Here is a 144,179-nt window from a genome sequence, read left to right as displayed (position 1 = left end):
TCACTGATGTAAGGCATAATCATCAAACATTAACATAAATAAACACTTGGAATAGATCACTCTGTTTGTAATGGCTCTATATACCGTAATACATAAGTTTCACTTTTTGCGTTGAATAACAGATGTAAATGAACTTTTGATGATAATCTCACTTTGTGAGAAGCACCTGTATGTATACGTGATGTTCTAAACTATTATGCATGGTCAATGCAAATAAGTCAGTATAATATTCAGATTATTATCAATCGTTAGCGCATAAATCAAATTTTGTTGGACAAACCTCCCAATGTTAACAGTATTTTTTAAATTAAAAAACTTCATAGTTTGCAATGAACTGAAAATGGTCATTTGTTGAATTTGCAGCATCAAGAGGTCACATTTACTGAAATCAACAATTCTTGCGTATATTTAACTTGTGAGTTTTTGGATAATTTCTGCTTGCATTTCTTTGCCAGTTCTCAGAATAGCCTCTCAGGGCTGCTGTTTTGATGTGAACTGCCTCTGACCCTGATCAATCTGTTGCTTGAGGATACTCCAAAGGTTCTCAATGGGTCAGCGAAGGATGGTGGCTACCTATGTGTTTCTCTCCTTTTATGCCCTTAGCAGCCAATGACTCAGAGATATTCTTTGCAGCATGAGATGGCGAATTGTCATGTATGAAGATGATATTGCTATGGATGGCACAGGTCTTATTTTTGTACAGTGGAAGAAAGTGGTCAGTCAGAAACTCTACATACTTTGCCAAGGTCATTTTCACACTTTCAGGGATCCTTATTTTTGATATTCCATATCTCAATGTTAAAATTAACCTACCCTTAAAATTATAGACTGTTGATGTCTTTGTCAGTGGGCAAACTTACAAAATCAGCAAGGGATCAAATACTTATTTCCCCCACTATACATTGTATACTCACTTTATTACAAGTCTTTATATGACCTAATATATTCACTAAACCTTTTTCGTCAGATCTCATAGGCTGTGACCACAGCTGCACCTATATTTGTGTCCAGTGTGAGAAACATAGCGCTAAACTTCTCCATTTCTTGCTCTTACGCAAGTTGTATGTAAAGAGAAGGCTAGGCTATGTATAACTCCTCTACTCTAAATTTCACTTGCAAATAACCCCATGATAAAGAAACTAATTTCCCGATCCTTATAGTCATAATGATCTGCTACTGTATGCTACACCAATTATGAAGAAATCCTTTTATGTCTCATTATAATTAGTGGCTTATAATAAGACAATTTTAAGGTTGTTAAGGCTTTTGTTCCATATTTGGTTTGCTCATCTTTTCTTAGCTTTAATTCTTACTTTAAAGAGCAATGTCAAATAGTGTTGGATGGGAATGAATGAAATTCTGTCCTAATTATTCAGGCTGCATTAAAATTCATAGTTCAAGGCAACTGGAAGTTAGGTTTTTTGATCTTAGTTATGTTGATAAATTATTTAACACTTAGTGTTCATGTAACCGTCATGTATCAAAGAGACCGTGGAAATGGATCCCTTTAGTATTAATGTTCAGTGGCTAGAAGAGATGCATATGAAAAACCCTCATGGCTTAGAATGAAGAAATATCACCTTGGGAGAGATTTTGCATTAGTTACAAGGCAATTAAGAAACATAATACAGTATGCTACAATACAAAACAATACACTATAATATAACACTACAATGCATTGTGTGGTGTCACTTTTCAGGATAGTGTAAGAGGTGATAAGCTTCAAATAGCTAAATACTTGAAATACATGTTGCAATCTTATCTATCTATCTATCTATCTATCTATCTATCATCTTATTATACAGTGGGGAAAATAAGTATTTGATACACTGACAATTTTCCCACCTACAAAGAATGGAGAAGTCTGTAATTTTTATGGTAAATACACTTCAACTGTAAGAGACATAATCTAAAAATAAAAAAACTGTATAATTTTTACATAATTTGAATTTTATTGCATGAAATAAATATTTGATACAATAGAAAAACAGAAGCTTACAATTACAGAAGTCAGTTGTTCCCTGTAGTTCTTGACCAAGTTTGCACACACTGCAGCAAGGATTTTGGCCAACTGCTCCATACAGATCTTCTCCAGATCTTTCAGGTTTCGGGGCTGTCGCTGTGCAACATTGAGTTTCAGCTCCCTCCAAAGATTTTCTATTGAGTTCAGGTCTGGAGACTGGCTAGTCCACTCCAGGACCTTGAAATGCTTCTTACACAGTAACTCTTTAGATGCACTGGCTGTGTGTTTCAGGTCGCTGTCATGCTGGATGATCGAGCCACGACCCATCTTCAATGCTCTTACTAAGGGAAGGAGGTTGTTGGCCAAAATCTCGAAATACATTATCCCATCCATCCTCCTTTCAATACGGTGCAGTTGTCCTGTCCTCTTTGCAGAAAAGTACTCCCAAAGTATGATGTTTCACGTTTTGGATGGTGTTCTTGGGGTTGTGCTCATCATTTTTCTTCCTCCAAACACAGAAATTGGAGTTGATACCAAAAAGTTGTATTTTGATCTCATCTGACCACATGACCTTCTCCCCTGCCTCCCTTGGAACATCCAGATGGTAGCTGGTGAACGTCAAACTGGCCTGGACATGTGCTGGCGTGAGCAGGGGGTCCTTGCGTGCCCTGCAGGATTTTAATCCATGACGGTGTAGTGGAAGTGTGTTTCTAATGGTATTGTTTGAGACTGTGGTCTCAGCATTCTTCTGGTCATTGACCATGTGCTCCCTTGTAGTTATGAGCCGATTCCTTACCTTTCTCAGAATCATCCTTACCCCATGAGGTGAGATGTTGCATAGAGCACCAGACTGAGGAAGATTGACAGTCTTCTTCTGTTTTGTCCATTTTCTATTATGCCAACAGTTGTTGCCTTCTCACCAAGCTGCGTGCCTACTGTCCTGTACCCCAATCCAGCCTTGAGCAGGTCTACAATTTTGTCCCTGGTGTTCTTAGACAGCTAAGTGGTCTTGGCAATTGTGGAGAGGGTGCTGTTTGAATGATTGAGTGTGTGGACAGGGATCTTTTATGCAGGTAATGAATTCAAACAGGTGCAATTAATACAGGTAGTGAGTGCAAAGTAGGAAGAATTCTATGAGAGCCACAATTCTTGCTGGTTGGTAGGTGTTCAAATACTTAATTCATGCAATAAAATGTAATATAATTATTTAAAAATTATACAATCTGATTTTCTGGTTTTTTTTTCAGATTCTGTTTCTCACAATTGAAGTGTACCTACAAATTACAGACCTTACCATTCTTTTTAGGTGGGAGAGCTTGCAAAATCGGCAATGTATCAAATATTTATTTTCCCCACTGTACATAATATATGTGGAAATATGTTTATTTATTATATAGGTAGAAAAATAGATAGAGTAAACTCTATGAAAAGAATAAAGATTTAAATTAATATTTAAGAATTAGGTGTAAATAAATTCGGTTGACTCTTCGTTTTGGGATTAAAGGAGAGGAGCATAGTTGTATACACAGTTGGATTGGGATTACAGAGTCTGGATTTAGAATTGCAGTAGATATAATCATGTCTAAGAAATTAATCAGTGTGGCTTTTCTTAAGATTGTGTATTAAACACAATACTACTGTACATACTTTTGGAACATATATTTGCTATAATATGTATTTATATTGAAGGAAGAAATTGTTTATTGATATTTTTTATAATTATTCAATAACACTTTTGGATCATAGCTGACCAAGATACTGTATATATAGTTTTTGTAATCTTTAGTGAACAATATATAAGAGGAATGTACAATTCTATTTAAATATGCAGACAATACAACATTGATAGCAACAAGCAAAGATGGAATTAAGGACTTATGGAGTGTCAAGATGAAAAGCTTGAACATGGGACTGCTACTCAACAAGAAGAAGACAAAGATATTGACTTGTGCGGGGTACAACCGGGACACATTTGAGATAGATGGTGATGAACTGTAAGTTGTAGCGTATTTCAACCTACTCGTATCTATTATGAGTTGACTCAAGATGCAGAGATGACACCAAAGTCAATAGAAGAATAGCTATGGGCAAATCAACAATAAAGTCACTGGACAAGATCTTCAAATACAAGAACATTTCACTGGTAATGAAGACACAGCTTGTAAATATTTTGGCATTTTCTGTGGTAACATATGGAATGCAAAACCTGGACAAAAAAGAAACAATACAGAAGAATAATCAACGCCTTCGAAATGTGGTGCTGGAAAAGGATGTTATGAATACCATGGATGGCAAGAAAAACAAACAAAGCAAGCAAGATAGCAACCAGATGGCTTGATGCTAATAAGGAACCAGCAGAGAAGACCCTGGTGGACCTATCTAGGCTTGCACAAGATTGATGTTCCTACAGATCATTCATCAAGTCGCCATGGCTCAAGATCGAACCTAAGGCTGTTGAAAAAAAAAATTAAACTGGCAACTAACCAGAAAGAATTTTAATATAAAAGTTTAAAATGATGATTAACTATCATGGTTTTCAAGTATGTACTTGTATAAATTCAATTTGATATAATGTATTGCTAGTCAATGAGCTGGGTGATATTCACATCTTGTAAAAATACACTTTATTGTAAATTTTGGCTCAGCTGACAAATGTTACAGAGTAATTTTGTAGAAGCGGAAATGGTGCAATACAATTTTTTAAAGGAATCCCACCGAATAATCTCTATAATCATGCTACATGGCTCGTTTTTTCTGTCACAAGTGTTATGTCAGTGAACTTTAATTTTAAACAGGTTGTCCACTACTGTTTCACATTGGACCTCTGAACTAAAGCTGGAAAAGGACCATTTTTTAAAAATTCAATTACTGCCTCATATGATTGTTAAAGTCATCCGCTACTCATGGAAGCTCAAAGCTAAAGGTTCTAAGGATAGACCATCAGAATGCCACAAGAAGCCAGGGCAAAAGTCAAAAGTTTGACCACATGACCTTCTGCTCTACACTTTGGAAAGGGGGCAAGATAATTAGATAAATGTATTATGAAAGAGTTCTTTTTCAAGCGTTAGTTCTGTAGACAATCGGTAAAAAGCAGTGGAAACTACCTTTAAGTTAAAATATGCCAGCTTTATTTATGAATGAACATTCTAAACTGGATTTACAATATTGCTCAATTATTGGAATTATGATTAAATTTGGAGCTGAAATAAAAAAATATACCATATATGAATAGTGCATATGTTTCGGACTCAAATTATATGAACATGCCTAGAATTCACTTACAGCAATTTTGCATGTGAATTCATGACTAGTTTAATATCCAGAAAGGTAGGGTGTTATCTCCGGAATGGAGAGTGGCAGGAGCAAAAACAAATAATGCTAGATTCAGGAGAACATTATTCAGGTAAGAAAAATTATATATTTTATGACAAATTTGACAGGTCCTCTTTAAAACGTTCTGACAGGAGTTATTTAAATATAGAAATACAACGAAAAATGTGCTAAAATGTAAGCAATTGGTTAGACAAAACTAATGAGTGCAGCTAATAAGGAATCTTTACGAGTCAATAGTTTTCACTGTATTTGCTTTTCTACTTATCTATCCTATGTGTATGTATAAGTTGCTACGTTTTATACAGTTTGCGAAAAAGATCAACAATCTGTTTTCTATGAGATGCCCTTGAACTGGTGTTTGTGAATTCTTTACTTGCTGAAAGATTGATCTTTGGTCCTTCAAAACAAGGTTTAGCTTTTGTGGCCCTCAACCCTAGTGAGATATGTTTCCATTAAAATGATCTGATAATTCCATATCAGATACATGAAGGAAAATGGGCACAATGTCAACTTCAGTGTCACGCTTACCGTCTCCGCCGGCTCCACGCTCACCGCCCCCGCCTCGTGCTCGGCTCCTGCTGCCGCCTCTCTGTCGGATCCCGCGTCGCCCGTGGCCTCCGGGAGCGCCCGCCGCCTCTGGCGTGCTCCCGCGGCGGGCGTGCGCTCGCCTGCACTCCTGTCCTCTACCCCGCGCTCTGTCCCAGCGTTCTGCCCGGGGCGCATGCGCGCCTTGCGCTCCAGATCCCAGTACAGGCCAAGCCAGGCCTTCTCTCCGCCTTCCTGACCCTGCTGACCTGACCCGGAACTCCTGTCTCTATAAGAGGCAGCCTCTTCCTCCAGATCACCGCCTGATCGTCACTTGTCTCTTACTGTGACTCTGGCCCCAGCCTGCCTGCCATTTCCTGCTGCTCCTTCCCTTTCCTCGTGCACCCTGTTTAACCTGGTCCTTGTGTTCCTCCCAGTGCCCGCCATCTCGTGTCCGTGTCCAGCCTGTGCCTGCGTCTGACCCATGTCTTGCCGTTCCTGCCTTGCTTTCCTGTATCCTTCAGCCTCCGTTCCTGGCTTCCAGTCCTGCCGGTTCCGGTCCAGCTCATTCTTCTGCCTGCCCGCTGCATCTCCTGTTGTGCCCCTCCTTCCTCGGGTACCAGCTGCCGTGGTGAGTAGTTTCCCCTGGGCCTGTCCCTAACGCTCCCTGTATAGGGGGTGGTCCACCTGGTCCGCTCGCCCAGGGGAGGTTCGCTTGCCACGGTCCAGTGGGTTCACCCTTGGGAACCATCACAGAACGATCAGGCCATGGACCCCGCTGGTACTTCTACCCCGACCCAAAAGGAACTTCTGTTCCTGTGGGAAAATCAAGCGAGGATCATGTCGTTCCTCAAGTCCATGGAGTCTCGTCTCTCGTCACTACAGGCCTCGGATCCAGGGAGTGCCACCCAGATCGCCGGCCTCCAGCAGGAGCTTGGCCAGCAGCGCGACACTCAGGCTCATATCCTGAACTACATGGCCTCGGTGGAAAACCGCTTGCTGGCCCTCCAGACCGTGGCCGCAGCCCCGGCACAGCCTGCGGTTCCGCTCCCTTCCCCTCGACTGGCTAAACCCCGCGATACAGTGGTGACCCCAAGATGTGTAGAGGGTTTTTAAATCAATGCCAGCTACATTTTGAGTTGCTGCCACAACAGTACCCCACTGACCGTGCCAAGGTGGCCTTCATCGTGTCCCACTTAGAAGGAGAGGCTCTAGCTTGGATTAACCCCCTCTGGGAGAGAGACGATCCCGTGGTCACCCAACTCTCCTTTTTTCTAGACACCTTTCGTAAGGTGTTTGATGAACCCGGTCGCCTTGCCTCCGCTACCGAGGCACTGTTCAATCTTCATCAGGGCACGCTCTCAGTAGGTCAGTACGCCATTCGGTTTCGCACCCTGTCCTCAGAGTTGGGTTGGAACAATGAGGCCTTGGTGGGAGCCTTTTGGCGGGGTCTTTCAGGGCGGATCAAGGACGAGTTGGCGGGTCGGGATACCCCCACCTCCTTGGAGGATTTAATCTCTTTGGCCACCCGCATCGACCTCCGCTTTCAAGAACGTTCCCGAGAGCTCGCTAGGGACAGGAGACCCCTTCGCGCTCCTCCGGTCGCTTGGAGTCCACCTCGAGTCCGCTCAACTCCAGCTTCCACGCTCCCGCTACCGGAACCCATGCAAGTGGATCGCCTCAAACCGGTGGAGGAGCGTCGGAGAGAGAGGGTCAAACAGGGGCTCTGTTTCTACTGTGGGAGTGCGTCCCACTTTCTTCGTGCCTGCCCCACTCGCCCGGGAAACGCCTCCACCTAGTACAGGTAAGAGAGGTCTTCCTAGGTAATTTTGACTCCTCTCTACCCTTGACCCTATCTGTCCTTTTGCACCTGGATTCTAAATGTTTTTCTGAATGGGCCTATATAGATTCTGGGGCGGCCGGTAACTTCATTCAACTTGAGGCGGTTAAGAGACTTGGAATTCCTGTAAGATCCCTGGAGACCCCTCGGCAGATTGCTTCGGTCGACGGTCAACCACTGCGGGAGTCCGTTACTCAGGTTACCGAAGAGGTGGAGCTTCAGGTCGGAGCCTTACACCGGGAGAAGATAGTATTCTACGTGCTGCCTTCTTTGTCCCATGCCATCCTTCTGGGACTCCCCTGGTTAAGGACCCATGAGCCTATCCTGGATTGGCGCTCTGGTGACGTTCTGCGATGGGGTCAACTTTGTCAAGATAAGTGTTTACTCCCTGTACAGCCGCCGAAATTTCCACGTCCAACGTCGATGTCAACCGAATTACCCTCCGCTTACTGGGCCTTTCTGGATGTCTTCGACAAGAAGGAAGCAGAGACCCCGCCCCCGCATCGTCCATATGACTGTCCCATCGATCTGCTCCCCGGTTCTACGCCGCCTCGTGGTCGGATCTACCCGCTGTCTCCCTCCGAAACCCAGGCCATGTCCGAATACGTTCAGGAAAACTTGGCCAAAGGCTTTATTCGTAAGTCTTCCTCACCTGCAGGCGCTGGGTTCTTTTTTGTCAAGAAGAAGGACGGGTCCCTGCGTCCCTGTATTGATTATAGAGGGCTCAATGATATCACCATCAAGAACAAATATCCTCTGCCCCTCATTCCGGAGCTATTTGACCGTCTACGGGGTGCACGGATCTTCACTAAATTAGATCTTCGAGGAGCCTACAATCTGGTCCGGATCCGCTCCGGTGATGAATGGAAGACCGCCTTCAACACTCGTGACGGCCATTATGAATACCTCGTTATGCCCTTCGGCCTATGCAATGCTCCCGCGGTGTTCCAAGAATTTGTCAACGACATTTTCCGGGATCTTCTTTACTCCTGCGTGGTGGTTTACTTGGACGACATTCTGGTGTTCTCTCCAGATTTGTCCACACACCGAAAAGACGTGCGTCAAGTTTTACTTCGTTTGAGAACACATCGTCTCTACGCCAAGCTGGAGAAATGCGCCTTCGAACAGTCGTCTCTGCCGTTCTTGGGTTACATCATTTCCGATTCTGGTTTGCGCATGGATCAGGGAAAAGTGTCTGCAGTACTCAACTGGCCTCGTCCTCAGGGAATTAAGGCAATCCAACGGTTCCTGGGATTCGCCAACTATTACCGGCAGTTTATTCCGCACTTTTCCTCTCTGACCGCTCCCATCTCTGCTTTGATCCGAAAGGGAGCCGATCCTCACCACTGGCCTCCTGAGGCCGAGAACGCCTTCCGAACCTTGAGGCAAGCCTTTGCCACAGCCCCGGTGCTACATCGTCCAGAGGCGAACAAACCATTCACCCTAGAGGTAGACGCTTCTGCCACCGGAGCCGGTGCGGTTCTCTCCCAGAGATCTCCTTCCGGTCGCTTGGTGTCCTGCGGCTTCTTCTCCAAGACATTCTCCCCTGCGGAGAGAAACTATACCATCGGGGACAGAGAGCTGCTTGCCATTAAGCTAGCCTTGGAAGAGTGGCGGTATCTTCTGGAGGGAGCGGTACACCCACTCCAGATCTACACCGACCACAAGAATCTAGCCTACATTCAATCAGCACAAAGGCTTAATCCCCGGCAGGCCCGATGGTCATTATTCTTTAACCGGTTCGATTTTGAGCTCCATTTCCGTCCGGGTGATAAGAATCTCAAAGCGGATGCCCTGTCTCGATCCTTTTTGGTCACCGACAACGAGGAGGAGCCTTCACACATTGTGGAGCCAAGCAAGCTCATCGCAGTCGCGCCTGTTAACCTGACTTCCTTGCCCCCCAGCAAGACTTTTGTCCAAGATGATGACAGGGGGCGAGTTCTACATTGGGGTCATGCTACCAAGTTAGCGGGTCATGCCGGCCTCAAGAAAACACTCTCCCTCATCTCTCGTTTTTATTGGTGGCCTTCTTTGTCTCAAGATGTCCGAAGTTTCATCCTCTCCTGCCCATCGTGTGCCAAGAACAAGGTCCCACGTCAGCCACCCTCCGGTTTTCTGCATTCACTTCCGGTTCCCTCGGCTCCGTGGCAGCATATCGCGATGGATTTTATTACGGATCTACCTCGTTCCTCAGGTCACACGGTCATTCTGGTGGTCGTGGACCGCTTCTCCAAGATGGCCCACTTCATCCCTCTGCCCGGTCTACCTTCCGCTCCTGACCTGGCGAGAATTTTTATATCTCATGTCTTCCGGATTCATGGCTTCCCCAAGCACATTGTCTCGGACAGAGGGGTTCAGTTTACCTCGCGTTTCTGGAGGGCTCTATGCAAGCTGATGGAAGTAACGTTGGACTTTTCCTCCGCTTATCACCCTCAGTCCAACGGTCAAGCGGAACGCACGAACCAGATCCTCGTAGCATACCTCCGACATTTTTCCAACGCCCATCAGAACAATTGGTCCAGCTTGCTCCCTTGGGCCGAATTCGCTTACAACAACCATACCAGTGAATCCTCCGCCAAGTCGCCTTTCTTTACGGTCTACGGTCAACATCCTGGTATACCTCTGCCGGTACTCCCGACCTCGGGTGTGCCGGCGGCCGATCTTCTGACCGAGGAGTTCTCCAGGGTCTGGCAGGAGACCAAAACCGCACTTAAGCGAGCACGAGACGGGTTCAAGAGGCACGCCGATAAGAAACGCCTGGATTCTCCTCTGTACCACCCTGGGGATAAAGTTTGGCTATCCTCAAAATTTGTTCGTCTCAAAATTCCTTCCTACAAACTAGGTCCCGGCTACATCGGTCCCTTTGAGGTTCTAGCCCGTATCAATGACGTTGCCTACAAGCTAAAACTCCCCGCTTCACTGCGGATTCCTAACTCATTTCACGTTTCCCTCTTAAAACCGGTCATACTCAACCAGTTTCATGCTTCTACTGGCAGCACTCCCGCGCCCGTGTCCGCACAGGATGTCTTTGAGGTTAAGGAAATTCTTGCTATGAAACGATCTAGAGGTAAAACTTTCTTTTTAATTGACTGGAAAGGTTTTGGCCATGAGGAGAGATCCTGGGAACCCCGGGAGAACATTCAAGCCCCCCAGATTCTCCGCCGGCTCCTGCTGCCGCCTCTCTGTCGGATCCCGCGTCGCCCGTGGCCTCCGGGAGCGCCCGCCGCCTCCGGCGCGCTCCCGCGGCGGGCGCGCGCTCTCCTGCACTCCTGTCCTCTGCCCCGCACTCTGTCCCGGCGTTCTGCCCGGGGCGCATGCGCGCCTTGCACTCCAGATCCCAGTACAGGCCAAGCCAGGCCTTCTCTCCGCCTTCCTGACCCTGCTGACCTGACCCGGAACTCCTGACTCTATAAGAGGCAGCCTCTTCCTCCAGATCACCGCCTGATCGTCACTTGTCTCTTACTGTGACTCTGGCCCCAGCCTGCCTGCCATTTCCTGCTGCTCCTTCCCTTTCCTCGTGCACCCTGTTTAACCTGGTCCTTGTGTTCCTCCCAGTGCCCGCCATCTCGTGTCCGTGTCCAGCCTGTGCCTGCGTCTGACCCGTGTCTTGCCGTTCCTGCCTTGCCTGCCTGTATCCTTCAGCCTCCGTTCCTGGCTTCCAGTCCTGCCGGTTCCGGTCCAGCTCATTCTTCTGCCTGCCCGCTGCATCTCCTGTTGTGCCCCTCCGTCCTCGGGTACCAGCTGCCGTGGTGAGTAGTTTCCCCTGGGCCTGTCCCTAACGCTCCCTGTATAGGGGGTGGTCCACCTGGTCCGCTCGCCCAGGGGAGGTTCGCTTGCCACGGTCCAGTGGGTTCACCCTTGGGAACCATCACATTCAGCTTGGCACTGTTTCATTAATGGTGAAGACATTGTGAGACATAGCGTAAAACATTACAAAGACGGCATAAACATGTTAAATAAATTGTATGCCATAATTTGTGGTTGTGCTTAGTCACCTTGTTCAAGTAGTTAATCATTATTTTGCCCATGAATTAAACAATTTTATGCATATTATTGAGCATTAACATTTCAATTTTGGTTCAGACTCCAATAACACATATCTACTGACTAATGCTAATAAAATAGTGTACTTCTTTCTGCAGCACTGGCAGGAAGGCCAACCACCTGTTCTTTTGAAAGATTAATGAGCAAGATGTTAAATTCTCCCACAGTCTAGTATTGTCTGCATTTTCAAATCCTCAGCATCTTCCTTTTAAATATTTTTCTTCATGACAAGTACATGCTGTATTTCTCCACTTGTATGAAATGTAATTGATTTACACGCTCAATTGCTAAAGCTGTAATTAAGTGTTAGTGATACAGTACTATATTTTTTAAAAGATGGGCACCTGATTCATCAAGATCGGCAATTTTCCTATTCATTAAGATATAAACCCCGCTTCATATATACAGGTCTGAAAAAAATTAAAAGACCACCACATCAAAACCCTGTCATGGGCAGCCCATTTTCCAGACCTGTACCCCATTGAAAACCTCTGGAATGTAATCAAGAGGAAGATGGATAGTCACAAGCCATCAAAAAAGAAGAACTGCTTAAATTTTTGTGCCAGAAGTAGTGTGAAAGACTGGTGGAAAGCATGCCAAGACGCTTGACAGCTGTGATTAAAAATCATGGTTATTACACAAAATATTGATTTCTGAACTCTTCCTGAGTTAAAACATTAGTATTGTTGTTTCTAAATGATTATGAACTTGTTTTCTTTGCATTATTTGAGGTCTGAAAGCACAATTTATTTTTTTTTAATTTTCACCATTTCTTCTTTTCAGGAAAAAAAATTATTGCTTGAAAATCAGAGACATTTTGTCAGAAGTTTGTAGACTAAAAGAACAATTTACATTTTACTCAAAAATACACCTATGAAGAGAAAAATCAGACAAACTGAACATTTGGAAGTAGTCTATTAATTTTTGCCAGAGCTGTATATGTATATACAGTATTAATTTATATATGACCTAACACCAGAGGCTTTGTTCATGTGTCCATTTAGGGAATACATTAACTCTTCTGTTTTAGGAGTACGCAAACAAAATTCATGGCCAAAATTAATCTATTTGCTAACTGATAGGGATGAGCGAACTAAAGTAGGAAAAGTTCAGGGTCCGTACTTTCCTGTTTTAGTTCGCTCATCCCTATCAGTTAGCAAACAGATTAATTTTGGCCATGAATTTTGTCAATTACTGAACCTCGAAAATTGGCTTTTTACTTTATGTTCTGTTTCTTGTTCTCATTGACCAGTACTGGCATGGCTGTCATTGGCCGACCAGCACGTGACCCAACCTGTATAAAGGCTGGATCATGAGTGCCGTCGCCTTTATGCTGTCATTAATGTGGGGATAGTATTCAGCTGGAGTGAGGGACAGATTGTGATTGTGCACTTTGCAAAACAAACGCTATGCCACTAATGTGCTAAAAGCCGCTGTGTGTACGCTACACCCATATCTGTGGGAGTACTGTCCTTTAAGCAGCAGTGTGTTTTCTAGTACTCTGAAAAATAAATAATTGGCATCAACCCTCTCGTTGCTATTTCTAGGCATCAAAAAATATTTTTCTGGAATGGTGTAGGTTTTTTAGTAGTCTGGGAAATAAATATTTGGCATCAGCTGTCTAGTTGCCATTTCTAGATATGATAAAAAAAAATTTCTGGAATAGTGTGTGTTTTTAGTAGTTTGGGAAGTAAATAATTGGCATCAATCGTCCTGTTATCATTTCTAGGCACAAGATTTTTTCAGAGGCACTGTGTGTTTTCTAGTACTGTTGTAATGAAATGAATCTGCTCTTCTGTCATCTCTTTCCGAGTGATTTTTAGAAAAAATACTTTGAAAAATGAGGAAAGTATCCAATAGGGAACGTGGACTTGGTGGAGCTGGTGTATCTGCTGATGGTGGTGTAGCTAATGCAGGGAGAGGATGTGGTTGTTCTGTCCCTGCTATTTGCCCAAATGCAACACCTTCCTCTGGTGAACGCAGGCCACAGGACGTTATGCGTCCTTTTGTAGGTCCTAAAACCGCTGCACGAATGGTATGACCACAAGATGTTGAAAAGGTGTTAGATTGGATGGCTGAGAGTGGCATCTAGTCCTTCGCATTATCTTCCACCCGGTCAACTGCAGAAAGTGCACAGTTTGCACGTATGCACCATGGTTATCCGGCTTCCAACTGAACCCTTTGCAAATCAGCCAAGCAGTATGAGCGCCAAGTCATGCAGCAATCTCTTCTGCTTTTTGATGACTCCGCTGTAGTTCTAAGGCCCATCCATCTAGCCCTGCCCCAGAAGTGGAAGAGATTGAGTGCACTGATGTCCAGTCACTTGTTAAGTTGGAGAATGAGTACGTGGAAGGGGTAGTGATCAGGGGACCACCACAGCACGTCAGATGATGATGAAACCCAGTTGCCAACTGCAGACTCTGCAGTGCAGCAAAAGAGGGAGCAGGGTGCAAAAGCACAGCAGGCGGCCCCTAACCAATAAGTCATCTGCTACTGCCCACCTTGTTGCTTTAATTAGCACATCAAAGACAGCTCAAAAGAGTTTTTTGGCATTACATTTCTTCAGGGAATGTGTTGCAGATGGGTGGTTTACACTCGGTGCCATCAGACCCTGAAGCAAGGCATAACTGTTCTGAACTTGAGCACCACCTGTATGATGAGACATCTGAATTCCCAGCACGAGGTTCAATGGAGTACACACCTTAAAAGCATGACAGATCTGAGCATCCTCCTGCTTCCTCTTCTGCTGCAGACTCAGCCTTTTCCTTCCTCTCAAGATGAACAGAACCACCTGTCTCCCTGCAAAAAGAGGATGTGACAGCATCATCACTACCATCAGTGTCACCGACAAGCTCCACACCATCCCAAGGAAATGATCAACTTTCCATCCCCCATATCCTAGATAGAAACAGGATATACCACCCTAGCCACCCACAAGCCATGGTCCTGACTGATGCATTTCCTAATTACTTTACTTTGAAATGCTGCAATTCTGTCTGGTGGAAAGGGACAATTTAAAAAAACTGATGTCGGTGGCAGTCCCACAGTACATTATTCCCAGCGGCCACTATTTTTACTGGCTGGGTCATCCCTGCCCTGCACAAACATGTTGTGGGCCAAATCAGGTGTGTACTTTGCAACACCATCAGTGGCAATGTCCACATAACCACCGATACATGGACCAGTAAGTACGGCTAGAGACATTACATCTCCCTACCTGCCCTCTGGGTAAATGTAGAGGAGGCTGGGACAGTGAGTGAAGCTCCTCTGGGAAAATAATATGCAAATTGCCTCTTCAGAATGGAAGAGGACTTGAACTCTATAGCTCCACGTGTTGGTAGTAGCGATCCTACAAGTCACAATCAACCCTTTAACGAGTCTTGTAATATGATTTAGGATAAAAGCCAAATCAGAATCTCAATTTGCAGACACGGTGTTTTGGGCTTTTGGCCCTTGTCAGTGCAAAGTCTGAGAACTGATTTGGCTACGTGAGAGGCTAGGGTTGATTGTGCCTTTTAGGATTGCTACTACCAACAGGTGGCGCTATAGAGTTCAAGTCCTCTTCCTCTCTGAAGAGGCAATTTGCATAGGAAATATTGAGAAATCTAGAAGCAGCTCGGAGCCTAGCTTGTTTGATGCACATCCCTTGCCTGGCACATGTGATGAACTTGTTGTGCTGCTTAGAAAATTTGAACAATGTGTTTAATATTGCAACAATGTGGACAACGCTGATGATGCCATCATCAGAGTTATTATACAACTTATATGCCTGCTGTAAAAAAACAATTCAGACCATGATAGAAGAGGTGGTGGGACAGGAGGAAGAGCAGTAAGAGGAGCTGACTCAATTCACACCGTTAATAGGCATGAAATCCACAAATGCCTTAGAGGGTGGGTTACTGTCTCAACATTGACCAGGTACCCAACAGAACAGCCAGGGATATTTTGGGAGGATGATGATAATGAGGAGGAGAATGGGGAAGAGTAACAACCATGTTCACATCAGGGTAGCACTCAGATTATCTCTTGGGACTCACTGTAGGATGGCTGGGGGGAGACAGATATACTTTCCACCAAGGACAACTTGTCATTGCCTCTGCACACAATGACTTCTGAGATGCCCATATTGTTACTGTGGCACCCCCCAGGAGTATGGTCACCACAGTGGCTTTGCCTTCCTCCAGGGGAGGGTAATGCCAGGCTTGGAGGCAATGAAGGGTCTCTCTCGCAGTCAATACATACATGCAACACAGTTCCACTCCAGGCCAGCAGAGGGAACTCTGAACCAGGAAGGAGGGGAGGGGTGCCCTCTGAGGGCCAAGAGGAAGGAGTGGTCAGATAGTCTGCGGAGGGTGAAGTGTGCAGATTTGTGGAAAGAAGCTGGAGGTTGAGCTAGGAAGGAGAGCTCCCTCAGCTGAGAGCGCACGAACTGGAGCCTGGTCTCCACGGCTGTACGGATACTAAAGGTCCTACAGCAGATACCAGAGGAGTAGGATGCTGTAAATGCCCTACTCCCATCTAAGACTTGAGGCACAACAGCAGTTTGGATAGAGAGCCAGGACTAGAGAGGAGTCCCCGAGAGAGGCTACAGCTGTCTGCCGTGCAAGTGAGGTTCTTGGGAACATCTGACAGGAGGAACTCTAGAGTAACTAAGTACTGGAGTGCTTCACACCACAAGGTGCTAGGAAGGAGATTGCACAGCCCGTCTGTGAGAGAGAATCCCTGAGTTGCTTCCAGGCTAGCCTGCTCCGTTGCCATCTGTAATCAGGACCCTGGACTGCAGTTATCAAGTAAAGGTACAGAAATTGCACCCCGCTGTGTCTTTTCTGCTTCCTACCCTTACGGCCCTGCTACATCACCGTGCCAACCGTCTCTACACTGCCCTGAGACACTAGCCTTGCCTGTGGAGGGCTATACCATCACTGCTGCACCATACCATCTGTCCCAGCGGAGCTGTCTGCAGCGTCGGCTTAACATCTCCCTTGCCGAACACCACAGGTGGCGTCACAAACTATTCCATTAACTACATTCCCCATTACTTGGGCGCCCAGGGCCACGGACCGGGTCACTGCTGCTGTGACACATCCCGCTGACACCGGCCCGGTACCGAGTACCCCACAGCCCTGGGAGGGCGACCCATTACCAGTGCAGATTACTGGATGGCCACCCTGCTGGATCCCCTCTACAAGGACAACATACCATCATTACTTCTATCACAGGAGAAGGATTGAAAAACTACTAATGGCTTTCCCACCTGACAGCAGAGGCTCAGTGGAACAACAAGGCAGAGGAGGAAGGAGCCATCGCATCTGGGACACGGCCAGCATCTCAGCGGTGGATACCGCATTAGAGCTGCATGATGTTCCACACAACCTTACCCGCCATCTGCTAAAACCATTGTCTGGGGAAGACCTGATCTAAACTGGGCAAAATCGGCGGTAACCTACACAAAGAGTCCTATACTCCTTTGTCCTTTTGAAAATAAGCAGTCGGCAACACTGATAAAGGTCTTTTGTGTCACTGAAACATCTGGTTATACATTGGACTGCATTAAAGTTTTTTTCGGATCACCCAAAGTTGAGTGCTAAGTTCTAGGTTGATATATTTTCCACCATAATTTTCAAAATAAATGTTGCCAAATCAGACAAAGTGATTTTCTGGATTTGTTTTCTCATTTTGACTCTCATAGTTGTGGTCTACCTATGATGTCAATTACAGGCCTCTCTCATCTTTTTAAGTGGGAGAACTTGCACAATTGGTGGCTGACTAAATACTTTTTTTCCCCACTGTAGGTGTCTTATAGACATCTCTCCATTACTAAGCCAGGGCTTGATGTCACTGGACAATACAAAAGTGACATCAACCCCACATAAAACAGCTGACATCAACCACAAAACTATATCCTCACGTCACCGCTACAGAGCAAGTGTTTTTTAGGCTATATTTTAGGCTGGTGAGGGCCAAAATCCAAGGTCCTCGCCAGCCTGAAAACACCAGCCCGCAGCTGTCTGCTTTTTCCTTGGCTGGTTCACAAAAATAGGGGGACCCCACGCTATTTTTTTTTGGAGGGGATCCCACTATTTTTGCTAACCATCCAAGGTAAGCAGACTGCTGCGGCCTGGTATTATCAGGCTGGTAAGGTTCATGAATAGTGGATCCTTACCAGACTGAAATACCAGTCCCAGTAGTTTGCTTTACTGTGGCTGGTTAGCAGATATAGGGAGACCCCACGCCATTTTTTTAAAAATTATTATTTATTTATTAAAAAGGAGGGGACCTCTCCCTGTGCTTTCCTCCACTTTTTGTGTCATGTACTTCCGGCTGTGTCACAAGATTCACCATTATTTATATTAGTACACTTGAGTAGTAAGCTATGTTCCTGCACTTAATACGCATGTGACTAGTAAGATAATGTGATTTTACTGCATCTAATGATAGTGAATGGGTAATTTACGTAGCTACATAAATTGACATGCTCCGATCGGGAAAGACGCACCACATGTCCGTCTCTGTGAGTGAGCTGCGGGTATTGGTGCACGCATAGTGGGCATGGGATTTCTTGAAATCCCATCCACTATGCTTTAACAGCTGGATGCTGTAGGATGGATGCTGCGGATGTACGCAGCGTCTAACCCGCAGCATTTACTGACTGTGGGAACATACCCCAATATATCTGCAAATTGGAAATCACTTTTTTTTCCTTCCCAGAAGCCAACTTTCAATTGGCTTCATTTAAAGTGACAAAAAACGCATGCAAAGAAAAAACGCATAAAAAACGTGTGCGGAAAAACGCATTAAAACGCATGCGGAAAAAACGCATCAATATTCAGGTGGCCTGCCAGTGATCTCAGATGCAGAATTGGTGCAGATTTCACCTGCGTCAAATCCTGAGCAAATACTGAGCCATTCCTGATCATGCGCACATACCCTTATACCACTTCCGTAGCCACCAGGTTCTTATTAAAACTTCAATTCCAAGCTGTAAATTCTGATACCTCATGCATGGCCGATGGCTGACTGCTGTTGTGCCATATGCAAATTTCTACTGTTGGTCCGTTGATGTCACTTTTCCTGGTGTCTGCCCCTAATTTTAGCTGTTTGGGAAGCTTTTTGTCACCCCTTAAGGTGTTATCTATGTGTTTGTTATTTCCTCTCATTGAATCCTATGGCATTTGAGCACATTTGTCGAACCGTTTGGGGAACAGTTCAGTAAAACGGAGGTCTGTATGGCGAATCCGAACCAAATCAAATCTTGAAAGGTTCGCTCATGTCTAGTGCAGACGACCGTGTATTCTCTTATCTGAGAGAATCGGATCGATTATACTAACTACACTGTGATCAAACTCTGTAGTGATTAACCAGAGAGTGAGCACAGTGTGATGTGATATTCTCGGATGTGGAGAATAAAATTGCGTCATTCCGTCAAGCCGTGCAGGTCAGATTGCACTCCCATGTCATCCCAGTGCACGGACTCATTGACTTGCATGGGTGAGTGCAATCCGAATATCGGATCAAACTCTGGTATGCAGCGGTTCCTCCCTTGGACCAGCATGGTCACAGAAAAAAAGTCAGACATGTGTACGGCTCCATAAAATAACATTGGCCTGAGAGCGATGCGAGGTTTTGTTGGATCGCGCTTGCACTGAATATGTGATTGTCTATACCTGCCCTCAGGGTTTTAAACTATTCAAAATTTCTGTTCCACTAGATACGAGTAACTGTTACACTTTGCTTAACATGCCCACGTTTGATTTCCCATGTCTCTTTTCTAGTGCTAAGTTTGAACAGTTTGCTTTTTAATAAAAATATATATTTGCAATAATTTTTCCATTTTGACCACCGGTTGTGTCAAGGATATTAAATAATGATATTATTATAACCTGCCAACAATCTTTCCACTCTGAGTAATCCTGAAGAATAGTAAAACCTAGTGAGTCAGGACCAGTTCAACTTCACGTCCAAGCGGAAGACTGCACTCCAGGCTGTACCTTTCTGAGGATTTATAAGGGTCTGTTTTGTGTCTTCGAATCTAAATATTAATGGCCAAACATAACCAAGGTCTTAGTTAATTTATACACCGCTTAAAAGCATACATAATAAAATCTTGTCAAACAAACTGTCCCTGTGGGATATTGTGAACAGAGCCCAGGCAATTATTTATGATGCAGCACAGGGACAGTTTTATGATCGCATTTTTCTTGCTTTGTATATACAATTCTCATCACTTCCACAAACTTTTCGTCTTTTTACTGATTCATTTTTTACTGCACAGGATAGCTACAACCATTATGTTCCTCTTATTATTATTATTTATGCTATTTTAAAGTGTAAAAAAGGGAAACACATGCAAATTAGCTTTGAGTATCGTGTTATGTTTCTATACCCGCATCACAAGTGAAATCCAAAAAGCATGGCTTTAATTATACAGTGAGGAGAAGTTGCAGTTGCTCCTCAGTGTTAGTGCCCAACGTCCCTTTGTGAATTTGCTTGTATTATTACGTTGAAAGAAATCTGTCACTAGATTTTTTGCCACCAAATCAGAGAAGCATAATGTAGAGATAGAGACTCTGATTCCGGTGATGTGTCACTTACTGAGCTGCTTAGTGTAGTTTTGATTTTATCAGCAGGCGATTATCACTTTCACTAGAGGACTAGTAATCCTGCTGCCAGCTAGTCAAGCATATTTATGGGCTCTGTATAACCGCTGCCCACCACTGATTGGTAGCTTTCTGTGCACACTATGCATAGGCAGAAAGTTGCCAATTAGTGCTGTGGGCAGGGTTATAAAGAGCTCAATATTCAAATTATTGCTACATCTGCAGCTAATAAAACAGTGATTTTATCAAAAGTACAGCAAGCAGCACAGTAAGTGATACATTGCCTGAATCAAGGTCTCTGCCCCTGCATTATCTTGTTCTCAGATGGTGTAGCAAAAATCAGGTGACTACTCTCTTTAATTTATTATTTCTATGCTGTAACATCTCTGTGGACATTATTATAATTTTGTACTCTGCTGGCATAATGCCATACTGATATATCACTGCACTTTAACCCTTTGTTATGACATCAGGGTGTTTATTGTCTGTGGAACATGACATCACTTTGTACATCAGCACAACTATGTAAACTAGTTGCATCTGCATCAAGACATTGCTGTCTGTATACATAAAAAACACAGGTCTAAATCAGAGCTTATTAAATAGTAATTGTCTTTTTAACCCCTTAATGATCGGGGTTATTTTCGTTTTTGCGGTTTTGTTTTTCGCTCCCTTTCTTCCCAGAGCCATAACTTTTTTATTTTTCCGTCAATATGGCCATGTGATGGCTTATTTTTTGCGGGACGAGTTGTACTTTTGAGCAACACCATTGATTTTACCATGTCGTGTACTACAAAACAGGAAAAAAATTCCAAGTGCAGTGAAATAGCAAAAAAAGTGCAATCCCACTTTTTTGCTTGGCTTTTTTGCTAGATTCACTAAATGCTAAAACTGACCTGCCACTATGATTCACCAAGTCATTACAAGTTCATAGACACCAAACATGTCTAGGTTCTTTTTATCTAAGTGGTGAAAAAAAAATCCAAAGTTTGCAAAAAAAAACAAAAAAAACAACACCATTTTCCGAGACCCGTAGCGTCTCCATTTTTCGTGATCTGGGGTCGGGTGACGGCTTATTTTTTGCGTGCTGAGCTGACATTTTTAATGATACCACATTTATGCAGACACGTTCTTTTGATCGCCCGTTATTGCATTTTAATGCATTGTCACAGAGATAAAAAAAACCCGTAATTCTGGGGTTTTGATTTTTTTTCTCGCTACACCATTTAGCGATCGGGTGTCATAATCCAGGTTGGATATGACAGGTTTTGAATATGTAACCATTTTTTCCTTTGAGCTGGTTGCTTAGAGTTGGTTTTGCCCCCCAGTAGTCATTGGGGTTATTGCACAGTGGTGTCTTTTGTTCTAGTTTGCCCCCAGTGGTGGTGAGCGTTATTGCACAGGAATCTCTAACAGGTGTGAGACTCTGGCTCCTAACTATAAAGGTGTGTCAGGTGTTCTCACTCACTGTTGGTGATATTGGTCTTTTCCAATCATCCTTGGTGAAGGAAGGAGCTAGAGAGAGTTCCGGGCAGCCCAGTCAGAATCCTGGAGTGGCAGCTATGGTGTCAGCGAGGAGTTCTTGCAAAGCTTGGTGAAGTGGCAGCTATGGTGTCAGCGAGGAGTTCTTGCAAAGCTTGGTGGAGTGGCAGCTATGGTGAAAGCTGCACTCAGATGCTCAACTCTGTGGCTGGAAAGCTGCACTCAGATGCTGGACTCTGTTGCTGGAATGCTGCACTCAGATGCTGGACTCTGTTGCTGGAAAGCTGCACTCGGATGCTGGACTCTGTTGCTGGAAAGCTGCACTCAGGTGTTGGATCCGGTTGGAGGAAAAGATGCACTCAGGTGTCGGACTCTGTTGCTTGGAGCATTACCAACAGAGCAAAGCTAAGTGGTGTTTCCCTGTTTGTCACTTTCCTCAATGTGTGTTTTAGTGCAGTGGTGGGATTAGTTTCTTCACCGTCCACTTCACTAGTAAGGGATTGATTCAGGGAGAGCTAGGGATTTCAGGTATCCTGATCGGCGCCCTGTGCGGAACCGGCCTAGGGATCATTAGGAGTGTAGAGACACTGACTCAGGGGAGTGCACGAGGTCTCCATGTCCCCGTTCCCTATCGCAGGGCCACCAATGTAATTGTTTTCCTGGTTTCCCCTTTATTCTGAAATTTGCCCTGCTGGAGGCGGTGTATCCAGACATACGTGTACTACTGAAATTTGCCTGCTGGAGGCGGCGTATCCGGCTGCACGTTCTATTACTTAAATTCGCCCTGCTGGAGGCGGTGTATCCAGGGTCACGCGTGTCATATAAATTCGCCCTGCAGGAGGCGGTGTGTCCAGTCTCACGTGACCATGACATTGCTTTTAATGCTTTTTTTTATTGATCGGGCGATTCTGAATGCGGCGATACCAAATATGTGTAATTTTTTTTTTATTGTTTTATTTTGAATAGGGCGAAAGGGGGGTGATTTGAACTTTTATATTTTTTTCATATTTTTTAAAATACTTTTTTTTTTAATTTTGTCATGCTTCAATAGCCTCCATGGGAGGCTAGAAGCATGCCATACTTGATCAGCTCTGCTACATATAGGCGATGAGCAGATCACCTATATGTAGCAGAATTACTGCATAGCTATGAGCTCCGACCACCGGGTGGCGCTCATAGCAAAGCGGCATCAACAATCATAGAGGTCTCCAAGAGACCTCTGGTTGTTATGCCAACGCATCACTGACCCCCGATCAAGTGACGGGGGTCAGCGATGACCTCATTTCCGGCCCGGCGGCCGGAAGCGCCAGTTAAATGCCATTGTCAGCGTTTGACAGCGGCATTTAACGTGTTAATAGGTGCAGGTGGATCGCGATTCCACCTGCGCCTATTGCGGGCACATGTCAGCTGTTGAAAACAGCTGACATGTCCCGGATTTGATAAGGGGTCAGCGCCGGAGCCCTCATCAAAGCAGGGGAGAAGTCCAATGACGGACTGGGTCCGACATTGGACATTAAGGGGTTAAAGGGGTTGTAAAGTAGAACAGGCACTCCTGAATGTGAAAGTGCACAAGCAGGGGTCCAATCCCTAATCCAATATATGAAGAATGTGGCACTCAAATATAATGCGAGAAAATTATCTTAATTGCAATCCACAGAAAAAAATACGACATTTCGGTCTGTTGTAGACATTCTTCAGACTAACAGATTGTCCGTAAAAGTAGGTGACACAATAAGATGCTGAAAACTGGTATAAAGTGCAGCGCGAGGTAATAGTGGAATCACTGACCTATGCAAGTCAGCCACTGCTAGGACAGCCCCTTCTAATTCAGTGGTGATGGGACTCATGTAAGGAGATGGACATATTGCCCTGCTCCCCCTTGAGGACATCTGTGCTGTGTATAATGGGATGTGTAATCTGAATAATGTCTTTCATCTTGTGTACATATTGTGTCATGTGAAGTGTAAGATGTTTGCCTATGTAATGTATGTAGTAATGTAAGCAATGTACAGTACAGGGTGTGTTCATATAGGATAAGCATTATAAGTGTAATAGGTTTAATGAACAGAGATGTTTTACATTGATAGTATGAAGCTGTAGTCTACCCAGCTACAGGTAGCTGGCAGAGACAGGGAGAGTTATGATACAGTTTATGTTTGGTAATAGCCCACAGTAGGAGGGGCTCGTGGCAAGGAAGGCAGATTACTTCCTGAATAGAGTGAGAAGTTGGAGAGCAAGGAGTGTGCAGCGCTGTGAAAGGGTGATCCACAGCTAGAAGGAGACGGGAACTGACAAAGAAAGAGTGGCCTTCCACCTTAAAGGGGTCCTCGGGAAGGATGACATGTCACGAGAAACCCTGAGCTTGTTAAATGCCGAAGGTACGGACCTAAACAGGACTTGCGGGGGTCCTGAGTAGTGGATCCAGTGATTGGACTTGGAGCTGTTGAGCACATGTAGAGAAACTCTTTGAACTGTCCTGTGGTGACAAGCTAGGCTGTGACGAAGTAGGGCGAAAGTGTGCTGTACCAGTCTTGGAGTAGGCTACAGTGGAAGGAAATGATGTCTGTGAAAAGGCTTCTTGCTGTGAATGAAACGTGCTTAAGACTGTGCACTCGCCATTCCTTGTACATAACACTTATTAAGTCCGGTAAAGATCTCATGTTGGCATGGAAGTCTCCTTCATTGATCTATGGAAGTTGTGGTCCTGACCAGCCAATAACATTGGCTAAAGGCGACCTACATTTGTGCAAGGCCCACACAGCACCAACATCCATCCAGGACCCACACAATTTTCCTGTGAAGTGCCAGAGTGTGATAGGACAGCAGCTCGGTCATCACTACCGCTATCGGACACTTTACACTCGCACTACCATGGCTCACATGAGGTTGCCATGTCACGTGAGCCCTGTGCCCAATCAGCGGCGGCTTCACTGACCCAGTTTCAGACAAATTGAGCAACAACAGTAAGTCAGGACTGTGGCTGCTCTGACTTCCTCTTCCTGCTTGATTTGTCTGAAGGCGGAGTCAGTGATTCCTGTGCTGATTGGGCACAGGGCTCACGTGACATGGCAACCTCACATAAGCCCCGGGAGAGCAAGTGCTGACACCGTTGGAACAGTGCCAAACAAGAGGAATGAATGGTGAACAACCCATTTAATATTTATTTCATTAATCAATAATACACATGAAATTCAGAAACTTTGTTTTATATTTTATTAGCAGAATCTGCTTCTTTCACTTTCTGGACTGATCTCTCACTTTCAATTAATGGGTAAGCTCTTCAGTGAATACAGGTTTTCCTATTACTTGGATAGCAGATGACAGTTTGTGCTCATAAGACTCTACGGAGAAGGGAGGGAGGAGGATGAGAGAGGCGCTAGAGGCAGACAATCATTCTGCTGCAAGGTCTCCTTTAGTCTTAATTCTGCTGTACTTTTTTTCTACTGAGGTCTCACCAAAAGAGAAAAATGTAATGCCTGGGTGTCACTAAAAGTAGTAGAAGTCCATGCTCAAATTAAGAATGTTTTTTTATGCTTTATTTTTTTAAAACCCATTGTAATATTACATTAAGTACAAAATGAGTCAATTATGTTGCTGATGCCAGAGAAAGGACTGTGCAGCTTTTTTTTAAATCTGCCCCTCCCGCCTTGCCTCCCCAAAAACTAAGGGGTGCCTCTCTGGTGAAGTCAACTGCGCAGTTTGAGGAGCATAAAATAAAGGTTCTGAACTTAGACAACTGATATTTGTTACTTTGTAGCACTTACTGTGAAGTGCCAGACTTACCAGCTGCTCATCCATATAAACAGCCAGTGCCGAAATGAGAACTGTGACGTTATACACCTGAGATGAACGGCTGAATTCTAAAGGCAGATATATATATATATATATATATATATATAATGAGTTATTTCATTTTTACATAACCATGAATGCATTTAGAAAAATATTGTGCCAGCACATTAATTGGATGGCTTTGTCTGAACCATTGAATTATATCATGTTAATTACATCTTAAAAATGTCACAAAAGCACAAATAAAAGGAAGTGAAGGAAAACATAAAGTTTCATCAATCATAAACGCTCTGCTGAGTAAGGTTCAGAAAAACACACTGGTGCCTACAAAAAGGTTTTGTCTTCCAGTGATTTAAAAAACTAAGCACAAATGTTTGCATTTCTTTCTGAATATTCGATGGATCCTCTTTCTCTAAATTATTCTAAAACAGATATATGTATAATTATGATACTTCTTAGATATATGTATGAAATGAAATTTATAGAGTTTGTGCTTGTTGGTAGGTTACATTGTTAGGATTTGCTCACATGTGTATAACATGTCCGAGTGCTATGTGATGCTTTATCAGATAGCACTTGGCCTTATGTCATACTATGGGGTAGTACAAATCAGCAATTTTTTTCTCATGACGATTCGGCATGAGAAGGCAATCACAGCATGCTGCGGCTGCATTCGATGGTCAGATCACGTGCACCCATACAAGTCTATGGGTGCATGTGAAACATTGGATTCATTCGGATGGCATCCAAGTGCAGTCTGACATTCTCGGATACAGAACTTGGAGAAGATGGAGAAATTTAGCTCTCTGTCTTCTCCGCACCTGTGATATGATTCTCTCATGCAAGAGAACTGGATCACCATAAGGTGACACTCGGCTCAATAACCACTTCATGACCAGGAGATTTTATGTTTTTGCGGTTTCTTTTTTAAGTCCTTTTTTAATTCTTTTTTAAGAAGCCATATTAGGGCTTGTTTTTTGTTTTTTTTTGCAGGATGAGTTACACTTTTGAATGACACAAATTATTTTTTCTCATGTGATGTACTGGTACTGGAGAGCAGGAAAAAAAATCCAGTGGCGTATAAATTGGGGAAAAAAAATGCAATTTCACAATTGTTTGTTGGGTTGTTTTTAAAGTGTTCATCATATGGCAAAAATGACAGTTTGACTGCCAGGTCAGTATGATTACCGTGATACCAAATGTGCATAGTTGTTTTTTTTATTAGAGCCAGCTGTCAGTCAGTGCTGAGTTGCGGTTACAGCCGCAGATTTCTATGCACAGAGCGGTGACTGAAACTTTGCTGGCAGCACCCCATGGCTGAAAGAGCGAAGCTGACAGAGGGAATAAAGTTAATTTCCTCCTGGAATGCGGAGCTTTCAGTGTGGTGGCCGCATGGTGTCAGAACGTTATTGACCTGCAGATTAACCTCATGCCTGGGGTCCTGGCCGTAAAGTGAACATGTCCGAACTATGATGGCAGAAAGAAGAGGCCCTGAGAACTGAGCAGCTCTGACCAAAACATCAGGTCCTCTTCTTTCCTTTATTGCATCTTTGACCTGTTCAGTCTAGACTGAGACTTCCAGCTGTGACCAAGCCTCAAAAGAAATGGTGGGGGGAACAAGAGGCGCAATAGTGCCCTATCACTAGTGACAATAGAAGTATGAGTGGTATAATACAGTTCCACTCACCTATTCCAGTTGTGTAACCCACAACTGGCTTGAGAACATATCCCAGAATCAGCTGCTGCAGGACCTCCACCAACCACTCGCACGTGGAAAAACCTTCAGAAAGTTGTGGGAAGCAGGGTGTGTTACTGTCCGCGCTGCCGAGATTCACAAATCACCTGGGATGCAAGATGTTGTAGCAGTGTACTCCTTTATTTCCTCCTACGCGTTTCGGCGCCCTTCCTGGCACCTTCCTCAGGGATATTCATATCTGTGCAGAGAGAGCTATGGTAGCCAAATACTCTATAAATGGGGAGCTATGAGGACATCATACTATATATAGGAAGCTGTGGGGTCATTATACTGTTCATAGGGATTTGTGGGGGCATCATACTGTGTATAGGGAGCTATAGGGACATCATACTGTTCATAGGAAGCTGTGGGGATATCATATTGTATGTAGGAAGCTGTGGTGACATTATACTGTGGGAGCCATTATACTGTGTATAGAGAGTTGTGGGAGCCATCACACTGTATATAGGAAGCTGTGAGGTCATTATACTGTTCATAGTGATCTGTGGGAGACATCATTCTATATATAGGGAGCTATAGGGACATCATATTGCTCATAGGAAGCTCTAGGGAGATCATACTTTATATAAGGAGATGTAGTGCTATTTACTGTGTATAGGGAGATGTGGGGGATCACATACTATATACACCTTTGGCAAAAATTAAGAGACCACTGCACAGTTTTATAAAAATCAGCTTCTCTACATGTCTGACAGCCATTCCATTCCAGTGTCAGTTGAATTCCAACCAGAGGACACCTCATTCTACTTAATGTGCTTCTGATTAGGTGATCACCTGAACCAAATCTTATTTAACGAAGGAAAGTATAAAAGAAACTCTGCTGTGGTGTTCACAATCCTCTTACAATAGGACAAGCTGGATGGCAAAACAAGTGCTAGTATTATTCCAAAAGTAATAGGAATGAAAAAATGACTTTTAACCATGCTTAAGGAGTTTAAAAGAAAAGTCTTGAGTGAGGAAAAGAAGTGCTCAACTCTGGCTTTACTAGCAGAGGGATACAGTGAGCGTCATGTAACCTCCATCCTTAAAATTTCTAAGACGACAGTTCATTACAACAAGGTTGAGCAGCAGACATTGGGGACAACAAAGCTACAGCCCAGCAGAGGGCAAAAACAACTCTCCACTGACCGGGATGAACGTCATCTTATTCAAATGTCACTCAGCAACTGCAGGATGACATTAAGTGACCTACAAAAGGAATGGAAAATGGCAGCTGGGGTGAAGTGCATGGCAAGAACAGCTCGTAACAGGCTCCTAAAGGCAGGGCTCAAGTCATGTAAAGCTAGAAAAAAGCATTTTATCAATGAGAAGCAAACGAGAGCCAGGCTGAAGTTTGCCAAAGACCATAAGTATTAGACCATAGAGGACTGGAGTAAGGTAATCTTCTCTGATGAGTCTAATTTTTAGCTTTCCCCAACAACTGGTCGTTGAATGGTTAGACAGAGACTTGGAGAGGTGTGCAAGCCACAGTGTCTTGCACCTACTGTAAAATTTGGTGGCGGAACGGTGATGAGCTGGGGATGCTGTCATGCAGATAACAGCGTGGTAAACAATGGATGTTTGGGCCCCCATTCATCTGAAATGGGTACGGGTTCGGATACTGTTTTGGTAGCTGAACCAAACTTTTTTTTAACTGTTCAGCCGGACCCGAACATCAAAGGGTTCGCACATCACTATTTATAATGTCATTGCTGTAATGTTATGCTATATGCACACAGCATATTTTAGTGTATCTGCCGAGATTTCTAAGACACTCTTCAGGAAAACTTTGGCAATGTTTTTCCTTAATCATCTTTTTTGGCATCTTCCCATAATTTTATTTGTAAAAACTGAAGATTTTGCGACAAGTTAAGGAGTGGACAGGGCATGTGTCAAGGGAGATGCTGAAGCCAAGGTGACAGATCATGACAGAACGCCAGAGGCAGAGGGTTGTGGCACGCCTGGAAGCAGAACATAGGCAGTGCAAGACAAGTCCCAGAATCCAGACAATGCCGGTCAACAACCAAAATTTGAACCACGCCAAGCAAAACCGGAAGCCCAGATTACACCAGTCAAGGCCCGAAAATGAGACCTGCGATGGTCAAGACCTGAAGTCCCGACTACACCAGTCAAGAATCAAGGCCCAGACCTCATCTCACCAAGTATTAGAGACATCTTCCTTAGGTCAAGGAGACTCCGCTCAGGGGTAGACTCCTGCCATAGTGAAAGAGAACATACAGTACAGGGGTTGGTTTGGGCTAGTACAACTGACAGGGCAGGGACCAGTTGAAGTGAAGGTGGTCCAGCAAGCCTTATTAGACTTTGTCAGGAGGACTTGGGGGCCTAACAGGAATAACCAGAGGACTCCGCCAGGGCCTTTACTAGAAGAAGAGATAGTACAGTGACATTTATGGTACCAGGATTATCACCCCTGTCAGAAGTTTTGAGAACATATAATAAGAGAGGGTTATAACAGTTAAGTGAACCTGAGGATTCATTGTATATTTCATATTGTATATTTCATGCTGTAATTACCCTGTTTTGCATTATTACTGATGCTATAGTTACTGCAATTTCCTGTCACATCTGGGAAATTAATAGTTTCATTGGTAACTTCCGCTTTGTGATTGTCTGCGCGTTGCATCCGGTCACCTGCTTACAAATGCACACCTCCTCTTCTTCCTATTTCCATGTAAGTGCATAGCATTAATCATATAATTTTATTTTAATCGGCTCCTAATAGTTCTTTTCATAGATCTTCACATGTATCATAGAAAGAAACCTTGGCTTATTATTGGAGCAGCTGCTGTTATAGCGGCCATTATCTTTATTCTGAACAATAACAGAAATTAAGGGATGAACATGCACTGTGACTCATAGTCAGCCTGCTGCTACAACCGCGACTGCCAATGGCATCATGCTTTTAATGGCACAGCTTGAAAAAATAGTAATTTTCTTTTTATTTCATGCATGCCACAATATACAGTATGTTATTACTAGGAGCAATAGAGTGTCCTATTTTCCAGTTTATATGACATTCCATGCACTATACAATTTAATCCCATGGCTAAGTCTCGTTTTTATTGCTTTTTCATTTACAAAGATGATATTTCATAGTGACATCACAATCACAAATCATGTAAGCCACAGACAGTCCTAGCCCAAAGTGTTGGCACCCTTGAAATTGTTCAAGAAAATGAAGTCTTTCTCCTAGAAAATTTGTGCAATTGCACATGTTATGTTATGCACATGTTTACTTCATTTGTGTGTATCGGAACAACACAAAACAGAAAAAAAGGCAAATTGGATAAAATCTCACACAAAACTACAAAAATGGACCCGACATACTGTAATTGTTGGCACCTTTCCAAAATTGTGCATAAACAACTTTGTTTCAAGCATGTGATGTTCGTTGAAAACCACTTGTGACAAGTCACAGATGTGGGCAATATGAAAATCACTCCTGAAACCAGATAAAAAGGGGAGAAGATGACACAATCTTTGCATTGAGTGTCTGTGTGTGTACCACACTGAGTACTGAGAATAAAAAGAGGAGAAGAGAACTGTCTGAGGACTTGAGAATCAAAACTGATGAAAAATATCAACAATCTCAAGGTTACAAGTCCATCTCCAGAGAGCTTGATGTTTCTTTGTACATGATTCAAAGCATACTCAAGACTTTTGTAACCCATTGCACTGTAGATAATCTCCCTGGATATGGACAGCAGAGAAAAATTGATAAAAGGTTGCAACTCAGGATAGTCCGAATGGTGGATAAGCAGCCCCAATCAAGTTAAAAAGAAATTCATGCTGTTCTGCAGGCTCAGGGTGCATCAGTGTCATTGCGGACAGCTATCTATCGACAATTGAATGAAATGAAAAGCTATGGCAGGAAACCTAGGAAGACCCCACTGCTGACACAGAGACATGAAAAAGGTAGACTGCAGTTTGCCAAAAAGTATGTGAGTAAGCCAAAATCCTTCTATGAAAGCATCTTGTTTATAGATGAAACCAAAATAGAGCTTTTTGGTAAAGAACATAATTCTAATGTTTACTGAAAACAAAATGAGGCTTAAAAAGAAAGACACAGTACCTAGAGTCGAATATGGTGGAGGTTCAGAGATGTTTTGGGGTCATTTTCCTGCCTCTTGACTCAAGAAATCTGAAGATTAACAAAGGAGTTTGGGTCGTAGTGAAATGTTCAGTGTCAGTGACATAGAGTTTGGGTCCTAAGTCAAAGGTCTTCCAGCAGGACAATGACCCCAAGCATACTTCAAGAACCTCCCAGAAATGGGTGGAAACAAAGCGCTGGAGATTTCTGAAGTGGCCAGGAATGAGTCCGCAGTGTGCAGTTTTAGTACCCCTACCTATGTTGGCTGTTTAACCCCTTAGATATCAATGTGAACCATGAAAGCTTGATCTAAAAATTTAATAGAGGGAGAGGGCTCCATATTTAATCCTGTAGACACCATGTATTGCTGTTCTCGATAGTGGTTATGGTAACATATGGCTAGGGAAGCCTTTTACCCCACTGGAACACGCATCAGGGACAAAATCCTGAGTTGAAATTATCTTAGAGTAAAGCTGGCACACCTTACCTAATCACACTACGCTACTTCTATCCCCGCTTGGTCTCTGATTGAGATGTGGGTACTGACTCTTAGGAGTTAGCATGTCAATTCAATCCCCACGTGATCCCCAATCTATAAGACACGGCAAGTCTCCCTAGGGAGTCGGCGTGCTAGATCAGCGTGATTCTCTCCCTCGGAGTACATGTTAATTGGGTGGCTGTGTTTTTACTCATTCAGCTGCTCTATCTCCTACAGCATACCCGGCTTAGCGACGGAGCTGTAGTGCTGACGATCCCCACAGTGAATACTGGAGAGGTTCAGATCAGGGATGATCGGCACAGTTGTCATTCAATTTGACCGTGTCTTTAGCAGATCTATAATTTAACATGCATTACCCTAACCTACATTGCCTGTCAGACACAACAATCAGATTTAAGTTTAATCTGGGGGTACAGTTTATTACAAGGATTTCATACGCTATAAGCTTTGTTTAAAATATGCAAGGCTATAATATTGTATAAGGATTATATCATGATCCATGTTGGATAAGGACTGATATAAAGCACAGGTAACCTTTTTTTTTTCCTAAGCTGTGCTTAAAGGTTTGGTTTTTGCCCTCGGTGGCCATTAGGATTATTGCACTGTGGTGTTGTTTGTTCTAAGTTTGCCCCCGGAGGTGGTGAGCGTCATTGCACTCTGGTTTTTTAGTTAAGTGCACATGATTAGAATGCAGGTGTGATTGCTGGCTCTGCTATAAAAGAGTCACAGGTGTTGCAATCAGTGTTGGTGATAGTGTTCATTTCAACCATCCTTGGTGGAGGAAGGAGCTGGAGAGCGTTCCTCACAGCACTGACAGAGCCTGGTGTGAAAGGAGTCATAGGGGATTTCCTTAGCTCTAACAGAGCTTGGAGGCAGCGATTCAGGAGGAGAGCTGCATGCTGGTGGTGGACTCTGTTGCCAGGAGCAAGTGCAACAGAGTAAAGCTAAGTGGTGTTTCCCTGTTTGTGTTTTTCCTTAGTGTATTAGTGCAGCGGTGGGGCCAGTGCCTGTGCCACCCAGCTCCCTAGCAAGGGATAGGTGTAGGGTGTGCTAGGGCGACAGGTTCGTGATCGGCGCCCGGTGTGGAACCGGCATAGGGATCGTTAGGAGCGTTAGGGACACTGACTCGGGAGTGCAGAAGGTCTCCACGTCCCCTGTCCCTATTGCAGGGCCCACCGTTGTAACTGTTTCCCTACCCCTTGTCTTGTTGTTTTAGTTACCGGCCTGCAAGCCATGTCACACAGGACAATATCACGTGTCGCGTCTTGTTACCGGCCTGCTGGTCGCGTCACACAGGACGGGTTCACGTGACAGATTAAGACACATGGTGTGATAGTATAATACAAACGGTTTTAACTAGAGTTGAGCGATACCGTCCGATACTTCAAAGTATCGGATCGGAATGGATCGGCCGATCTTAAAAAAAAAAAAAAAGTATCGGTATCGCCGATTCCGATACCGGAAGTCCCATTCAAGTCTATGGGACTTCCGGTATCGGAATAAGAAAAACCCTATTTTTGCCTTGTACAGCCTCTCTGGGGTCTGTACGGGCCTTTCGGGGGGCTGTGCCGGCCTGCCTGGGGGTCTGTGCAGGCTCCGGTAGTCTGTGCCGGCCTGCCGGGGGGCTGTGCCGGCCTGCCGGTGGTCTGTGCAGTCTCCGGTGGGCTGTGCCGGCCTGCCGGGGGGCTGTGCCAGCCTGCCGGTGGTCTGTGCAGGCTCCGGGGGGCTGTGCCGGCCTGCCGGGGGGCTGTGCAGGCTTCGGGGGTCTGTGCAGGCATCGTCCGATGGGACTACAAGTCCCATCGGGCGATGCCTGCTACCATGACAGTGATTGACACATTAGCCAATGATGGGACAGTAGTAGTCCCATCATCCGGCTAATGTGTTGAATGTAAAAAAAAAAAAAAAAAAAAAATTACGTGCTACATACATGCTACATACATACAACATGCATACTACATATATACTACATGTAACATACATACTACATATATACTACATGCATACTACATGCATGCTACATACATGCTACATTCATACTACATATATACTACATGCATGCAACATACATACTACATATATACTACATGCATGCAACATACATACTACATATATACTACATGCATGCAACATACATACTACATATATACTACATGCATGCAGCATACATACTACATATATACTACATGCATGCAACATACATACTACATATATACTACATGCATGCAACATGCATACTACATATATACTACATGTAACATACATACTACATATATACTACATGCATACTACATACATGCTACATATATACTACATGCATGCTACATGCATGCTACATACATACTACATGCATGCTACATACATACTACATGCATGCTACATACATACTACATGCATGCTACATACATACTACATGCATGCTACATACATACTACATGCATGCTACATACATACTACATGCATGATACATACATACTACATGCATGCTACATACATACTACATGCTACATACATACTACATGCATGCTACATACATACTACATACTACATGCTACATACATGCTACATACAATACATTCATACAATACATACATAGACATACAGTACATATAACATAGAGTAACATACTTACCAATACTTGTCACATTGTTCCCCGAAGCCATTGTCTTTTACGGAATAAATATTAACATAACAAACCACAAAAATACTCACCCATGATCCGAAGCATTCCACGAGTGTGTCCCACGACGATCTTGGGTAGAGAACTGCAGCATCAGCTGATGCTGCCGCTCTCTACGGGCTGCAGGAATCCAATGACGGAAGGTAGGTATCCTTCCGCACTGTATTCCTCCGCCACTTAAAAAAAAAAGTCCCTAGTCTCACTTTATGCCATTGCTGCGTGGGAAATTCCCACACGGAGGAAGAATGGAGGATGTAGGCTGCCTTTTGCAGCCCTCCTCAACGCTAGTCTGAAACCAGCCTTAGGGTGTTTTCTGAGCTTCCTCCAGGTGTCTCCTGTTCGGACAATTACCTGGCTATTTAGTAAGCTCTCTGCCTTGGACTAGTGCCAGTTGTAGCTTCTTTCTCACTGCTGTATATTTGCCTGGTTTCACTGTGCTCAGTGCTCTGATTTACTGCTGCCTGACCTAGGACCGGACCATGCCCTGATCATCCGTTTGCCTCGACCCTTTACTTGATCTGCTATCTTCCTAGTATTTTGACTCCTGCAATGTGACCTGACTATTCTTTTGTATCACCCCTCTGTCTATATCAAAATGTATCCTCCTGGCTTTTGATCTTGAACCTTGTGGATTACCCTACCTCCTAGCTTGTCCGTGAGTAGTGACTATCATCACAGTTACTTACAAATAATGTTTGAGAATGTGGTCCCAGCTCTCTTCGGGTCATTGACCAGGTCTTCTCGTGTAGTTCAGGACTGATTCCTGACCTTTCTCATCCTTACACCACTGGGCGAGATCTTGCATGTAGCCTCAGAACGAGGAAGATTGACAGAAATCTTGTGTTAGGTACTTCCATTTTCAAATAATTGTGCCAACAGTTGTTGCTTTTTCACGAAGCTACTTGCCTATTGTCCTGTAGCCCATCCCATCCTTTTGCAGGTCAACAATTTTGTCCCTGGATCCTCAGAAAGCTCTTTGGTCTTGACCATAGTGGAGAGGTTGGAGTGTGATTGATTGAGTGTGTGGACAGGTGTCTTTTAAACAGGGAAGGAGTTCCAACAGGTGCAATTAATACAGTTATGAAGTGCACAGTAGGAAGGCTTCTTAATGAAAAACTAACAGATCTGTGAGAGCCAGAATTCTCCCTGGTTGGTAGGTGATCAAATACTTATTTCATGCAATAAAATGCAATGTAATTATTTAAAAATCATACAATGTGATTTTCTGTTTTTTATTTATAGATTCTGTCTCTCACATTTGAAGTGTACCTATGATAAAAATTACTGACCTCTATATTCGTTGTAGGTGGGAAAACTTGCAAAATCGGCAGTGTATCAACTACCTATTTTCTCAACTGTATATTGCATGACTGGAGTAAAAAAAAAAACTATTCTTGAAGTGCTATTTATTCGATCATTTTGCCTCCCAAAAATCCATATACTGTAATTTCATATTTACCTCTTGGGTTTCCATCTAAATCCCTAAAAAATGCAGGGGGAAACCCACGACAAAGATATTCACTATAATATTCACTATACTGAGGCAGATGGGGTAACATTAGACTTTGGCTGGTGTTTTAGCAGCATTTGCCTTTTGAGGTGTCTTTTTTGGCATACAAAAGTGTGGTCAACCATAGTTGTGTGCATGCCGAAAAAGACAGGACATTGCTGGAAGAGAGGTCAAATGGAGACAAAAGTGATTTCATCTTCCCCCATTACAGTGAATGGTACCATGGGGGTTTCTCTGGAATCTTATTTTTGGGGATTTATACAGAAAACCATGACAACAGTGTTTAGTATAGAGAATAGGATAAATGTGAAGCTAGCCTTAAAAGCAAATGTTATGTACCTCAAAATGCTAAAATGAAAATGTCAACTCATTCCACAAAAAACAGGTGGCCACTCGAGTCTGTCTCTATGAATAGAAAAATAATAGATTTCACATTATGGATAGCTCCAAGGGTTTAGATACGCGACAATAGCTTCCACCATCAAGATGACATCTATTGAAATCAGTGCTCCCAAATCTAAATGACCCTCTCACTTCTGAGTCTCACAGTTTTCCTAAAACGTATTTAGCGTCCATATGTATGGCATTTCTGTAAAGGGAATCATCTATTTAACGATTTACAGAGTGTATGTCTCCAGAAAAAAGGCATATCTAGGGGGGCAAGGTGGAACATATTCATCGGGTGTATCCGACAGAAGATCAAAGTTGGGCCCCCTGATGCGGCGGTCCGAAATGTTTCTACAGCGACTGCATTTTGCCAACCCCTGGACTGGGAATCGGATGTTTTCTGAGCTGGCTGTCAGACGCGAGCACAATTGAAGCCCTAACCACTAGGTCAGGGCAACATCAGCAGCATGATCAGGTCATGTGATCTTGCTGCTGGCAATCACTCGCTTGCGTCACAGAGGCGCAAACATTATTGGTGAAAATGCTTTTGTGAAGCTGAAGACATCGAAGATTTATTGTAACGGGAATGCAAAAGATTTGAGGACACAGTTTGGGTAGCAAGAAAGGGATGTGTGTGGACACAATATGGGGAGTGGGAGAAAATTGAGTACACAGTATGAGAAGCAAGTGGTGAAGATGGGGGCATGTATGAGGGGGGATGGGTGCAGACAGAGTGTGGTGGAATGTCTCTCTTCCTATAAATATAGCACCAAAACAGAGACTTCCAGAACCACAATTGTTACTCTCGGACAGTTCATTTTTCAATAAAAGCTATGCACAACTGGATAAATGAAGATGCACTATATTAATAGGAATAAAAGTGCATTTTGCACTTTATTACATGTATAATATGTATCCCATCTGTAAGACCCATTAAACAGAATTTACTGTATAGCTACTGGTGAACGAACAGTGCTTTTGGAACGAATAACAAACATCAGCAGATGGATTCAACAATACCAGAGCTCTTGTATGCCAGTAAAATGCCGTTCAGTCATGGGTTATTGCTTCCCTACGCAACCTGTTGTGTCATTTCTAACGGTACATCATGACAAAAAATCTGAACCATAGCCACTAGAAGAAGAAATGATTAAAACTGAATAACAACACACTGCACAGACACCCATCTGTTCTTTACTAATGCATACAAATATATTCAAATGCATTATTACATTTCTGCAAATTCATGGTTTTTACAATTAGATATGCTTTTTGTTAAAAGTTGAATTTATATTGCCTATTTAATTGCCTTTATCTCCAACATATATACAATTTAGAACACTTTAATATGTTATAGTATAGTGTAGTTTAGTTTACAACACAAATATTTTTTTTTCAAATAGAAGGCTCAAATGAGCAGATATTGCAGATATGGCCATGTAAGAAAGCCATCTCAATTACATAAGTTGATACTTGATGACATTACCACACACATTGGTAATTTGATATACTGCTGACTTTGCAAGTTTTCCCACCTACAAAGAATGGAGAGATCTGTAATTTTAATCATAGGTACACTTCCACTGTGACAGACAGAATATTAAAAAAAAATTCAGGAAATCATTGTATGATCTATAAAAATAAATGCGCTAAGCAGCTTCCAGGTTGTAAAAACTTCCGTCCAGTTGTAACTGGTGACGTCACAGCACTCCTCTTGCCATGTTAACCCTCAACACACCACTCCTCCTCAACACACACTCCTCTCACCTTCCACCATCTCCACTCACGTCCACTCACTCTTTCACTCCACATACGACCCTTTCTCTCACTCCGTCTCTCATACACATTGCGTCATCGCCGCTGCTCCACAATCCCCAACATCTTCTTCCACCGGCGCCATCCTGGATCCAGATGTTGTCCACGCCGGCGACATGTTCTTGCGGCGACGCCATCTTGAGTATAGTGAAATCCTGCGATACTCAAGATGGCGTCGCTGCAAGAACATGTCGCTGGCGTGGACGACGTCGGGATCCAAAATGGCGTCGGCGAAATCTCGTGAGGAGCCCGCGGTGGATGCCGTGTCATTGCCCTACATGCTGCATACTGACCGGACCGACTCTGCAAAGCTTTGCCTTTTGTCCCTACTCCCGGGGGGACCACTTACCTTTTGGCTCTCCCTCTTTTGAGCCTTATGCAAATGACAGCAGTACAATACATAGTACTGTGATGAAGGTCAATGTGACCGAAACGTCTATACTGTATGTACTGTATATTAAAAATCACTTTTTCACTGGAAATCATATATACTGTGTGTGCCAAGTTTCTATATTTCTCAAGTGAAGAACAGACTTCTTCCCAGGGTGAACCGGACAAAGATTATGTAATCATATTTGCTCTACTGATTGGTATGTATTGACTGGCAATATTGCACATGTGTTAAATCATTTAATTTCTTTACAGGTACCTGGCAGTGAAGAAGAGCAGGAGCAGTCCAGTGGAGAAGATTCTTACCAGGGTCGTCGGGTTCATGTGTCTCAGAAAGAAAGACGGGCTGTAAGTATTCCTTCCATCAGAGTTGTAATACAATTTTTTTTCCGTTTTACTTAAAATTCTTTTTTTCTATTTTATCTATAGGTTTCACAATGGGAAGAAGTCACACTGGATATAGACAACAAACAACTAATCCACCTTGACTCGACGGCTCTGGGAAGAAGTGGTAATATCGCTGCTGCCTGGTTGGGACCGTGCCACGCCGCGTGAAAAGAACAGATTTTGATAAGTATTGCAATGTGGTCGGAAACAGCAGTGAACCTGTGAATGGATGTGCATTGTTTTCTAATTTTTTTCCCCTTCACAATGAAGCAAATCAAAATCCAGTGGCACTCAATGAAGGACTTCTTCAACAAGGGCATGAGAGAGGAGGTTCGGGTTAGAAGTGGTTCTGCTGCAAGGTTCTACAAATACAAGTACCACCAGGACCTTGCCTTTCTGAGGCCTGCACTTGACCAGTGAACGTAAGTATAGAATTTTTTTTTTCTTTTTACTAATGTTTAATTTTTTCCCACACACAGAACCAGGAGCAGCACAACACAACCTTGATTTTGGCACTAATGTTTTTCTCTTTTCCACACAGAACCTGATGCAGCACAACACAACCCGGATCATCCTTGGTTGAAGCAGCCCCTCATCTACCAGTCACTGAACAGATGCAGTCCCAGTCATCCACCAGCGATGGAGCAACCTTGCAGGCTTCACAGGGTGGGGAAGAGGCAGCCGGTCCATCAGTTTTTCCCAGCCCTCTGCTTCTACTTTTGCTGGGTCTTCTCGTCAGTGGCAGAGGGCCGGGGAGAGGTCAGGCATACCCGAGTTTCTGCAAATAAGCTCGGTCTTCCAGGATTAGGTTAGGTTGATTGAACCTACCACCTCTACCCTCACCTACCAATTTGTCACTACCTTCCCTTGTGTCTCTGTCTGTTCCTTCCAGTTTGTCTATCGATTCCCATGATTCCACTTTGTCATCTATCTTCAATGTCTCCATTGCCATCCCTGATCCAATCCTTCAATTTGTTGCCCCTTCTCCTGTAGACCCTTCCCCTATAACCCCTTCCTCATCAACTACCACCCAATTCTCACAGCTCCACACCCCCAAGGTCCTCCCCATTTCACCCTCACGTAAACCACGAAGAAAAAACAAATAACCCCAACCTTAACCATTTTTTTTGTAAAAGTGTTTAAAATAAAAGTTGTAAAAGTGTTGAAAATAAAATTTGCATTTTGTTAGCACTATATCTTGTGGTTTTTTTTATCTTTATGTGCCGCCGCCGACACAAACACACTTTATTTGTGAGGTAAGGTACGACACAAACACACTTTATTTTTGAGGGAAGGTAGTTTATATTTAACTCAGCAAACATTAGGGGTAAGGTAAATTACACTTCATGTACATGGTAACATCACAGATACATTTAAACATAACAGGTATGTGTCACGCCGTGTTCACCTGGGGGCGGGATCTCAGTCCCGACGTCATCTCTTCCGGAGCCGCGGTCACTCCGGGGGTCCCGTCGGGTGCGCACGCGCAGCTCTCGTCCCCGGGTCTCCTCCTACATGTCACGTTTGCGCTTGCGCGCTCCTGTCAGTGCTGTATAGGGCTCGGTCCTCTCTATGGTAATGGAGGACCTGACCCGGAACCTGTAGTGGTCATGTGCTTTCTGGCTAGGTCCTGACCCGGAACCAGTAGTAGTCATGTGCTTTATCAGACGACCTCCCCCTATGGGAGGTGCCTGATTATTGTTGTGCTTCCTGGCTTGGTCTGCCGTGTCCCTGCCTGGCTGTGCGCTGTATTCAGGTCCCCTGCCTTGCACTCTGTTGTGCCTCTTGGCACACGCTCTGAATCTGCACTCTGCTTTGTACTTGGCTGTGCCTCCTGGCACACGCTCTGACCCTGTGCTCTGTCTCGTACTCGGTTGTGCCTCCTGGCACATGCTCTGACCCTGTACTCTGTCTCATACTCGGTTGTCCCTCCTGGCACATGCTCTTACCCTGTACTGTCTCATCCTCAGTTGCGCCTCCTGGCACACACTCTGATTCCATGCTCTGTCTTATACTCAGTTGTGCCTCCTGGCACACACTCTGATTCCGTGCTCTGTCTTATACTCAGTTGTGCCTCCTGGCACATGCTCTGATCCTGTACTCAGTCTCTTACTCTGTTGTGCCTCCTGGCACACGTACCAATCCTGCGCTCTGTCTTATGCTCAGTTGTGCTCTCTGGCACACACCCTGCTCCTGTACTCTGTTACACCTCCTGGCACACCTGCTGCCTGACTCAGTGCTCTGACGTGCTCCTTGCACGCATCCTGCTTCTCTCACACCCGGACGAACGAAGTCTCTGTATACCACGTGTTCCCGTGTCCACGCTTTACACGCTCATGCAGACACACTCACCCACTCGTGTCTCCTGTGAGCCGGCCGCCTGGTGCCAGCAGTCGTGGTGCCTCACCCCCTGGGGCTTGCCCCTGACACTCCCTGTATAGGGGGTGGTCTTCACTAGGTCAGCTCGCCCTGGGAGGGTTGGTGTCACGACCCAGAAGGTCCACTCCAGGATTCGTCACAGTATGTAATGTTTGACATTACAGGTATGTTTTAAACATGACAGATACATTTAACTTAGCAGCTTAAATCATTTCATCTTGCCATGCCACACGTCCATTATCTAAAACAAAGTAAGCGGCAAACTTATCCCTCATTTGGGCAACTTCCACCGTGGTTCTCATAGGGTGAAACTGGTAATCATTCAATGTAAAAGGTTCCTCAGGTTGTAAGCTTGGTCACTCTGTGGGGAAGGTGACTTGACGGACTGACTTGACTGGAGGGAGAAGGGATGGTTTGTGCACTGGAGACGGATGGTAGTAATGACAGAAGGGACCAGCTGGGGATAGATGGAAAAGGGAGTGCAATACCTAGAATTGACCACAAGATGGCAGCAGGGGGGAGCGTAGTTCAGGACTTGACATCAGCTTAGGGCTTAGGAAACCGCTTAGTCATGGGGGGCGGGGAGACAGGAACCCAGGAGGGGATTTCCCAAGGAGGGAGATAAATAGAACAGGAGTGGGTTCCAGAGAGGACTAGTCCCGGGAAGAGCTCAGGAGGAGAAGACTCAGTGGAAAGAACTGACAATGGTGGAGAGCTCGACCAGGGGACTGACAGGAAGACAGTCAGGGGGGTGGCCCCTGACACAAAGAACCGCAGGACAGACGAGGCCCCGGGGGTACCGATTGGATGACGACTTCGGACAGGTGAAGCGCTGGCGGTAGATAGGTCTAGGACAGCCTTAGCGAAAGATCCGCGAGGAACGTCACTACAACAGAAGGAAGATGAAGGTACCCGGGCCTGAATACAGAGAGCTGTAAAGGAACTGCGGTGTATGGCTACGGTCATCAGGAGGACGGCCAATAAACTCGGACCTGTTGCAACTAAAATTTGCCTCCGTCTCGTGTCTGTGTCGTCTGATCGCGTCAAGCAGTGGACCACCCCCAACCTTGGCCGTTACCACATTTGGCGTAGTCGGCAGGATCCGCTGCCGCTAATACTACACCTTCTGCGGCAGGCCTGCGCCAGGAGAACCCAAAAAGGACTTGAGCTGCTCACCTGTGGATTACAAATTTGCTCGCCTGTGGATTACAAATTGGAGACTTGATTCCGGATCTTTGGCTGTCATCAGAACATCTGGGGTGGTACCAGAAGCTGGACAACATGGCTGTGGTACTCCAACGCCAGGAGGAGGCCCAGGCATTTTCGGCTGCTCTGGACGGACTGGGGCCATCTCAACTTCACCCCTGGGGGAAGCGGTGTATATCCGGAGACCACCGCCCCCTTATACTGGACCCGGGAAGATGGGTGGAGAAGCCGACCATCGCTCCACCAAAGGGCGGGAGTGGCCCGGGTGGGAAGACCGGCTGCGGCTGTTTGGCGCCATTCAACTGCTGTACACCGGACGGGATGCGACGTTGCAGCTGCCGTGGTCTTGGACGCCTGGAGTGGCGGTGGCGTCAAGAGGTCGAATCTCGTCGGGAGACCTGCCCCCTGGGAGCCACTGACAGCACCCCAGACATCGGTTGGAGAAGAAGAGCGACTGCGGGCCCTGCTGGAGCAGCCACTGAAGACATCGCCTGGGAGCCTCCCCGCAGGACCGACGGGCCTGGAGGCTAGCCCTGCCGAATGGCGGGGTGAAGATCGGAGGCTGTGGGAGGAGCTGCGGGGTGGCCTGCCGAAGGCCGCGGCACCGGGAAAGGTGAGAGGTCCCCTGGCCCAGCCGGCAGCTCCGCGACCGGCCCCCGCCACGCGGTCTTCCTGCACGGCCTCCTGCTTCCCAGTGAGCCTGGCTGCGGAGGGCTTTGCGGCCTCCGCCGGGCTGAGCGACGCCTCTGCCTGCGTCCCCGAGCCACCCTGCCCGGCAGGGCCACGTCCTGTGTCGCCGGTGCAGAACCCACCTGTGGCCATCCCTGCCACGTTCCACTGAGAGGCGGCAGCCTATCCACCGAAGCCTGCCGCCACTGCGGCTCCGTCTGCGACTCCGGTTGCGGCTTTCCCCACAGCCATGTCTACTTCACTCCTGGAGTCGGCTGCGGCCTGCTTGTCGGGCTCTGTGGCCTACCCACCAGGACCCATGGCGGCTCCTGCCCATCGCCCAGCCCCAGCAGCTGCTGGGCTGCCGGAATCTGTGGCCGCCCCTGCCCTGCTCTCGACCCCGGCCGCGTCCCGCCCACCGGACTCCGCGGCCTACACCGGTCCCTCCGTATGGGTTGCGGAGGTCATAGAGAAGAAGGCCCTAGAGCAGGAGATCTGGAGCCTGCTCCATGAAAAAGGAGAGGCGGGCATGGCGGCTTCCCGATCCACCGGGCGGCTCGTGTATACCAACCTGGAGAAGGGATACGGGTTCGTTTGAGACCTCGCAACCGGCCAAAAGGTATATCTTAATGTGACTTCCATCCGTCACGGCCCGGCTTTGCGGGAGGGGGACTTGGTGTCATGCTATAAAGAGTACTGTCCCCGTAGCTATTATGCGGTAGCCGTGATCGTCGAACCCGAAGTCCACGCGCCCCCGTAAAAAAAGGGACCCGCAAAGACACTCCCAGCATCCTGGGAGCCCCATGGCTGTGGAGCCCCCCTACTATCGGCATAACACCGACTATCAGGAGATGGCCCGGACTACCGGGATTTTGATGCACCGTTGTGCAGGCCTAGAGGACAGTTTCGTGTTCCAGAGAAGGAAAATGTTTTTATGTTTTGTTGTTTATTGTTTTCTCCTGACCTAGCGGGGATGCGGGGGAGAAAGTGCTAATGTTAAAGGAAGGGGGAGTGCTTACATTTTGTTTTTTTAGAATGTTGTGTTTAAAGAAGGAGTTAAAGTTAAAGAAAAAAGAGAAAAGAAAAAAAAAAAAAAGGGGGTTACTCCTGTTGAGTCGCCCTTATTGTTATTAAAGTAAAGGTAACCATATATATGGTATACCAAAAGTTGATTCAATGTGTAATATGTATAAGAGTATGTAACAGGTCCCGGGTACAGGGTATGATAAAAATGCCGACCATGACTTTATAAGTTGAAGGACGATAAGACAGAAGAGAGTGAACCAGACAGTGGTCCGTCAGTCAGGTCCCCGACACCACGGACAACCCAAAAGGATGGGCGGGCACTAGCGATGACCTGGTAGGCGAAAGGCCTCGGTCATGGCGTTCCGTACAGGTGAGGGTAGCAGCAGGGGAGAGTAGTGGAAGGTACACACTGTAGAGTAGTCCAGGTGGACCTCGCCAACCTGAAAGAAGTTGTCACATTGCGTGCGAGCCGGCGAGTAGCAGTAGGCTGCTCGGAGCATGGTGCTCCCGGTTTGGTTCGGCCCCCCGCGTGTGGCGGGTTTGGCCCAACAACCGGTCCAACAACAGACGGTGGACAAGCTTCAGGATGACGTAGGTAAGGAGTACGATTGTCGGGGACAACAATAGACAAAGGAAGGGAGAGTGTTGTGAGTTCATTTTCCCCTTCATTACTGAGGCCCGAGGAACTCCCTCTTCTGGTAAAGAAAGGTAGTGAGCCTGATTATCAAACACCTGAGGCTGATGATGATGACTGGCTGAGTGGAGTTACTGACTGGATATAAGGCTGCCAACGCCCTTCTGCCCTGCGGGTGATTTCTCTGTGGGATCCTTGGAGACCAGTCTGAATTCCTGCTCCTCTAAAGCTAAGTTTGCTGCTCGGCCTTTTGCATTGGTGTTTTGACTTTCTTTTGCTTTGTTTTTCTGGATTTCTGCCATTCCCTGCTGGGGTGTGCTGAATTCCTTTAGCTCTGTCTTCTGAAAATACCTGAGTGCTGATTTAGTTTTTGAAGCCTAGCTGCTTCAGGGCCTTTTTCATATCAGCTTGTTGGCTTATGTCTTTTATAGGGTTTTGGCAGATTGCAGACAGCAGCCTTCCTGTCCTTTCCTATCTAGGTAGTTTTGGGCCCCGTCTTTGCTCAGTCTATCTTTCTTTCTGTGTTAGTGTTTTCATCTTGCTTCACCGTCATTAAATGTTGGGGGCTGCCTATTGCTTTGGGGTCTGCTCTGGGGCAGTTTAGATTTCACCTTTCTTTCTTTAGGCCTATTTAATTCTCCGGCTGTGATCGAGGGGTCTAGGGCATAATAGGAACCCCCCGCGGCTACTGCTAGTTGTGTTGATAGGTTCAGGGGTCTGCAATCTGATAGTTGCCAACTTCTCTGGTTTTCTGGACTTAGCTTGTATTTCTGTTTTTGCCTCCTACGGTGACTCATTCATAACAGAATCACCCGCCATACCGCAGATCCTAGGGTACTCAATAGCAGGAAAGAATTGTAAAAAAAAAAAAAAAAAAAAAAAAAGTGTGTATATTTTTTCCTCTATATCTCTGAGGCCGTAGGGGGAATTTTTTTTTCTCTCAATGGAGATAAAGCAATTGTCTGATCGTGTGGAGCAGCTCGCTGCGGAAGTGCGGGGAATTTCTGCCTACCTTGCTCATTCACATGCTGCTGAACCAAAGATTCCTACACCTGATGTATTTTTTGGGGATCGGTCTAAATTTTTGAATTTCAAAAATAATTGTAAATTATTTTTTGCCTTGAAGCCTAACTCGTCAGGGAGCTCCACGCAGCAGGTTAAAATTGTCATCTCTTTGCTGCGTGGCGATCCCCAGGATTGGGCGTTTTCTTTGAAACCAGATGATCCTATTCTGACTAATGTGAACGCATTTTTTCAGGCCTTGGGGTTGTTGTATGACGAACCTAATGCCATTGATCAGGCTGAAAAGACCCTGCTGGCATTGAACCAGGGTCGTGATTCTGCAGAATTGTACTGTCAAATTCCTAAAGTGGGCAGTACTTACTACCTGGAATGATAATGCCTTGGCTGCTCTCTTTCGGAAGGGGTTGTCAGAAGCTGTAAAAGATACTATGGTGGGATTTCCTGTTCCCTCTGGTCTTGACGATTCTATGTCATTAGCCATTCAGGTTGATCGGCGTTTGCGCGAACGCAAAGCTGCACGAGAGGTGTTGCCACCTGTTGAACAAATGTCTGAACCTATGCAATGTGATAGAGTTTTTTCCAGAGAGCAGCGTCAGGAGTTCAGAAGGCGTAATAAGTTGTGTTTTTTCTGTGGAGATGCCTCGCATATTATTTCTGTCTGTCCTAAACGAGAGAAACGCTTTGCACACACATTTTCTGTTGGGGATGTTCAACCTAAGTTTCTTCTGGCTATTACTCTGATCTGCTCCCTGTCCACATTTTCCGCCAAGGCTTTTGTGGATTCGGGAGCAGCCCTAAAACCTAATGGACTTGGATTTTGCAAAACGTTGTGGATTTCCGATGACACCTCTGCAGACGCCTATCCCTTTGAGGGGGATTGATGCTACTCCTTTGGCTAAAAATAAACCTCAGTTTTGGACCCAGGTGGTAATGCCGGTCCCTACAGACCATCAAGAAAATTGCAGATTTTTGGTGTTGCATAATCTGCATGATACTATTGTTCTGGGGTTTCCCTGGTTACAAACTCATAATCCAGTTTTGGATTGGAAATCTGTGTCTGTGGTGAGTTGGGGTTGTCGGTGTGCCTTTAGTGAGGCTCCGGTGTTTTCCACCTCTCCTCAGACGCATGATGTTCCTGATTATTTGGCGGACTTTTATGATGTATTTAGTGAGAATGAGTCTGCGTCTCTGCCTCCTCATAGGAGTTATGACTGTGCAATTGAACTGAGCCCGGGGTGTAAATTTCCCAAGGGTCGGCTCTTCAATTTATCTGTACCCGAGCACGAGGCTATGCGACCCTATATTAAGGAGGCGTTGGAGAAGGGTCATATTAGACCATCCTCGTCACCCTTAGGTGCGGTTTTTTTTTTGTAGCCAAAAAGGATGGATCATTAAGACCTTGTATTGATTATCGTGCCCTCAACAAAATTACTGTTAAATATCAGTATCCGTTACCCCTGATTTCTGATCTATTCTCCAGAGTTAAAGGTGCTTGCTGGTTTACCAAGCTTGACCTCAGGGGGGCGTATAATCTTATTCGCATTAAGCATGGGGATGAATGGAAGACGGCGTTTAATACTCCGGAGGGACATTTTGAGTACCTGGTGATGCCTTGGGCTCACTAATGCCCCTTCTGTCTTCCAGTGCTTCATGAATGATATTTTCCGAGATTTTGTCGATAAATTTTTGATTATCTATCTGGATGATATTTTGATCTTCTCCAAGAATTGGGATTCTCATGTGGAACATATTCGGACTGTGTTCCGGATGTTGAGGGAGAAATCCCTGTATGTCAAAGGATCTAAATGCCTTTTTGGAGTACAGAGAATTTATTTTTTGGGATTTATTTTGTCCCCATCAACTATTGAAATGGACCCGGCCAAGGTACAGGCCATTTACGATTGGGTTCAGCCCACTTCTTTGAAGGCCCTCCAGAAGTTTTTGGGTTTTGCTAATTTTTATCGGAAATTTATAGCAAAATTTTCTAGTATTGCCAAGCCATTGACTGATTTGACTAAGAAGGGTGCTGATGTGTTAAATTGGTCTCCGGAGGCTGTTTCTTCCTTTCAGGAGCTGAAGCGAAGATTCACCTCCGCCCCGGTTTTGCGGCAACCTGATGTCTCACTTCCATTCCAGGTAGAGGTGGATGCTTCTGAGATTGGTGCAGGAGCTGTTTTGTCCCAAAAGGATCCTGTAACATCTAAAATGAATCCCTGTGCATTCTTTTCCCGAAAGTTCTCTCCATCTGAACGTAACTATGATGTGGGGAATAGGGAACTGTTGGCCATGAAATGGGCATTTGAGGAGTGGAGACATTGGTTGGAGGGAGCTAAGCATCAAGTTGTGGTCCTCACTGACCACAAGAATTTGATTTACCTAGAGTCGGCTAAGCGCTTGAACCCTAGACAGGCTAGGTGGGCCTTGTTTTTTACACGTTTTGATTTTGTGGTTTCTTTTCTTCCTGGAACGAAGAATGTCAAGGCAGATGCCCTCTCTAGGAGCTTCTTTGCTGATTCTCCTGTGGTGACCAAGCCTGCTACCATCTTAGGCGAAGGGGTAGTTCTTTCTGCCATCTCGCCCGATTTGAGACGTGCTCTGGAAGAGTTCCAGGAGAACAAACCTGAGTGTTGTCCCAGTGGAAAGTTGTATGTTCCTGACCAGTGGAAGAAGAGAGTGATGTCTGAAGTTCATTGCTCTGCTTTGGCTGGTCATCCAGGTATTTTTGGTACTAGAGATCTGGTGAGTCAGTTTTTTTGGAGGCCCTCCTTGTCTCGTGATGTCAGGAATTTTGTGCAGTCCTGTGGGACGTGCTCCCGGTCTAAATCGTGTTCTCGCTCTAGTGGGTTGTTGATGCCTTTGCCTGTCCCCAAGAGGCCATGGACCCATATTTCAATGGATTTCATCTCTGATATGCCGGTCTCTCAAAGGATGACTGTTATTTGGGTGATTTGTGATAGGTTCTCTAAGATGGTTCATCTTGTACCACTCCCTAAGTTGCCGTCTTCCTCTGAGTTGGTGCCCCTGTTTTTACAACAGGTGGTTCGTTTGCACGGGATTCCTGAGAACATTGTATCTGACAGAGGAGTCCAGTTTGTGTCTAGATTTTGGAGAACTTTCTGTTCCAGGCTGGGAATTCAGTTGTCCTTCTCCTCTGCTTTTCACCCTCAGACCAATGGGCAGACAGAGAGAACAAACCAGACCTTGGAGTCATATTTGAGATGTTTTATTTCTGCTGATCAGGATGATTGGGTTTCATTTTTGCCCTTGGCCAAATTTGCTTTAAATAATAGCTAGTTCTGCCACTTTGATGTCACCTTTTTTTTGTAACTTTGGGTTTCATCCTCGATTTTCTTCAGGGCAGGTGGAGCCCTCTGCCTGCCCAGGTGTTGACACTATGGTGGAGAGAATGCACCAGATCTGGGACCAAGTGGTGGATAAGTTATCTCTCTCCCAGGAAAAGGCCCAGCGGTTTTCCAACCGACATAAGACCATTGGTCCCCAGTTTAAGGTTGGTGATATGGTGTGGTTATCATCAAAAAATATTGCTATGAAGGTGGCTTCTCCTAAGTTTAAGCCTAGATTTATTGGACCTTACAAGATTGTGGAGATTATTAATCCGGTCTCTTTTCATTTGGCTCTTCCTGTCACAGTTAAAATCCATAATGTGTTCCATAAATCTTTGTTGAAGAGGTTTGTTGAACCTGTTCCGGGGGTGGCACCTCCAGACCCTGTATTGGTTGAAGGTAACATGGAATATGAGGTAGAGAAAGTACTGGATTCCCGTCTGGCTAGACGGAGACTCCAGTATTTGGTTAAGTGGAAGGGTTATGGTCAGGAGGATAATTCCTGGGTCTCTGCGTCTGATATTCATGCCAAAAGATTGGTGCATGCCTTTCATCGGGCTCACCCTGATCGCCCTGGTGGCGTAGTTGAGGGTTTGGTGACTCAAGGGGGAGGTACTGTTGTGAGTTCATTTTCCCCTTCATTACTGAGGCCCGAGGAACTCCCTCTTCTGGTAAAGAAATGTAGTGAGCCTGATTATCAAACACCTGAGGCTGATGATGATGACTGGCTGAGTGGAGTTACTGACTGGATATAAGGCTGCCGACGCCCTTCTGCCCTGCGGGAGATTTCTCTGTGGGATCCTTGGAGACCAGTCTGAATTCCTGCTCCTCTAAAGCTAAGTTTGCTGTTCGGCCTTTTGCATTGGTGTTTTGACTTTCTTTTGCTTTGTTTTTCTGGATTTCTGCCATTCCCTGCTGGGGTGTGCTGAATTCCTTTAGCTCTGTCTTCTGAAAATACCTGAGTGCTGATTTAGTTTTTGAAGCCTAGCTGCTTCAGGGCCTTTTTCATATCAGCTTGTTGGCTTATGTCTTTTATAGGGTTTTGGCAGATTGCAGACAGCAGCCTTCCTGTCCTTTCCTATCTAGGTAGTTTTGTGCCCCATCTTTGCTCAGTCTATCTTTCTGTCTGTGTTAGTGTTTTCATCTTGCTTCACCGTCATTATATGTTGGGGGCTGCCTATTGCTTTGGGGTCATCTCTGGGGCAGTTTAGATTTCCCCTTTCTTTCTTTAGGCCTATTTAATTCTCCGGCTGTGATCGAGGGGTCTAGGGCATCGTAGGAACCCCCCACGGCTACTGCTAGTTGTGTTGATAGGTTCAGGGGTCTGCAATCTGATAGTTGCCAACTTCTCTGGTTTTCTGGACTTAGCTGGTATTTCTGTTTTTGCCTCCTACGGTGACTCATTCATAACAGGAGAGTGTGGGGAAGGTGACTTGACAGACGGACTTGACTGGAGGGAGAAGGGATGGTTTGTGCACTGTAGACGGATGGTAGTAATGACCGAAGGGACACAGCTGGGGGTTGATGGAAAAGGGGGTGCAATACCTAGAATTGACCAAAAGATGGCAGGGGGAGCGTAGTTCAGGACTTGACATCAGCTTAGGGCTTAGGAAACTGCTTAGTCATGGGGGGCGGGGAGACAGGAACCCAGGAGGGGATTTCCCAAGGAGGGAGATAAATAGAACAGGAGTGGGTTCCAGAGAGGACTAGTCCCAGGACGAGCTCAGGAGGAGAAGACTCAGTGCGAAGGACTGACAATGTTGGAGAGCTCGACCAGGGGACTGACAGGAAGACACAGTCAGGGGGGTGGCTCCTGACACAAAGAACCGCAAGACAGACGAGGCCCCGGGGGTACCGATTGGATGACGACCTCGGACAGGTGAAGCGCTGGCTGTAAATAGGTCTAGGACAGCCCCAGCGAAAGATCCGCGAGGAACGTCACTACGACAGAAGGAAGGTACCCGGGCCTGAATACGGGGAGCTGTAAAGGAACTGCGGTGTATGGCTACGGTCGTCAGGAGGACGGCCAATAAACTCAGACCTGTTGCAACTAAAATCTGCCTCCATCTCGTGTCTGTGTCGTCTGATCGCGGTAAGCAGTGGACCACCCCCCAACCTGGGACGTTACCACAACTCTTTTACCATGATGTAGTTGTGCAGAACTACACATGCTTTCACAACCTCATCAATAGTGTCAATTTTTAGATTTAATGGATGTGCACAATATGCACCATTTCGATACCAGCAATCCAAATGCACACTCTACGGTTCTTCGTGCCCTTGTCAGTCTGTAGTTGAATTTTTTTTTGTGTGAATTAAGTTCTGATTTGAGTATGGTTTAATGAGGTTAGCACACATTTGGAAGTCCTCATCACCAACAACAACAAAAGGCATTGGCGGTCCATCAGTGTTGGGCAGATGTCATGGCGGCGGAAAATTAAAATCATTCCCATACAGACGTTGGCCCATGTCTGAGTTTTTGAATGTCTGCGAGTCATTGCCTTATCCAAATGAGCCAATGTCCACAGCAACGAATCTACAATCAGCATCCGCAATAGCCATTAGAACAATGGAAAAATATTTTTTATAACTGAAGTACTCTGTTCCACTTAAAGCTGGTTTCATAATCGTAATGTGTTTGTGGTCCACAGCCCACACAGTGTTAGGAAAATTGCAAAGTTCCTGGAATTTGGAAACATTTTCAATCCAGAGTTCACTTGTGGGTTAGGGGAGGAATTCTTGCCGCAGAAAGCCAACTAAAGCACGACAAGTGTCTACAATAATCCCAGAAAGGGTGAATACTCCAATCCGGAATTGGAAATGTAACGAGGACAATGTCTCTCCAGTAGTCAGGAATCTGTGGAAAAGAAAATGAAACACAAAAATCAGTACACTGCTTAGGGTTAGGGACAGGGTAGGGTTAGGGTTATTTGTGACAGGAGTTTCTTTTTCAACGCTGCACACCTCAGGGTGACCAAGAGATGTTCCTCAGCAGGAATTGCTCGACGGAGCTGTGTGTCCTGACTGGCAATGGATTCCTGGACACGTAGCAGCAAGTCATGAAAGCTCTGATGAGACATCCTCGTGTAGTCAAAAAACTTCTCCAGGTTTTGCTGCAGCTCCGTGTACAAAGAGTGGTAGGGTCCACGGCTCTCTCAGCGTTCAATGATGAGGTGTTGCCAATAGCGACGACGATGTCTTCTCCGTCTTTTTCACTGGTGTTCTTGACAAACAAAAGCAAATGCAGCAGCCAACTTCAATCGTAAATCCAGATCTTCTAGGAAGCTGTCCAGGTCAAGATCTATCTTGCAGCTGGATACAGCAGCTTAAGACGAGGCTTTCCTCAGTGCAGTGTGTCTATATATATATATAAATCCCATGAGTAGTGTTGAGCATTCCGATACCGCAAGTATCGGGTATCGGCCGATATTAGCGGTATCGGAATTCCGATACCGACTTCCGATACTTTTGTCATATCGGATTCCGGAATCGGAAGTTCCCATCATGCTATGAGCCTGCTTGATTTGATTAAGCCAATGGGAATCCTCCGAAGTGTGGGCACATCCTGTTAGGCATGTAGGCATGTTAACTATTGGCATGGCTGTGATTGGCTGCCGAAATGATGTCATGATGCACTATAAAAGCCACCGCAGCCGCCATTTCTGGTTCACTCTGCTGTGAATTCAGTTAGGGACAGGCTGCTGTAGAAGACTGTGAGGGACAGTTAGAAATAGCGATTCCACCAAACATCTAGTGCTTTACCCAGGCTACATAAACCACCACTGTAGCCTTCTTTGCCCTAGCAGCAGTGTTCACAGCTGTCTGCCAGGGCTGTGTGAGTGCAGCTCACGCTGTGGAGTAGGTCCTGCAGCCACGTCAGGCTGTAGGCCACCCAGTGTGATCACTGCTGCCTCATACATCTTTTAATTTTTGAGCTGCATTTTTTACATAATTTCAATCTAGTGTGCTTCCATCCGTATCCATATACGTTGGTTGCAAACACTAGTAGTAGACAGCGGAGCCTTTCTGCAGCCTTTCAGTGCTAGTGTCCACTTTGCTGCACTGTTCACGGCTGTCTGAGAGGTCTCTGACTGTGTGTGAGTGCAGCTCACGCTGAGTAGTGTGTCCTGCAGCTACGTCTGGTTGTAGGACGCTCAGCGTGTCACTGCCTCACACATTTTTCTTTTATTGGAGCTCATTTTTTCTTCTATTAGTGTGCATCCATCCGTCTCCATCTACGGTGGTTGCAAACACTATATAGGAGTACACAGCGGAGCCTTTCTGCAGCCTGTCAGTGCCAGTGCCCACTTAGCTGCACTGTTCACGGCTGTCTGAGAGGTCTCTGACTGTGTGTGAGTGCAGCTCACGCAGAGTAGAGTGTCCTGCAGCTACGTCTGGTTGTAGGACGCTCAACGTGCGTCACTGCCTCACACATATTTGTCTTTGAGTGCAGCTCATTTTTTCTTCTCCTATTAGTGTGCATCCATCCGTATCCATCAACATTGGTTGGTTGCAAACACTATATAGGAGTAGATAGAGGAGCCTTTTTTTCTGGCTTGTGCCCTGCCGGCGCAGCCAGATTAGTATTACCCAATTTTTTTGGAGCCTCATCTTTTGCATTGTAGGTTACCTGCCTGCATTGTAATAGCTCCAAAAAGTTGGTGATACTATCAGTTTCAATTCTTTGTTCACATACTTTGAGTTTGTTTCCAACAAAGAAACCACAAAAAAAGTTCACCAAACACTACATTTGGAACTTGTGTAGGCCACATCAGCTCCTATTAAAGTGTAGTCCACACACACACACTTCATAAAATTAGTGTTTCTTGTACCTGTAACCAGCTGTTCAGGAATAAGCACACTAAGGCCCCCCTTTGTACTTTTCTGCCTATCTTAAGCAGTCTGGCAAGATGAAGAAGGCAGGGAGTAAGGCGCGTGGGCGTGGGCGTGGAGTTTCAGCAGGGAGAGGACGTGGGGATTCTGCAGGGAGAGGACGTGGGGATTCTGCAGGTAGAGGACGTGGGGATTCTGGGCCTGCTGCGGGCACCAGTGGATCAGCATCCCCCAGTTTTAGCAGGCAACAGTCCTTTATGCGCAGCTTTGTAGGACCTCAACGTACCCCACTGCTGCGGGAGGAACAAATTGAAGCCGTTGTCGGATGGATGGCAGCTAACGCATCGACTTCAATTACTTCCACAGCCTCTCAGGACCAGAGCACCGAAGAGCAACCATCTGTCTCTTCACCACCTGCCAAAGTGCCCAGGCAGTCAGAGAGACATGGACAGGAGCCATCACAGTCTCTACTTCTGTTCTCGGAATCTGTTGGCTTGGAAAGAGGGGGCCAGCCAAGCAGCATTCCTGAATGTGAAGAAGAGGGAGTATGCAGTGATGCGCAACTTCTTTGTCCCTCTGAATCTGAAGAGGCGAGTGGGCCAGTGCCTATGGTCAGCACACCTCAGTACGCATCAGATGATGACGAGACTCAGTTGCCACTTTCTGGTGCGTACGGTGCTGGCGAGACAACCCCGGAGAAGCAGCTGTTTGAAGAGGGGAGGGAAGATGATGAGGTCCTTGACCCATCATGGCGTGAGGAACAGGAAGGTGGTGGGAGCAGCTCGGAGGAAGAGATTCCCCTACCGGCCAAAACAGGAGGCAGAGGGAGGGGGAAGACTTGGTTGCCTGTACCCTCCACTTCGGCACCCGTTAGGAGCATTCCTCATTCCAAAGGCAAAACGGGCGCTCCCAAGACTTGCAGTGCGTGGTCCTTTTTTGACACAGTTGCAGATGACATTTGCTTTGTCAAATGCAAGCTGTGTCATCAGATAGTCAAAAAAGGGAGAAATGTCAGCAACCTCAATACCACAAATATGTGGAAACATGTGCGCACCAAGCACGAGTTGGAGTTGCAGAGACACCCTGAAGACGTAGGCCAACGTACAGCACCACCTACCACGTCTTCAGTTCGTGTTGGGGCCTCTTCCTCCAGCTCACACACTGCTGGTTCGGCTTCCTCACAGGATCGCCAAGGAAGAACCTCTGCCACTGTTGTCCGGAGACCCTGTCAGATTCCACCCATAGCAGCACGTTCCCATCCATCACAGCCATCGGTAGCACAGGCATGGGATAAAAGGCGCCCTTACTCGGCAAACCATCCCCGAGCACAGTCTCTGAATGCTGGCATTGCCAAACTTCTGGCAGTTGAAATGCTGTCATTCAGGCTGGTGGACACTGACACCTTCCGGGACTTAATGGCATTGGCAGTCCCCCAATACAACGTGCCCAGCCGCTTTTATTTCAGCAGGCGAGCCGTCCCTGCCCTGCAGAAACATGTTGCGGGCAAAATAAAACATGCGCTACTAAACGCCGTTAGTAGCAAGGTCCACCTGACCACCAATGCATGGACCAGTAACCATGGACAGGGAAGATACCTTTCCCTCACTGCCCACTGGGTCAATGTTGTGGAGCCGGGTACAGATCTGGAGAGTGGCGCTGTACGTGTTCTTCCAACGCCACGGATTGCAGGACTCCAGTCTGTACACATAGACTCCTCCTCCTACTCAAGTTCCTCAGAAACAGCTGAGCAGGAGCCTGTTACGACCGATATGAGCACAGCCGTGGCCAAACGTCAACAGGCTGTACTCAAATTAATTTCTTTGGGGAATCGAAGCCACACAGCGCAGGAGCTCTGGAATGCTATCAAGCTGGAGAGCGATGTGTGGTTTGGGCCAGCGAATCTCCAGCCGGGCTTGGTAGTGTGTGACAATGGCCGAAATCTGGTGGCAGCTCTTGGCCTAGGCAACCTCACACACATCCCATGTCTGGCACATGTGCTTAACTTGGTCGAGCAGAGCTTTCTGAGGGACTATCCGGATCTTGATGCACTGTTGCACAAGGTCCGCATAGAGTGCGCTCACTTGCGACGTTCTAGCACGGCAAGATCACGCCTCGCTGCTCTGCAGCGACGATTTGGCCTTCCGGAACATCGCATCATATGTGACCTACCCACCCGGTGGAATTCAACGTTACATATGTTGGAGCGGTTGTGTGAGCAGCAGGCAGCAGTCATGGAGTACCAGCTGCATCAGGCGCAAACAAGTCGCACTGTGCGCTGTTCACACTTCAGCACCATTGAGTGGGCCTCTATGAAGGACATCTGCCTCGTTTTGCGTGCCTTCGATGAATCCACGCGGATGGCGAGTGCAGATGATGCACTAGTCAGCATGACTGTCCCCCTTATCTGCCTGCTTCAACAAACACTGCAAGCACTAAGGGATGAGGTTTCGGAAGAGGTGGAGGATGAGGAGTCCCAAATGCCATCTGCTTCTGGACAGTCTGCGCTACGTGTTTCCTCACAAAGGCCTAGGCAGGGGACACTTTGTGAGGAGGATGAGGAGGAGTCGATGGAGGAGGAAGACATCTCTCCAGAGGAGGGAGGTACACAAACCTCTACTCAGTATGTACAGCGAGGGTGGGGTGATGCAGAGCAGGCCGAGGTCACGCCTCAAACAGGGGACAGCGGTTCTTTGGCAGTTGGGAGTCTGCAGCACATGGTTGATTTCATGCTGCAGTGCCTGAGAAACGACCGCCGCATCGCCCACATTCTCGTCTCGGCTGATTATTGGGTGTACACCCTCCTAGATCCTCGCTACCGGGACAGCGTACAAAGGCTCATACCAACGTTGAACCGGGAGCGTAAACTGCGGGAGTACGAAGAGTCACTGGTGCAGTCCATAATGTTTTCCATTCCACCCGACAGCATTGTTGCTAGTGCTTTACAAAGTAGCTCTGTGAGTCGAGGCAGTGGAGGAAACTCTGCACAAAGAGGGAGCAGAGACAGCGCCGCAGCACAAGGCAAGACCACTATGGCCCAAATGTGGCAAAGTTTTGTGTGTCCACCACAATTGTCTACACCATCAGCGACGCCTCGAGTCAGCAGGAGGCAACGCTTCCGTCAGATGGTGTCAGACTACATGTCTTGCCCTGTCACTGTACTCCCAGATGGCTCTTCCCCCTTCAAGTTTTGGGTCTCTAAGCTGGATACATGGCCAGAGCTTAGCCAGTATGCATTGGAGGTGCTGGCTTGCCCTGCTGCCAGTGTATTATCGGAACGTGTCTTTAGTGCCGCAGGTGGTGTACTAACAGACCGTTGCACGCGACTATCTTCCGATAATGTTGACCGGCTGACTTTTCTGAAAATGAACAAGGCCTGGATCTCCAAAGACTTTGCCATTCCTCTTACACACTAAATTAGTGGTTGGCAACTGTATCCAGGTCTGCTGGTGTGTTCATTTTTCTACCACCTGAACTATAATCCCTGTGCTTCAACACAGCCAGTTGTCGCTCAGATGTGTCGTCTGCACAGAGAAACACACTAGCTCCTGTGTTAGTGGGGTTCAGTAACGCCAGCTGATCCCCTGCTGTGTGGACGGCAAAGTCACCAGCTCCATCAACATTCAAACCACTACTGATTTTTAACCGTGCCCAACTTAGGTCTCTGGCTCCACTGTCTCTACTATTTCCCCTGACCTCCAACCCCGCCATCTACATCTCTGAAGTGGCGTCAGCACAATCTACACTTGTTCCTGTGTTCCTGTGGCTCAGTCCCATCAGTTTATCCCCTGATGTGTGTCCGGCAAGGTCTCCTGCTCTGTCCACATTCCCATAACCAGTAGTGGGAATGAGGACAGAGCTGGCGAACTTGCCGGACAAACATCAGGGGATCAACTGACGGGACTGAGCACCAGTAACACAGGAACAAGTGTAGATTGTGCTGACGCCACTTCAGAGATGTAGCTGGCGGGGTTGGAGGCCAGGGTAAATAGTAGAGACAATGGAGCCAGAGGCCTAAGTGGAGCATGGTTAGAATCAGTAGTAGTCAACAACCTCCATAAAAACCGCTGCCCATTGGCCTCTGCATGAGGCATGCGTAATCCTGGGCTCCAACAGCGTCAGTTGGTGTTCAGAAGTGTCGTCTCCACAGAGCCAAACACATTCGTTCGAGTGTTAGTGGGGTTCAGCACTGCCAGCTGTTCCCCTGCTGTGGAGATGGCAAGTCTCCTGCTGCCTACACCTGCCAAAATCCAGTAGGCCCCAGCCTGCTCCACGCCTGATCCTGGGCTCCAACAGCGTCAGTTGGTGTTCAGAAGTGTCGTCTCCACAGAGCCAAACACATTCGTTAGAGTGTTAGTGGGGTTCAGCACTGCCAGCTGTTCCCCTGCTGTGGAGATGGCAAGTCTCCTGCTGCCTACACCTGCCAAAATCCAGTAGGCTCCAGCCTGCTCCACGCCTGATCCTGGGCTCCAACAGTGTCAGTTGGTGTTCAGAAGTGTCATCTCCACAGAGCCAAACACATTCGTTCAAGTGTTAGTGGGGTTCAGCAATGCCAGCTGTTCCCCTGCTGTGGAGATGGGAAGTCTCATGCTGCCTTCACCTGCCAAAAGCAACAGGCCCCAGCCTGCTCCTCGCCTAATCCTGGGCTCCAACAGCGTCAGTTGGTGTTCAGAAGTGTCATCTCCACAGAGCCAAACACATTCGTTCGAGTGTTAGTGGGGTTCAGCACTGCCAGCTGTTCCCCTGCTGTGGAGATGGCAGTCTCTCCTGCTGTCTCCGCATTCCAAAGACAGTAGGCCTCTGCCTACACCCTCCTATTTCCTGGGCTTCAACACAGCCAGTTGTAGCTCGGAAGTGCCGTCCACACGGAAAGAGATACTTGCTCCCGTGTCTCAGTGGGGTTCAGTAACGTCAGCTGATCCCCTGCTGTGTGGATGGCAGTCTCTCCTGCTGTCACCACATTCCAAATACAGTAGGCCTCTGCCTACACCCTCCTATTTCCTGGGCTTCAACACAGCCAGTTGTAGCTCGGAAGTGCCGTCCACACGGAAAGAGATACTTGCTCCCGTGTCTCAGTGGGGTTCAGTAACGTCAGCTGATCCCCTGCTGTGTGGATGGCAGTCTCTCCTGCTGTCTCCACATTCCAAATACAGTAGGCCTCTGCCTACACCCTCCTATTTCCTGGGCTTCAACACAGCCAGTTGTAGCTCGGAAGTGCCGTCCACACGGAAAGAGACACTTGCTCTCGTGTCTCAGTGGGGTTCAGTAACGTCAGCTGATCCCCTGCTGTGTGGATGGCAAAGTCTCCTGCTGCCTACACAGTCGTACCACTACTGATTTTTAACCGTGCTCTAATTAGGCCTGTGGCTCCACTGTCTCTCGTATTTCCCCTGTCCTCCAACCCTGCCAGTTACAGCTCCGAAGTGGCGTCTGCACAATCCACACTTGTTCCTGTGTTACAGGTGTTCAGTCCGGTCAGTTAATCCCCTGATGTGTGTCTGGCAATGTCGCCTGCTCTGTCCACATTCCCATAACTAGTTATGGGAATGTGGACAAAGCAGGCGACATTGCCGGACACACATCAGGGGATTAACTGACCGGACTGAACACCTGTAACACAGGAACAAGTGTGGATTGTGCAGACGCCACTTCGGAGCTGTAACTGGCGGGGTTGGAGGACAGGGGAAATACGAAAATCAGTGAAGCCACAGGCCTAAGTGGAGCTTGGTTAAAATTAGTAGAAGTCTACAACCGATCTTAAAATTTCTTCAATGCAGCCTCAGCCTGCTCTGTGCTTGTCCCTGGGCTTCAACACAGCCAGTTGTTGCTTGGAAGTGCCGTCTTCACAGAGTAAAACACTAGCTCCTGTGTTTGTGGGGTTCAGTAACGTCAGCTGTTCCCCTGCTGTTTTGATGGCAATCTGTCCTGCTGCCTCCCAATTGACAGTACATCAGGCCTCAGCCTGCTAAGTGCTTGTCCCTGGGCTCCAACATCGCCAGTTGCTGCTCATAACTGACTTTGGCCATGGGTACTCCCTCCTGCCCAGCTTGGTTCCAGCCCTGCCTGCTGTTTCCGGGAAGTGTCAATGTCAGTTTGCCACCCCAAGTTGCCATGTCGTGTTGTGGTTGGGTTAGCCGAGGCTAGGGTGCCAGCAGTTTAGGTGCTTCCTATGTGGACTGCGGGTTCTGGTAAGAAAGGCTTGTTCCGTAGTGCCAGTAGGACAAGCACCCCCTGTAGGACTGTGTGATTCGGTAACTGCGGCCAGCTTGCGGCATGCCAACTTTGCTTTTCAGGGGTAACCTCTGCTACCCCTCCGGGTTCCAGCACCGTCAGCTGGTTCTCGTCAGAGCCTTTGGCCTAGGTGCCTCCATCTCGGTATCCGAGTTCCGGCAACGTCTGCTGGTCCTTGGTAGTGCTTTGTAGCACAGGTACCTCCTGCTTAGTAACCGGGTTCCAGCACCGTCAGCTGGTTCTCGGTAGTGCCATTGGCTCTTGTTCCTTCTGCTGCCCCTCTGGGTGCCAGTACCGTCAGCTGGTTCAAGAGGACAAAGAACAGGAAGACAACCACCAAGATGCAGAACAACAAGAGAGAGAAGACAAAGAAGCATAAAAAAACAAAGCAGAAGAACATTAAGCATAAGACTAATACTCTGAGCAAATGATATTATCTTATTTATAAGCAGAAGAAGACTAAGCAGTGTATGGGGGTGAGTCTGTTCCTCCTCGTGGTGCCCCTGGAAAAGGCCTGCTGCTGCAGGCCAAACTGAACGCGGACAAATCCTGTTGTAAATCTTTTGTGACAGGAAGAAGAAGAAGAAGAAGAAGCACTTCCGAGCTACAACTGGCTGTGTTGAAGCCCAGGAAATAGGAGGGTGTAGGCAGAGGCATACTGTATTTGGAATGTGGAGACAGCAGGAGAGACTGCCATCCACACAGCAGGGGATCAGCTGACATTACTGAACCCCACTGAGACACGGGAGGAAGAAGAAGAAGAAGAAGAAGAAGAAGAAGAAGAAGAAGAAGAAGAAGAAGAAGAAGAAGAAGAAGAAGAAGAAGAAGAAGAAGAAGAAGAAGAAGAAGAAGAAGAAGAAGAAGAAGAAGAAGAAGAAGAAGAAGAAGAAGAAGAAGAAGAAGAAGAAGAAGAAGAAGAAGAAGAAGAAGAAGAAGAAGAAGAAGAAGAAGAAGAAGAAGAAGAAGAAGAAGAAGAAGAAGAAGAAGAAGAAGAAGAAGAAGAAGAAGAAGAAGAAGAAGAAGAAGAAGAAGAAGAAGAAGAAGAATCAGTGTTGGTGATAGTGTTCATTTCAACCATCCTTGGTGAAGGAAGGAGCTGGAGAGCTGTTATGAATGGGTTACAGAGGAGGACAACAAAAAGCCAAGTCCCAGAAAACCAGAGAGGTTGGTAACTATGCAGATTGCAGATCCCTGATCCTATCCACACAACTAGCAGTAGCAGTGGAGCGTTCCTACGATGACCTAGACGCCTCATCATCGCCAGAGGACTACATAAGCCTAAAGCAAGAAAAGGGGAAAACTAACTGCCCCAGAGCAGATCCCAAAGGAATAGACAGTCCCCACACATGTATTGACGGTGAAACAAGATGAAAACACAAACACAGGCAGGAAAATAGGCTGAGCAAACGATGGGGCCCAAACTAACTATAAAGGATAGGAAAGGAAAGACACTGTCTGCAATCTGCCAAAAGCCCTACAAAAATAATGTCCAACACTTCTGATAACAAAATCACCCTGAAGTCACTAGACTTCTCCCACTATATCAGCACTCTGAAATATTCTGAGACAGAGCAAAAAAGAGGCCAATCTAATAAGGGACTAAAAAGCAAATTGGCAAATACAGATAAATAAGAGTGGAAATTCAGCACAGCCCCAGTCGGGACTGGCTGAACACACAAAAAACTGAATAGACCAACAAAATCAAGTGTGAACATTAGGAAAAACACTTAGCTTTGAGAAGGCTGGAGCAGAGCTGAAAACCAAGACCTCAGAAGCCAGAAGCAATCACCAGCACTGACTTAGGGCATCGGCTGTCTTAAATCCAGTCTAAGATTCCTGAGGTCCAATCGTCATCCTCATTATCAGGTGCTATTAACTCAGCCTCACTACCTCCTGTTACCACCAGAGGGAGTCTGGAAGGAGAACTCACTACTGGTGGACCAGAGAATGAACTCACAACAGAGAACGTTCCTTGCAGCACTGTCTTAGCCCTGGTGTGGAAGCAGTCAGAGGGGATTTCCTTGTAGCTCTGACAGAGCTTGGTGGCAGCTATTCAGGAGGAGAGCTGCATTCTGGTGGAGGACTCTGTTGCCGGGAGCAAGAGCAACAGAGTAAAGCCCGGTGCGGAACCGGCATAGGGAACGTTAGGAGCTTTAGGGACACTGACTCAGGGGAGTGCAGGAGGTCTCCACGTCCCCTTTCCCTATTGCAGTGTCCACCGTTGTAACTGTTTCCCCTTTCCCCGTGTCTTGTTGTTTTAGTTACTGGCCTGCGGGCCGTGTTAGACAGGACAGTATCACGTGCTGCGTCTTGTTGTTTCAATTACCGGCCTGCTGGTCGCGTCACACAGGACGGGTCATCGTGACAACCTTAAGGATTGGACCATAGAGGACTGCAGTAAGGTAATCTTCTCTGATGAGTCTAATTTTCAGCTTTACCCAACACCTGGTCATCTAATGGTTAGACGGAGACCTGGAGAAGTGTACAAGCCACAGGGTCTTGCACCAATGGTGGAATTTGGTGGAGGATCGGTGAAGGTTTGGGGATTCTTCAGCAAGGCTGGAATTGGGCAGGTTATTCTTTGTGAAGGATGTATGAATCAAGCCGCATACAAGGTTATCCTGGAAAAACAGTTGATTCCTTCTGCTCAGACAATGTTCCCCAACTCTGAGGACTGGTTTTTCCAGCAGGACAATGCACCATGCCACACAGCTAGTTCAATCAATGTGTGGATGAAGGGCCACCAGATCAAATCCCTGTCATGGCTAGCCCAATCTGCAGACCGGAACCCCATTGAAAACCTCTGGAATGTATTCAAGAGGACGATAGATAGTCACAAGCCTTCAAAGAAGAACTGCTTAAATTTTTGTACCAGGAGTGGCATAAGGTCACCCAAAAGCAGTGTGAAAAACTGGTGGAAAGCATGCCAAGACGCATGAAAGCTGTGATTAAAATCATGATTATTCCACAAAATATTGATTTCTGAACTCTTCCTTGGTTAAAACATTAGTATTGCTGTTTCTAAATGATTATGAACTTGTTTTCTTAGCGTTTATTGAGGTTTGCAAGCACTGCATTTTTTTGTAATTTTGACCATTTCTCATATTCTGAAAATATAAATACAAAATTTAATGCTTGGAAATTCGAAGACATGTCAGAAGTTTATAGAATAAAAGAGGAGTTTACATTTTACTCAAAAATATACCTATAAAGAGAAAAATCAGACAAACTGAAAATTTTGCAGTGGTCTCTTAATTTTTGCCAGAGCTGTATATTAGGGTGACAATGAGTTCTAAAGAAAAAATAAAAATTAGTTTTATTTAAAGTCTCATCCTCACAATTGTTATACATAATGATCTGTACTATCCTTTAAAAAATTGTTTCTTTTGCTTGTGTTATGTGGCTCAATGTCAACTCAAACACATAATAGTGCTTAACACAGGTTTTGGGTCGTTTTAATATAGAGCAGCAATAAGGCTCCTTGAAACGATCTCCAATTTACTTATTTTTAATTTGAAAAGAATATGTAATATTATTAATATTAGTTTATATTTCCTTTTTCAAAGTCAACTTGCCAGATTAGGCTGGTTTCACATTAGCGCATTTTCAGCGCGCGCACGGCCGGGGGTAGCTCCGCCCCCGAGCCGGCTCTCTGCCCGGCGTGCCCGCCCCTTCCTTGTAGCGCCGCCTCCTAGCGGCGCACCCTATCTTTAGCATAGGGTGCGCAGATCGTGCGCAGGCCGTGCGCTAGTTGCGCTTTGACCTGCGCTGCGCACTTTTGACGGTGCGCCGTGCGCGCCAAAATCAAACTTTTCGGATTTTGGCGCGCACGGCGCACCGTCAAAAGTGCGCAGCGCAGGTCAAAGCGCAACTAGCGCACGACCTGCGCACGATCTGCGCACCCTATGCTAAAGATAGGGTGCGCCGATCGCAGGCGCCGCTGTGCGCTAGGAGGCGGCGCTACAAGGAAGGGGCGGGCACGCCGGGCAGAGAGCCGGCTCGGGGGCGGAGCTACCCCCGGCCGTGCGCGCGCTGAAAATGCGCTAATGTGAAACCAGCCTTACAGACAACATTCAGTATTATTCACTGTTTTAGGTAAAGCCCCCATCACGCACAGCAAGATCGCTAGCGAGATTGCTGCTGAGTCACAAGTTTTGTGATGCAACAGCGATCTCACCAGCGATATCACTGTGTGTGACAGGTACCAGCGACCAGCCCCCCCTGCAAGGTATCGCTGATCATGCTCAAAAGCCCTGGACTTTTTTTTGATCGTTGGTCTCTCGCTGGTCAGCACGCATCGCGTGGCAGGCGGGAGAACAACGATCAGTGAGCTCCCAGCTCATATCCAAGGAAAACAGCGGGTTTCTAAGCGCCACGTGGTGCTTAGAAACCCGCTGTTTACCTTGGATACGAGCTCCCTGCACCAGCACGCTGGTATCTAAGGTACACAGCGACTCGCGCACTCGTCGTCGCTGGTGCTGATCGCTGGTGAAATCTGCCTGTTTGGCAGCTCACCAGCGATCATGTAGCGACACACCAGCGATCCTGACAAGGTCATATCATTGTCAGGATTGCTGGTGAGTCGCTATGTGTGACGAGGCCCTAAGTCTAATCTCTAAATATTTACACAGCAGCTTACACCATTCTCATGTGCCTTTTGCTACCTAATCTTAAATTCACTTACTTTAATTTTTAATAGTAATTTGCAAGTGTCCAGCCGGCACTAGGAGGGAATTAAGCGAAGGGCGAGTATGCGCATTAGTGCGCATTCACAATCCATTCACTGTCCCGGCTTCTATCCCGGAAAATTAAAAAAAGTGTAGTGCAGCGAGGTTGGTGCAGTGCAACAGATAGGCAAGGACCACATCAAAGATCAAAGCAAAAGTCTTTAATGTCCAAAATAAACTCACAAATGGAAAGCAAATGGTTTCCTCTGGATCGTAGCTGGGGTGTCAAGACAGTCCGTATCAGAGACCAGTTGCCATGGGTGACTGCACCGCAATGTCATGCTGAGGGGTGCCAGGCGTTTTGCTTCCTTTGGCTCTGTGTTACCTCACACAAGTCAGGTGTTGCAGAGCCACCTACTCTGAAGTTTGCAAACCGAGACTGACACACTCAACCCTTTGCTGCAGTGTTTTTAAATGGAATCTGTGGCCATCTACTTGTAAGACCCAGCTGAAGAGAGTGAACCGCCCCACTAACATCATGTAGTTCACTCCAAACATAAAAACCCATGCTGGGTTTTCTTCAATCTGTCTTGGGCAAATAGCTTTTCCGAGACCAAACTTACTTTTATTCTGCTTTGCAACCACAGCTTTATCTGTCAACTAATCTTACGTCTGTAGCCTCTGCCTCAGTCTTTAGCATAGGTGGGAAATGGCGAAGGAGAAGATGCACAGGGATTGGCTCATCCCTAGTGGCAACGTATAAAACTTTAATGAATTTTGGTTTTATGTTTTCTATTTAGGCCTCCCACAAGTTTAGTCACTGTTGTCAGAAAAAAATGTAATCTTCAAATTGCAGTGTTAGAGGAATGTGGTTAATTGGAGGGACAGCAGGCAGTATTACTGGTTTTGATCTGCTGCTGAGTCAGCAGGTGCTGGACAGGCATTATTTCCTGCACTGTACAAAATCGCAACCAACATATACCAGTGCTACCATTGTAGCTCACATGCAGCTTGCTGAAGACCTCATGTCACACAAGAAGCTTCATCATTTCATGTCGTCCAACACAAAAAACTGTTTGTTGCACTGAAAATAAGTCAAGATTTTCTTCAAAATCCTTGTCTGTGGCACACTAATGCAAGTTACATCGATGCATCCTTAGTCACTGGATGGAAAATTGTGACTAATGCAACCAAATGCTCCATTGCACTAATAAGTACATTTATTTTGTCACAGAGTACTCAAGAAGACTAGAAACATTATTCTCCAGTGTGTGGAGAAGTGTCGCTATTACTTTCCTGAACCAAATAAAGCATGCTTTGTTAAAAAAGTGAAACCGTGAAACTACTTTAAGATTGTACATTTACTTTGCTGCAACACATTTATTACAAATAATTGTTAGTTTTGTGATGATTAAGCCACCAGTAAGCAATGTTGCAATGTTATGAAATTTTGTGTATGTTGCCATCACACCAAAGGGAATTATTCTAAGAGGTGAGACCTAAAAACTTGCACAAAAACGTTTTGACTGTCACCCTTGTATATATATGTGTATACTGAACATTACATAAAGTAGAATGGAGTGGTTGCATGCATCACATAGGAGACAGTGAACTGGTGCATACATTAGCTAGGATGTAGTGGGCTGGTACTTACAATACATAGAATAGAGTGGAGTGGGTGCATACATCACATTGGAGACAGTGGGCTGGGGCTTATATTATATAGGATAGAGTGGGGCTGGTGCTTACGTTACATAGTCTAGAGTGGAGCTGTTGCATACATCACATAGGAGACAGTGGGCTGGTGCATACGTCACATAAGAGACAGTGGGCTGGTGCTTATATTATATAAGATAGAGTGGGGCGGGTGCATACATCACATAAGTGAGCGTGGAGCTGATGGCTTCTTCATAAGAGGACTGGGAGCACAGAGTGCGGTAACTCTTCCCCCAAAGTAAGTCCTGTTACTGCATGTGCCACAGCAGTCAGTAATGAATGCTGCACACATGTGCTCACAATTTAGGAAGGAATTTTTGAGCCGGCGGCTGGGAAAATGGAGCCTGTGGCCAAAACACTGCTTGGTCCTTGAGAATTAGCCAGAGAAAATCACATCACCCCTTAAAGCTACATTCTCACACCCGTTGGACCAGTCAATGTGCGCTCCTGTTTCCTAAATGGACAGTACACAGAACTATAGAATTTCATGTTCATCACACACATCCGTGAGACTCAAAATGTCATTTTCTGATGCGTTTTCAGTATTAGATTTGGCCATTAACGTTAACGCGGATTTGTAAAAAATAAGACATCCTCTTTTTTTTACATTTCCAACTGTGTTTTATCTGTTTTTAAGTGATCCATTTTTAAAGGTCAATTTATAAAAAAATTGTTCAGACATTATTTTGTTTTTTAAAACAGTTCATTTTTTGGGTGTCAAAAATGGAAATCCTCAGTTTTGTAGTGAATTGATGATATGACTTGAACAACATGCTTTCAAAGCATGTCTTTTTTTCAGCAGGTAATCAACAATGCTTGCATTTTTTGAGGGATGATGTTATTTGCTGACTTATAGCATACAGTTGTGGCCAAAAGTATTGACACCCCTGCAATTTTGTCAGATAATACTCAGTTTCTTCCTGAAAATGATTGCAAACACAAATTCTTTGGTATTATTATCTTCATTTAATTTGTCTTAAATAAAAAACACAAAAGAGAATGAAGCAAAAAGCAAAACATTGATCATTTCACACAAAACTCCAAACATGGGCCAGACAAAAGTATTGGCACCCTCAGCCTAATACTTGGTTGCACAACCTTTAGCCAAAATAACTGCTACCAACCGCTTCCGGTAACCATCAATGAGTTTGTTACAATGCTCTGCTGGAATTTTAGACAATTCTTCTTTGGCAAACTGCTCCAGGTGCCTGATATTTGAAGGGTGCCTTCTCCAAACAGCCATTTTTAGATCTCTCCACAGGTGTTCTATGGGATTCAGGTCTGGACTCAATGCTGGCCACCTTAGAAGTGTCCAGTGCTTTCTCTCAAACAATTTTCTAGTACTTTTTGAAGTGTGTTTTGGGTCATTGTCCTGCTGGAAGACCCATGACCTCTGAAGTAGACCCAGCTTTCTCACACTGGGCCCTACATTATGCTGCAAAATTTGTTGGTAGTCTTCAGACTTCATAATTCCATGCACACGGTCAAGCAGTCCAGTGCCAGAGGTAGCAAAGCAACCCCAAAACATCAGGGAACCTCCACCATGTTTGACTGTAGGGACCGTGTTCTTTTATTTGAATGCCTCTTTTTTTTCTCCTGTAAACTCTATGTTGATGCCTTTGCCAAAAAAGCTCTACTTTTGTCTCATCTGACCAGAGAACATTCTTCCAAACCGTTTTAGGCTTTTTCAGGTAAGTTTTGGCAAACTCCAGCCTGGCTTTTTTATGTCTCGGGGTAAGAAGTGGGGTCTTCCTGGGTCTCCTACCATACAGTCCCTTTTCATTCAGATGCCGACGGATAGTACAGGTTGACACTGTTGTACCCTCGGACTGCAGGGCAGCTTGAACTTGTTTGGATGTTAGTCGAGGTTCTTTATCCAACATCTGCACAATCTTGCGTTGAAATCTCTTGTCAATTTTTCTTTTCCGTCCACATCTAGGGAGGTTAGCCACAGTGCCATGGGCTCTAAACTTCTTGATGACACTGCGCATGGTAGACACAGGAACATTCAGGTCTTTGGAGATGGACTTGTAGCCTTGAGATTGCTCATGCTTCCTCACAATTTGGTTTCTCAAGTCCTCAGACGGTTCTTTGGTCTTTTTTCTTTTCTCTAAGCTCAATGTGGTACACACAAGGACACAGCACAGAGGTTGAGTCAACTTTAATCCATGTCAACTGGCTGCAAGTGTGATTTAGTTATTGCCAACACCTGTTAGGTGCCACAGGTAAGTTACAGGTGCTGTTAATTACACAAATTAGAGAAGCATTACATGATTTTTTGAACAGTGCCAATACTTTTGTCCACCCTCTTTTTTTATGTTTGGTGTGGAATTATATCCAATTTGGCTTTAGGACAATTCTTTTTGTGTTTTTTCATTTAAGACAAATTAAATGAAGATAATAATACCATAGAATTTGTGTTTGCAATCATTTTCAGGAAGAAACTGAGTATTATCTGACAGAATTGCAGGGGTGTCAATACTTTGGGCCACAACTGTATATAACATGTTAGGTGGTTTGATTTTTCAGATCCAGGTATGTTGTTAGCATAATTACTTGAGCAGTAATTTTGGAATGACTGATCTATTTATAATAAATAGTTGAATAGGCGAATAGATAAGGTTAGATTAAAAATAGACTATTTTTGTTTAAATTGGAATCAATGATCATTTTGCAGAGGTTCATTTTGACATTGAAGAATTGTTTAGATTGATCAATGAAAGAGGAAGAGTGAAATTAAATGAAATACTGTTAAAATAAACCATAAAAAGTCCAAGAACTATATGCACAATGTCCAACATCTTCATGACCTTTACAGGGTGCCCAAGATTGTTTCCCTTGCAAACCATATCTTAACATATAAAATAAATATACAAAGTGGGTGACCTGTAGTGACATCCTATCGTACTGTTTATGGGAAAAAATGGGGTTGATTCATCAATACTTTTATTCCAGAAAACTGCCATGAAATCTTTGAAAAGTCACTATTTGTGCAACGTGGAATTGTGCAACAAATTTGTGACTTTTGATGTTTTCATGGCAGTTTAAAACACCTCTCCCCAAATCGCATGGAGCTAGGTATGAGTCGGGCTAGATGGAATATGGCCATGCCCTCCCTTCAAGTTCATGAAATTTGATGGCATTTCTAACTTTAGAAATGCTGCACCAGTCTCTTAATAAATGTAGCATATTGTACTCCAGTAATAAATTGGGCGCAAAGAGTTTACATTACTATACCCTTATACATTACTTTTTGTGGATCTAATTAACCCCTTTACCCCCAAGGGTGGTTGGCATGTTAATGACTAGGCCAACTTTTAAATTCTGGCCACTGTCCCTTTATGAGGTAATAACTTTGGAATGCTTCCATGGATCCTGGTGATTCTGACATTCTTTTCTCGTGACATATTGTACTTCATGATAGTGGTAAAAATTTTTTGATATGACTTGTATTTATATGTGAAAAAAAATGAAAATTTGCCAACAAATTTGAATATTTTGCAATTTTCCAACTTTGAATTTTCATGCCCTTAAATCACAGAGATACAGTGGGGCAAAAAAGTATTTAGTCAGTCAGCAATAGTGCAAGTTCCACCACTTAAAAAGATGAGAGGCGTCTGTAATTTACATCATAGGTAGACCTCAACTATGGGAAACAAACTGAGAGAAAAAAAACAGAAAATCACATTGTCTGGTTTTTTTTTTCATTTTATTTGCATATTATGGTGGAAAATAAGTATTTGGTCAGAAACAAAATTTCATCTCAATACTTTGTGATATATCCTTTGTTGGCAATGACAGAGGTCAAACGTTTTCTGTAAGTCTTCACAAGGTTGCCACACACTGTTGTTGGTATGTTGGCCCATTCCGCCATGCAGATCTCCTCTAGAGCAGTGATGTTTTTGGCTTTTCGCTTGGCAACACGGACTTTCAACTCCCTCCAAAGGTTTTCTATAGGGTTGAGATCTGGAGACTGGCTAGGCCACTCCAGGACCTTGAAATGCTTCTTATGAAGCCACTCCTTCGTTGCCCTGGCAGTGTGCTTTGGATCATTGTCATGTTGAAAGACCCAGCCACGTTTCATCTTCAATGCCCTTGCTGATGGAAGGAGGTTTGCACTCAAAATCTCACGATACATGGCCCCATTCATTCTTTCATGTACCCGGATCAGTCGTCCTGGCCCCCTTTGCAGAGAAACAGCCCCAAAGCATGATGTTTCCACCACCATGCTTTACAGTAGGTATGGTGTTTGATGGATGCAACGCAGTATTCTTTTTCCTCCAAACACGACAAGTTGTGTTTCTACCAAACAGTTCCAGTTTGGTTTCATCAGACCATAGGACATTCTCCCAAAACTCCTCTGGATCATCCAAATGCTCTCTAGCAAACTTCAGATGGGCCCGGATATGTACAGGCTTAAGCAGTGGGACACGTCTGGCACTGCAGGATCTGAGCCCATGGTGGCGTAGTGTGTTACTTATGGTAGGCCTTGTTACATTGGTCCCAGCTCTCTGCAGTTCATTCACTAGGTCCCCCCGCGTGGTTCTGGGATTTTTGCTCACCGTTCTTGTGATCATTCTGACCCCACGGGGTGGGATTTTGCGTGGAGCACCAGATCGAGGGAGATTATCAGTGGTCTTGTATGTCTTCCATTTTCTAATTATTGCTCCCACAGTTGATTTCTTCACTCCAAGCTGGTTGGCTATTGCAGATTCAGTCTTCCCAGCCTGGTGCAGGGCTACAATTTTGTTTCTGGTGTCCTTTGACAGCTCTTTGGTCTTCACCATAGTGGAGTTTGGAGTCAGACTGTTTGAGGATGTGCACAGGTGTCTTTTTATACTGATAACAAGTTTAAACAGGTGCCATTACTACAGGTAATGAGTGGAGGAAAGAGGAGACTCTTAAAGAAGAAGTTACAGGTCTGTGAGAGCCAGAAATCTTGATTGCTTGTTTCTGACCAAATACTTATTTTCCACCATAATATGCAAATAAAATGAAAAAAAAACAGACAATGTGATTTTCTGGATTTTTTTTTTTCTCAGTTTGTCTCCCATAGTTGAGGTCTACCTATGATGTAAATTACAGACGCCTCTCATCTTTTTAAGTGGTGGAACTTGCACTATTGCTGACTGACTAAATACTTTTTTGCCCCACTGTATGTCACACAAAATACTTAATAAGTAACATTTCCCACATGTCTACTTTACATCAGCACAATTTTGGAAAACAAAACATTTTTTGTTGGGAAGTTATAAGGGACAAAATTTGACCAGTGATTTATCATTTTTACAAAACAATTTTTTTAGGGACCACATCACATTTGAAGACACTTTGAGGGGTCTATATGACAGAAAATACCAAAAAGTGACACCATTCTAAAAGCTGCACCTTTCAAGGTGCTCAAAACCATATTCAAATAGTTTATTAACCCTTTAGGTGCTTCACAGGAATTTTTGGAATGTTTAAAAAAATGAACATTTAACTTTTTTTCACAAAAACATTACCTCAGATCCAATTTGTTTTATTTTACCAAGGGTAAAAGGAGAAATTGAACCCTAAAAGTTGTTGTACAATTTGTCCTGAGTACACTAATATCCCATACATGCAGGTAAACCACTGTTTAGGTGCATGGCAGAGCTTGGAAGGGAAGAAGCGCCGTTTGACTTTTCAATGCAAAATTGGCTGAAATTGAGATTGGATGCCATGTCACATTTGGAGAGCCCCTGATGTGCCTAAACAGTGGAAACACCCCACAAGTGACACCATTTTGGAAAGTAGACCCCCTAAGGAACTTATCTAGATGTGTGGTGAGCACTTTAAACCCTCAACTGCTTCACAGAAGTTTATAATGTAGATCCGTAAAAATAAAAAATCATATTTTTTCACAAAAATGATCTTTTTGCCCACAATTTTTTAGTTCCCCAAGGGGAAAAAAGGAGAAATTGGACCCCAAAAGTTATTGTGCAATTTGTCCTGAGTATGCTGATTCCCTTATATGTGGGGGTAAACCACTGTTTGGGAGCATGGCAGAGCTCATACTTTGCACTGACGAGGGCCAATTGCCCGAAACACCATGTCTGCAAATTGAGATTCTGATTTGGCTTTTATTCTAAGTCATATTACAAGACTCGTTAAAGGGTTGATTGTGACTTGTAGGATCGCTACTACCAACAGGTGGCGCTATAGAGTTCAAGTCCTCTTTTTCTCTGAAGAGGCAATTTGCATATTAATTTTCCCAGAGGAGCATTGCACGGCGAATAAGCCTCCTTACCTTGACAAGCCAGAGCTAATATGTCACTCTCCACAAGGAAAAACCTTACCCCTTAGACCTCAGTCCAGAGCCTCTCACCTAGCAAATCAGTTCTCATACTTTGCACTGAGGAGGGCCAATAGCCCGAAACACCATGTCTGCAAATTGAGATTCTGATTTGGCTTTTATACTAAGTCGTATTACAAAACTCGTTAAAGGGTTGATTGTGATTTATAGGATCGCTGCTACCAACAGGTGGCGCTATAGAGTTCAAGTCCTCTTTTTCTCTGAAGAGTCAATTTGCATAGGGCAGCATAAACTCTAAATGCAGCCATGCATGTACGCATCAGAACACCACAGCTCCATCGCACTTTTAGTGGCTGCTCCAGGCTGCTGGTTAGCTCCTATTCACATCTCTCTGTGTATAAATAAGAATTCTTTTGTTCTTGAAAGGTGTAAGCATCCTGTTAAATCAATAATGGTTCATATTTCCGTTATCAGCCTGAACATCAGGAACAGATGGTCATAAGGAAGACTCTTAAACCACCATCTTGGGCAAAGAATGTAGCAAGATTTTTAGAGATTTAGTTAATGACATAAAGGGTTGTTCCCTTTCAGAAAATCTTGGTTTTCATTATAAAGTAATTAATAAACTGAGCTCTACTCACTGTCCTCAGGTCTGGCACTGCTCCTTGTGGTCAGTATTGAACATGGCTGTAATGTCGGTGTGTTTGTGCCTTGTTTCCCTGGCGTTACTCTGCATGTCTGTGCTCTTACTCTTTGCTCCTTTCCCCCTAATCAGCTTGGATACTGTTGACTGTTAGCTGTATAGATGCTGCTCAGTTCCCTGCTCTGCTATGTAGCCGTACATGTGTTGTAATGTCTTTGCTCTGCTGCACAACCATCTGCACGTGTGGTCCCTGGCTGCTGCTGTGGAAGCTATCTGTGGGTTGCGAGGTCCTCTGCAGTTGGTGCATAACTTTCCAAGTATGTTCAGGCTTGCAGTCGCTGCCAAGTGTCCTAAGCCTCAGTTCCTGTGCTGGCTATGCTGTACTGGTTTCTGTCTGTGCTTAGGGTGCATTGTTGTGAGTTCATTTTCCCCTTCACAATTGAGGTCTGATGAACTCCCTCTTCTGGTGAAGGAAGGTAGTGAGGCTGATTACCAAGCACCTGGGCAGGATGATGATGACTGGGTGACGGGAATTACTGACTGGATATAAGGCAGCCGACGCCCTTCTGCCTTGCTGGTGATCTCTCTGAGGGATTCTAGGAGACCAGTCTGATTCCTGCTCCTCAAAAGCTAAGTTTTCTGCTCTACTTTTTGAATTTGTGTTTTGTTTTTGTTTTGTATTGTTCTCCTTGATTTCTGCCATTCCCTGCTGGGGTGAGCTGAATTCCTTTTTGCTCTGTCTTCAGAAAATACCTGAGTACTGATATAGTCTTTTTGAAGCCTAGCGTCTTCAGGGATTTTTTCCCTATCTGCTGTTGGCTCTTGTTTTGATAGGGTTTTGGCGGATTACAGACAGCAGCTTTTCTATCCTGTCCTATCTAGTTAGCTTGGGCCCCATCATTTGCTCAGCCTATCTTTCTATCTGTGTGAGTGTTTTTTCATCTTGCTTCACCGTCATTATATGTTGGGGGCTGCCTATTGCTTTGGGGTCTGCTCTGGGGCAGTTTAGATTTCCCTTTCTGTCTTTAGGCTATGTAGTTCTCCGGCTGTGATCGAGGGGTCTAGGGCACCGTAGGAACCCCCCACTGCTACTGCTAGTTGTTGTTGATAGGTTCAGGGGTCTGCAATCCGATAGCTGCCAACTTCTCTGGTTTTCTGGACTTGGCTAGTATTTCTGTTTTTGCCTCCTACGGTGACTCATTCATAACAGAATCACCAGCCATACCGCAGATCCTAGGGTACTCAATAGCAGGAAAGAATTGTAAAAAAAAAAAAAAAGTGCGTATATTTTTTCCTCTATATCTTTGAGGCCGTAGGGGGAATTTTTTTTTCTCTCAATGGAGATAAAACAATTGTCTGATCGTGTGGAGCAGCTCGCTGCAGAAGTGTGGGGAATTTCCGCCTACCTTGCTCATTCACATGCTGCTGAACCAAAGATCCCTACTCCTGATGTGTTTTTTGGGGATCGGTCTAAATTTTTGAATTTCAAAAATAATTGTAAATTATTTGTTGCCTTGAAGCCTAACTTGTCAGGGAGCTCTGCGCAGCAGGTTAAAATTGTCATCTCTTTGCTGGGTGGCGATCCCCAGGATTGGGCGTTTTCTTTGAAACCAGATGATCCTATTCTGACTAAAGTGAACGCATTTTTTCAAGCCTTGGGGTTCTTGTATGACGAACCTAATGCTATTGATCAGGCTGAAAAGACCCTGTTGGCATTGAGCCAGGGTCGAGATTCTGCAGAATTGTACTGTCAAAAATTCCGAAAGTGGGCGGTCCTTACTACCTGGAATGATAATGCCTTGGCAGCTCTCTTTCGGAAGGGTTTGTCAGAAGCCATAAAAGATACTATGGTGGGATTTCCTGTTCCCTCTGGTCTTGACGATTCTATGTCATTAGCCATTCAGGTTGATCGGCGATTACGTGAACGCAGGACTGCATGAGAGGTGTTGCCACCTGTTGAACAAATGTCTGAACCTATGCAATGTGATAGAGTTTTGTCCAGGGAGCAACGTCAGGAGTTCAGAAGGCATAATAAGCTGTGTTTTTTTTGTGGAGATGCCTCGCATATTATTTCTGTCTGTCCTAAACAAGCAAAATGTTTTGCACACACGTTTTCTGTGGGTGGTGTTCAACCTAAGTTTCTTCTGGCAATTACTCTGATCTGTTCCCTGTCCACATTTTCCGCCAAGGCTTTTGTGGATTCGGGAGCAGCCCTGAACCTAATGGACTTGGATTTTGCTAAACGTTGTGGATTTCCTATGACACCTCTGCGGACGCCTATCCCTTTGAGGGGGATTGATGCTACTCCTTTGGTGAAAAATAAACCTCAGTTTTGGACCCAGGTGGTAATGCGGGTCGCCCCAGACCATCAAGAAAATTGCAGATTTTTGGTGTTGCATAATTTGCATGATACCATTGTTCTGGGGTTTCCCTGGTTGCAAATTCATAATCCAGTTTTAGATTGGAAATCTGTGTCTGTGGTGAGTTGGGGTTGTCGGTGTGCCCTTAGTGAGGCTCCTTTTTTTCCACCTCTCCTCAATCGCATGATGTTCCTGACTATTTGGCGGATTTTTATGATGTATTTAGTGAGAATGAGTCTGTGTCTTTGCCTCCTCATAGGAGTTATGACTGTGCAATTGAACTGAGCCCGGGGTGTAAATTTCCCAAGGGTCAGCTCTTCAATTTATCTGTACCTGAGCACGAGGCTATGAGATCCTATATTAAGGAGGCGTTGGAGAAGGGTCATATTAGACCATCCTCTTCACCCTTAGGTGCTGGGTTTTTTTTCGTGGCCAAAAAGGATGGTTCATTAAGGCCTTGTATTGATTATCGTATCCTCAACAAAATTACTATTAAATATCAGTATCCGTTACCCCTGATTTTGGATCTATTCTCCAGAGTTAAAGGTGCTTGCTGGTTTACCAAGCTTGACCTCAGGGGGGCGTATAATCTTATCCGCATTAAGCATGGGGATGAATGGAAGACGGCGTTTAATACTCCGGATGGACATTTTGAGTACCTGGTGATGCCTTTTGGGCTCACTAATTCCCCTTCTGTCTTCCAGTGCTTCATGAACGATATTTTCCGAGACTTTGTGGATACATTTTTGATTATCTATCTGGATGATATTTTGATCTTCTCCAAGGATTGGGATTCTCATGTGGAACATGTTCGGACTGTGTTCCGGATCTTGAGGGAGAATTCCCTGTCTGTCAAAGGATCAAAATGCCTTTTTGGGGTACAGAGGATTTCTTTTTTGGGATTTATTTTGTCTCCGTCAACTATTGAAATGGACCCGGCCAAGGTACAGGCCATTTATGAATGGGTTCAGCCCACTTCTTTGAAGGCCCTCCAGAAGTTTTTGGGTTTTGCTAATTTTTATCGGAAATTTATAGCAAAATTTTCTAGTATTGCCAAGCCATTGACTGATCTGACTAAGAAGGGTGCTGTTGTGTTGAATTGGTCTCCGGAGGCTGTTTCTTCCTTTCAGGAGCTGAAGCGAAGATCTACTTCTGCCCCGGTTTTGCGGCAACCTGATGTCTCACTCCCGTTCCAGGTAGAGGTGGACGCTTCTGAGATTGGTGCAGGAGCTGTTTTGTCCCAAAAGGATCCTGTAACATCTAAAATGAATCCCTGTGCTTTCTTTTCCCGAAAGTTCTCTCCATCTGAACGTAACTATGATGTGGGGAATCGGGAACTGTTAGCCATGAAATGGGCATTTGAGGAGTGGAGACATTGGTTGGAGGGAGCTAAACATCAAGTCGTGGTCCTCACTGACCACAAGAATTTGATTTACCTGGAGTCGGCCAAACGCTTGAACCCTAGACAGGCTAGGTGGGCCTTGTTTTTTACACGTTTTGATTTTGTGGTCTCTTTTCTTCCTGGCACTAAGAATGTCAAGGCTGATGCTCTCTAGGAGTTTCCTTGCTGATTCTTCTGTTGTGACTAAGCCTGCTACCATCTTAGGCGAGGGGGTAGTTCTTTCTGCCATCTTGCCCGATTTGAGACGTGCTCTGGAAGAGTTCCAGGAGGACAAACCTGAGCGTTGTCCCAGTGGAAAGTTGTATGTTCCTGACCAGAGGAAGAAGAGAGTGATGTCTGAAGTTCATTGCTCTGCATTGGCTGGTCATCCAGGTATTTTTGGTACTAGAGATCTGGTGAGTCGGTCTTTTTGGTGGCCCGCCTTGTCTCGTGATTTCAGGAATTTTGTGCAGTCCTGTGGGACTTGCTCCCGGTCTAAACCTTGTTCTCGCTCTAGTGGGTTGTTGATGCCTTTGCCGGTTCCCAGGAGGCCATGGACCCATATTTCAATGGATTTCATCTCTGATATGCCTGTCTCTCAGAGAATGACTGTTATTTGGGTGATTTGTGAAAGGTTCTCTAAGATGGTTCATCTTATACCACTCCCTAAGTTGCCATCTTCCTCTGAGTTGGTGCCCCTGTTTTTGCAACAGGTGGTTCGCTTGCACGGGATTCCTGAGAACATTGTATCTGACAGAGGAGTCCAGTTTGTGTCTAGATTTTGGAGGACTTTCTGTTCCAAGCTGGGAATTCAGTTGTCCTTCTCCTCTGCTTTTCACCCTCAGACCAATGGGCAGACGGAGAGAACAAACCAGACCTTGGAGTCGTATTTGAGATGTTTTATTTCCGCTGATCAGGATGATTGGGTTTCATTTTTGCCCTTGACCGAATTTGCTTTAAATAATAGAGCTAGTTCTGCCACTTTGATGTCACCTTTTTTTTGTAACTTTGGGCTTCATCCTTGATTTTCTTCAGGGCAGGTGGAGCCTTCTGCCTGCCCAGGTGTTGACACTGTGGTGGAGAGAATGCACCAGATCTGGGACCAAGTGGTGAATAAGTTATCTCTCTCCCAGGAAAAGGCCCAGCGGTTTTCCAACCGACATAAGACCATTGGTCCCCAGTTTAAGGTTGGTGATATGGTTTGGTTATCATCAAAAAATATCATTATGATGGTGGCTTCTCCTAAGTTTAAGCCTAGATTTATTGGACCTTACAAGATTTTGGAGATTATTAATCCGGTCTCTTTTCGTTTGGCTCTTCCTGTCACATTTAAAATCCATAATGTGTTTCATAAGTCCTTGTTGAAGAGGTTTGTTGAACCAGTAGTTCCTGGGGTGGCACCTCCGGACCCTGTATTGGCTGAAGGTAACATGGAATATGAGGTACAGAAGATACTGGATTCCCGTCTGGCTAGACGGAGACTCCAGTATTTGGTTAAGTGGAAGGGTTATGGTCAGGAGGATAATTCCTGGGTCTCTGCCTCTGATATTCATGCCAAAAGATTGGTGCGTGCCTTTCATCAGGCTTACCCTGATCGCCCTGGTGGCGTGGATGAGGGTTTGGTGACCCCTTCTCAAGGGGGAGGTACTGTTGTGAGTTAATTTTCCCCTTCACCATTGAGGTCTGATGAACTCCCTCTTCTGGTGAAGGAAGGTAGTGAGGCTGATTACCAAGCACCTGGGCAGGATGATGATGACTGGGTGACGGGAATTACTGACTGGATATAAGGCAGCCGATGCCCTTCTGCCTTGCTGGTGATCTCTCTGAGGGATTCTAGGAGACCAGTCTGATTCCTGCTCCTCAAAAGCTAAGTTTTCTGCTCTACTTTTTGCATTTGTGTTTTGGTTTTGTTTTGCATTGTTTTCCTTGATTTCTGCCATTCCCTGCTGGGGTGAGCTGAATTCCTTTTTGCTCTGTCTTCAGAAAATACCTGAGTACTGATATAGTCTTTTTGAAGCCTAGCGTCTTCAGGGCTTTTTTCCCTATCTGCTGTTGGCTCTTGTTTTGATAGGGTTTTGGCGGATTACAGACAGCAGCTTTTCTATCCTGTCCTATCTAGTTAGCTTGGGCCCCATCATTTGCTCAGCGTATCTTTCTATCTGTGTGAGTGTTTTTTCATCTTGCTTCACCGCCATTATATGTTGGGGGCTGCCTATTGCTTTGGGGTCTGCTCTGGGGCAGTTTAGATTTCCCTTTCTGTCTTTAGGCTATGTAGTTCTCCGGCTGTGATCGAGGGGTCTAGGGCACCGTAGGAACCCCCCACGGCTACTGCTAGTTGTTGTTGATAGGTTCAGGGGTCTGCAATCCGATAGCTGCCAACTTCTCTGGTTTTCTGGACTTAGCTAGTATTTCTGTTTTTGCCTCCTACGGCGACTCATTCATAACAGTGCGTGCAGCCACACCTTCCCTGCCTTTATTAATGGCAGTGTGTGTGCTTGAATTGCTGTCCCTAGCCTATTGATGAGGGGCAGCTATTATTTAAAATTTCCTCTTTCCTGTTGGGCGTTGCCAGAGCTTCTCATTAGGCTTCTTAACCTTGCCATGTGTTTTTGGTCCTCCATGTTGCTTCTGGTCTTTCTGGTTTTCAGCTCCTGTTCTACTTGATATCGGTTCTAGAAAAGCTGATGTCTTTGTCCCTGGACCCATCCTGTCTGTGTTGGTACCAAAGTTCTTGCCTTGAATGTGGATTCCTGCTGTGTGATATTCTCGAATTCCTTCTGTGTCTGGAACTATGTACCCAGTGACTTTCCAGACCAAGTCTGCTGGGCTTGCACCCTACCGCTTGAGTTCCTTTCTAAGTTTTTTCAGATGTCCGGATCCTGACGACCTCTGTCTGGTGCCTGGAGCCTGATGTCTGCTGCTCAATGTTCAAAAATGAGAGAAAAGCCGAGACCAATAATGGTATGCACAACCACAATGTAAAATAGAAAAACCTTTATTGCACCGCAAACATGACCAAACATTAAAACCAATTAAAGATATGGATACATAGCAATCAAACTACACCACCTAGTATGAATCAAATCTGTGGAAAATCCACCATCAATAACAATGATAGTTGAGCTAACTAATACATAAGGCACATATTGAAATCAGCACATAATGCAAAAAAAAAAAAAATGTGTGATATTCATATATGCAAGCCATGTGTCAATTCAAAGTCCTGACAATGATTACAAATATGCCATTATAGCAATAATACCAAATTATATGGCCGCATGTAGCGTGCCATGAGTGTAGGTTCCATGGTGATAACCTATAGTCTGAGCAAAAGGTTAACAATTATCTATATCAAATCAAAAGATCATAAGATTCTCTTGCATTCACAATAGGAAATAGGTATACAACCTGGTAACTGAAGGTCTAATGCAGGTGAATGAAAAAAGTCATAATAGCCATGAAAAGGATAAGGATAATCCCAGTCACAATAGTAGATCTAAAATAGGCTTTTAATAAAGCTATATAGATGTGGGTCCACAATAAGAGGAAAAGGGGGGTGTAGAGAGACCCCACACGTATCGCTGCGCTCGGCAGCTTCGTCAGGGTGATGTCTGCTGCTCAATGTGCTGTCGGTGTCCCTGAAGTCCTGCCAGTGTTCCTGAAGTCTTGCCAGTGTCTCTGATGTCCTGCCTGTGTCCTGATGCTCTCTGCCTGGAGCTGTGTCTGTTGTCCGAGTCCAGATGTCCTGATTTTGTTCTAGATGTCCAGTCGGCGTCTTGATATCCAGTCCGTGGTCCTGGTGGTCGAGCCGGTGTTCCAGAGTCGGTCCCACTCTTGTTCATGGATGAGCTCCTCCGTGTTCCTGGGGAGTCTCCAGTCTTGTTCCCTGGTGACGGCTTTGCCTGTGAGTCCTGGATCTGACCAGCCAATGTCCTGAGCATCTATGTCGGTGATCCTGAATCCATGCTGTCTGTGTTTTGCCTGTGTCCTGATGTCTTGCTTGTTCCCTGGAGTCCATCCTGTGATGACATCTGTCCGAGGTTGGTGTCTGATGTTCTCCTGCGCTATGCCTGAGGCCTGAGAGATTCTCCTGATATGCTCGTGCCAGATGACCCTGGACTGCACCAACTCGTGAAGACCTCTTGCCATCGTCTGACATCTGCTGACCTAGGATGTTCACTCTTCTTTGATGTGTGGAATTGGGAGCCTAGCATTGTAATGTCTTGTGTTCTGTATGATGGCTGTGTAGCAAAGTTTGTTTCTTCTTATCTGAAGTTGTGCGGTGTAATCTAGTCCTGCATGTTACCACATTGCCCACATGCTCAGCTGCCACAGACCCCGGTTGCTGCCCTTCCCTAGTCTGGTTAGGCCCAGGTCCCCCTCTGTGGTCCAGTGGGTCCACATTCCTTTACCACCTGGGATGCATGCCCCACGTCATCGTGGCCTGGCGGCATGGGAGCATAAGCTAGTCCGTTTGTGACAATGGCACTGACATCACGTAGACAGGGCAGCAGCCAAACAGTGAGCTCAGCTGCTCTGAGGGACATTTTGACTACATAGGCAAAATTTGGAGCTCACTAATTGGCTATGGCACTGTTGATTTCACATTAACACTAGACATCATGAGCCTTAGTTCTCGACCCAGGAATGGTGATTAAAAGTAAATTGTGATTTGTTTCTTTATAACAAACTACAGCCAGGGTTTAATATATTCTGAAAGGGGCAAACCCCTGTAAACTTTCCAGGGTTCGGGATTTGTGCAATGTTTATTTTTGAAGTATCTATAGACTTCACATTCTTTGCTGGTTCTATGTTGTTTGACTAGTTACTAATACATTATATACAATTAAAGACATAGGCAAATATTGAAATGTCATCATTGTTTTTTCTTTGTGACATTTGCTTCATGGAAGGAAAAAATATACAGTGCAATTTCTTACAGCCCATGGTATTAAGGGATGGGAAGGATGTGAAGACAATCTCAGCTTTGTAGAAGGATATCTGAAGTAATCCTGTGATCAATATAGAGATTAATTACTTTAAATAAATGTATTTACATGAGCAAAGCTGGTAAACCCATGAATTTTGCTCCACCCATATGCCGTTAGTTAAGTTGCACAAAACAAAGCAGGCATTAATCTTCTCCTGTTTGTAGTATAACATATTATTATTCAGCTATATCAACAGTGTTAGTTGCTCAAGTTAGAATTTGTCACAAGCCTAGAAATAATGACAAATTAACATCCCTTCATATTTAGGTAGCTACTTGTCATAATGTGACATTGCTTTACATTTTGCTATTCCTATATAGTATCATGTCTTTTTTAACTTTTAACTTATCGTATATACTCAAGCATAAGCTGAGTTTTTCAGCACATTTTTCATGCTGAAAAATCCCCCCTCAGTTTATGCTCGAGTGAGGGTCCCACAAGATGGAGGGGGGAGTGGCAGCGGCGGTGCAGAAGGGTCACAGGAGGTAGGAGCCGGCTGCTGCGGCTAATGCCTGTACCCGTGGCTAAAGAGAAATAAATATTCACTGTGCTGGCAGATATAACTTCAAGAGAAATGTGCTGTCTTCCAGGTGCAAAAATTAAAAATTAAAGATGTGTCTGACAGGATATCAGGACTCTTCAGACCTACAGATGACTACCCATTCCTGCTACTACATGTGGGGACAAATGACACTGCAAGAAACGACCTGGAAACCATCTGCAGAGACTTTGAAGACTTAGGCAAGAAAGTGAAAGAACTGGGAGCGCAGGTGGTCTTCTCTTCCATCCTCCCAGTGGATGGCCATGGAACAAGGAGGTGGAATAAGATTCTGCAGGTGAACAACTGGCTATGTCGATGGTGCCGTCAGCAACGATTTGGATTTCTGGATCACGGAGTGAACTACTTATACGATGGACTACTTGCTAGAGATGGGGTGCACCTTACGAAGACTGGTAAGCATGTATTTGGAAGTCGCCTTGCTACACTTGTAAGGAGAGCTTTAAACTAGAACAACATGGGAAGGGAAGCAAAAGACCAGAAAAAGCCATACACCTGACAAATGCTATTGAGAACTCTGCTATTAGAAGTGGAAAGGAAGAACAAAGATGAAAGAATCTAATTAATAAAAATATTGGAGAAAGAGAAACCAATCACAAACTAAAATGTTTCTATACTAATGCACAAAGCATGGGCAACAAACAAGGAGAATTGGAACTACTAACACAGGAAAAGAAATATGATGTCATTGGAATCACTGAAACTTGGTGGGACAATACACATGATTGGAATACAAGACTAGAAGGATACAACTTATTTGCAAGAAACAGACTTGATAAACGAGGAGGGGGTGTCGCATTGTATGTTAGAAACGCGTATATCTGCACAGAGATTGAAGCTTCAGAGACTGGGAGTTCTGTGGAAACTGTTTGGGTAAGAATACAAGGACAGAACAATGGAAAGGACACCATTGTAGGCATTTACTACAGGCCGCCTGTGCAAGCTGAAGCTATGGATGAACTCTTTATGCATCAAATGGCCAAGTTCTCCAAAAAATATGACATAGTTGTCATGGGAGATTTCAACTATCCAGACATTTGTTGGGAATCTCTCTCAGGCAAAACTAACAGGTCAAGGAAATTCTTATCCTCTCTTGCTGACAACTTTATCTTCCAAAAGGTAAGGGAGAAAACAAGGGGAACTGCTACCTTGGATCTAATCCTTATAAACAGGGAGGAAATGGTTGAGCAGGTAAAAGTGGCTGGGACCCTAGGAGGTAGCGACCATGCTATTTTAGAATTTTGGATAACTAGAGGCGGAAGACCTGTGAAGACTCAGACGTCAAGGTTAGATTTCAGAAAGGCAGATTTTAAGTGATTCAGAAAGAGAATTGGAGGGATCCAATGGCTGGATATCCTTAAAGACAAAAATGTCCAGGAAGGATGGGAAATCTTGAAAAATGAAATTCTCAAAGCACAGTTGTTAACAATTCCGAAAAGAGGGAAGAATAGGAAGCAGTTAAGGAAACCAGGATAGATGAACACAGAACTTAAGCACATGCTAAAAAGGAAGAAAAAAATGTTTATAAAATGGAAAGAGGGAGGCATATCTAAAGAAGAATATAATGCTGTCTGCAGAACCTGCAGGGCACAAATCAGATTATCTAAAGCTGAAAATGAATTGAGGCTTGCAAGAGATGTCAAAAGCAATAATAAAGGATTTTGGGGATATGTCAAAAGTAAAAGAAAAGTCAAAGATGCTATAGGATTTTTACAGGATGAAAATGATGAAATGGTAAGACAGGATGTTGAGAAGGCTGAACTTTTAAATTCCTATTTTGCATCTGTTTTCTCTCAGAAAGGAAATGTAACATCAACTGTTATTCACTGTCCTATTAAGGGAATAGAAGAATCCAGGATATCTATAAACAGGAAGATAGTGAGGAAACACTTAGCTAGCCTAAATGAATTCAAGTCTCCAGGTCCAGATGAATTACACTCCAGAGTACTGAAGGAGATAGCAGAAGAAATTTTTGAACCCCTCTCTATAATCTTTGAAAATTCTTGGAGAACAGGAGAAGTGCCAGAAGACTGGAGAAGAGCAAATGTTGTTCCTATCTTCAAAAAGGGGAAGAAGGTGGACCCAGGTAACTATAGGCCGGTGAGTCTGACTTCTATACCAGGAAAGATCTTTGAACAAATTATTAAACAACATGTATGTCAATACCTGGATAAGAATGAAGTGATTAAACAGAGTCAGCATGGGTTTGTAACTAATAAGTCATGTCAGACTAACTTAATTTCCTTCTATGACGGTATCACTGATTGGTTGGATCAAGGAAATGCTGTAGATATAGTATATCTTGACTTCAGCAAAGCATTTGACAAAGTCTCTCATACAATCCTTATTGAAAAAATGATTAAGTATGGAATGGACAAGGCAACTGTTAGGTGGATTCATAACTGGCTTAGTGATCGGACCCAAAGAGTGGTCGTAAATGGCTGCACATCCAGTTGGAAGAATGTCTCAAGTGGGGTACCACAGGGCTCTGTCCTGGGCCCTGTATTGTTCAACATCTTTATCAACGATTTAGATGAAGGAATTGAGGGTAAACTGATTAAATTTGCTGATGACACAAAGCTAGGAGGGATAGCTAATACTAGAGAAGAGAGAGAGAAGATTCAAAAAGATTTAAATAAACTGGAGAAGTGGGCAGCAACTAACAGAATGGTTTTTAACAGGGAGAAATGAAAAGTACTACATCTGGGCAATAAAAATGGAAAAAGCATATATAGAATGGGAGGAATAGGGCTAAGTGACAGCACATGTGAAAAAGACTTGGGTATACTAATAGATCACAGACTGAATATGAGTCAACAGTGTGATGCAGCAGCAAAAAAGGCAAATGCAATTCTAGGATGTATTAACAGAAGCATACAGTCTAGATCACGTGAAGTCATTATTTCCCTCTACTCCTCTTTGGTCAGACCTCATCTGGAATATTGTGTCCAGTTTTGGGCACCACATTTTAAAAAAGACATCAACAAACTGGAGCAAGTTCAGAAAAGAGCGACCAGAATGGTGACCGGTCTGCAAACCCTGTCTTATGAGGAAAGGTTGCAGGATTTGGGAATGTTTAGTTTGCAAAAGAGAAGACTGAGAGGAGACTTAATAGCTGTCTACAAATATCTAAAGGGCTGTCACATTGTAGAAGGATCAACTTTATTCTCATTTGCACAAGGAAAGACTAGAAGCAATGGGATGAAACTGAATGGGAGGAGACACAGATTAGATATTAGAAAAAACTTTTTGACAGTTAGAGTGATCAATGAGTGGAACAGGCTGCCACGAGAAGTGGTGAGTTCTCCTTCAATGGAAGTCTTCAAACAGAGGCTGGACAGACATCTGACTGGGATGATTTAGCGAATCCTGCTTTGAGCAGGGGGTTGGACCAGATGGCCCAGGAGGTCCCTTCCAACTCTACGATTCTATGATTCTATGATTCTATGATTCATTGCTTTTTAATAGCGTGCACAGTAGTCGCAGTCGCTTGCTTCCTGCAAGGCGGTCACGTGTGCCTCGCTACTTAAGGGATATTAATATTCAGTTTTCTCCACTCCAATGGGCATGGAGGGCAGTGAATATTCATTCTCTTAAGTAGTGGGCACACATGAAAGCCTGGCTTCTGCTGGAAGCCGATGGCTGCTGCTACTGTGCCCGCTACTAAATAGCAATGAATACTCACTGCTCTCCACTCCTCTCGGCTTATATTCGGGTTTGCTTATACTCGAGTATATACGGTAGTTTTTGGAGGCCTCCAAATGTGATTTTTCTCTGAATTCCAACAACAGGTCACTATGGTTACATAAGCAAATCCTAAAAACAAGAAGAAGCAGGGAAAAACTGATTCTGTATTTTTATGCAGATTTGGAATTTGACCAATTAAGACATTATTATTAATCACTGGTGGACAAAGACAAAAAGGGCCCCTGTGCAAGAACCATATATGGGCATTTTGCAGTCCAATAGCTGATCATAACCGAAAATTCTACATGCTTTATAGGTACAAATGGCCCCTTTACCTCTTGGGCCCCTGTGTGGCACCACAGGTTGTATCAATGATATGAACTCACTTGTTACTAATAGCAAAAGAGTCCTTGTGAGCTGCATTGTTAGTGATACAACAATGTCAGAGGGCAGCCTGGGCTTGGCAACAGGGATGATTTTAGCTAAGTTAGGCCCTGGGCAAAAATTTAAAGTGGGGCCCCTATTGCTAACTTATTTGTTCCATCACACAGTAATACTTAGCAAGCTGATTTCATACTGTTAGACAATCAACAATCTACTTTATTCAAGTCGTTTGGTGCTTGTTTACTGACCTCTTTACACAGACTGACAAAGAATAATTGTGGTAGAACAATCTCTAATAGATTTTTCTTTCTTCATACAGATCATGTTATCGGCAGCACATCTCCTCTTTACACAGTGTAATGTGCTGCCGAGAAAAATAAGTTTTATTCCAGCATAAAGGGTATAGTTAAGCCAAGACCGATATTAGCACAATGTTGTGATCATATAAAGTTCGATACCAGTTCTGAAGAACATGCTAAGATTTTACAGTGAAAATATAGATTTTCTATGCTCATCTATTTCTAGCCTACAAAACATTCCCATCCTGCAGATACCCCAGTGCTGAGCCGCTGTTGCTGTATTTGTTCATATTATTGTACCTGCTATGTGGCAGGGTAACAGTGCTTCTCTTACTGCCCCAACTACTAATGCCCACCACTGTGTCCCTTACATAGTAAAATGCACTCTTTGTGCCCTGTCCATGGTTAAATTGTCCCCTAGAAAATATTAAAGCCTTCTGTAAATGCCCTAAAAAGCAACTGTATTCTCATTTTGCTCTTTGAAATTGATAATGCCTCATACATGCCCCTTTCACAGTTATGATATCACAGATGCCTTTAATGAAATGATGCCTCTTAAGTGCACACTTAAAATTTTATATCCTGAGCTGAGTGCCCCTAAAAAGTGATAATGTTCACTTATGTTCCAACATTACCCCTATACAGAGTATGATGCCCTCCACAACTCCCCTATACATAGTATGATGTCTTCCAAAGCTCCACATATACATCATGATGTCGCCAACAGCTACCTATGTATAGTATGGTTCCCCAACAGCTCTCTGTACACAGTATGGGGTCCACACAGCCCTCTATATATGGTATAATGGCCACATAGCTCCCTAAGTACATTATAATGTCCCCATAACGCTGTATACAAAGTAGGGGGATTCCAGAGTCCACTATATGCAGAATGATGACCCCCACAGCTACCTATATACAATATGATATCCCCTTAGCTCTATTTATTCAGTATGGGGCCTCCACAGCCCACCCTATGCAGTGTGATGTCCACCACAGACCCCAATATGCAGTATTGGAAGTCTCAGCCCCGAATACAGTATCATGGCCCCTTATGCACAATATAAAGACCCTCGTAGATCCCTACATACAGAATGGCCCCTGTTCCCTTTAAATAGTATAGGCCCACCACAGCTCCCTATATACAGTATGATTGTTAGGGCTGGCGGAATGCACCAAATTATAACATAATAGTAGGTGCGTTCGCAGCCCGGGGTCCACCGTGCAGAGGTGGTACACTGCTGCTAGATAATGGCGGAAGTATAAAGCGGTGTGGAAAGGTCACACGTGGGTTACATCACCCAGTGTGTACGGGAGCAAACTCACAGAGCCGCACGACCGCTGAACGTAGATGCCGGAGCCTGTTTAGCTCACAGAGCCCGGCCAAAAGAGCGCACAGTGTACGGCCACAGAACTCTACCCCAAGGACACGGGGTTAGAGTCCCTCTAGGCCCACTGAGCGCGCGGCGTCGCTGCCGCGAATGCAGCTATAGACGCTGGCTAAGGAGTGTGGAGCACCCGCACTGAGGCGTGCCGAGTCACTGGTGAGGACTAATGCCTGACTCAAACACTGACCTACCTATGCCTAAGCCTGGGCGCTAGCAGGCTAGGCTGCACAACATATGTGTACCAAGGGTAGGGGTTTCCTAATGAGTCATTCACCAGAGACATTCATACGTGCATACATCACTCACTCCTCATAGTCTGAAAATACAGTCTATCCTAGCGCATGGCCGAGCGGCCATGCGAGCCTTTTATAGCCGCGAGCGTCCGGGACCTTCCTGGCTTATCGGATGGGCCAATCCGAACACGAGCAGGACCTAAGCACGTGACCTTCGATCTCTAATGGGAGATCACTCCACGGTCATGCTCAGTGGCCCGACATGGGGACTTAGTCCCTGGAGAATCTCGCTGCTGAGCAGCATGCATTGCCATAGCTGTGCCAGAGGTGGCAGCAGCAAGGAAACCCACGGAGCTGGTCTGGGCAGAGCGCCGGGACCAATGAGTTTGCTGAGCAACCTCCACTGCGGCTGGAGAGGAATGGGAGACCGCCGGAAGCAAGGCTCGGGATTCCCACTGCGCAGCAACAGGAACCGACGCCTAAAAATTATGACCCTACATCCCCATATACACTGTGTGCACAATTATTAGGCAATTGACTAGTTTGGCAATATCATCATGTTTATGCATTTTTTCCAACTCCAAGTTGTATAAACTTGAATGTTTATTGGTATGAGGCATATCAGGTGATGGGCATTTGTATAAGGAGAGGAGGGTGTGGCTAAAGGATATGAAAAGTCTTTATCAAGATGTGCAGGATTATTAGGCAGCTTATTTTTCTCAGACAAATTGGGCCAAAAAACTGATTTAACTGACTCTGAAATATCAAAAATTATTGCAAGTCTTACAGAGGGATACTCTTAAAATTGCTAAGATATTATGGTGTGATCATAGAACCGACAATGGTTTTGTCACGTTCCATTTTTGGATCTCTGTCACTTTGGGCTGCTCACATTTAAACTTTTTTCCTTTCTGGCCATCGAGGGTTAATGTCAGTTCCCCCCCCGGTGGCCGCTGGTGTTACTACAACTTTAGTTAGTCTGCTGGTGGGTTTTCCCCCTCAGTGGCCGCTGGTGTTACTACATGTTTAGTTAGTTAGCTGGTGGTTGACCACTCCCACCTTCCTTTAAAAGGTCACCAGGTGCTGCAGCTCACTGTTGGTGATACACTTCCATGTGATACCAATCGTGGAGAAGACTGGAGCTACCTGGTGCAGTGGTGGTTCAGCTTATCAGGAGCAGTGGTGCTTCAGCTGAATGCTGATCTGGTGCCTTACTCTGCTGCTTGGAGCATTGGCAGCAGAGAAAGCTAAGTTTTGATTTTTTTAGCTTATTTAACCCTGAGGTGTCTGTCTTATCTTTCCTTTGGATTTTGGTGCAGTTCACTTTTTTCCCTGTTTCACCTCCTGGGGAGGGCTGGGGGTTTAGCTCAGGGCTAAACAGGAGATAGGGACAGGTCGGGGACTTGGGCCTCACTACCATCAAGTGTACCCTCAAGTTAAGGAAAGTTAGAGCACCCCCTTAGCCTGAGGGGCAGTTCAGGGGCCCAGGTTAGTAGTCACCTGTTTTCCCACAACTGCCCCGTGACAGGTTTTGTTCCAAATAGTCAACAAGGATGCAAAAAGAGTTTTGAGAAAAAAAGACTCGAATTAACTAGCAAAGATTTCAGAAGAATCAGGCATGAAGCTCCTTGCTATCAAATTCTGGATGTCATGCTTGCCCTGTTCATTGAAGCCTGGCAGCTGTTAATAGTGCTTCCAATGACAGGCTTAGTGTAAGCTACTCCATTTACCAGATCCCAGGGGTTACCATGGCATTCACTCTTTAGCTCCTGAACAAGGATCTGGACTTACACAGGAACTTTTGGGCTGGGTTCACAGAGTCAGTTGTTGCCCGATGGAGCAAGTTGGATGTAAGAAAGCTCATCACTAGAGTTGAGCGACTCAATTCATCCACTCAATGCCGACTTTTATTCCCCATTGACTTGCTTTGGGGTCGGGTTTCGGACGAAACTCCGACTTTTCTTGCCCTAGTCGGACCAGTTTCATCTGACTCAAATTTTGTTTCATTCGGGTGTCACGAAACCCGATCCGACCAAAGTCGCTTAACTCTACTCATCACGTGGGGTCAATACCAAGAGGTCATGTCAGAAACAAAATCAGAAAGCAAGTGGATAGTGAAAATATAAGCAAGGTCAGAAAATTATAACCTGTTTATCCACACTAAGAACAAGCTTTTTTCCATGCTCTGGGTTATAGGGACATATTAACGGTGATCTGGAAGTCCTTTTAATAATCAGCAACACACAAGAAGCAAGGACCAAGGCTATAGACTAGGTAAGTCAGAGCTTCAGGGATTTAAATAGATGACAGCCCCACCAAGGACTCTCACGAAAGAGTAATCAAAACACGACAACAATTAACCCAAAGTCCCAGGAATATAACATGACTGTCTCTGTCACACGTCGCCAGCAACAAAGGCACACTGCCATCCAGAGGCCGAAGCAGACCCATAGGGGACAGGAAACACCACAGATGTTGCACCAAAACTGCAACCTCCGTTGAGTGTTCAGAATACAATGGGTTCCATGCTTAGAGACATGGCCAAGCTAAGTGAGGCTGAAACCACCATTGAACAAGACACATAAGGTCAAACGTCAAGACTGGACCAAGAAACATCTGAAGACAGTTTTTGCAAGGGTTTTATGGACTGATAGGAGGAGAGAGACTTTTGACAGATCAAATGGATGGGCTTGTGGCTGGATCAGTAACAGATCAGTCCTCCTCTTTGGCTCAGATGCCAGCAAGTTAGAGGTAGGGTACTGCTATGCAGTGGTATTATTGAAGATTAACTAGCTGTGCCTCCTTGGATTGAAAATGGATCCAAAATCAACTCCCAAAACCTACTGCCAGTTTTTTGGAGACAATTTCTTTAATAAATGTGTTAGCAGCGGATTAATCAGCGTAACATCCAGAGTCAGCAACACAGAATGTAGATTTATTCATATCCAGTTTGAACAGCTTACAGCATGAAATGTGATCAGTCTGGTATCTGCTGTGGCTTGCAGCATGGGAGCATTACAACAACAAGAAGGGAAGAGAAGGAGGGGGCATCCTGTCTGTTTTTTTTTTTTGTCACTAAACTTTGTTAACAATCTCACAATATGAACAATATATAAAACAGTACAGTAGTAGTTGTTGCAATACATACAGATCAATATGCATTATTCCAACACCCCAACTCAACAACTACTTATCCTCTTAGTCCCTGTGTGGTTCTCAATTCTTGTAACCTGGCACGTGGCAATGGCTTTGTCATAATGTCAGCTGCCATCTTATCAATTTCACAATAGACGAACTGAATTATGCCACGATCTATCAAATCACGTAAATGATGATGTCTGACGTCAATGTGCTTGATTCTAGCACTGATCTTTTCACTGCATGCAAGTTTAATGCATCCTTGGTTGTCCTCATAAATCACCGTCGGCTGAGTTGACGGTGTGCCAAGATCATCCATCAATTGTCTTAGCCAAATGACCTCCTGGCTTGCATAGGCTGCGGACACATACTCCGCTTCTGTAGATGACAAGGCAACAGGCACTTGTTTCCTACTAGACCAGGAGATTAAACTTTCTCCAACTTTAAACAAGTATCCGCTTGTGGATTTACGATCATGCGAATCACTAGCCCAATCTGCATCTACATAGCCGGTGAGTTCTAGATCTCCCGTTGCAGACAGCTTTAAATTTACATGTTGCGTTTCTTTTAAATATCGTAGAAGTCTCTTAACAGCATTCCAGTCTCTTTGGCGTGATTTTTCCACATATCTGCAAAGGATTCCAACTGTTGTTGTGATATCCGGTCGAGTCATAGTTGATATGTATAGAAGTACCCCCACTGCCTGACGATATTTCTCATTGTTTGGCAACAGGTCATCTTCTCCTTCCAGCTTCAGGTAGGATGGTTCCATTGGGGTTGATATACCTTTGGCTTCTGACATTCCAAACTGATTCAGAATCAAATTAATTTTTGCACTTTGGTTTAGAAGAAAACTTCCATCTTCCTCTCTCTGGATTTGGATTCCTAGATAATATGTCACATTTCCAAGGTCTTTCGTTTCAAAAAGCTGGTTCAGAATTTGAGCCATTTTTCCAATTTCTGCGTCTTCCTGATGAACTACAATCACATCGTCCACATATAAGAGAATATTCATCTTTTGTACAGCAGCTACAGCTAACAAAGCTCTGAACGTGGTCTGTTTAGCGACTGGAGCAAACGTAGCATCGTAATCTTCGCCATACTTTTGAGAATATCCTTTTGCCACCAACCTTGCTTTAAATCTGTGGACTTTACCTTCAGAGTCATATTTGGTTTTGAAGACCCACTTGCACTTGATTGCCTTTTTGCCCTGTGGCAGCTTGGTAAGTTTCCAAGTTTGAAGTTGATGAAGCGATTTGATTTCCTCATTAGCAGCATTGATCCACTTTGTTCTTTCATGGACAGGTAGTTCTTGCATTTCATCCCATGACTGCGGCTCTGATTCAGGTAGTGTCTTGACTATGCAGGATAGACGTTTAGCTGGTATGCCTCTGTTTGATCTTGAAGATCTCCTGATTTCAGATTCACCTGATTTTTCTGTTGTTCCTTCAGTGGTTGAAGAATCCAGCCAGACCTCTACATCCTCCTCGTTATTGTCTTGTAATTGTGACTTCAGCTGGACTACTGCCGTGATGTCACAAAACTTGGGGGACACAAAGTTCTCATCAATCACTACATCTCTACTTATTGTGACCTTGTTTGTTTCTGGGTGTAGATTCCTATAACCTTTCTGGGTTTCACTGTAGCCTACCAGGATCCCTTCCTTAGCATGAGATTCCCACTTAGTTCACCTTTCTTTGGGAACATGTACAAGCGCTTTACTTCTGAATATTCTTATATGATGTAGTTTTGGCTTTCTGCTGTTCCATTGCTCAAATGGAGTTTTCTCTGTAGCTTTACCTGGTAGTCTGTTCTAAACATAGCAAGCTGTCATGATTGCTTCACCCCAATATGCTGTGGGCAGATTTGCATCAAAAACATACTTCTTCCACTTTCACAGAGTGTTCGGTTCCTGCTTTCCGTGACACCATTTTGCTCAGGATTGTACGGTACAGTGGTCTGAAATAGGATTCCATTTTTCTTTAAAATGCTCTGTGTCTCATTACTTGTGTATTCAGTCCCATTATATGCACGTAGAATCTTTGGCATTCTCCCAAATTTATTATATACCTCAGCTAGATATACTTCAAGTTTCTCTGGAATATCTTTCATGCTGTGAAGCAGATGGACAACTGTATATCTTGAATGATCATCAATAAATGTGAGAAAATATCTCTTCTTCCCAGGAGTCTGAGTGCTCATTGGACCACAGATATCTGTATGTATTAAATCTAGTGTCTGTTCTGTTCTTGTAGTACTTCTCTTAGGAAAAGCTTTTCTAGACATTTCCCTTTGATGCAGCTAGTACATTTCATTATCTGGTTACATAGATCAATCGTAATGTCCTCAGCTAGTTGCTTTTGAACTAACTTCCTTATTGCTTCTGGGTCTCTGTTTGCTAGGCGCCTATGCCATACATGAATGCAGTTATTGTGCCTTTCTTCCTGAGCAGTGTACACACACTCTTTGCATTTAAGCTGGTAAAGTTCATTTGTGATTTTTCCTTCTGCTAGTGTGTGGCTCTCTTTTGAGATGATGCAGCTATCATGCTTAAATGTAACTTAATTTCCTTGTTTTGTGAGTTTCTTCACAGATAGTAAATTACTCTCAAGACTAGGCACATAGAGCACATCTTTTACTGGGATCTTCTTGCTTTGTGTTGGTGAGATTTGACAATCAATATAACCATCTCCTATACCTTGTGAAGTCATGTACTGACCATTAGCCATAATCACTTTCTCTGACTTACTTTGGTTAAGCTTAGAAAAGAAGTCCCTGTTATTAGTCATGTGACTAGTTGCTCCAGAGTCTATACACCATGCATGCTTTGATGTATTTACACTGACAGTAAATGCAGTTTCAGTATTCACAGAATCATTTTCTGCAGACACAGCACTTTTAACCCTTTGAAGACTGCTTTGCTTTTTCAGCTGATTCATTCTAGCTTTCCAGACTCTGCAGACGGCTTTCAAATGTCCTGATTTCTTGCAAACAAAACATTCACGTGTTTCTTTTAGGTGCTTTCTGTTATCATTTAGATTTTGTGTCTGTAAAGCAGATTCTTCATCGCATGTCCTGCTGTTTACACCTTCCGCTTTCCGCTTATATTCATCTTTGAGCTTCCTTCTGACATACTCCAATGTAAGCTCATCATCTGGGCGCGCATCTAGTGCGGTTACAAGCGTGTCATAGTTTTCTGGAAGACCACTAAGCAGTAATGCGGCTACATGAAAGTCCTTCAAATCTTCCCCAATGCCTCTCAGACATTCTACAATCTCTAGAATGCTTGTTATGTAGTCCTGCATATCCTGGCCATTCTGTAGTTTAGACTGGTACAATTTTCTCATGAGATAAAGTTTATTGCTTAAATTTATCCTCTCATGCACCTTTTGCAGCTGCTCCCACATTTCTCTTGCAGTTTCACTTTTACACACATGCACAATCTGATCATCATCTATACTGAGTGATAAGGTACTTTGTGCTTTCTGATCCATTTCTATCCACTCCTGTGATACTGGGTCAGGTTTAGGCTCCTGTGTGTATTTCCACGTACCTTCTCTTATCAGCAGCATTTTCACTTTGAATTTCCAGGATTGATAATTCTGGTTAGTGAGACTTGATACTGTAAACATCATGGAGTTGCTGCTGCTGGTGGCCATATTTGCTGTCTACCTTTCTTTTCTTTTCTCTGTGCTCTGGGGATCTGGGACTCTAGGACTCTGGGCCCATAACCTGTTAGCAGCGGATTAATCAGCGTAACATCCAGAGTCAGCAACACAGAATGTAGATTTATTCATATCCAGGTTGAACAGCTTACAGCATGAAATGTGATCAGTCTGGTATCTGCTGTGGTTTGCAGCATGGGAGCATTACAACAACAAGAAGGGAAGAGAAGGAGGGGGCATCCTGTCTGTTTTTTTTTTTGTCACTGAACTTTGTTAACAATCTCACACTTTGCACAATATATAAAGCAGTACAGTAGTAGTTGTTGCAATACATACAGATCAATATGCATTATTCCAACAAAATGGCACAGAAAAAACTTTGCATCTTTCAAGAAAACCATGATTTCTATGTAGGACAGTACTTAATTGCATGCATTGAAGTACTCCACTGATTGACTAGCCAGTAAAGACCTTATTTGTCTCCTTTGGAAAAATAAGACATCTGGAGGAGACTACTGTGCACACCGATATAGTTAGAAGAAGTGATGGTCCCTCAAGGTGGGCCCCTTATTGTGTGTTGGCCAGCTGCAACTGCCTTCTCTGCTCCATTACTGCTGGGGGCCCTCTTGGGGATAAGAACATCAAGAAATTGCCCCCTCCTATTGCTGGCTATGATTGGCTTTAGAAAAGCTTACATTTCTAGCAAAGTGACAGAGTCCAAAAAAGGTTCTGTTTCCCTCAGAGTTCAGGAACTCACAGAAGGAAAGCCTTGGAAAGAGTGGAGAGATGTGGAGACCAGCAGAAAGTGCCTGTAAGTGGTGATAGGTAGCACTGGTATATGATGTGCTGCCCCAGTGCAAAGGAGGAATAAAGCAGGAAGCTCCAGCTTGTATTGCTGGCTGTATAATTTGTCCTAGTTAAGAAAATCAGCCCATCTGCATGAGAATTTACAGTATTCATGAGAGAGGGAAAGGATATCCTCCACAAGGAATAAAGAAGCATATTTCCATGTCTAAAGAGTAGTACACTAGTGAGTATTAATCACTCACAATTTATGAGGGAATTACCACTCCAAAGAGAATTTGCTTGCTGAAACCAGTAAGTGAAGAGGTTTGCCACAACAGAAATGGTTGGGAGACTGGTGCCATCCTTCAGTGGGAACCCCAGATAATTACTTCTTCAGCACAGGCCTCAGTAACCTACATTATATTTAAAAGAGCAAAATACAAAGCCAGCCTCAGGTCAATGCTTGGCATTTAAGAACACTCGTCTGCTCATTGACAGTGTTTTGCCTATACTGTAAATAGGCACAATAATTTCAATCAATAAAGAGGTAGTACCCAGAGGTGTATCTAGGATTTCTGGCACCCGGGGCAAGAATTCAGTTTGGCACCCACTCTACCCCCAAGCACATATACGATTTGCACACTTAGACACATGCTGATGAGCTGCTCTCTCTAAATCAAAGTTCAGTGAAAAACTGAGAGCAGCAGGAAAAGGAGCTAATTGTTATAGAATCATAGAATCATAGAATCGTAGAGTTGGAAGGGACCTCCTGGGCCATCTGGTCCAACCCCCTGCTCAAAGCAGGATTCGCTAAATCATCCCAGTCAGATGTCTGTCCAGCCTCTGTTTGAAGACATCCATTGAAGGAGAACTCACCACTTTTCGTGGCAGCTTGTTCCACTCATTGATCACTCTAACTGTCAAAAAGTTTTTTCTAATATCTAATCTGTGTCTCCTCCCATTCAGTTTCATCCCATTGCTTCTAGTCTTTCCTTGTGCAAATGAGAATAAAGATGATCCTTCTACAATGTGACAGCCCTTGAGATATTTGTAGACAGCTATTAAGTCTCCTCTCAGTCTTCTCTTTTGCAAACTAAACAATCCCAAATCCTGCAACCTTTCCTCATAAGACAGGGTTTGCAGACTGGTCACCATTCTGGTTGCTCTTTTCTGAACTTGCTCCAGTTTGTTGATGTCTTTTTTAAAATGTGGTGCCCAAAACTGGACACAATATTCCAGATGAGGTCTGACCAAAGAGGAGTAGAGGGAAATAATGACTTCACGTGATCTAGACTGTATGCTTCTGTTAATACATCCTAGAATTGCATTTGCTTTTTGTGCTGCTGCATCACACTGTTGACTCATATTCAGTTTGTGATCTATTAGTATACCCAAGTCTTTTTCACATGTGCTGTTGCTTAGGCCTATTCCTCCCATTCTGTATATGCTTTTTTCATTTTTAATGCCCAGATGTAGTACTTTGCATTTTTCCCTGTTAAAAACCATTCTGTTAGTTGCTGCCCACTTCTCCAGTTTATTTATATCTTTTTGAATCCTCTCTCTCTCTTCTCTAGTATTAGCTATCCCTCCTAGCTTTGTGTCATCAGCAAATTTAATCAGTTTACCCTCAATTCCTTCATCTAAATCATTGATAAAGATGTTGAACAATAAAGGGCCCAGGACAGAGCCCTGTGGTACCCCACTTGAGACATTCTTCCAACTGGATGTGCAGCCATTTACGACCACTCTTTGGGTCCGATCACTAAGCCAGTTATGAATCCACCTAACAGTTGCCTTGTCCATTCCATACTTAGTCATTTTTTCAATAAGGATTGCATGAGATACTTTGTCAAATGCTTTGCTGAAGTCAAGATATACTATATCTACAGCATTTCCTTGATCCACCCAATCAGTGATTCCGTCATAGAAGGAAATTAAGTTAGTCTGACATGACTTATTAGTTACAAACCCATGCTGACTCTGTTTAATCACTTCATTCTTATCCAGGTACTGACATACATGTTGTTTAATAATTTGTTCAAAGATCTTTCCTGGTATAGAAGTCAGACTCACCGGCCTATAGTTGCCTGGGTCCACCTTCTTCCCCTTTTTGAAGATAGGAACAACATTTGCTCTTCTTATGCAATAGCGTAAGTATGAAAATCGCATGTGAGTGAAGTGGTCATGTGATGACTGCTGGAACCAGCAAACAGATCTAAATCCTGACAGTGAGGATATTACATGCTGTTAGGATTAGCTGCAGGGCTTCATTTTATGATTAAAGGTTGCGTCCAGGTTTGAGATGAAAATATGCAATGACCATAGGTGACTGCAGGCTTCTGAATTCTCACAGTGCATACACTGCACACTTTTAGGATTCTCCCATGCATAAGTATGTGATTTGGATACTTCTGGCCATATTTCAACTAGACATGCCCGGCCTTGCTCAATTCATTTTCATTGAGTGAGGCCACGCATGTCTAGTCAGCACGTGACCACATGTATGCAAAACACCTGCACCAGAGAATCCTGACAGCGTCTAGAGTGCCCCTTTAATGATCCTCACATAAATAAAAATATGAGAATTAGTATCACATAAAACATTTACATCCAGGTACCTTATAGATGATGTTGTCTCTGGAGTTGTTCTCTTTCTTTTCTTCTTCTTCATCTTGTCCAGACTCCATGAGGTTTCTCATCCACAGCCATACTGTATCTGCAGAGTTCCATCTTCTCCGGTCTTGTGCAGCACGTCCCCACATGACGTCCATAACCCCTTCATGACCGGAGGTATTTTTGGTTTTGAGATTTTTTTCGTTTTTTGCTCCCCTTCATCCCGGAGCCTTAACTTTTTTATTTTTCTGTCAATAGGCTATCTGTGGGCTTGTTTTTGCACGACAAGTTGTAGTTTTGAGCGACACTATTGGTTTTAACATATCATGTACTTGAAAGCGAGAAAAAGATTCCAAGTGCGGTGAAATTGCAAAAAAAGTGCAATCCCACAGTTGTTTTTTGTTTTGATTTTTTACTATATTCACTAAATACTAAAACTGACATACCATTATGATTCTCCAGTCATTACGAGTTCATAGACACCAAACATGACTAGGTTCTTTTTTATCTAAGTGGTGAAAAAAATTCTAAACTTTCTTTTAAAAAAATTGCGCCATTTTCAGATACCTGTAGCATCTCCATTTTTCGTGAGCTTCAAGCTTGGCCCCCAAACACGAAGCTTCCATGGGTTCCCGATCTTGCCATGGCTTAATCAGGTTGACGTGGCACACCTGGTAGGGCTTCCTTCTCCCTGACTGGTGGACTTTATAGTAGACATTCCCAACCTTTTCAACTATTTCGTAGGGGCCCTGCAACTTGACCAGATATTTGATCTCCACCGTAGGTACCAGCACTAGTACTTTATCCCCAGGGTCGAAATGTCTCACTCTCATTGACCTATTGTACACCCTCAACTGTGCCTTTTGTGCCTTGAGAAGGTGTTCTCTCACGATGGGCATCACCTTGGCAATCTTCTCTTGCATCTGGGCCACATGCTCGATTACACTCTGATAGGAAGTAGACTCTGCTTCCCACGTCACTTTTGCTACGTCGAGGAGTCCAAGGGAGTGTTGGCTATACAAAAGTTCAAAAGAGGAGAGCTCAGTAGAGGCCTGTGGGACTTCTCTGATGGTACAGTAGTAGACAGTCCCAGTCCCAGTTCCGGCCATCTTTTCTATGACCTTCTTTTACATGGCCTTCAAGGTTTTATTGAACCTTTCTACCAAGCAATCCATCTGTGGATGGTAGACTGAGGTCCAGAGTTGTGTGATTTGCAGGGTTTTGCACAACTCTTTCATCACCTTTGACATAAACGGGGTCCCTTGGTCTGTCAAGATCTCTTTAAGCAACCCTGTTCTAAAGAAGATATGTACCAACTCTCGTGCGATATACTTGACTTAGGAGTTACATAGTGGAGTGGCCCCCGGGTATCGCATAGCATAGTCCAGTACTACCAATACTGATGCCCACTGACAGACTTGACCAGGGGTCCCACTAGATCCATGGCTTTGCGATCAAATGGCACCTCAGTAATAGACAGCGGCATTAAGGGGCTATGAAAGTGGGCAACTGGGGAGGTGATCTGGCAGGTGGGACATGACGTACAATAGTTTAGGATTTCTCGGTGACAACCTCTAGAGGATCCGTACCTGGTTTTTTTTTTCTATGCCCAGGTGACCACCTAACATGTGTATGGGCCATGCCTAACACCCTGCGTCTGTATGGCCCTGGCACCAGTAACTGCTCAATTACCTCCTTTCTCAGCTAAGTTTCGTGGTATAGTAACTCCCCACTTACTTCAAACTATGGGTAACTAGTGTCAGTCTCCGGTTCTTGATCAACGTCATTATGTACAGTCACATTGTCATTACACACCTTTTAGAGTTAAATCCCTGAGATGGGCGGTTCCAAAGTTTCCCCTGGACACCTCCAGCTCAGGGATGTTGGCCTCTGGGGATGCATCTTGATCCTCATCGCCAACAAGCACACAAAAAGGTGTATAGTATAGTGCTCCCCAAAAATTGCTGTCCCAACATTGAAAACAATCAAATAAGTCTCCTCGCTAGGGAATCCCTGTACTTGTCTGGATTCCTCGTCGTCCCCATCTTCCATCTCACTGCACAGTATTTCAACTTTGCAAGTGCTGTGATCCTGAGCAAGCAGGGGGGGCCCACTCGTTGGCGACGGCACTGGCACAGGGCCCCTGATAGTACAGTGGTGTGTCTGATGGCGGGTGGGCCGAACCTGCACTTTCATCTGCAGCTTCCTCTTTGTCACCGTGTAAGATGGAACTGTATATGGGAAGGGTAACCTGAGTTTCATCAGGGTCAGATTCAGGTCGTGTAGCGTGCGAGGGGAATGTAGTGGTCTGGGTCAATGTACCAGCAGATTCATCGAGCAGTGGCTGGGCATCAGTGCACTTGTGTCGCCCCCAGGAGTACGGTCGCCACAGTGGCATTACTTTCTTCCTAGGGAGTATGATGTCATGCTTGGGAGCAACGAAGGATCTCTCTAGCAGGTTAAGTGATTGGGCGGCGTTATTCCCACGAGTCATGACCCTCCAAACAGGGTTCATGAAGGCAAAGTGTTTGTTTTACGTGGGCAGTATGGTTGCAAAGCTGAACCTTAAAGGAATGTCCAGAAGGGCACCACCAGGAGTGGAGCCTATGGTTAAATTCGACTCCACCTGGGAAACCTCAACCATGCCAGCTACAGAACAGATGCACACATTGCAAGCTTAATTCCGTTAACGAACGAGACTCCGTCATGCCCCGCGGTCCGAGTCCGGCTTACTAGAGGGACACGTGAGGCTCTTGGCACATGAGATTGGCCAATAACTGGTGTGTCATGCCCTTACATGTCCGTGGCTGCATGTGCGCTACACTGAAAAGGCCAGCGTTTGTCGCTTACAGGTGCAGATAACCCGCTGAACAACGTTAGTGATGGGGATCACTGATTACAATTATTACCCGCGAACAATGATTTCCCAGTAAGTGCAGATCAACCGCAGTTCCGGAATTAGGCCTAACCGTCATTCCTGAAAAAATGAAAAACTTACGTGTGCAATCCACAGGTGCTGTAGCTTGCTTAACAGCTCGCCAGCCGTTCTCACGCCCAGTATGGATTACACGTGATTGCACAAAGGTGAGAAAGGGTACCGTATCCCCAGATAACATGTATGGATAGCGTACACATTCAAAATATATGTCTATACATCAGGAGGCAGGCTCAGACGGTGTTAGGCCCAGTATGGATTGCACGTGATTGCACAAAGGTGAGAAAGGGTACCGTATCCCCAGATAACATGTATGGATAGCGTACACATTCAAAATATATGACTATACATCAGGAGGCAGGCTCAGACGGTGTTAGGCCCAGTATGGATTGCACGTGATTGCACAAAGGTTAGAAAGGGTACCGTTTCCCCGGATAACATGTATGGATAGCGTACACATTCAAAATATATGTCTCAGGAGGCAGGCTCAGACGGTGTTAGGCCCAGTATGGATTGCACAAAGGTTAGAAAGAGTACCGTATCCCCGGATAACATGTATGGATAGCGTACACATTCAAAATATATGTCTCAGGAGGCAGGCTCAGATGGTGTTAGGCCCAGTATGGATTGCACGTGATTGCACAAAGGTTAGAAAGGGTACCGTTTCCCCGGATAACATGTAAGGATAGCGTACACATTCAAAATATATGTCTCAGGAGGCAGGCTCAGACGGTGTTAGGCCCAGTATGGATTGCACGTGATTGCACAAAGGTTAGAAAGGGTACCGTATCCCTGGATAACATGTATGGATAGCGTACACATTCAAAATATATGTCTCAGGAGGCAGGCTCAGACGGTGTTAGGCCCAGTATGGATTGCACGTGATTGCACAAAGGTTAGAAAGGGTACCGTTTCCCCGGATAACATGTATGGATAGCGTACACATTCAAAATATATGTCTATACATCAGGAGGCAGGCTCAGACGGTGTCAGGCACAGTATGGATTTGACGGCCCAGACTACACAGCGGAGGAGCAGGGAGAGGTAAAGATTGCAAATGCTGGGGCCCTGCCCAAGCAAGGGGGGCCCACTCGTGGGCGTCGGTACTGGCACTGGGCCCCTCATAGTACGGCGGTGTGTCTGACCGCGGGTGTGCACCACCACCGTCAGAGACACTTGATTGCACTATGAAGGACCCTGTACCAGTGCCCGCGCCCAAGAGTCGGCCTACCCACCTGTCCAGGGCAACGGCACTCGCACGGTGTCGTGCGCTAGGTGGTGACCCCGGCCATGGGGGGGGAGGCAGCACAGTTAGGGAGTTTTAGAAAGTGGCATATGTTGATGTTGGACATTCAGCTGATGCAAAAGGTGAAATAGGTCAAGTCCCAGGAAGAGGTGGACCAAAGCAAGCCATTTTTCTGTCACCCTATGTGTCATCAGAGGAAGGTGGGACAAAATCCTTGGAAACCCATGCGTGGTTCATTTTAATGAAGGTTAGATCATCCACATTTTGGGTTGACAGACGGGTCCTTTTTTCTGTCAGGATTGATCCAGCTGCACTGAAGACTCTTTCCGATAGCACACTTGCAGCTGGGCAAGCGAGCTCCTGTAAGGCATATTGTGCCAATTCAGGCCAGGTGTCCAGTTTAGCGGCCCAATAGTCAAAGGGGAATGACCTGTGTGGGAGAACATCGATATGGGAGGAAAAGTAGTTTGTAACCATAGTTGACAACTGCTGTCTCCTGTCACTTTCCATCGATGCAGTATTACCAGTTGTGTGAGCGGTACTTGAAAAATCAGTCCACAACATTGTCATGAAACCCCTGTCTCCAACGCCACTTCTGCTGTGTGCACCACGAACACCTCTGCCAAGCTGCCCCCGGCCCGTACGGCTCGTGTGAGAACCATCACCGCTGCTGTGTGCTGGGAATGCCTCAAGCAACCGATTTACCAGAGTTGCTTGTTTATTAGCCAATATTAGGTCAAGGTTCTCCTGTGGCATGATGTTTTGTAATTTGCCTTTATAGCGTGGATCCAGGATGCTGGCCAACCAGTAGTCGTCATCGTTCATCATTTTGGCAATGCGGGGGTCCCTTTTTAGGATCTGCAAGGCATAATCTGACATGTGGGCCAATGTTCCCGGTGTCAATGATGCACTGCGAGTGCTGGTTGGAGGAGCACTTTCTGGCAAATCCACATCCCTCCAGTCACGCACAAACCCTGTACCAGACCTTGCCACGCCAACATTTTCACTTGCCCCACGAGATGCATCCTCCTCCCCTAAGTAATCATCCCCATCATCCTCCTCCTCCTCCTCTTCTTCCTCCACCTCGTCCAGGAGAGGTCCCTGAGCAGACAATGGCTGAATGTCATCAAGGATTCCCTCCTCCTCTTCCTCCTCATCAACATTGGCTGCAGACGCCTGCTCCTTAAGGTGCGTCAAAGTTTGCATGAGCAGACGCATAAGTGGGATGCTCATGCTTAGGATGGCGTCGTCTGCGCTTACCAGCCGTGTGCATTCCTCAAAACACTGAAGGACTTTACAGAGGTCTTTCAGCTTCGACCACTGCACACCTGTCAACTCCATGTCTGCTCTCAAAGTGCCTGGCCGTGTATCTTCCCACAAATGCATTATGGCCTGCCTCTGCTCGCACAGCCGATCCACCATGTGCAGGGTGGAGTTCCACCTTGTTGCAATGTCGATAATGAGGCGGTGGTTGGGAAGGTGGAGCAATCGCTGCAGCTTCTGCATACGAACGGAGTGTACAGGCGACCGGCGGATGTGCGCGCACAGTCTTCGCACCTTCTGGAGCAGGGCTGTTAACTCCGGATAATTTTTGAGGAAGCACTGCACCACCAGGTTCAAGGTGTGAGCCAAGCAAGATATATGGCTGAGTTTTGAAAGGGCTATGGCTGCCACAAAATTACGGCCGTTATCACTAACTACCTTGCCTGCCTCAAGATGTACACTGCCCAGCCATGACTCAGTTTGTCGCTTCAAGTACTCGGCCAGCACCTCGGCGGTGTGTCTGTTGCCCAAACACATCATCTGCAACACAGCCTGCTGACGCTTTCCACTAGCTGCTCGATAGGGGGACACATCGTGTGCAACAGTGGCAGCTGCAGATGGAGTGCTCGTACGACTGCGCTCTGTGGACGAGCTTTCGCTTCTGGAGGAGGAGGAGGAGGAGGGTCGAACGGCTACAGCCAACTGTTTCCTATACCGTGGGCTAGGCAGCACTGTCCCACCACCGCTGTCCCCTGTGGACCCTGCATCCACCACATTAACCCAGTGCGCAGTGATGGACACGTAACGGCCCTGGCCATGCCGACTGGACCATGCATCAGTTGTGATGTGCACCTTTTCGCTCACTGACTGCTTGAGTGCATGGACAATGCGGTCTTTCACATGATGGTGGAGGGCTGGGATGGCTTTGCGAGAGAAGAAGTGGCGACTGGGTAGGTCACAGCGTGGTACTGCATAGGCCATGAGTTCGCGGAAAGCTGTGCTTTCCACCAACCGAAAGGGCATCATCTCAAACGAGATTAGTTTGGCAATGTGGGCGTTCAAACCCAGTGTACGCGGATGAGAGACTGAGTACTTTCTTGACCTACTCATAGTGTCTGGGAGGGTGAGCTGGACTTGAGAGCTGCATATGGTGGAAGTAGCGGTGGACAGGGCGGACTGAGAGAGGGTTGATGATGGTGATGGAGTTGGTGTTCTTTCTGATGGCCTAGAATCAGTCTTTCGTTGATATAACAGTGGGATTCCCTGACTGCTGTGGCCTTGCAACGACACCTCAACATTTGCTGCTGTGCTAACCGGTGGGCTTACAGTGGGGGAAACAATGTAGCATTGCTGACTACCTTCGTTGTGATCAGTTGCACATGTGGCACTTGAGGTTTGGTGTTGTGTCCACGCTTGCAAGTGCATGCTGGTTAAATGTCTAAGCATGCAACTGGTATTCAAATTTTTCAGATTTTTCCCTCCGCTAAAGGTCTTTGCGCACTTCTTACAGATAACCTTGGCCTGATCATGAGGATTTTGTTCAAAAAAGTGCCACACTGCACTCTTCCTACTTTGGCAGACATTTTGCGGCCTAGCACGCTGTGATCTTTTGACCCTCTGGACAAGCTGTCCAGCAACTCTTTTGATGTTTGGAACCTGTCTTTGGAGTGCTCCGGGCCTGCCAGATAACAGCTGGTGCGATGTCGATGTCTGCTGTGGATGCTCCTCATCTGAGCTATTGGAAGCAGCACCCTCTTCCCCCAATGGATGCCAATCTGGGTCAACAACTGGGTCATCCATCACCTCCTCTTCTATGTCATGTGCACCTTCCTCTGTGTCACCATGTATGGTGGTATAGTGTGCGGGAAGGGGCACCTGAGTCTCATCAGGGTCAGAATCTGGCTCTGTACACTGCGAGGACAATGTAGTGCTCTGAGTGAATGTACCAGCAGAATCATCCATCAGCGGCTGTGCATCAGTGCACTCCATGTCAGATTCATCTTGGCCTGGGTAATTCACCATTTCACTTGATAATCCAGGCATGGTATGTGAAAACAGCTCCATGGAGTAATCAGTAGTATGGCCTGCGTCATCCTTCAATCTTGGTTGGGGTGAAGGACACAAGGAAAGGTGTGGTTCATGAACATGAGCCTCCAATGACGACTCAGTGCTTTTACTTTTTACAACTGAAGAAGAGGAGGCGATAGAGCTGGAGGCTGAGTCAGCAATGTAAGACAAAACTTTTTCCTGATGCTCTGGCTTTAAAAGCGGTTTGCCAACTCCTAGAAAACTAAGCGTTCGAGGCCTTATGTAGCCAGACGATGACGCAGAGTCAGCACCTCCTGCATTCGGTCCTATTTTGCTCTTGCCACTACCATCAGATCCACCACCAACACCATCATTACCAGCTGCCAACCCCCACCCAATTCCACGGCCTCTTCCACCAGCCTTCCTCATTTTTGGTAGAAATGTAGACAAAATCCAACAAACTATATAGTAATGTAAAACAAGGTACAAGGTGTCTATAGGACAGGGGAGATTTTGAATTTCTGCAGACACTTGTGGACACTGGACACTTTTGGATTGTGTGAGGCCCACTGATATCTAAGGCTAATTTCACACTTGCTTTTTTTTGCAGCGCGTTTTTCCCGCAAAAAAACGCATTGAAAAAACGCATACAAAAGCATACAACTGCTGCGTTTTTTTCAAGCATTTTTATGAGCATGCATGAAAAAAACGCAGCGTTTTTATGCGTTTGTATGCGTTTTTAGTGCGTTTTTACCGCGTTTGCGTTTTTTCCAAACATTAGGTGGCCCCTCACACTAACCCAAACCATGACTTTACTAACCCTAACCCTAACCCTAACCCTAACCCTGACCCTAACCCTAACCCTAACCCTTAACCAAACCATGCTTAACCCTAACCCAAACCCTAAACCCTAACTAACCCTAACCCTGACCCTAAACCTAACCCTAACCCTAACCCTGACCCTAACCCTAACCCTGACCCTAACCCTAACCCTGACCCTAACCCTGACCCTAACCCTGACCCTAACCCTTAACCAAACCATACTTAACCCTAAGCCAAACCCTAAACCCTAACTAACCCTAACCCTGACCCTAACCCTAACCCTAACCCTGACCCTAACCATTAACCAAACCATACTTAACCCTAACCCAAACCCTAAACCCTAACTAACCCTAACCCTGACCCTAACCCTGACCCTAACCCTGACCCTAACCCTGACCCTAACCCTGACCCTAACCCTAACCCTAACCCTGACCCTAACCCTAACCCTGACCCTAACCCTGACCCTAACCCTGACCCTAAGCCTAACCCTAACCCTAACCCTAACCCTAACCCTGACCCTAACCCTGACCCTGACCCTAACCCTTAACCAAACCATACTTAACCCTAACCCAAACCCTAAACCCTAACTAACCCTGACCCTGACCCTAACCCTAACCCTAAACCCCCTTAACTAACCCTAACTCTAACCCAAACCCCTAAATTCCATGGTTAACAAAAAAAACGCATGTGCAAAAAAACGCATACATAAGCATGCCAATGCGTACATATGCGCACCCATAGACTTATAATGGGTGTCTTGCTGTAAAAAAACGCATTGCGCGTGCACGCGTTTTTTTGAGGCAAGTCGGACGCCCAAAAAATGCAACAGGATGCATTTTGTGCGCCCGAGTGCATACCGCAAAAAAACGCATGCGCGGAAAAACGCGTACAAACGCATGTGTATGCGCACATAAGCGCATCCCATGCAAAGTATAGGAAAAAAAACCGCATGCGCTATTTAGCGCTAAAATACCGCGAAAAAAAACGCAAGTGTGAAACCAGCCTGAGCGCTATGTCACAGGCTCGATGGCACAGCTGTGACCAAAGTGACTAGAGGATAAGGGAGATTTTGAATCTCTGCACACACTTTTGGACACTGGACACTTTTGGATTGTGTGAGGCCCAATGAATATCTGAGCGCTATGTGACAGGCTCGATGGCACAGCTGTGACCAAAGTGACTAGAGGATAAGGGAGATTTTGAATCTCTGCACACACTTTTGGACACTGGACACTTTTGGATTGTGTGAGGCCCAATGAATATCTGAGCGCTATGTGACAGGCTCGATGGCACAGCTGTGATCAAAGTGACTAGAGGATAAGGGAGATTTTGAATCTCTGCACACACTTTTGGACACTGGACACTTTTGGATTGTGTGAGGCCCAATGAATATCTGAGCGCTATGTGACAGGCTCGATGGCACAGCTGTGACCAAAGTGACTAGAGGATAAGGGAGATTTTGAATCTCTGCACACACTTTTGGACACTGGACACTTTTGGATTGTGTGAGGCCCACTGATATCTGAGTGCTATGTCACAGGCTCGATGGCACAGCTGTGACAAAAGTGACTAGAGGATAAGGGAGATTTTGAATTTCTGCAGACACTTGTGGACACTGGACACTTTTGGATTGTGTAAGGCCCACTGATATCTGAGCGCTATTTCACAGGCTCGATGGCACAGCTGTGACAAAAGTGACTAGAGGATAAGGGAGATTGGATTGCTTTTAAAAAAGCAGTTTGCAGAGCAGTGGGTAAACAGCAATGCCAGCCTGTCAGGAAGCCTTAAAAGGCAGCCCAACAACCAACACCACTCATACACCACTATATAGCCTCCCCTTGCTCTGCACACACAGTGACTGGTGTGTTGTGCAGGCCAAATCGCTAGCAGCAGAAGCAGTTTTTTTGTCTTCTTCCCTGCCTAACGCTCTCCCTACAGAATCAGCAGCAATCTCTCCCTATACTGAGATCGGCAGAAGTAAGATGGCGGTCGGCGTGCACGCCCTTTTATACCCCCTGTGACGCCCACCAAAGCAAGCCAATCACTTGCATGTCCTTCTGAAAGATGGTGGTGACCCCTGCCTATGTCATCACGTTGCCCACAGTGTCCATGGATCCTGATTGGCTGAAAAAGAGCGCAAAACAAACTTTTGAAACGCGACTTTGGCGCGTAAGTCGCCGACCTCGTGGCCGACCTCATCCTAGGGTCGGGTTTCGTTTCATGAAACCCAACTTTGCCAAAAGTCGGTGACTTTTGAAATTTTTCGACCCGTTTCGCTCAACTCTAACAATGAGGTATTATGGCCCTCACTAGGAATAACAAACTTCCTGAGTCCAGCAGGCCAGTCATTTGCACTCCGTTCTCTGATACAGGACATTCCTGCGACCCCTCGCCTGGTTGGGGGACAGCACTACAGGCAGTATATGCAAAATAGGGGCAGCGCTGTCCTACCCTGCAGTCCATTGTTTTGGTCTTCATGGGGCAATGGGCATCTATGTGTCCTGGGGATGACACCTCCAACAAATTACACTAAGGGATGGGACCTTGGACAATAACTCAAACACCTCCTTGGCTCTTGGACATCCCCCAGATGTGGCACTAGGTTCCCCTCTTTTGGGTGTCCGCCCCCCTTTGGGAACCACAATATCGATATGTTAAGTCCTCTTGCTTCCTCAAAGAGCTCTCGACCACCTGGTACATTTCGATTAGACCCATAAGTTCACCTGCATTCCGATGATCTCCCTGGGCATCCCAAAATTGCATCAATCTTGGAAGGCAATTTATGAACTTGTCCATGATGACCCTCTCCACCATCTATGCTGGGGAGGAAGATTCAGGTTGTAACCATTTTTTGACCTGGTGTAGCAGGTCAAACATTTGGGACCGGGGAGGTTTGTCACCACCATAGGCCCAGTGGTGCACCCCGCTGTGTCTTGTCTGCTTTCTACCCTTCCGGCACTGCTACAACCCCGTGCCAACCACCTCTACACTGCCCTGGGACTATAGCTTCACCTGTGGGGAGCTTTTACATCTTTGATGCGCCATACCATCAGTCCCAGCGGATCTGCATACAGCGTCGGCTTAACATCTCCCTTGCCGAACACCACTGGTGGCGTCACGAACTATTCCATTAACTACATTCCACCACCCTACTACTTGGGCGCCCAGGGCCAGGGACCGGATCACCGCTGCAGTGACACATCCCCCTGACACCGGCCCAGTACCGAGTACCTCAAAGCCCTGGGAGGGTGACCCACTCTCATCATGTGTATCAGACCTCTATTAATGCACCCCAAGATCCTGTTTGCCTTGGCAGCCGCTGCCTGGCACTAGATGCTCCTGTTAAGTTTATCATTAACTAGGATCCCCAAGTCCAACTCCATTTCAGATTTTCATTCATTCTTGGAACGAACAAGATGGCGGCATTGCAACATTTATCTTTTTCCATTTTTCAACAGCTTTCTCTTTTTAGAGTAAGGATGCTGGTTGGAGAGTAATGCTCAATTTGTCTCTTCAGAATTCACTGTAGGTGTTTGACTGGTTTTACATCAGGAGGCATACTTGGCCACTGAATCACTTTCACCTTGTTCTTTTTCAATACTTGCTTGTAGTTTCCAGTATCGAATTCTGCCATCAGTTTTCAGGACGTCTTCCTTGCTGTCTTCAGTTTCAAAGGTATTCAGACTTTCTAGTTACTCTGGAGAGCTGTCTGCTACCTGTTCTTGGTCTTCAAAGACCTCTTCTATGTGTTTGCCAATGGTTTACAGTACATCTTCCTGGTTTTGTGCAGCTTCCATAATAATAGACTTTCATGTACTTCAGGATTTTGTCTGCTATCTGCCAACGTCTTCATGACTCCCCCTATCTGCCTGAGGTCTTCAGTAACTCTGCAATCTGTTTGAGGTAACTAAGCAATTTTCTGAAGAGACATCTCCTTTGAGTGATAAATTTGGCATTTAAGCATAAGTACCAAATCCTATTATTGATAACTGTATCCTCAATAGTACAGCAGCCCTCAAAGCTTTGAAGGAACCACCTCTTCCAATGGTCACGGCCTGCATTACATTATTATTTTTAAGGCTGACTCGCTGAGAGTTCCTTGATTTGCATATCTTTGACAATGAACACATGAGGTGAAGTGTAGGTTTCCTTACACGACTTAATTTGTATTAATAATTGCAATAATTATGTGTAATTGTAGTTTGAGTAAAATTCAGGCATTTATAATTGTAAATTACATAAAAACTGTATATTAATCATCATAATTTCATGGAAGCAGCGCGCGAGAAGAGGAGGCGCTGAGGCCTACAGCCCGGACCGTCGGGCCTGCGAAGCGGCCGCCGGTGAGCTCACACAACCCCCGGCCCTGGCTAACGTTAACTGGGGGGGAAAGAATGTCTGTGCCAAGCAGCAATGTATCGGTGGACGCGTCGCCAACCCCTCGGTGCCGCAAGAAGTAGCACCGGCCGCAGCGGTCCCCATAATGCCGCTGTCTATGCCCTACCATCCGGGAGCGGCCTGGCTACCGCAATACTCGGGTGAGTCACATACCCTGAGTGAATTTAAAGAGAGACTGTGCAGTTTGTTTAAAGTATACCCTCTGTCTGAAAGCCAGAAAGTGAACATCCTTATTGGACAGCTAACAGGTGCAGCACAGAGAGAGGTGAAAGCCTGGCAGGACACTGACAAAGAGAATGTTAACAAGATTCTAGCCAAGCTGAGCAGGACCTTTGACACCTGTACTGCAGCTGAAATCAAAATGCGATTCTTTGGATGTAAGCAGAGAGCGCAGGACAGTATCAGGGACTATGCTCTTAACCTGCAGGAGGCGCTGCGAGCAGTTAAGCAAGTTGATCCTGACAGTGTGAAGGAGGAAGATAAACTGTTAAAGGAGCAGTTCATTGAAGGACTCCTATCAAGTACCCACAGAGGACAGTTGCGCATCATAACCCTGCAAAACCCTGATCTGGACTTTGCTGATTTTAAGGACGGGGCTATTTGGGTCCTGCAGGAATCAACTGACAGCCGTCCAGCGCCCCCTAGGTGCCCAGCGATCACCTACCATCAGGAAGCAACATCTTTTCCTTCCATCCCTGTGGAGGCTGATGCACAGACTCTGGATAAAGATCCTACAGAAGAGCTTCTGGTCCTGGAGTTGACCAAAGGGATGGCTGCACTTACCAAAACCATGCAGTCCCTGCAGGTGTCCTCCAAAGAAAAGATCCAGCTTGCTTCCAGTCCAGAGGATGTACCGTGGCTCCGGAAGAGGAGAACCCCGCCATTCCGAGGAAGGAACAACGACGGCTATGACCAGGACGGACGTCCCATCTGTCGACGCTGCTACAAGGCAGGTCATCTTGCAAGATTTTGTCCTTTAAACGAGCAACCCCTGGGGCAGAGGGCCAACCCCCAGGAGTAGGACCACAAGGCCCAAGGAACTGGCGAGCCAAGTATGTGGAAGGGAGACCGATCCTTCCAGTGGTGATTGACGGCATCCCCATGAACGTTTTGCTGGACACTGGCTCCCAGGTGACCACTATGCCCTATATCCCCTACAAGAGGTATTGGGCTGATTCCGAACTCACCCGTGGCCCCACTGATGAACTAACAGTAGTTGCCAGTAATGGCCAGTCTTTGCCGCAGATAGGATGTAAAGAAATTACTGTTAAAGTGGGGAGGGTGGACTTAAAATCTCAAGGTCTGATAGTTGTGGATATTGATCGACGTGAATGTAATCCCATGGTGACTCTTGGTACAAATGTAATTGAAAATTGTCTTTCCGAGGTTATTGTCTTGCTGCAACAGGTGGCTGAGACTGCTGGTTCCAGTGAACAACGAGTCCTGCACAAGGAGATCAAGACCCTGATGCAAAGACAACAGGTAGAACTCTGGTGAAGAAATTGGTAGTGTCAGAGTGAGTGATGCTTTCCCCATTGCAATACCCCCCAGATGTGAAATGTTGATTTGGTGTCGGGCAGCCATAGGCCTCAGAGGGAAGGATTACCAGGCATTGGTAGAACCAGTATATTCTGATAGCAGGCCCACTGTCCTGACAGCCAGAGGGGTGGTTGATGTACGTAAAGGGAGAGTACCTCTACGCCTTTTGAATTGTGGGGAGGAGGAGGCCACAATACCTCAGTACGCCACAGTTGCTAAGCTGCTCACTGTTAATAGCAACTCTTTGCAGGCAGCAGAGCCCTTGGTCTCATCCGATCAGGTGGAGGACAATGGCTCTGTGAAACAGATGGAGGAGTGGTGCCAGCAACTGCAGGTGGGGACTGACTCTACACCTTCATACCAGAAAAATGGGGTTTACAGAGTGACACAGGAATATGAGCGGGCATTCAGTAAACACCCACTAGATTTTAGGCAGGCAAAAGGGGTTCAGCATCATATCCCCACTGGAGATCATCCACCCATTAAAGAAAGGTAACGGCCTATACCCCCAACACAATACCATTGTGCAAAAGGGATGTTGAGAGAGATGAAGGAAGCAGGGGTTATCAGAGACAGTTGTAGCCCCTCAGCAGCTCCAATAGTTTTTGTAAAGAAAAAGGATGGTACCATGAGAATGTGTGTTGATTACAGGAAAATTAACAGCATTACACATAAAGATGCCTACCCATTACCCAGAATTGAGGAATCATTAGCTGCACTTAAAACTGCTAGTTACTTTTCCACCTTGGATCTCACTAGTGGGTATTGGCAGGTTCCCGTGGCAGAGGCAGACAAGGAGAAAACAGCATTTACCACTCCAATGGGTCTCTGTGAGTTCAATTATATGCCATTTGGGCTCTGCACTGCCCCAGGAGCATTTCAACGACTGATGGAGTGCTGCCTGGAACACATGAACTTTGAGACAGTCCTGTTGTACCTTGATGATGTCATTGTTTTCTCCAAGACTTATGAAGACCATCTGGAGCACCTGGCTGAGGTGTTTGAAGCCTTGTCCAATTTTGGCCTAAAGGTGAAACCTTCCAAATGCCACCTCCTGAAGCCCAAGGTACAGTACCTCAGTCATATAGTGAGAGCAGAAGGTGTGGCACCAGATCCTGACAAAGTCACAGTCATCCGGGACTGGCCAAAGCCCAGCAACCTCCATGAAGTACGCCAATTCTTCGGGTTGGTAGGCTACTACCGAAGGTTCATCAAAGGCTTCACTGAAATAGCCACTCCTATGCAAAATCTCCTGGTGGGGCAGTCCAAGAAAGCCAAACAGAAAAGTTCCACATTTGAATGGACTGAGTAGTTGGAGAGGTCCTTCACCAGACTGAAGATGGCTCTCACAGGAGATGAAGTTCTGGCCTACCCAGATTATGACAAACCCTTTGTGTTGTATACTGATGCCAGCAACGTAGGACTGGGAGCAGTACTGTCACAGTTACAGAATGGCAAGGAAAGAGTGATCTCCTATGCCAGCAGGAAGCTGCGTCCCACTGAAAGGAGCCCTGACAATTACAGTTCCTTCAAGCTGGAGTTCCTCGCCATAGGAACAGCCTGGGCTGTGACCGAAAGATTCAAGCATTACCTAGCTTCAGCCAAGTTTACTATCTTCACGGTCAACAACCCGTTGACTCACTTGGACACTGCAAAACTAGATGCACTGGAGCAGCGATGGATGGCTCGGCTGATGACGTCATACGCCGGTGACGTGCGCACTGATGTCAACTGCCTGACACCGATTGGCTGGCAGCTTTAATTATTGCCGTGCGGGCCCACACTGGCCCACAAGGCAATAGAGTAACTGAACCTGCTTTTCAGATGCAGGTTCAGTTACTGCACCGGAAGAATCCTGCTGCTGGGGCCCGATCAGCAGAAGAAATGGGGCCCGATATGCCTCTATTGATCGGGTCCCATATGCCAGTCAGGGCAGTGAAGCCCTGATGGCGGCCCTGTGTAATGGTATACAGCCTTGCTCAGAACCCTGATCTCTGCTCCTACTGTGCAGTAAAGAGCAAAGGTAAGAATGTTTTAGAAATACCTCTGGCTTTGCTAAAATATATGTTCATATGATTAAAAAAATCCTCTGGCTTTCATCTCATAGTAAAGCGGAGCTAACAGTGCTGTGGGAGGAGAACTGCAGCTGCAATAGGTGTTTGTAATAACACTTAGCTCTGCTGTACTCTGCAGAGTAAGTGTAGAGATCACTGTCATTACAAATCTAAAAAAAGTTCTAAGCTTCTTTTGGGGAATGTTTCGTTTTTCCTCGGTATGATGAAGTACTGCTTAGCGATACTGTCCAGAGATGAATATCTGCAAATACCCCTTTGGGGCATTTTTTTTAATGAAATGGAAAAAAGTCTAACTTTCATCTTCTAATGTGTTCCATCCTCTAGTGAGAATAAAATATTTCCAAATCATTGCATTTTTGTTTTCTTTACATTTTATAAAGCATCCCAGCTTTTTGGGGATAAGGGTTGTAATAGTAAGGAAGAAAGCATTCTATTATGTTGTCCTGAAGAGCTACTGTGCCTGTACAACTTCTTAAAGACTGACCAAATTTCAATACCTAATTGGATATATAGTGGGCACGGAAAGTATTCAGACCCCTTTAAATTTTTCACTCTTTGTTTCATTGCATCCATTTGGTAAATTCAAAAAGGTTCATTTTTTTCTCATTAATGTACACTCTGCACCCCATCTTGACTGAAAAAAACGGAAATGTAGAAATATTTGCAAATTTATTAAAAAAAAAAATGAAATATCATCACATGGTCATAAGTATTCAGACCCTTTGCTCAGACACTCATATTTAAGTCACATGCTGTCCATTTCCTTGTTATCCTCCTTGAGATGGTTCTACTTCTTCATTGGAGTCCAGCTGTGTTTAATTAAATTGATAAGACTTGATTAGGAAGGCACACACCTGTCTATATAAGAGCTCACAATGCATGTCAGACCAAATGAGAATCATGAGGTCAAAGGAACTCAGAGATAGAATTGTGGCAATGCACAGATCTGGCCAAGGTTACAAAAGAATTTCTGCAGTGCTCAAGATTCCTAATAGCACAGTGGCCTCCATAATCCTTAAATGGAAGAGGTTTGGGAGCATCAGAAGTCTTCCTAGAAAAGGCCGTCCAGCCAAACTGAGCAATTGTAAGCAGGTTGCGGGATGCAGTGACAGAGAGGAGGCAGAGCAAGGGTTAACAAATTTAACAGTTTAATTAAACAGGGTATCAACTCCTCGCAGGGAGATAAATGGTTAAAGAAAAGATAGAAGAACCAACAAGTGCAAAATAATGGCAGTCCAGTTATTAAACGTATCGTGTTCTTTATGCTCCTCCTCTGCAGATGATCCCGCATGGACTGGAGCACCGGCATTGGTCGGAAAGATGTCCACAGAGGGGGTTCTTTGAATAATGATCCATTTTAGGGCAGCAGCGGTTGGTCTCCGGTACCGTCCGCTGAGCCCCTAGTCCATGAACTTGTGCGGCCAAAGCAATCCAGGCCGCAGCACTCTCGGGGTAGTACGTAGGTTGGCGTCTAGCAAATGGCAGGGAAGGCCACAAACAAGTGTCCGGTATTCGGTCTTCTCTCATGCGTGCGTGTGCGTACTCACAATCTCTGAGTGTGCGACACTTCTCTCTCCCTCGGCCTTGATGGTCGCGACCGGAGCTGACAACCGCAGCCTTTTGCAGCACCTGTACTCAGGAGGCGGAGCACACTTTTCACGCTGCTATGTGCTGCTTGTTTGCGCCAGACTCCTCGCTGCTGCACGCGTTTTTTCTTTTATATCACCCCTCCTACCCAGGTCGTGGGGTTGGTCCTTCCTCCCTTCCCCCAGGCAACATGGGAGGCAGCCTCAACAGTTCTGGACCCGGCTAAGTACAGGTACCCGCAGCCCAGTCTTCCTCCTTACACAATCGTGGGAGAAGAGCCTTGGTGAGAGAGGAAAAGAAAAACCCCAAGATCACTATGGCTGAGCTCCACAGATGCAGTAGGGAGATGGGAGAAATTTCCACAAAGTCAACTATCACTGCAGCCCTCCAACAGTTGGGCCTTTATGTCAGAGTGGCCAGACAGAAGCCTCTCCTCAGTGCAAGACATATGGAAGCCACATAGAGTTTGCTAAAAAACTCATGAAGGACTCCCAGACTGATAAATAAGATCCTCTGGTTTGATGAGATGAAGAAAGAACTTTTTGATGATAATTCTAAGTGGTATGCGTGGAGAAAACCAGGCACTGTTCATCACTTGCCCAATACATTCCCAACAGGGAAAAATGGTTGTGGACGCATCATGCTATGGGGGTGTTTGTCAGCTGCAGGGACAGGACAACTGGTTTCAATTGAAGGAAACATGAATGCGGCTAAGTACAGAGTTATCCTGGATGAAAACCTCTTCCTGAGTGCTCTGGACCTCAGACTTGGCCGAAGGATCATCTTCCAACAAGACAATGACCCTAAGCACACAACTGACCTTAACACAATCCAGCATCTCTGGAGAGACCTGAAAATGGCTGTCCAACAATGTCCACCATCCAACCTGGCGGAACTGAAGAGGATTTGCAAGGAAAAATGGCAGAGGATCCCCAAATACAGGTGTGAAAAACTTCCCAAGAAGACTAATGACTGTACTAGCTCAAAAGGGTGCTTCTACTCAATACTGAGCAAAAGGTCTGAATACTTATGACCATGTGATATTTCAGTTTTTCTTTTTTTAGTAAATTGCAAAAATTTTTAAATTTCTGTGTTTTTTTCAGTCAAGATGGGGTGCAGAGTGTACATTAATGAGAAAAAAATGAACTTTTTTGAATTTGCCAAATGACTGCAATGAAACAAAGAGTGAAAAATTTAAAGGGGTCTGAATACTTTCTGCACCCACTGTAATTAGAGAATCTGATCACCTGCCTCAATGACAAGATTATCCATCATCTGTTTGCCAGGTACAGAGGACTCCTTTCCCTCGAGCTGATGCCATTGCTCTCAGCAGACCTAGTCACAGCAGCTTAGATATTTTCACGACTGTGGACTATTTGGAAGAAATAGTTGTAAACTACCATTCCAAATAACTTACCGTGTTTACTATAATCCTCAATGTTGAAATTATAACACTAAGATGGACAAATCATAGAGTTTTGGGAATCACAGGATTGATAGACATGCGAATGATATGCAAATGATGAAAAAAATATGAACAACATTTTTAAAACATCTATTATTCAACATATGGGGTAGAAACTCCACATGCAGAAATACATGCACTAACAGACCTTGGTATGCTATCAATGAGGTTATTAATGGTTTTCTGAGTAATGTTCTGCCACACTGAATGCACTTGGGCACAGAAATCATCAAGATCTGCTACTGGCAGCTACCAAAGATGTCTCACGTGTGTTCGATGGAAAATTTGTATGGAGATGCTGCATGCCATGGTAACATATTTAGGGTATGCAGGCTGTTGACAGTAGCATCAGCAACATGCAGCCTAGTGTGTCGAAAGTAGATCTTAGGACACTTTGTAGAAATGACTGTACCACTGGTTCCAAGACCAAATCAATGTAATGCCAAGCTGTAAGTGTACCTGGAGTGAAGAGTAGTGGGGAATTTCTATCATACATTATGCCATCCCACACTACAATCTCAGGAGTAAGACTAATGACACGTTCCCTCAGGAAAGCCTTCTCATAGCATTGCTCACATGGTGTCCAGATCAATCTCCAGCTATTATTGTAGCTTATCTCTGAAGGGGATAGATCTCCATTGCAGCCTTCATTGCCACTCTCCAGCATGATAGCCTTTGAGAATGATGGCGTGAGAGCAATGAAATGCCTATACTTGAACATCTGGTTCATAGCCCAATGTCATGTAAAGTTTTTTGATGGTTGTTTAGAAACTGAATAATCAGGAGTTACTTCGGCACATATATGATATCAAATGAGATATGATGAGTGATGCTTTGCTAAATCTGACAACTGAATACAGATACAAGGTTTCTATATTTTTTGTGATTTTTCTTAGGCTGTGTGCACACGCTACGGATTTTGCTGCGGTTCCGCAGCGGTTTTGGCCGCTGCGGACCCGCAGCAGTTTTTGCTGCGGTGTACAGTACCATGATTCCCTATGGGAATCAAAAACCGCAGTGCAGACGGTGCGGAATTTTCCGCGCGGATTATCTGCGGTTTTCAATCCGCAGAAAGAATTGACATGTCAATTCTTTCTGCGGATTCTCCTGCGGTTTGCCATCTCCTCTATTGAGGAGATGAAAAACCGCAGGGCAAAACCGCAGAGCAATCCGCAGGTAAAACCGCAGGTCTTTTGACCTGCGGTTTCACCTGCGGATTTTACAAAATCCGCGCGGATGAATCCGCACCTAATCCGCAGCATGTGCACACAGCCTTAAGGTTATTTATATATAGATAATAGAACACAAAAGTAAAAAATAAAGTGGATGTACAGTTGTGCTCAAAAGTTTATATACCCCGGCAGAAATTTTGCTTTCTTGGCATTTTTACAGAGAATATGAATGGTAACACCAAAACTTTTTTTTTTTACCACTCATGGTTAATGGTTGGCTGAAGACCCTGATCAAAAGTTAACATACCCTGGTGATTTTGGCCTGATAACATGCATAGAAGATGACACAAATGGGTTTGAATGGCTTCTAAAGGTAACATCCTCACCTGTGACCTGTTTGCTTGTAATCAGTGTGTGCATAAAAGCTGAGTGAGTTTCTGGTATCCCCACAGACTCGTGTATCTTTCATCCAGCCACTGATGTTTCTGGATTGTGAGTCATGGGGAAAGCAAAAGAATTGTCAATGGATCTACAGGAAAAAGGTAGTTGAACTGTATAAAATAGTAAAGGGATACAAAATGATATCCAAGGAATTGATAGTGCCAGTCAGCAGCATTCAAACTGTGATTAACAAAGGGAGAATCAGAGCTCTGTAAAAACAAAACCATAGTCAAGTAGACAAACAAAAATGTCATCCACAACTGCCAGGAAAATTGATCGGGATGCAAAGAAAAATCCACAAATAACATCAGCTGAAATACAGGACTCTCTGAAAACTAGCAGTGTTTGTTTCAAGATGCACCATATTGAGGCACTTGAAGAAAAATAGGCTGCATGGTCGAGAAGAAAGCCATTACTGTGCAAATGCCACAAACTATCTCACCTACAATATGCAAAACAGCACAGAGACAAGCCTCAAAACTTCTGGAACAAGATAATTTGGAGTGATGAGACCAAAACTGAACTTTTTGGCCACAACCATAAAGGTTACATTTAGAGAGAGGTCAACAAGGCCTATGATGAAAGGAACACCATTCTTACCGTAAAGGACTGAGGTGGATCGCTGATGTTTTGGGGATGTGTGAGCTACAAAGGAAACTTGGTCAAAGTTGAAGGAAAGATGAATGCAGCACATTATCAGCAAATACCTGAGGCAAATTTACACTCATTAGCCCGGAAGCTGAATACGGAACATACTTGGATGTTCCAGCATGACAACGATCCAAAACACAAGGCCAAGTCGACCTGTCATTGGCTACAGCAGAACAAAGTGAAGGTTCTGGTTTTGCCATCTCAGTCTCCTGACCGCAATATCATTGAGCTACTCAAGTGGGTAGATCTCAAGTGCACAGTTCATGCTGGACAGCGCAGGAATTTACAGGAACTGGAGGCTTTTTGCTAAGAAGAGTGGGCAGCTTTATCATCTAAGAAAGTAAAGAACCTCATCCACAACTACCGCAAAAGACTTCAAGCCATCAATGATGTTAGAGGGGGCAATAAATAAATAAATAGTATTAAGAAATGTGGTATGTGAACTTTTGATCAATGAATGTCATTTGGATGCTCTGTGTTGTCATTATGAATTAAAAATAGAAAACACAATAGTTTGACAATAAATGGCTTCACCCAACCATCAACCATGAGTGGAGAAAAAGTTTTAGTGTTTTCTTTCATAGTCTCTGAAAAAAGGCAAAAAAAGCAAAAATTCTGCTGGGGTATGTAAATTTTTGAGCACAACTGTACACAACATAAAAAAAGTATTTCTTTAGATATTATATATTAAACATACAATTTTGCACAGAGAATCTTTTCCAAGAACATTACAGAGATTATATATCAAAATCCAAGGGATTGAATAAGGCTTCTATATATAGGACATATGATTTTTCATTTGTTCTTGTTTGTAATTTATACAAGCCTGGATGTAGTACATGAAAAAAGCTAAAGATTCATTGGCTGGCACTATTGAAATATATTCTTCAACCAGATTGCCTGTATGTAGATTTTGTCACCACCATGATCACTAACAGAGCTTTCAAGAGCTGTTGAGACTGCTCCACCATCAGCAGTTAAAGCACCACTAACGTCTGAGCTGACAGTTAAAAAGCAGATCTGACCCTGGAAGATCTTTTGGCCAAACATGAGATCTGTTGTTTATCGCTGACAGCACCACCCTCCTCCTCTGATCACATCACCTCCATGTCAATGATACCTGGTTCCCAGGCCACATAATCATCATCATCATATCTAACTCAGCTGAGAGTTACCCAAGCTCCTTGCAACCCTCGGACTTCCCACCTCTAGCTTTGCCCTAAGGGACAGAGCAGATGTTATCACTGATGGAATTGAAATCCCATAATGTAAAAGATGATGGATTGTTACAAGAGTGGAGAAGGACTGTACAGAACCCTGATTCAAACTGACAGTGTCACTGTCAAAGGTAGAATCATCCTGCCATGACTGAGACAATTGGTATGTCACACATGTCATAATATCCTCCACTTTCTCCCTACTAACACATTTGTTGGAAGAAAAAAATGGCTAATTGGGACCTGTGTGTAGTTTTGCTGTTTCTTTCAGCTCCCACATTCTTAGCCATGGTATGTTTTTATTTTCTTTTACATTATGCCATGCATTGCCCTTTACAATAGTTCAACCCTTGCAAAATAGGACTGAACAAGAAATGTTAGGTAGGAACAAAAAGTCTAATGTAACAATAGGTGCTGAATTGGTAAGGCATTCATACTAGTCACACAACTAGTAAAACAGGTATGCGAAAAGAGACATTCAAAGTTAAATTTCCAGATTTTTTTTTTTACCTTTTTAAGAAAAATTGGCGTTGCCAAAAAAGATATGCCAAGAAATAGGTAGGTGTACACCTGGAATGCAAAGTGCAGCAACAGGCATCATTAATAGTGGACAGTTGTCAAATTTGACCAGAAAATCAGATTTGCAAAAATAGACAAGCACAGTAAAATCTCTCCATATAAAAGTGAATGTATGTATGTGTGTGTATCACCAACCAATCACATAGCATCTTTCATTTCACCAGAGCTGTTTAAAAGAAGCTGAGCTGTGATTGGCTGCTATGAGCAACAGTTTTCCTTGCAACCAATCACTAAGCAAAGAAGCTGAGCTGAGATTGGTTGCTATGAGCAATAGTTTTCTCACTCCACGATACCACCTCAGCAGACACTGCCATGGTGGGAGAAATCTAGCATCCCCAGGAACATAAGCTCCCAGCCATTATCTGTCCCAGAAAGGAGCAGAACACATGACAGAAATGAATCCCCCCCCCTGCCCATATACCCATCACACATTCTCCATTTCCCTCTTAAATTTATCTCCAGTATGGAAGTTAGGATGTGGGATATTAGGGGTAGTAGTCCTGTGGCTCTGGCTGATGGGATGATGTGGGATATTAGGGGTTGTAGACCAGTGGCTCTGACAGAATGATGTAGGCTATTAGGGGTAGTAGTCCGGTGTCTCTGGCTGACAAGATAATGTAGGATATTAGGGGCAGTATTCCGGTGGCTCTGACGGGATGATGTGGGATATTAGGGGTAGTAGTCCGATGGCTCTGGCTGATGGGATAATGTGGGATATTAGGGGTAGTAGTTTGGTGGCTCTGACAGAATGATGTGGGATATTAAGTGTAGTAGTCCGGTGTCTCTGGCTGACAGGATAATGTGGGATATCAGGGGTAGTAGTGCGGTGACTATGACGGGATGATGTGGGATATTAGGGGTAGTAGTCCGGTGGCTCTGACTCAAGGGATGATGTTGGATATTAGGGGTAGTAGTCCGGTGGCTCTGGCTGACGGGATGATGTGGAATATTAGGGGTAGTAGTCCGGTGGCTTTGACGTTATGATGTGGGATATTAGTGGTAGTAGTCCGGTGGCTCTGGCTGACGGGATGATGTGGAATATTAGAGGGAGTAGTCCAGTGGCTCTGGCTGACGGGATGATGTGGAATATTAAGGGGAGTAGTCCAGCGGCTGTGATGGGATGATGTGGGATATTAGGGGTAGTAGTACGGTGGCTCTGACGGGATGATGTGACATATTAGGGGTAGTAGTCCGGTGGCTCTGATGACATGATGTGGGATATTAGTGGTAGTAGTCCGGTGGCTCTGGCTGACGGGATGATGTGGGATATTAGGGGTAGTAGTCTGGTGGCTCTGGCTGACGGGATGATGTGGGATATTAGGGGTTGTAGACCAGTGGCTCTAACAGAATGATGTAGGCTATTAGGGGTAGTAGTCCGGTGTCTCTGGCTGACAAGATGATGTGGGATATTAGGGGTAGTAGTCCGGTGGCTCTGACGGGATGATGTTTGATATTACGGGTAGTAGTCCGATGGCTCTGACGGAATGATGTGGGTTATTAGGGGGAGTAGTCCGGTGGCTCTGGCTGACGGGATGATGTGGGATTTCAGGGGTAGTAGTCCGGTGACTCTGACGGGATGATGTGGGATATTAGGGGTAGCAGTCCTGTGGCTCTGGCTCAAGGGATGATGTTGGATATTAAGGGTAGTAGTCCGGTGGCTTTGGCTGACGGGATGATGTGGAATATTAGGGGTAGTAGTCCGGTGGCTTTGACGGGATTATGTGGGATATTAGTGGTAGTAGTCCGGTGGCTCTGGCTGACGGGATGATGTTGAATATTAGGGGGAGTAGCCCAGCAGCTGTGACGGGATGATGTGGGATATTAGGGGTAGTAGTCCGGTGGCTCTGATGGCATGATGTGGGATATTAGTGGTAGCAGTCCGGTGACTCTGGCTGATGGGATGATGTGGGATATTAGGGGTAGTAGTCCGGTGGCTCTGGCTGATGGGATGATGTGGGATATTAGGGGTAGTAGTCTGGTGGCTCTGGCTGACGGGATGATGTGGGATATTAGGGGTAGTAGTCCGGTGGCTCTGGCTAAAGGGATGATGTGAGATATAAGTGGTAGTAGTCTGGTGGCTCTGGCTGACGGGATGATGTGGGATATTAGGGGTAGTTGTCCGGTGGCTCTGACGGGATGATGTGGGATATTAGGGGTAGTAGTCTGGTGGCTCTGGCTGATGGGATGATGTGGAATATTAGGGGTAGTAGTCCGGTGGCTCTGGCTAAAGGGATGATATGAGATATAAGTGGTAGTAGTCTGGTGGTCTGGCTGATGGGATGATGTGGGATATGAGGGGTAGTAGTCCGGCGGCTGTGATGGGATGATGTGGGATATTAGGGGTAGTAGTCTGGTGGCTCTGATGGCATGATGTGGGATATTAGTGGTAGTAGTCCGGTGGTTCTGGCTGACGGGATGATGTGGAATATTAGGGGGAGTAGTCCGGCGGCTGTGATGGGATGATGTGGGATATTAGGGGTAGTAGTCCGGTGGCTCTGATGGCATGATGTGGGATATTAGTGGTAGTAGTCCGGTGGCTCTGACTAACGGGATGATGTGGGATATTATAGTGAATGTGGCTATGCGGAGTGGGCAGGGCTATACACTCAGTTATATATATATAGAGAGAGAGATAGAGAGAGAGAGAGAGAGATAATCATTATAGTTTGCTATAACTAACCATAGTTAGTTACTATGCCCGGGCAGCGCCGGGCTCTTCATCTAGTGTCTATATATTTTTACATTTTATTGTATCAATGTATTTAAAAAAGAAAATCTTACCCCTTCCCAAAAAGGATGAAATAAGAGATGCTAGGTAAGTAGATATACCTCTGTAAGGGGATACATTATGTCCTTGCTTTCTTACTCGTCCCGGTACCGTATGCTCTGTTTGATGTAATGTTTTATTGCTGATTTGTGCTACTGTAAAATGTCCCATGTTGTATGTATTTACTGTTGCTGCTATGTACATATTTACTATTGTAAGTGTTTAGTAAGTAGGGACAGTGTAGTACCCGTTTATGGCCACAAGATGGGGTACATTATAATTCTAGGTTTAGCATTGTACATAATATGGTAGAAAATTAGCATAGGAGCTTCACAGAAGTAAATAGTTAATGTAGGAGGGGTCAGCTGCTGCTAAGAGAGGGAGAATTTTCTCATAGTGTTCAGACTGGCCACGGTGCCCAAACCGCCTGCACGTGCTTCAGTGTCCAGGATTATAGCATGGACTTAAGTGTTCAGAATAGTAGCAGTGACAACACAATGTTATAGAAGGTGAAGAGCCCAGTCATCTGCAGTAACAGGCCAGAAAAGCAGCAAGACAGAACTACAGTGGGCTACAGCAGTATGGTGCAGAAGCAGAAGGAAAGGCCAGGAGAGTACAGGGACGCAGGAGACTCTATGATATGGCAACTTATCACATGGGCTGATGCCCCCAGGTCCGGGGCGAAACATCTAAGGGAATCCCCAACCGCAGTGAGTGAAAGCAGAGAGGATGCTGCTTTACAATTAAAGGCGGTAGGTCCCTGTAATGTACTGAAGGCCATAGGAAGTACCACAGGAGAAGTTATGACAGTATGGAAGGGCAGGTCACTCACCATGTGGCAACTGACTTCAGGAACAGATGATCTGATGTCTGGGGCAAAACAGACAGAGGAGTGTTTAACCATGGCAGAGTTAAACAGGGAGGATGCTGGGGAACCGTATGGTACGCTCCAACCCAGTAAAGTGCTGTGTGACAGTGAGAGAAGTACAGGGAAAGAGAAAGAAATGTGTAATGTTGGATATGTGATTAATGCTGTGAAATACTTGGATGTGCTGAGAAATGAAAACAGTGTAGTTGTTCAGTTTCAAGTTGAAATGGATGTGTCTCAATCCATGCAAAATCGTTTCCAGTCAGCCTTCAGTGGCGCAGAAGAGATCCTGATGACTTTGCACCAGAAGTAACAGGTATGCTGACTAATGGACATTATTTTCACGTGACAGGAGGCCATGGCCTAGAAGCCCCGATGTCCTCGGCCATGGCTACAGCCCTGGCACTCCCTCACACATCCAAAAAGCCTAATGCAAAAATGCTGTGTTTCTGTGGAGCATACAAGTGTGAAATTCGACTAGTAAAATATATGTGCGAAAACAGACACGCACAGTTAAATATATAGTAAACGTGTAAAGGAAAAGCAAGTCGGCACTGCCAATACTACTGCTGATGTGAGACTGTCATGTCCATACTGCTTGTGGAGGCTGAACCCTGAGATCTCGGGTGCTAGTGCAGAAAACACAGTGTATGGATCCAATAAGAGGAAAGAATTGCATAGCACTCACCGATCCAGGTGAAAAAAGTCCACTTTACGGCCACTCCTCCCTACAGCCTCCCGGCCATGAAGTTTTAATGTTGATTGCTAAATCAAGTGGACTTTTTCACCTGGATTGGTGAGTGCTATGCCATTCTTTCCTCTTATTGGAGATAAATATATAGACTTAAAAAAATGTTTTTCTATTTTTTTTAATCAAAATTCAAGACAATCCTGTAACAAGAAATGCTATGTAGGCACCATATATACTCGAGTATAAGCCGAGGCCCCGAATTTTGCCATGGAAAGCTGGGTAAGCTTATTGACTTGAGTATAAGCTCGGTATGCATTGTCCCCTCATCCCTGTCCTGCTCTGTGTGGCTCTCCCCCCTCCCAGTATGCATGGCTTGGCTCCCTCCGTCCCATCCTTCTATGTATGGCTCAGCTCCCTGTCCTCCCCTATGCTCCCCCATCCTCCTCAGTGCTCCCTGTCCTCCTCCATGCTCCTCAGTGCACCCCCGTCCTGCTCCATGCTTCTCTGTGCTCCTCCGTGCTCCCCCATCCTTCTCTGTGCTCCCCCTTCCTCCTCTTTGCTCCCCTGTACTGCTCCATGCTCCTCTGTGCTCATCCGTGATCCCCCATCCTGCTCTGTGCTCCTCAGTGCTCCCACCGTACTGCTCCATGCTCCTCCGTGCTCCCCCATCCTGATCCGTGCTGCCCCGTCCTCCTCCATGCTTCCCCCATCCTCCTCCGTCATACTAACACTCCTGTGCAATCGCTGAATGTCCTCTGCATCCTCCGTTGTTCCAGGGCTGACAGTTTCTTCATGTGTTGAGTGGTCACGTGGTACCGCTCATTAAGGTCATGAATATGGGCGCCACGCCTATGGGAGAATTCATTGCCGTTCAGCCAATTTTTGAGGCTTAAGAGATTAAACAGTGAAAAGGAGGGTTTTGAGAAACAAGCTCAGGATTTGTATAGAATGTTTAGAGAGCGGATATCCCAATTCCATTTTAGATTCATCCTTGTCTCATGCAGTCAATTGCACTGCTTCTAATAAAAGAGTTAAAAAGGAAAGGAACAAAAGATTTACATTTTGTTTTAAAGTTGACCCAATGGATACATTTATAAAATCTTCCATCAAAAAGAATTGGCACATTCTTGAAAAAGACAGAGATCTCACAGATGTAATCAGTAGAGGCCCTTTGTTTGCATGCCACAGCAGCACAAATTTGAGGGATTTGTTGGTCCATAAAAGGATTGCAGAGAATGATGGACATTGGTTGCAAGATAATATGCCTAAGGGAAATTTCAAATGTAAGAATTGCTCTTTTTATTTAAGATAACTGGGAAAGTTTTGAATATAGTTCCAATCCAGCATCAAGTTCAGGACTTCATTTTATGCAAGACCAATTTTGTTGTATATATCATTTTCTGCCCTTGTGGCTTTTTTTATATTGGTAAGACTGTCCGTCCCCTATATGTCCACTTCAGGGAGCATTTTAACTCAATTACAACAGGTAAAGGTATTCCCCATCTCATGAAACATGTGAGGGAATGTCATAATGGCAATGCAGAAACTCTCAGGTTTGCAGGTATTGAGAAAGTTACATTTTCCAGCCAAGGAGGAAACCACCGCAGAATGCTATTGGTTAAAGAAGCCAGATGGATATTACGCTCCAATGCTACAGGAGCATTAGGCTTAAATGAGAGAATTGACATGTCAGTCTTTCTTTAATGCGTGTGCTCTTGTGCTCTTTATTTGTATATAGTTGTTTATGATTTTATAAATGTTTTTATAAATCTAATTATTCATACTCCGGTGGGCGTACAGAGCATTGCGGATGTTGGTGGGCGGCACCTTTCCTTGCAGATTCATAAGTGTCCACCTTCTGCCATCCAGTACGGGACCCGTTTAAGCGCAGAAGCGTGAAACGGCCGTAGTCTGTATCTTGCACATGCCCAATGAGCCTCAGCCGCACAATATTCAATAAAGCAAGTTGAAATCGCAGGGTGAGTGCCATCTTTCATTCTTCCTGCATTGAGTAATGTAATACTACTTCCTGGATAAGTAAAGGGAGGTCAAACGATCTGAGGTCAGGTCAAGGGAATGGCACAGTACAACAAGGGGTAGTCAGAGACGAAATCCAATTTATGAGCCGAGGTCAGGAAAACCAGTAAGGCAGTATAGTTTACAGGGAGCAGGCAAAACAGAAGTCAGGTCACAAGCAAATAGTCCAAGACCAGGAAGGGAATAAAGTCAGGCTGGATCAGGCACAGAACACAGAGTGATCAGACTTACACAGGCAACAGCAAGTGTACGATTGACACAGAGTGAAGGAGCTAGCATGCTTAAGTAGTAGACTAATCAAGGAAAGTGAACACAGATGATGCAGCACAAACCCAGCACAACCTCTACACAAAGTAACATATCAGAAAGGTCTTGGACTTTATTTCAATTTCCAAAGCTGATAGTGTGGAACTGTTATTGCTAATTAGTTCTAAAAATTGATTAGAACAATTATTGCAAAATTGCTACCACTGGGAGCTAAATTCTGTGTCATCCTTTCCATAGGAAGGAAAAACTTGAACCCGGAGGCAACGTGAAATCGACTTCTCTTCCAGGTAATTTTCTAATGTTGTTTTGTTCCACCAAATTTTGATTTGGTGGTGTAGTAACATTTTTAATGATTGTTTTAATTCATGTGTACCCTTTTGATCTCCTTCAATTTGTTGAGAAGATTTTCATTTAAAAACACTTAATGCTTGGTAATGCCAAGCCGCTTCTTTTGCGCATAGGTCCATTGGACAAATCGACTAGGAAGGCCTTCTGTAAAATTACAGGAAATAGATTAATACCAATATAAATGTACAGGTTGGTCATGAACCTATGAAGAACTGAAAAACCTATATGGAGGGTACAAGATTAAAATGACTTTTTAAACATTTATTATGGTAATCAAATAGTTAACACCAATATAAAATATCAACAATCTCAACAGATGATGATTACAGTGAGCGTTAAATAATCAGATATTTGTATAAAAATTGAAAAAATCAATTCTCTAGTTTTATTTTATTTTGTTTTCTTTCATTTTATTTTCATATTTTGTATTGTAATAATTTCATTATTAATTTATTTTGCTAGTAATTCATACATCATGTGTCTATTTACATTATACAGTTTTTCAAATTGAATATATGATTATGCACTTTAATATTGCATATTGCACTTTGCTTGTAAGTTCCCATATTGCATAACACAGGAAATGGAATTGCACTTTTTTCTTATTCATGCTCTCTGTTCACTTCAGTAATTATTCTTGTCAAGCTGAAACTTTCTTTTTCTTGTTTCCCTGAGTCCGTTACGGTATATACACGGTTTCTATCTTTGTGTACGCCATTCTAGCATGTAATGCCTTCCATCCTGGAATGCACTTGTTCAGCATTTCCTGTTCCCATATTGCTCCTCTTCCTCTCATTGTACACATACCAATCTAGCACATATGCATTCCACGCTGGAATGCTACCTCATCTGAGTTCCTGTCAGTGTGATGCGCTCTCCGGAAGCTCGTCACACAGTGCCGGAGTGTTATGAATGGATCACCGAGGAGGATGGCAGGAACAGGCTAAGCCACCAGAAAACCAGAGAGGTTGGTAACTAAGTGGATTGCAGACCCCTGATCCTGTCACCACAACTAGCAGTAGCCGTGGATCGTTCCTACGATGCCCTAGACACTTCGTCACAGCCGGAGAACTAACTAAGCCTAAAGCCAGAAAGGTGAAATCTAAACTGCCCCGGAGCAGATCACCAAAGGAATAGACAGCCCCCAAACATATATTGTCGGTGAGACAAGATGAGACACAAACACAGGCAGAAAACAGACTGAGCAAACAGTGGGGCCCAAGCTGTCTAGACAGGACAGGACAGAAAAGATACTGTCTGCAATCATGCACAAAACCCTAAAAAAATCCAACACTTCTGATATACAAAAAACCTGAGGCCACACGACCTCACCCCTGCTAGATCAGCACTCTGGTATAAGCTGGAAGCAAAGCAAAAGATACTAACATAACAGGGGATTGAACAAACTGCCACAAGTTGTAACATATGGAGCAGGGCCCAGCGCTGCCCCCAGCAGAGAGTACGCTGAACCCTAGCAAGAAAGCAGAAAGCAAAAAAAAGGCACAACCAGATTAGATGCAAAGGATTAGCAAAAGAATCACTTAGCTGAACCATGCAGATCAGGCAGGGGACAGAAGAACTCCAAATGCACAAGGAGGAAATCACCAGCAACCACCAAGAGCAGCCAGCTCAATTATATGCTCCCAGCCAGTAATCCCAGGTTCCCAATTATCGTCATCAGGTGGGGAACTTCCATCAACCTGGCCAGCTCCACTACTCTCAGTAACCACCAGAGGGAGCTTCGGCTCAGAAATCCGAGCAAGGGAATTCACAACACCGGAGCTCAGTTGTGAGCTAACCATGCATGGTTATACAGACACACAATCCACTTAGGGTTTAAAACACCTGTGTAACACTCTTCCTATTGGCTCATGGAATCCTTAAATAGGTCCCTCTTTCTTCTTGTCTCTGTCCCATGTAAAAGCTGCGGTGAAACAAGCGCTGGGCACAGTGGCTGAGTGGTAATCAGTCTTCATGTTCACTTGGTGCTTTTCTAATCAGATTAATTATACTTTGTCCAAAAATTACAAAAATGGCACTGCCAATACCAACTCAATACCATAGGGGCAGTGATTTGACTGCCATCAGCAAGAAGAGAACCATACATTAAATGAAAATCAAATTATTAGACCAATTTTCTCTTCTTGCTAGTGGTAGTCAAATCACTGCCCTTTTGGTATTGAGTTGCTTTTCTAATCAGGTTATATGTGCACCAGTCACTTTAAGTTTATTTATATCCTCATTACTTTTCATCTGATTTGTGCTGCGTTGGTGTATTTTACAATTTATTAATTGTTTCTGCCAATTTGGCTTATTTTGTCTTTGCACTACAATTACCTTATATACTCGCGTATAAGCCGAGATATTCAGCCCATTTTTTGGGCTTAAAGTCCCCCTCTCGGCTTATACATGAGTCATATACCGGGGGTCGGCGGAGCGGGAGTGTAGAAAATCATACTCACCTCTCCTAGCATGTCTCTTGTAGCCCCCTGTGCTTATTCCATCTTCTCGGCGCTGTTCTTGCTTTCAGCAGTCACGTGGTGTCGCTCATTACATATGCGCATATGTAATGAGCGGCTAATTACATATGCACATATGTAATGAGCGGCACCACATGACCGCTGAAAGCAGGAAGAACAGCGCTGAGAAGATGGAATAAGCACAGGGGCTGCAAGAGACATGCTAGGAGAGGTGAATATAGGGAGGGAGCCAAATTCACCTGTCCCCCGTTCCACCGCTGCGCCTAGCTCTGCTGTCTTGCTTCCTCTGGCAGTGACGTTCAGGTCAGAGGGCACCATGACCTAGTTAGCAGGCGCCCTCTGCCTGAACAGTCACTGTGCAGAGCCGGCAACGCTGAGGACCAGCAGCTGCAGCAGCAGGGACAAGGTGAGTATATAGGTTTTTTCTTTTAAATTGATGCACTGGCAGCAGCAGCATTATAAGGGGCCACTAATAACTGTGCATCATTGTAAGGGGCCGCTCACTGTGCAGCATTATAAGGGGCGACTAATAACTGTGCATCATTGTAAGGGGCCGCCCACTGTGCAGCATTATAAGGGGCCACTAAATAACTGTGCATCATTGTAAGGGGCCGCTCACTGTGCAGCATTATAAGGGGCCACTAATAACTGTGCATCATTGTAAGGGGCCGCTCACTGTGCAGCATTATAAGGGCAGTAGCTTCGGCATTTTCCACCCTAGGCTTACACGCGAGTCAATAAGTTTTCCCAGTTTTTTGTGACAAAATTAGGGGAATCGGCTTATACATGGGTCGGCTTATACACGAGTATATACGGTATATACATGATTTTTTTTAATAGGGCATGTTGCAATATATATTTATAGCTGGTATTGTTTTAATTAATCATTATTTATTATCTATTTATCATATATAATTTTCCCAAATTAATAATGCCAGTTATTTTGCCACAATCCCCCTGGTGCAATATTTATCATGTCGTCTGCTATTTGATTTTTTAAATTTTTATACAGTAATCTGATTAATTATTTACCACCCGGACATGTACTGGCTTAAGCAGGGGGACACGTCTGGCACTGCAGGATCTGAGTCCCTGGCGGTGTAGTGTGTTACTGATGGTAGCCTTTGTTATGGTGGTTCCAGCTCTATGCAGATCATTCACTAGGTCCCCCTGTGTGGTTCTGGGATTTTGGTCACCGTTGTTTTGATAGTTTTGACCCCACAAAGTGAGATCTTGCGTAGAACCCTAGATCGAAGAGATTATCAATGGTCTTGTATGTCTTCCATTTTCTTATTTTTGCTCCCACAATTGATTTCATAACACCAAGCTGCTTGCCTATTGCAGATTCAGTCTTTTCAGCCTGGTACAGGGCTACAATTTTGTTTCTGGTGTCCTTCAACAGCTCTTTGGTCTTCACCATAGTGAAGTTTGGAATGTGACTGTTTGTTATGGACAGGTGTCTTTTATACTGATAGCAAGTTCAAACAGGTACCATTACTACAGGTAATGAGTGGATGACAGAGGAGCCTCTTAAAAACAAGAGGCAAGAAATCTTGCATAATTTTAGGTGATCAAATACTTATTTTCCACCATAATTTGCAAAATCTTGCCAAATCAGACAAGGTGATTTTCTGAATTTGCTTTCTCATTTTGACTCTCATAGTTGTGGTCTACCTATGATGTTAATTACAGGCCTCTCTCATCTTTTTAAGTGTGAGAACTTGCACAAATGGTGGCTGGCTAAATACTTTTTTTCTCCACCGTACAGGGTGGGCCATTTATATGGATGCACCTGGGTGTTCCGTTTATAAAGATGTTATCCAAAATGGCCAACTTCAAAATGGCCACCATAGTCACCACCCCTCTTGAAAAGTTTTCCCCTTCCATATACTAATGTGCCACAAACAGGAAGTTAATATCACTAACCATTCTCATTTAATTTTGGTTAATCCATATAAATGGCCCACCCAGGTGTATCCATATAAATGGCCCACCCTGTATAACCCCTCTCCTCCACCCCACAACATAATCATTCCCTTTGTAGACACTATGATTTGTATTTTTTCTGCCATCTAATGTAGATCAGGGGTATTTCTGTCCATTCACATGATTGTATGAAGATACAGTATATCACAAAAGTGAGTACACCCCTCACATTTTTTTTTAAATACATTTGTGTAAACAAGTGTTTGCCTGTTCCTGATCTCCTATTCTTTTTCATGTGTGTCACACTTAAATGTTTCAGATCACTAAGCAAATTTATATTTTAGACAAAATGACACCAGTAAACACAAAAAGCCACTTTTAAATTAAGGTTTTTACTATTAAGGGAAAAAAATCCAAACCTACAGGGCCCTTTCTGAAACAGTAATTGCCCTTCGTCACCTAAAACATAAATTAACTGTGTTTTATCACATCTTTAGGAAGCTGGTTTCAAAATCCCTAGCCACGTCCAGGCCTGATTACTGCCACGCCTGTTGACCAAAAAGAAATCACTTAAATAGGACCTGCCTGACAAAAAGAAGTAGAGCAAAAGAACCTCAAAAGCTAGACATCATGCAGCGATCCAAATAAATTCTGGAACAAATGTATATGTATATGTCTGGAAAATGTTATAAAGCCATTTATAAACCTTTGTGACTTCAGCGAAATACAGTGACAGTCATTATCCAGAAATGGCGAAAACATGGAACAATGGTGAACCTTCTCAAGAGTAGCTGGCCTACCAAAATTACTCCAAGAGCACAGCAATGACTCATCCAAGAGGTAACAAAAGACCTCACAACAATATCCATTTGCCTTGGTTAAGGTCAATCTTCATGACAACCACCGTAAGAAAGAGACTGGGCAAAAGTTGCTTGCATGGCAGAGGTCCAAGATGAAAACCACTGCTAAGCAATAATAACATAAAGGCTCATCTCATTTTTGCCAGAAAACAACTTGATGATCTCCAAGACTTTTGGGAGAATACTCTGTGGCCTGACAAGATAAAAGTTGAACTTTGTGGAAGGTGTATGTCCCTTTACATCTGGAGTAAAAGTAACACAGCATTACAGAAAATGATCATTATGCAACAGTAAAATAAGCTGGTGGTAGTATGATGGTCTGGGGCTGTTTTGCTGCTTCAGGACCTGGAAAACTTGCTGTGGTAAATGGAACCATGAATTTTGTTGTCTACCAAAAAATCCTGAAGAAAACCAAAAACAAAAAACAAATATCCTGAAATAAAAAAATAAAAAATGAATTGCAAAAATTGCATGAAGATAGTAATAATAATAAGGGTATTTAGTAAGCATAATGTCGATCACAATAATGTACAAGCCATCCCTCCACGTCACGGCAACCCTTGTGGGACAGTCCTAAATTTTGTATTTAAAACCTTTCCACTTGTCAAATGACGTAAATGTGAACAAGGACAGAGGGACTGAACCACCAGTAATAGTATAGGCCAGACAGGATGGATTTCCCAGCTCAGAAACAGGGCGGTCACCCTCTTATATGCACAGAATGCACATTGAACTAAATGAGAAACTGGGTCTGAGCTGAAAAAGTAAATTAATGTTTATGCATATAAACACATGACCTTTACACAGAGAAAACCAAAAGCAAAAAACAAATATCCTGAAATAAAAAAGTTATCACGTTATTGTGATCAAAATTATGTTTAATAAATACCCTTATTATTTTTACTATCTTCATGCAATTTTTGCAATTCATTTTTAACTCTTTTATTTTAGGATATTTGTTTTTTGTTTTTGTTTTTCTCTGTGTAAAGGTCATGTGTTTATATGGATTTACATTTTGCATACACATTAATTTACTTTTTCAGCTCAGACCCAGTTTCTCAAAAAATCCTGAAGGAAAATTTCTGGCCATGAGTTCATGACATCAAACTGAAGCACATTTCAGTTATGTAACAGGATAATAATCCAAAACACCCCAGCAAGCCACCTTTGAATAGCTTAAGAAAAATAAAATTAAGACCTTGTAGTGAGTTAGTCAAATTAATGACCTTCATCCACTTGAGATGCTGTTGCATGACCTTAAAAAGGTGGTTCGTGCTCAGAAACCCTCCAATGTGACTGAATTACAACAATTCTGCCAACATGAGTTTGGCCAAAATTGCCAGCCTCATTGCCAGTTTTTGCAAACGCTTGATTGCAGTTGTTGCTGCTAAGGGTGGCCCAACCAGTTATAAGGTTTATGGGGCAATCACTTTTAACACAGGGCCCTGTAGGTTTTGATTTGTTTTTCCCTTATTAATAAAGACTTTCTGTCATGAGGGTGTCACATCCCCCTGGAAGACCTTGAGTTAGATGTTCACATCGGGTAATGAATCACAGGTCTTTTTTAGAGATGTGTGATTTATGTCCCATATTAAATTGATTCAGCTTCATCTGGTGCTGAAAACGGTAATGACACTTTCTCTGCTGGTCAGAAATATGCAGCTCCATTTCAGCTGCTTGAGATCTGGTCAGACCTTCTTGTCTCTGCCGGTGAAAGATTCATCTTCCTGCACTGTGTGTTAAAGATAAATGACTGGAGTAGCGTTGTTTTAAAGTTGTTCTGTAGTTTGCTGTGGTATGTGTGTGTTTATCTCTATTCCCAATTAGTTTATTCCTCCCTGTCTCAATCCTCTTCCCTATTGTGGGTTAGTACTTTTGTATGATAGATGTTTTCTGTTATCCCTTTTTTGTCTTTGTGTCTTGTTTACATTACATTTCTGTCCCAAGCCTCATGGGTTGGGGGAGAAGACAGATCAGGTTTAACAGGGGCATAGTAAGGTCACAGTCCAGGGACAGTTTGAGGTTCCCCTTCCTTACCAAAGACTGTCACAGCATGACACCTTTATTTAAAAACTGTTTTGTGTTTACTTATGTTATCATTGGCTAATATTAAAATTTGTTTAACCCCTTAAGGACTAAGCCACTTTGTAGGTTAAGGACCAGGCCTTAATTTTGAAATCGGACCACTTTCAATTTATGTGGTTATAACTCTGGAACGCTTCAACGGATCCCACTGATTCTGAGAATGTTTTTTTGTGACATATTGTACTTCATGATAGTGATAAAATTTCTTCAATATAACTTGCATTTATTTATGAAAATAACAGAAATTTGTCAAAAATTTGGAAAATTTAGCAATTTCCAAACTTTTAATTTTTGTACCCTTAAATCAGAGAGTGATGTCACATAAAATAGTTAATAAATAACATTTCCCACTTGTCACCTTTACATCAGCACAATTTTGGAAACATATTTTTTTTGTCAGAAGATTATAAGGGTTAAAATTTGACCAGCGATTTCTCATTTTTCCAACAAAATTTACAAAACCATTTTATATAGGAACCACCTCACATTTGAAGTGAGTTTGGGGGGGTCAATATAACAGAACATACCCAAAAGTGACACCATTCTAAAAACTGCACCTCTCAAGTTGTTCAAAACCACATTCAAGAAGTTTATCAACCCTTTAGGTACTTCACAAGAATTGAAGCAATATGGAAGGAAAAAATGAACATTTAACTTTATTTCCCAAAAATTTTTACTTCAGACACAATTTTTTTATTTTGTCAAGGGTATCAGGAGAAAATTAACCACAATATTTGTTGTGCAATTTCTCCTGTGTACACCGATACCCCATGTGTGGAGGAAGACAAATCTTTAGGCATACGGCAGTGCTCAGAAGGGAAGGAGCATCATTTGAGGTTTTGAATGTCAAATTGGCTGGAATCGAGAGCAGACACCATGTCGCGTTTGGAGAGCCCCTGATGTACCTAAACAGTGGAAACCAACCATAAGTGACCCCATTTTGGAAACTAGACTCCCCAAGGAACTTATCTAAACATGTGGTGAGCACTTGGAACCCCCAAGGGCTTCACAGAAGTTTATAACGTAGAGACGTAAAATTAAAAAATCATATATTTTCCAAAAAAAATGATCTTTTCACCCCCAATTTTTATTTTCCCAAGGGTAACAGGACGCCAAAAGTTATTGTGTTTGTATGTGTTCGAAGTGTGTGGAGCGGAGCCGTGTGTGTTCAAGGTGAGTGGAGCCGTGTATGTATGAGGTGTACGGATAGGAACCGTGTGTGTACGGAGCAGAGACGCATGTGTATGAGGTGTATGGAGCGGAGCCATGTGTGTACGAAGTGTACAGAGCGGAACCGCGTGTATACACAGTGTACGGAGCGGAGCCGCTTGTGTACGAGGTGTACGGAGCAGAGCCTTGTGTGTACAAGGTGTACGAAGCAGAGCCTCATGTATACGAAGTGTACGGAGTGGAGCCACATGTGTATGAGGTGAACGGAGTGGAGCCGTGTGTGTACAAAGTGTAAGGAGCGGAGTCGCATGTGTACAAGGTGTACGGAGCGGAGCCACATGTGTATGAGGTGGACGGAGAGCAGCCGCGTGTACGAAGTTTATGCAGCGGAGCCGCATGTGTATGAGGTGGACGGAGAGGAGCCGTGTGTTCGACGTTTATGGAGCGGAGCCGCATGTGTATGAGGTGGACCTAGAGGAGCCGTATGTGTATGAGGTGGACAGAGAGGATCCGCGTGTGTACGGAGCAGAGATGCATGTGTATGAGGTGTACGGAGCAGAGCCGCGTGTGTACGAAGTGTATGGACGGAGAGGAGCCGAGCGTGTACGAGGTGTGCGCAGCGGAGCCGCACGTGTATGAGGTGTGCGGAGCCGAGATGTGTGTGTATTTTGGCATGGGGGAGGCCCATTTGAAAGTTTGCATCGGGGCCCATAACTTTGTAGTTACTCCACTGCAGACCACAGAACATGGTTCCAGTAATCCATGTCCTTAGTCTTCTTGTCTACAGCAAAGTGTTGGTGGGCTTTCTTGTGAATCATCTTTAGAAGACTTTAGAAGAGTCTTCCTTCTGGTACAAAAGCCATACTCAACAATTTGATGCAATGTGAGACACATGGTCTAAGCACTGATAGGCTGACACCCCCACTCTTTAACCTCTGCAGTAATGCTGGCAGCATTCATATTTCTATTTTGAAAAGACAACATCAGGATATGACATCTTGACACTGAACAAGTGCATTCAAGTTTTTTGGGCCACCATGGCGAGACCAATTCTGGGTGGAGCCACCATGCTGCAGCTCAGGTCTAGGCTGCTGGCAATCTTCTTATAGCCTTAGCCATCTTTATGTAGAGCAACAATTCTTTTTTTCAGATCCTTGGAGAGTTCTTTGCCATGAGGTGCCCTGTGGAACCCCCAGTAACTAGTGTGAGAGAGTGTAAAAATGGTAACACCAAATTTAACATCCCAGTCACACCTGTGACCTTTTATCACTAATGAGTCACATGACACCGGGAGGTAAAATGACTTATAGAGCACAATTTGGGCGTTTTCACTTAGGGGTGTACTCACTTTTGTTGTCAGCGGTTTAAACTTTATTGGCTGTATATTGAGTTATTTAGAGGGCACACCAAATTTAAATTATTAGACAAGCTGTACATTGACTACTTAACATTGTATCAAAGTGTCATATCTTCAGTGTTACCCTATGAAAAGGTATAATAAAATGTTAACAAAACATTCCAGGTATATTGACTTTTGTGATATATTGTATGTTCAAAGAAAGAAATGCCATATACTGTATGTAAAACATTCTTTTCACATCTAGTGCTTTTATTTAAAATAGATTTTGTGCAAATAAACTTCCACTTACTTTACTTTATCTCCCATGCTGGTCCCCTTCCTGTAATAATGTCTGCCAACCTGGCATCCTTCTAGGTATAATGTCCCCCATTCTGGTCCCCATCTTGGTATAATGTCCCCCATCCTAGTACCCTTTCTGATATAATGTGCCCCATCCTGGTCCCCTTCCAGGTATATTGTGCCCCATCCTGGTATATATGTGCCCCATCCTCATAAATGCATCCTTCATCCTGTTATAATGTATCCTATCCAGGTATATTTGCCCCATCCTGGTATATATGTGATCCATTTTGGTATAATGTGCCCATCCAGGTATATGTGTGCTCCATTCTGGTATGTGTCCCATCAAGGATTATGTGTGCCGTATCCTGGAATCATGTGTCCTATCCAGGTATATACAATGGCATGTAAATGTTTCGGCACCCCCGGTAGAAAATTACTGTTACTGTAAAAATAAAATTCCTCAAACAAAAATTGAAAGACTCTTGTCTTGCTACAAAATGCATTTACAAGCTTTGATACTTTTAAAAGGGGTTGCTATTAGGTACTAACCATTGTAGTGCAGCTGTGTCCTCACTGTGCAGTGATGAGACAGTGACCCAGCAAAGTTCAAATCAAAACATATTTTAATGGCCAAACTCACAGAAAATACATCACACGCGATATCCTCCGGATCACAGCCAGGAAATAAGACAGTCCACCTTCGATACTGGTTGCGTGGGTGACTGCACTGCCGTGCACGCTGAAGGTGCCAGGCCTTTTGGCTCCGCTTGCCTGTGTTGCCTCACACAGGTGGAGCTCTGCAAAGCCTTCTTCTCTGCAGGCTTGTAAGACCAAACTGACACACCCAAGCCTCTGCTTCAGGGGCCTTTACAAGGAACCTGTGGCCGTAGGCCGCATGGAAAACATGGCCTGGAAAGAAACAGACTGCCCCAATACCATCCTGTAGTCCATTTAAAAAATAAAAGCCCAGAGCAGGCTTTCTTAAATCTGCCTTGGAAAAATAGCTTACCCAAGACCAACACTTACTTTTATTTTGCACTAGCTGAAGAGCCCGGCGTTGCCTTGGCATAATATCCAACTGAGATTAGTTATAACAAATTATAATGATTATATTGCACATAAAAGCATTTCACATCATATATTCAACACTACAGACTTGCAACACAAATTAACTAAACGATTACCCAAGTATTGATAGTATTTTATTTTCAACTCATTCAAGAGCCTTTTGATAAACAACATGTGTATCTGTGTATCTAATCCTGTGTGATAATGACTGCTGAGCTGTGTATCTAATCCTCTCCTGTGTGATACTGACTGCTGAGCTGTGTATCTAATCCTATCCTGTGTGATACTGACTGCTGAGCCATGTATCTAATCCTATCCTGTGTGATACTGACTGCTGAGCCATGTGTCTAATCCTCTCCTGTGTGATACTGACTGCTGAGCCATGTATCTAATCCTATCCTGTGTGATAATGACTGCTGAGCAGTGCATCTATTCCTATCCTGTGTGATACTGACTGCTGAGCTGTGTATCTAATCCTATCCTGTGTGATACTGACTGCTGAGCCATGTATCTAATCCTATCCTGTGTGATACTGACTGCTGAGCAGTGTATCTAATCCTATCCTGTGTGATACCATCTGCTGAGCCGAGTATCTAACCCTATCCTGCGTGATACTGACTGCTGAGCTGTGTACCTAATCCTATCATGTGTGTTACTGACTGCTCAACCATGTATCTAATCCTATCCTATGTGATACTGACTGCTGAGCCATGTATCTAATCCTATCCTGTGTGATACTGACTGCTGAGCCATGTGTCTAATGCTCTCCTGTGTGATACTAACTGCTGAGCCGTGTGTCTAATCCTCTCCTGTGTGATACTGACTGCTGAGCTGTGTATCTAATCCTATCCTGTGTGATACTGACTGCTGAGCAGTGTATTTAATCCTATCCTGTGTGATACCGTCTGCTGAGCCGAGTATCTAACCCTATTCTGTGTGTTACTGACTGCTCAACCATGTATCTATTCCTATCCTATGTGATACTGACTGCTGAGCCATGTATCTAATCCTATCCTGTGTGATACTGACTGCTGAGCCATGTGTCTAATGCTCTCCTGTGTGATACTAACTGCTGAGCCGTGTGTCTAATCCTCTCCTGTGTGATACTGACTGCTGAGCTGTGTATCTAATCCTATCCTGTGTGATACTGACTGCTGAGCAGTGTATTTAATCCTATCCTGTGTGATACCGTCTGCTGAGCCGAGTATCTAACCCTATTCTGTGTGATACTGACTGCTGAGCCGTGGGTCTAATCCTCTTCTGTGTGATCCTGATTGCTGAGCTGTGTATCTAATTCTATTATGTGTGATACTGACTGCTGAGCTGTGTATCTAATCCTATTCTGTGTGATACTGACTGCTGAGCTGTGTATCTAATCCTATCCTGTGTAAATACTGACTGCTGAGCTGTGCATCTAATCCTATCCTGTGTGATACTGACTGCTGAGCCGTATATCTAATCCTATCCTGTGTGATACTGACTGCTTTGCTGTGTATCTAATCCTATCCTGTGTGATACTGACTGCTGAGCTGTGTATCTAATCCTATCCTGTGTGATACTGACTGTTGAGCCGTGTATCTAATCCTATCATGTGTGTTACTGACTGCTCAGCCGTGTATCTAATCCTATCCTGTGTGACACTGATTGCTGAGCCGTGTATCTAATCCTATCCTGTGTGATACTGACTGCTAAGCCGTGTATCTAATCCTATTCTGTGTGATACTGTCTGATGAGCTGTGTATCTAATATTATTCTGTGTGATACTATGTGCTGAGCTGTGTATCTAATCCTATCCTGTGTGATACTGTCTGATGAGCTGTGTATCTAATATTATTCTGTGTGATACTATGTGCTGAGCTGTGTATCTAATCCTATCCTGTGTGATACTGCCTGCTGAACCGTGTATCTAATCCTATCCTGTGTGATACTGACTGCTGAGCTGTGTATCTAATCCTATCCTGTGTGATACTAACTGCTGAGCTGTGTATCTAATCCTATCCTGTGTGATACTGCGCTCCCCCTGCAGTCTGTGTCAGAGGGTGGTCTGTGTTGGCACGGTAATAAATTGTGTTATTTCCAGCTTTACAGAAGGACGAGAACACCATAGAAGTGATAAGAATAACAGGCAAAATTGTTTGGTGAATTGGAACTCGCAGGGTTAAAATTTCACCTCACAACATAGCCTATGACGCTCTCGGGGTCCAGACGTGTGACTGTGCAAAATTTTATGGCAGTAGCTGCGACGGTGCAGATGCCAATCCCGGACATACACACATACATAGACACACACATTGAGCTTTATATACAGTGAGATCCATATATATTTGGACAGAGACATTTTTCTCATTTTGGTTCTAGACATTACCACAATGAATTTTAAACAAAACAATTCAGATGCAGTTGAAGTTCAGACTTTCAGCTTTCATTTGAGGGTATCCACATTAAAATTGGATGAAGGGTTTAGGAGTTTCAGCTCCTTAACGTGTGCCACCCTGTTTTTAAAGGGTCCAAAAGTAATTGGACAATTGACGCCAAGGCTATTTCATGGACAGGTGTGGGCAATCCCTTCGTTATGTCATTCTCAATTAAGCAGATAAAAGGCCTGGAGTTGATTTGAGGTGTGGTGCTTGCATTTGGAAGGTTTTGCTGTGAAGGAAACATGCTATCAAAGGAGCTCTCCATGCAGGTGAAACAAGCCATCCTTAGGCTGAGTTCACATGTGGTGGTTTTTTCGTGTTTCCGCGGTGGCTTTAACCGTGCGATTTTGCCGTGAAAACGCGAAAAATAAGCATCCCATGCATTCCTATGGGATTCCGCAATGCTGTGCTAAAGCTGCGGATTTTACCGCGGCGGAATCGCTTCGCGGTAAAAAACTCAGCATGCTCATTAATTTCGCGGAATCATGGCGATCCCGCACCCATAGGAATGCATTGTTCTGCTTACTTTCTGCATGTGGCTGTGCACACCATGCGAAAAGTAAGCAGAACATTTGCGGATGGTACCCACTGTCCGGAGGAGAGGAGACTGTTCTCCGGGCTTTGGGTACCATATCCCTGTAAAAAATAGAATTTAAAATAAAAAATATTGATATTCTCACCTTCCGACGTCCCGCGCAGCCTTCCCGCCTCTCTCCACGCTCCTGGTCCCAGTAAGCCTTTGCGAGCGATGACGTCCGTTCTCGCGAAGTCTCGTGGTCATTCGCACGATGTCATCGCGAATGACCGTGAGACGCCGCGATCCCGCGAGTACGGATGTCATCGCGGTAATTGTCGCAAAGGATTACTGGGACCGGGAGCGTGGAGAGAGGCGGGAAGGCTGCGCGGGACGTCGGAA

General features: G+C 44.8%; 1 long non-coding RNA gene across 1 annotated transcript; it reads left to right on the top strand.

Annotated features, from left to right (window-relative positions):
* The first annotated feature begins 38,936 nt into the window (after window positions 1–38,936).
* Window positions 38,937–40,199, top strand: LOC141058080 (uncharacterized). The gene is made up of 3 exons (XR_012222094.1): window positions 38,937–39,051; window positions 39,133–39,512; window positions 39,632–40,199. It is a non-coding gene; the product is annotated as an uncharacterized lncRNA (long non-coding RNA).
* Window positions 40,200–144,179: the final 103,980 nt, after the last annotated feature.

Source organism: Dendrobates tinctorius, unplaced genomic scaffold (assembly GCF_039654945.1).
Source record: "Dendrobates tinctorius isolate UK_male_01 unplaced genomic scaffold, ASM3965494v1 ptg000209l, whole genome shotgun sequence".
In the NCBI taxonomy this organism is placed as follows: domain Eukaryota; kingdom Metazoa; phylum Chordata; class Amphibia; order Anura; family Dendrobatidae; genus Dendrobates; species Dendrobates tinctorius.
Note: the sequence above shows the minus strand (reverse complement) of the source record. Positions and strands in the feature narration are given on the sequence as shown.